This window comes from Monodelphis domestica, chromosome 3 (assembly GCF_027887165.1).
Source record: "Monodelphis domestica isolate mMonDom1 chromosome 3, mMonDom1.pri, whole genome shotgun sequence".
Classification (NCBI taxonomy): Eukaryota; Metazoa; Chordata; class Mammalia; order Didelphimorphia; family Didelphidae; genus Monodelphis; species Monodelphis domestica.
Window position 1 is genome coordinate 300,704,978 of NC_077229.1, and position 144,179 is coordinate 300,849,156.

A 144,179-nucleotide genomic window follows, 5' to 3' on the forward strand; every position below is an offset into this window, starting at 1 on the left:
ACTATTTCATAAAAATTCCTGGGAAAATTGGAAGACAGTGTGGGAGAGATTAGGCTTGGACCAACACCTCACACCCTACACCAAGATAAACTCAGGATGGGTGAATGACCTGAACATAAAGAAGGAAACAATAAGTAAATTAGGTGGACACAGAATAGTATACATGTCAGATCTTTGGGAAGGGAAAGATTTCAAAGCCAAGCAAGACTTAGAAAGAGTCACAAAATGTAAAATAAATAATTTTGACTACATCAAATTAAAAAGTTTCTGTAAAGCAAAACCAATGTAACCAAAATCAGAAGGGAAATAACAAACTGGGAAATAATCTTCATAACAAAAAAACTCTGACAAAGGTCTAATTACTCAAATTTATAAAGATCTAAACCAATTGTACAAAAAATTGAGCCATTCCCCAATTGATAAATGGGCAAGGGACATGAATAGGCAATTTTCAGTCAAAGAAATCAAAACCACTAATAAGCACATGAAAAAATGCTCTACATCTCTTATAATCAGAGAGATGCAAATCAAAGCAACTCTGAGGTATCACCTCACACCTAGAAGATTGGCTAACATGACAGCTATGGAAAATAATGAATGTTAGAGGGGATGTGGCAAAGTGGGAACATTAATGCATTGCTGGTGGAGTTGTGAATTGATCCAACTATTCTGGAGGGCAATTTGGAACTATGCCCAAAGGGCTATAAAAGAAAGTCTGCCCTTTGATCCAGTCATAGCATTGCTGGGTCTGTATCCCAAAGAGATAATAAGGAAAAAGACATGTACAAGAATATTCATAGCTGCGCTCTTTGTGGTGGCAAAAAAAAATTGGAAAATGAGGAGATGCCCTTTGATTGGGGAATGGCTGAACAAATTGTGGTGTCTGTTGGTGATGGAATACTATTGTGCTCAAAGAAATAATAAAGTGGAGGAATTCCATGGGGACTGGAACAACCTCCAGGAAGTGATGCAGAGTGAGAGAAGCAGAACCAGGAGAACATTGTACACAGAGACTGATACACTGTGGTACAATGGAATGTAATTGACTTCTCCATTAGTGACAATGCATCGATCCTGAACAACCCAGAGGGTTACAGGAAAAAAAAAACACTACCCATATCCAGAGAAAAAACTGTGGAAGTAAAAACACTAAAGAAAAACTACTGCTTAATGACATGGGTTGAAGGGGATGTCATTGGGGAAATGAACATCCTACTGCAAATACCAACAACATGGTAAGAGGTTCTAATCAAGAACACATGTGATACCCAGTCAAACTTCGCGTCGGCTATGGGAGGGGTGGGGGAAGGGGAGGAAGGAAAAGAAAATGATTTTTGTAACTAAGGAACAATGTTTGAAATTAAAAATAAAAATTAAAAAAAAATTAATGTTATCCAGCCCCAGCTGAGTCTTCATTGCCCTGATACAACCTTTCTATTTATGTGTGATTAACTCCATTTAAAATTTTCCACAAATATTACTCCAAAACTTTTCCTCCTTCTTCAAACTTCCAACTCTATTGATACTTTAGTATATATTAGAAAATGATCTAATCTTTTATTTTTATTTCATTTCTTTTACCATTAAACACTTCTCTAAGTCAAATCTTTTTGTGTGTGTATTATGGGACACCATTGGTATTATTAGCTAACTTGCAATTTTTTTTGTCACCTACCATATTCTAGGTACTGTGCTAAGCACTGGGGATATGGAAAAAAAAAAAAAACCAAACAACCCAAATTTCTGCTCTCCAAGAATTCAGTCTAGAGGAGAGACCCAACAAGAGACTGTGTACAAATAAGATGTATACAGGACAAATTACTGTTAATCTCAAAGGGAAGGCACCAAGACAGTCTTCTTACAGAAGGTAGGACTTAGCTGGGACTTTGAAAGAAGTCATGAAAACTAGGAGGCAGAGATGTAGAGGGAAAATATTTTAAGCATGAGTGACACACAAATATGAGCATGCATCTTGGCTATCCACTGGGAATTAGTTTGCCTTCAAATGTTCAACTCTCATGAGGATTTGGAAACAATTTCATGAACTCTTTTTTATCTTTCTCCACACCCCAGTGCTTAACACTGTGATTGGCATACAAAAAGTGTTTAATAAATGCTTGTTGGGGAATGATTTCAGAAAGAGTTGGAAATGCCAACATGAACTGATGCATAGTGAAGTCAGAAGAACCAAGAGAGCATTGTACACAGTAATAGCAATTTTGTGGGATGTGTGATAGACTTAGCTATTCTCAACAGTACAATGATCCACAACAACTCTGAAGGACTAAAGACAAAGAATGCTATCCACCTCCAGAGAAAGAACTCTTGGAATCAGAATGCAGATCAAAGCATATGATTTTTTTGTTTTAGTTTATTTGGGTTTTTATTTGGGAGATGTGGTTTCATATCAGTATCCTCATAGAAAAATGAACAATATGGAAATATGTTTTGCATAATAATACATATATAACTTTGGTCAAATTGCTTACCAGCACTAAGCAGGAAGATGGGAAGGGAAAGGAGGGAAGGAGATAATTTGGATCATACAACTTCTAAAAACTTACATAGAAATTTGTTCTCATATGTAATTGGTAAAATAAAATATCTTTATAATAAAAAAAATGTTTGTTGATTTGGCCAAACTACCTCAGAAGTACATAAAGTATCAACCAGAAGCATACAGATAATAGGAAAGTGAACCATCAGCAAAGGCAACAACAGCATAGGCAAACAAACCAGTGGCCTCACAGAACAATAAAAGACAGGAGAGAGAAATGTGTATCCTACAAGACTCTGTACATAAAGGCATCAAGAGTGAAGTAAGGTAACAAATCTATAAGTGATCTCTTAAAAACCCCAGAGAGCAGCAAGGCAAAAAAAAGTTTCAGAAGGGTCTAAACCTTGAAGCCAGAAGTCAGTATAAGAACCCATTCAAACCAGAGTAAAAATAAGCAGAGCCAAACACCCTATCTAAAAGCATAACAGGGTATGGAACCTGACCCTTACAGAATGCCTCAATTCAGTAACAATTTGAGAGATGATTAAACCAAAGAAATCAAAGACTAATATAAAATAAATTATTGCAAAGATAAAGAAGCCCCAAAATACAAATAGGAAAAAGAAACTCTATCCACAGCAAGCAGGGACTCATGGCAGAATTTTCAAACAAAAATTAGATGTATGATGAGAAGAAATATAGCAAGAAAGAAAAAACAAAAGCTCTAGAAGAATTATAAAGAGAATAAATTGTTTATAAGAAAAAGAGGCAATTTGAAATAGATACTTTAGAAGCTTTAAGGAATAAATACCTATAAGGGCCATGAATCAAAAAAATAAAATCTAGAATAGACAGAAAGTAAAGAAAATTAATGAAAAGGAATAAAATTAAATCCTTTTTAGAAAAAGGTTCAGAAAACAAAACAAAAAAAAAAACCCCTCAAAGTTAAAGGAAAGAAGGGGAATTTTACATGATTACTTAACTGATGATTTAAAAAAAAGAAGGGAAAAATTAGATGACTAGATAAAATAACATTAAAAAGAAATGTAAGAAAATACTAAACTAACTCATAACTTTAAATCTAAATGGATTAAACAATTTAATAAAATAAAAGAAATTTATTTGAATTTTTTGAACAAGGAAACAAAACCAATCCGTTCCTTAGGAGAGACACCTGGGACAGAAAAAGCAAATTTATAAACAAATTAAAGATTAAGGACTAAAACAAGATTAACTATATCCAGTGAATAAAAAGTAGCACTTACAAAGGAATGCAAAGGAAAATAAATCAACAACATAAAGAGATAAGCAAGGAAACTACATTATGTTTAAGGGAACTATAAATAACAAACTAATATCAATGTTAAACATATGTGCCCCAAATGCCTTAGCAAGTAGATTCTTTCTTTTTTTTTAAACCCTTACCTTCCATCAAGGCAGAAGAGTGGTAAGGGCTGGGCAATAGGGGTTGAGTGGCTTGCCCAGGGTCACACAGCTGGGAAGTATCTGAGGTCAAATTTGAACCAAGGATCTCCCATCTTTAAGCCTGGCTCTCAAACCACTAAGCCACCTAGCTGTCTCTGCAAGTAGATTCTTAAAGGGAAAATTATTTTAATTACAAGAAGACAAAGAGTAATGTAATGGCAGAAAACCTTAATATCTTTCTCTTTGATATTTGGACTGATATTGGGGAATGATAAACTAAAGAGAAAGTACAAAATTGAACAAACTGATGAAGAAACTAGAGCTTAAGATTTATTGCCTCCTCTAATTGGAACTGCTAAAGAATATACATATTTCTCAGTATCACATGGATCTCTTATAAAACTATGTATTTAGGGCACAGAAATATTGCAAATAAATATTGAAAGAGAAATAATAAACACAATTCTTTACATACCATGATACAAAAATAGTCATAATATTAGGGAATACAAACAAAAGAAAGAGACTTAACAGTGAAATCCCAAATAATAAGTGGGTCAAAGACTAAATCCAAGAAACAGTTAATAATTATTTGAAAGAAAATGGCAATAAAACAACACAACAAAAGTTCTAGGATAATAACTAAAGCAGATCTCAGGAGATATTTTATATTGCTTAAACTATATATTAGCAAAATTTATAAAGATAGTGAACTAAATATAAATTTTTAATAATTAGAAGGATAATAAATAAACCAATATAAAATAAGTACAGAAAAAGAGATTGAAAATTAGAGAAGAAATAGGTAAGCTGGAAACCAAAAGGACATTATGAAATATAAATAAACTAAAAGTTGGTTTATAAAAGACTGATAAAATTAATAATTACCCAACCTGATTTTTTAAAAGAAGAAAAATCAGGTTAACAAAGTAAAAAATAAACAAAGTAAAATCACAACAAAATTAGAAGAAATAAAAAGAATTATCAGAAACTACAATATACAATTATATGTTAATAACATTGAGAGACACAAGAAATAATGGAATACCTTCAGAAATACAACACACACAAACTAACAGAAGATCAAATAGAATATTCAAATAATCCAATTCTAAAAAGAGAAGTGGAAATACCTGAAAGAAAACTACAAATAAAAATAACTCCTAGTCCTGATGAATTCCAGGGGAAATTCTACAAAACTTTTCAAGAATAACCAGTACCAATAATACACAAATACACATACCAAAGGTAACTTATGCTTTTAATATTTTGCCAAACAAAACTTCAAAGGAATACTTAAAGGACTCAATAAAATATTATAAAATTTTTCTTGGAGAAACAAAAGCTCTAGAATATCAAGGAAAATGATAAAAAAAAAAGTAGAAGTAAAAATGAAATTAAACTTTCAGAACTCAAACTATAACATAAAGGAGTAGTCACCCAAACCATTTGGTATTGGTTAAAAAATAGAAATGTATATTAGTAGGACAGGCTAGACAAGGGTCAATCAGAAACAATGAGATACAATCAACTTGAAAACATGTTACTTGGGAAGAAACTCAGTATTTGACTTTAAAAGTGAAAAAAAAATTAAAAATAGGGAAGCAGATGTGTAGGCTGCCAGAATCTGATTTAGAGTAACTTCTTATAAAATATTCCACATCAAATTTAAATAAATTTACATGAAACTAACATTAAATGTTAACTATTTAATATTTGTATTAAATAATTAAATATTAATATTAAAAATGAAACCATACAAATTATAAGAGAAGCAGATTAAACACTTTTCCCAACTACATGTGAGAGATGTGCTCTTAACTCACCAGGGACAGAGACAATTACATAGATAACTTTGATTACATGAAACTAAAAAACTCCTAGACAATTAAAATTAATACAACTAGGATATGAAAGGAAAGGGTCAAAAGGCTTTAAAAAAATCTTCGAATCAAATTCTTTAAATAAGGATTTTGCATCTAAGAGACAGAGAAATTTAAGAGAAAAGCCTCAAACTATTTGCCAACAGAAAAATAATTTTAAAATATGAATAAATGTTCTAAAAAATTGAAAATCATGTGAAAGAATGTTTGAAGTGATTAATTAAAAGAAAAATGAAAGTCAAAACAATCCCTAGTTTCACTCATATGCCACAAATTTGCAAAAAAATGGGAATAATCAATGTTGAATGAGTTGTGGGAAGATAGGTACAGTGATGTACCTATCTTCCCTTAATGTAGCTATTAATGAGAAAAAAAACATTTTTTGTAAAGCAATTTAGAATTATACAAACTTAGTTACTAAAATATCTATACACTTAAACTCAGAGTTTTCATTATTTATTAGCAGTAACAAAAATTGGAAGCAAAGTAGATACTAATCAATTGGAAAATGACTAAACTAATTGCAGCATATGAATGTAATAAAATACCATTTACTTGGGGGCAGCTGGGTGGCTCAGTGGATTGAGAGCCAGGCCTAGAGATGGGAGGTCCTAGGTTCAAATCTGGCCTCAGACACTTCCCAGCTGTGTGACCCTGGGCAAGTCACTTGACCCCCATTGCCTAACCCTTACCACACAGTATTGACTCCAAGATGGAAGGTAAGGGTTTAAAAAAAAAATACCATTTACTCTAAGGAGCTCTACTATGATGAATAAAGAGAAGCATAAACATATTTACACAATCTAATTCAGAGTGAAGCAAGTAAAGGCAACAAAACAATCTATACCTTGACAATGTAAATAGAAATAACCACACACAAAAAATTGCTGATGCCTTTTTTATCTTTTATGAGAGTGTCACCGTCAGAGGATAGCAAGGGGGTGGTGGTGGATTTTAATGGCCCATAGACAGTCTTGAGGGCCCTGAAAAATTGTTTGTAGTTTTTCATATCAGCAAAGCGCTGGATTTCTTCTGCCTTTTCTCCCCCACCATCAGTCTTGCATCTTCCTGATCTCACACTGCTCCATGGCTTGGAGAGACTTGAATCTGTCCTTTTTAGGAGCAGAGTTTGGGTTATTTTGCCACTCCATAAAGGCTTTGTTCTTTTTGTTCAACAGGTCTTCAATAGAAGTGTTGTTCTCATAGAACCAGTCCTGGTGGTTGCGTTGTTTGGGGCCTAGAACTGCCTTTGATATTTCCGTCACTGCGTCTCTGAACTGGTTCCATTTCTTGGCTGGGCTTCCAGTGAGTGGTCCCTTGGCAGACAGTTTGTCGTCCAGGCAGGACTGGAATGTTTGCAAATAAGATGGATCTCCAAGACGACTCATGTTGTAAAATGCGCGAACGGTCTTGGCGTGTTTTGGATGGCAAGGCGCAATGCCCATTTGAAGAGTTGCTCTAACCAATTGGTGGTCTGTTCAGCATTCAGGTCCTCTCATGGCTCTGGTGATCTGTACATCCTGAATGTCTCACCAGCGTACAATGATGTAGTCAATGAGATGCCACTGTTTTGATCGCGGGTGCATCCACGTTGTTTTATATCTGTTCGCCATTCTGAACACAGTGTTCGTGATGGTGAGTTCAAACTCTGAGCATTTGCTGAGTAGCAGTAGGCCGTTGTTCATTTTGCCCACGCCATGTTTGCCGAGCACTCCTTTCCATCTTTCATGGTCCTGGCCAACGCGGGCGTTGAAGTCTCCCAGTAGTATCAGCTTGTCATTTGTGGGCACTGAGTGCAGGACGGCACTCAGGTCAGAGTAGAACTGCTCAATGGTCTCCTCTGTGCTGGTCAGTGTTGGGGCATATGTGCTAATGATTGTGGCATACCGGTCTTTGCTGAGAGGTAAACGGATCTTCATGAGCCTCTCACTGATGCCCACAGGCAAGTCTGGCAGCTGTTTGAGCAAACTGGTCTTGATAGCCAAGCCAACATTGTGGATTCTGTCTTCATTTGAGGCTCTACCTTTCCAGAAGAAGGTGTATCCAGTGGTGGGTTCGCTGAGTGATCCCTCTTCTGGTAAGCGTGTTTCACTTAGGGCTCTGATGTCGATATTATATCGCACCAGTTCTTTACCAATTAGAGCTGTTCTTCTCTCAGGTCTTGGGTCATTATACTTGGGTCATAATACTATGGCAGAAAGGGTATAAAGAGAACATCACAAAATGTATGAACTTCTTTAATGGCATAAGAACTTTTAGAATCATCCTGGGTCTCCTGTGAAGAAATGTTTCCATGACCTTTAATCATGAAAAAGGGCTCTCAACCTCCACTGTTTGCAGAGGTGCTGACTGAATTGCTTCACCAGATCTTCCTTGATGAATACAAAAGTGTAGTCCATTAGAGGACAATTCATATGAACTGTCAGACAGGTCATTCTCTCTGTCAAGTAATGTCCTGATGTTCCATGCTCCTAGTAGGAGTTTCTTTTTATTTTTTCTTTGATTTCAACTGCTTAAAGGGATGACCCACCAGCCGCGGTGTGCTGACTGGGTGTTTGTAGGGCAGGCAATGTTTGGGACACCTTTTCTAGTCCCCTCCCGTGATTAGGGTGAGCAGTACTGTCCTAGAGAAGGCTGCTCAGTTGTCCAGGATGCTGCCGAATGTCCCTGCTGCCCACAGGGCCGACCGACCACTGGTCCATGGGCTGCCTACGTGCGGGATTGTGACTACAACTGCCAGTGGTCACCTCCACCTGTTGCATTGTCACTCCCCCATCACCACAGGTCTTGAAGAGGTTGGACGGGGTTAGGATAGATGAGTGTGCACAAAGATACTTGTGCATGAGGGAGATTTAAGTGGAAAAGTCGATGCACAGAGACAGTCCCACTCTCTTGGAGTTGGAAGCCTGGGTCCAGTGGCACGAAAAGTCATTACACCTGGAGACTTCCTCAGCTGCATTGGATGGCCATGTTGTCCTTTGTGCTCCAACACGCCCTAAGCACTCCACAGTGCTTTACTGCGTTGCCATCTCAGCCGTTGAACCTTCTTATTGGTTTCTTCCGTCTGTTCCTCCGAAGCAGTCTTCACATGCTGGGTGAGCAAAGCCCTGGTTCACCAGGGGTCTGCTGGTGACCCGATGGCTACCCTCACAAGGTTTAGCCGGCCTTCTGAAGCCATTGCCCGGGGTGTGGCCGCTGCCACATGCTACCAGCTACTGGGAGCCACAAGCGAGAGCTGGGTATCAGGTGGGGGTCGGAGGCTGGAGAGCTGCCCTAGAAGGGCACGACAAGCCCTCCATACCAGAGATACTATCCCTCCCTAAACACCCCAAACTCCCCAGAACTATGTCCAAAGGGCGATAAAAGACTGTCTGGGGGGAGCAGCTGGGTAGCTCAGTGGATTGAGAGCTAGGCCTAGAGACAAGAGGTCCTAGGTCCAAATCTGGCCTTAGACACTTCCCAGTTGTGTGACCCTGGGCAAGTCACTTGACCCTCATTGCCTAACCCTTACCACTCTTCTGCCTTGGAGCCAATACACAAGGGTTTATACCCCAAAGAGATAATAAGGAAAAAGACTTGTGCAAAAATATTCATAGCTGCGCTCTTTGTGGTGGCAAAAAAATTGGAAAATGAGGGGATGCCCATCAATTGGGGAAAGGCTGAATTGTGGTATATGTTGGTGATGGAATACTATTGTGCTCAAAGGAACAATAAAGTGGAGGAATTCCATGGGGACCGGAACAACCTCCAGGAAGTGATGCAGAGTGAAAGGAGCAGAACCAGGAGAACATTGTACACAGAACATTGTACACAATTGGATGTAATGGACTTCTCCATTAGTGTCAATGCAGTGTCCCTGAACAACCCGGAGGGATCTACAAGAAAGAACACTATCCACATCCAGAGGAAAAACTGTGGGAGTAGAAACACAGAAGAAAAACAATCGGTTGGTCACATGGGTCTATGGGAACATGATTGGGGATGCAGACTCTAAATGATCACCCTAGTGCAAACATGAATAACATGGAAATAGGTTCTGATCAAGGACACATGTAAACCCAGGGGAATTGTACATTCGCTACAGGTAGGGTGGGGGAAGGGGAGGGAGGGATAGAATACGATTCTTGTAACCAAGGAATAATGTTCTAAATTGATTAAATAAAATTTAAAAAAAAAGCATCACTTCATAATGACATATGAATAACCAGCAAAGTATTTTATAAGCTTCCTCTCAGATATGTCTAATTCCACCCTTTTTACATTTATTTTTTTAAAACCTTTACCTTCCACCTTAGAATCAATACTGTGTATTTGTTCCAAGGCACAAGGTCACACAACTGGGAAGTGTCTGAGGCCAGAATTGAACCTAGGACCTCCCATCTCTAGCCCTGGCTCTCAATCCACTGAACCTCCCAGCTGCTCCCCCCCCCCACCTTTTTTTTTAATTGGAGTCACAAATCCACATCTAAAAGAAATGTATATTATTATGCATGTATAACCCAGATCAAATTTTTCCTCAGCTCTGGGAGTGGAGAAGGAAGGAAGGAAATAATTTGGATTATATAACTTCAGAAAACTTATGTAGAAATTTGTTATCCCATGTAATTAGTAAAAGTAAAATATCTTTATAATAAAAGAACTGAATACAATGACTTCTCCAAATATAAGCCAATGGAAATTTTGTGTGCCTTATGTAATATAATTTAGTTTATAACATTTTTAAAATTATAAATACAGAAAAATAAAACACTAGCTAAGAAGCAAAAAGAAGTAAAAAAAAAAATCTATATGATAGCATCTCACCCTAAAATATATCCTATATCCATAAAACAAGATAAAATTGTTTTCATAATATTAACAATAACAATAGCAATAACATCCTCCAAACAGCCCATTTGGTCCATGTCTTAGGTGGGCTGAGGAACCATTGCCAAGTAAGGTAATGTCAGCCAAAGATGCACATGGAAAGGGTTCCATGTTTCAGGTTCCTATGTACTTCCACATTAGATCATGACCACCTGAAAACACTGAAGTGTTATTTATCCTTAAAGATGTTTTAGAAGGCGAAAATTTGAAGTAACTATGTAGTCTTATTGGTGATACATGTCTCAATAAATGGTAGTCAACATTTATTAAATGCTGGGTAATGACACCAAAGAATGAAAATACAAATAAAAAGATAATTCCTGCCTTCAAGAAGCTCACAAGCTAATGAGAAAAGACAATACTAAAAAAAGAAAATGATAGAGTAGGAGGGAGTGTGGAGCAAGGGACAGGGCAGGAGGCAGGTATATGACAGAAAAAGTACAAAGAATTCCAAAAGCATTGTAACTGGTGGAAAATGAGGGAGTAAAGATTTCTTTATCATTTCCTCTCCTAGTCGTTTAACATTGCTAACACCAATTCAGGACCACATTACCTCTTATCTTACCTATTTATAATAGCCTTCAAACTTGCCTCCCTGCAGGAGCTCAGTCTTATACTTTCCAATTCATCCTTCGCTTCTAAACATGAACAAATCTGTGCTCTCTGAGAAGATCATCCCCTGAAACAATTCAGATTCCAACTTTTCCAGGCCTTATTTTTACTTCTTATTCCTATCTTACAATCAGTTCTCCACTGGGAATGAATGCATTCAAAGTGTTTGGGAGGATTTCTCTAGCTCTCTTGACTCTGCATGGATCTTTCAATTCTTGGTACATGAGTGGCCCATATGTTTTGTCATCCACATTGCTGTCAAAATAATCCTCCCAAGACATAGGTTTGATCAGGAATTTTCAGTGGTTTTTATAACTCTGAAATGTAGCAGGTGAGGCTCAACAATTCCTCTGTTGGAAGCCTTCCTTCATGACAACCCTAAAATTTGTCACTGAACAAAGTGATTCTATAGTCATATCTGTCATGAAGTCTGGTAGAACTGTGAAGCTTACATAAGAAACATTTTGTCTTAAAAGAACTATTAAGACTGCATTTTGCTTTAGAATCAAATGCTTTCATGAAATCAATAAACAGTAAATGTAGCAGGATGCTATGTCCTTGAGCATGTTATGTCATATGACCATGAAGTTGATAGGAAAATTGCCTATGAAAGCCTGCCTGTTCCTTTTTTTATATCAAGACTAGTCTAGATTGTTTTTGTTATATCCTTAAAGAAAAGAAACTAAGTATATGTGTGGGTAGCTACTGCTTTCTCAGTTCCATTTCCCCAAAAAATTATCTTGATAATATTTTGCATTATTTAGAATCTTCCTTCTCTATGAAATATTGAGGGAAATGGCCCCTGAATGTGTTAAGAAACCTGTTGTCTCTAGGACCATCTCACAAAAATCACCAGAAGTTGGAAGTGACTTCCAAGTCAGTCTTGTCCAGCTTCAACTGACCAGAAATTCCCTCTACAATAACTACAAGTAGTAATTTAGTATTTTGGTTGAAATTTTCCAGTTAGGTGGAACCTACCAAACTTCCTTCCCCTTCCTATTTGGGAACAGCTCTAATTCTTAAGAAGCCTTTTCTACTATGAAATTGGCTTTTTTGCAACTTTTAACCATTGCTCCGAGGCCTGCTTCTTTATTTTTTCTAGTGCCCAGTACTACAAATCGTATCCCTCTGCCACGTTAGGCCCTCAAAAATTTCAAAAGACCTTCAGTGTTTCTTACCATTGCATCTTCTCTTCTCCACAAAAAAGTCAACTCTTTTAAATGCTTGTCCTGCGCCATAATCTCTAGTTCTTTAAGTAGGCGCAGGGGTAAATCCATTCCCAATGTTTTCCTTTGAAAACCTTGAAGGGTGAATAGAAAGCCAGGACTTCACTGAACAACTAGCAGAACCAAAGATCTTGATTCCTGGGCAGAAATTGCCCCCCTGGACTTTCAGCAACCACTTTCATGGGTGAGGACACTAAGAGCTACAGAGCCATTTTACCTGGCTTATGGCCATCTCTGGTCTTCAGATTTGCAAAATTAACAAGTGTAATGAATGGGTAATCACCAAAAGGTAGGGCGAGATCTCCAACATGAAGATTGGGATCTATACCAAGAAATATGGCAGAGTGGATGAAACTGAGTCTAAGGACAGTAACTTCATAGTTGGCCTCCTTAGGCTACAGGTGTCCAATTTTTCTAAATGAGTAGGCTAATAGAATATGGTATCACTCTGGTCCAGGATTTAAGCAGAACCATTTCTAACAATGTTCAACAGAACAATGTCCAGGAGTAGCAGAGACTAGAGACATAGAGATGATTAAAAAAAAAAAAAGTATGAATCTCTGATGCCTCAGAGGTATTGGTTGCCCCACTTCGCACACTCACCTTCGCAAGTGTGGTCACATGCCTTCCCCACTTGGGTGTTTATATTGATATTCTTCCTGTGATATTGTATTTATGAGATAATAGGCTACAGATTTATAAAGAAAATGTTTTGTTATGCTCCTTACCATGCCATTTTAGTAAATGCTTCTGCTTTGAGCTAGATATATCCTCTAACTATGGAAGGTGAACAAGAAATTGCCTTCATTGCTTTTATATTATTGATCATAAACCAAGTGATCACACGTAATCCTTTAGGTAGGTGATTGCAACTATGCTGCTTATAAAGTCAGACCCAGTTATTAAACCATGTACAAAATATCAATTATAATCACATAATATTAACCATAGTATTAGAAAGGATATAGTTTGGTGTATTCGAATATAGCAATTAACTAGATAAAGGGGAGGAGGAATAAAAACTTCAGATGTGTGTAGTTATCTAAGGAAGCTGAACTCATGCAACAGGAAGTAGGTTGTGTTCCATTTGGAATGGTGAGTGCACAGCTAGCCTGATGAGATCAGAGAACAGCTTTGGCATGTCCAGGTGTTGTTTGAGCCCCTGAAGACTCATGACAGGCTCCCCGGCGTATTAAGGTCAAGATAGGCTACTTTGCCCTTTTTCTAGGATTTATAACTTCTCCTCAAATGTTACCAAAACTTGTCACCAAGTGTTATAACATGGTTTGAACATACTTTGAACATTTTGTCTAGTTAATCACTTATGCTAAGTAACTGTCACAACCCTATAAAACACACCATTGACCATCAAGATGAGGTCTTCGCCACAGTTTGGGCATGGTGAGGCCTCCAGCTTTAATTTCCCGCAGTTAAAGATGGACTTTCAGTTCAGAATGATGGCTCAAAGAGTTCTTTATTTCTTACAAAGGGGACTATAATGCCGGAGGCTCACAGACTACAGGGAAGACCTATAGAGTGCCTTGAAATAAGCATAGGGGACTCAATCTGTCTAGACAAGGCAATGAACCTTTATGAAGTACTTATTATGTTTTAAGCACTATACAAAACCTGAGGACCCAAAGAAAGGAAAAGCGGGGAACCACCATGATCCCTGCCCTTAAGGAGCTCATATTCTAATAGGGGAGACATGAATGTGAGCTGACTGGAGATATTGTCTCATTTCTCAACGTCTCCAGTGCCTACTACAGTAAAATATGCTTATTGATTGTTTGATTTATTATACATAGGAGAACTAGGTTCACATTTTGACTCACTAGCCACATGACAGCTGAACATCTTTAAAGTGGATATAATAGTATTTTACTATCTTCCTTCCATGGATTGTAAAGCTTAAAAGTACTATGAAAATGTGTTATCATCAAACTTATTATTTGCATCCATTGATAAAGTAATTGAGCATTTCTCCACTGCTTTGTAGCAACAGGCTTTTCTTTTCAAGACTGCTTCAAAAAGCTTAAAGATATGGAACAGAACATTTCAAGCAGCAAAATTAAACAGGAATTTTCACATATAATTGACTTCATTATAAGGTTCAATATGGAAAAGTAACTTTGACATCTACTAACTTTGAATGAAATTCAGAACTCAGGCCAAAGTGTTCTTACTTTGTTTTCAAAGATTGTGTAACGAGAACAGAAGGAATTTAAAACAGTTGTCAGAGATATCATATTCATCACAAAATGTTACACCTGCAAACGTTTTAAAGATCTGACATGACTACAACCAGATGATGTTCACAAAATTATCTTAATTGTATGAAAATTAACTAAGATTATTCTTGTACAGCTAAATTGAAAGGGGAAGAGAAGATTTTTTTTAATTGAAGATATTCTATTTTAAAAAAAGAAAGATTTGTGTGACAAACTGGGTAAGGTCACCAAAGTTCAATGTATAAAAATGAGCTTAACTCTTTTCATTGGAAGCTTATTTCAGTTGCTTTAAAACCCTAGTGTCAAAAATCTCAGGGGAGGATGATTCTAGCTTATTTTGATTCCTTGCATTTATTTATTTAGCACTCTATACTTTGCTCCTATAAAATGCAATGGGTCCATGTTGAAAAGGCATATATATTTAAAATGTTCAAACTATTTCTTAAATGTACAAAATCCTGAAAGAGATCAAGCCCTAGAAAGCCTTCACAAGTTTGACAAGTTTACTGTCTGACCTGGTGTCTGTCACCTCAAGGACCAGTCTAGCTAAATTTGGAAAGGTCTAACTCCAAAGAGCAGCCCACCACATGATTTTTTTCTAAGCACTTATTGTCATTTTCAGTCTTGTCTAGTTCTCTCACCCCTTGTGGGGGTTGCTTGGCAAAAATACTGGAGTTTGCTATTTCCTTTATCAGTTCATTTTATAGATGAGGAAACTGAGGCAAACAGGGTTAAGTGACCTGTCCAGGGTCACAATCCTATTAAGTACCTAAGACAAGATTTGAACTCAGAGCTTCTTGACTCAGGGCCCAGTGCCAATCCACTATACTACCTTACTGCTCCTTTCTAACCACAGAAGACCCATTAACCAATTTACTAATCCTAGTTGTGTTTCCCCAGGCAAGCCACTTAATCCTCATTGTCTAGCTCTTGCCCCTCTTCTGTTTTAGAATTGATACTGAGATTAAAAGTAAGGGTTTAAAAAGAAAAAAAAAGTTTACTAGTTAAGGAGGGATTGCCAGCCGTATCTGTCAAGGGGCTTATCCACACAAATAAAATCACAGATCCTCAAATTATTGAAATGAGTTCAAACTCTTTAACAATGTCATTTTCTTGCTCACCGTGTGACAGTATAATTTTGGCAGTAATACTTTTATCTTGGAAAAGTGATCCAGAACTGATTTGCAACCTGAGTCACCCTTGACTCCTTACTCACTTTCCTCAACATATCCAGTCATTTGACAAATCTTGTGCTTTCAAACTCCATAACATGTCGTGAATATATATGTTCTTACTTGTCTACATTTATAGTCACCACCTCAATGTAAGCCCTCATCCCATCATATTGCAAAAAGGCTCCTTTAAAAAATCCATTTTCCTAATATGTAGATCTGCTCATGTCCTGCACTCCCCACTACTAATAAATTTCAGAGGCTCCCGTTTACCTCTAAGATCAAATATTAACTCAGTCTGGAATTTAAAGCCACTCACAAATTGACGCCAACCTTCCTTTCCAATTTTATTATGCATTACTTCTCCCAGGGCTAGAGATACAAATGAGAAAAAGAAATACACTCCCTGTTCCCAAGGAACTTATAATTTAATGGGAGAAGACAGTAAGCAAAAGGAAGCCAGAAAGATTGGGGAAGGGGAAGAATGGGGTACATGGCATGAGGACATCATGTTCTGTGCAATTCAAACCGATCTGAGATATAAATGAAAAGTGGAGTTAGCTGAAAAGTCCAGATTGTAGGCCTTACAAAGGAAAACTTTGGGAGGAGTTTAGAGGTCTGCCTTCCAGCCCTCCAAAATAATTACAATCATATAATGATAATAATATTCATATAGTGCTTACCATGTGTCAAGTACTTTACAGTTATTATCTCATTTGATATTCATGAAAACCTTGGGAGATAGATGCTATCAAACCCCATTTTATAGATGAGAAAACTGGAAAAATAGGGGTAAAATGACTTGTACAAGGTCACATAGCTAAGTGTCTGAAGCTAGATGTGAATTCAGATCCTCCAGATTCCAGGCTTTCTGTTCTATCTACCTCATGACCCAGCTGCTCCAATCAGAGGAAAGAGAAGGTTAAAAAATGTGACAATGAAAAAACATGAGACTGACTTCTGGACAAGAAAATCAACCTGTTAATTTGGCTAGCGATAACCAATAACCCTTCAGCATGGATCATTAAATATAATTTTGGAAGTCATCTCTCCTATAGACATCCCAAGACATCTTTGATTGGTGAATGGCCAATGAGGAGGTGGTCCATCATACTCTTACATCCTCTCCAGATACTTTGTTAGATGGTGGACAATCGCATACCTGGAGCCTACGATCAGGTCTTATCCAGTTATGTGTGACATTCTCCACTTTCTCCAATACAAATTCAATGAGTCTGTCCTGCTGTTAGCAGATACACCTAGCTCAGACTGGGTTTTTTTGTTTTTCTTAATTTACCAGGCAAGAGAGAACCTATAATCTCACTTTCCTATTTATCACCCCACAATGGAAGACATTCTTGGGTGGAGCATTCCTTGAAGTTTCTAATGATAAAAAATGAGTGTAAAAGTTGAAGGATGAATATGAGTCTTAATTCAAAATGCAGAATAGAAATAATTCAATACATTAGGAATAAATTCTCTCAAGAGATTTGAAAATGTGTTAAATATCCAAAACTGAGTTAACAACTTAATGGTGGAATTTCAGGTGATCAGCTTATCACGGGTGAGTCAAACAGTGGATGTTAGCTGGAATTTTAACCAAGCAGAGATGTAGATGCAAAGTACTTAGCCAAACTGTCTAGTTTGTCTATTTGTCTATTCCTTATTAGGAATGTCTTTTTAGAAGACATTCTGATTTGCATAGGATGCCTGTAATCCCCATACTGAGGATACACAACCATTTCATTTTTGATTATTGGAATCTTTTACCTCAATCAAAACTCAGCTGTGACACATCTTTTGCAGAGGGCTTGTTTTGGACTTACCAGTACCTTTCCATCTAAGGTTGACTTGGCTTCTTTGTATGTTTTGTATATATATTCATATATATGCATGTAAATATATACATATGTATGTGTATACCTATATACTGTTATAATTAAAAGAGTGGGTGGCATAAACTGAAACCGCGGAAATATGGTTTCAAGACATTGTCTTGAGTTAAATCAATTATCAAGTGGTCGCCAGGGAAAAATTCCCAAATATGAAATATACCCATAAAAACAAAGTGTTTTTATAAAGATTTTAATTAATACAAATAAGGAATTAATGAGAGTAAGAGGAAACAATGAGAAAAAAGGGCTTGGCCGGGCTAGGCCAGCCCAGGCCAGCCTAAGCCCAAGCCCTAAGAGAGAGATCAGTCAGTCCTTAATCCACTCACCACAAGATTTGTCCCAAACAAGATTCTAGTGTTCAGAGACCCACCAATTCAGCTCTTGAGCTCCACTTGAGCTTCCAAGGCTGAATCTCCCAGAGGCCTTCTGATTCTCCTTTTAAAGAGAATTTTCTCCTATGTCACCTCCCCTAAGTTCTCACATCTACCAATCACAGTAGACGTTTTCACAGGACTGACCATTCTTAATTCACACCAGAGTAGACTAAACTTTTGAGTAATTTCACACCTGAGTAGACTAAAACCTCACACCTCTTGCTAAGCTTGCTTGAACCTTTAGTGATTAATTTGACCTTCATAAGTACTTAGAACTTTTTTGTATTAGATCTAAAAATAGACTTAGCTTAAGGCTTTTTCTTCACTATAAATATGAGTTAAGTACTTTTTCATTATTCAGTAAAGAGTTTACAACTTTATCTTCCCCTAAAGTATGCTTAAGTATGGGTGGAGTAGAGTTCTCACATTCCTGATCAAGTACCTTCATTGTTTAAAATGGGGAATGGTCTTAACCAAATGTTCTAAGGTAGAGTCTGAGAATTTTTAACATTCACAAGTCTGAGAAATTTTAAGATTCACAATAAACACATTTTCTTCCCCGTTAAAATGGATTCTCCTTGAGGAAAGGTACTGTTTCATTTTTGCTTTTGCATTCTTAGCTAAAATAGTGTCTGGCACATAGTTTGTGGGAGGGAGGGAAGGAGGGAGGGGGGAGGAAAGAAAGAAAGAAAGAGAGAGAGAGAGAGAGAGAGAGAGAGAGAGAGAGAGAGAGAGAGAGAGAGAGAGAGAGAGAGAGAGAGAGAGAGAGAGAGAGAGAGAGAGAGAGAGAGAGAAAGAGAGAAAGAAAGAAAGAAAGAAAGAAAGAAAGAAAGAAAGAAAGAAAGAAAGAAAGAAAGAAAGAAAGAAAGAAAGAAAGAAAGAAAGAAAGAAAGAAAGAAAGAAAGAAAGAAAGAAAGAAAGAAAGAAAGAAAGAAAGGAGAGGAGAGAGGGAAGAAGGGAGGGAGGGAGGGAGGAAGGAAGGAAGGAAGGAAGGAAGGAAGGAAGGAAGGAAGGAAGGAAGGAAGGAAGGAAGGAAGGAAGGAAGGAAGGAAGGAAGGAAGGAAGGAAGGAAGAGAAATTCTAACATTCTTGAAGATGACCACAACCTAGAGGATGAATCTGAGCCTTGAATTTTGAGAACAGTGCCAAGACAATGTGAAATGTAAAATACCTGATTACTAACCTGCAAATTCAGATTCCTGGCAAACTATATCAGAAGTTAGTGATCACTCATAAAAAAAGAAACAATAGGCAAGATCCAAAATCTATACGATATTCAGTTTATGAAAGCTCTCTAGAATGAAATTCCAAAGCTAAGAAGGAAAAAATAAAATTAAGGAGTAATGAGGAGTTGTCAAAAAAATTATTCGGTTGCACAAGAAAATATTAATAATTTTAAGGATATACAGAAGACAGAAGGGAAAGTAGGTAACAGGATGGATGTGGAAATTGAATGAATCACACTGACTTCCATCTTATGACTCAACTCTGTATCTAGCTCAGTTCCCTTTCTATTCATTTATGGTCTAGTTTAATTTCTGTCTTGTGAGAAAACTTTAGTCAATGGTAGGAACTATCAGAAAACTCTTTTGCATTGTTTCAACCTAGCACTGTATGGCCAGGAAACTGGACCACCTCTACCTGCTGCTTAGAGACCCTTTATTAAGGACCCTTCATTAAAAACCCATTCAGATCTAAAGACTTGGTACAAGATATTTTCTCACAATTACACATCTCTAGCAACCTATTATGTCTTATCTAAAAACTGAAATGGTACTGGTCAATCAGTTATTATTTCCATGTTTTCTTTGATTGAATACAGAGAGTAGGGAGATGTCTTTTTCCAATTCAGTGAATTTTTGCTCTCCCCCTCCCAGTTTGAAAAGTGGCTAATCTTTCCTCCAATTAGAAATCAGCTTACCTAACTGTGTATCTTGGGTAAATTGTTTTCTTTTAATTAATTGATTCTTTTTTAATACATAAAAATGTGTCTCCTTCTGAACTCCAGGCCCAGTGTCAAAGCTAAGAAGGCCTGGTCCTGATTTGTTGTGCAGTTAGCATGCATTGCATAAGTCAATATGTTCGTAAGCTCAAACCTTTGTTTCCTCAGTCATTTCATCTTTCACCACAATACCAAAGTATGTAGTTGTCCTACAAAATTCAAAATGTACTAAAGTTGATGAGTAAAACAAAAACAAGTTTTTTTTAAATAATTTTTGAAGAAGGGTAACAAAGAAAGACTAGGACCATTTATAGCAAATAGGATGATAATAATGGATGCTACAGAGAAGGCAATGATGCTCAATCCATACTTCTGTTTCTCTGTTGAAGAGGTTGTAAAGGACTAAGCAATAATAAGAAAGGATTAATAGTTATTAACCAAGATAAGAAGGGAGAAAATAAGGGAGTACTGCACTTCCCTCAAATAATCCAAGTTACCAAATTCAAAGGAATAACATTTACAAGTGCTAAATAAAAAAGATGATTTCTAAGCTACTTGTCAGTGATCTTTATAAGGTTATTGAGAATGGAAGAATTAATCCATGATGAGAAGTTCAAATGTCCTAATTTTGAAAACAAAAGAAAGATTGGAGTCAGCAAAATGTCAAGCTTCATTTCTATTCCTTGCTAAATTGGATAGTGTATTTAAGGAATAGTTAGTGAATAGGTAGGTGGCACAGTGAATGGAGCTGGAGTCAAGACTTGAGTTCAACTCCTGGCTCAAACACTTATTTGTGGTGTGTTGCAAGTCACATAAGTCCATCTCAGTTCCTCACCTATAAAACGAGGAAAATCATAATACCTACATCCCAGAATCCTGTGAGAATAAAGTGAGACAGGATTTGTAAAGCTCTCTGCAAACATTAAAGAACTGCATAACTACTGGTTATTAACAATAATAAATAAAAAAAGTTTATTAAATATCAGATACAGCAAGGTATCAGGAATATAGTTTACATTCCCCTTGAGGGAAAGAATATGTTCACAGATAACTAAATTCAAAATATGTACAAAAATGAAGAGAAAAATAATTTCAGCGAGGTGATTGGTACTAATAACTGAGGAAATCGGGATGGACCTCTTATAGGAAGTAAGCAGGGTCTTCAAGGAAGTTAGACCCTCTAAGATGATAAGTAGGAAGTACATTCTAGGCATGCAGGTCAGTCAAGTTGTACAAAGCCACAGAAGTGAATAATATTATGGACGTGGAATATCAAGTAGAGGCCATATGAGAGGGAATAATGTGTAGGAAACCTGCAAAGAAAGGGCAGAGTCAGATTGTACAAAAGAGAAGTTTGCATTTTACTTACAAGCAATAGAGATCCCCTAAAGATTCTTTTTTTTTCCTCCCTCCTACCTTTACAAGTAATAATCCAATGAAAATTCTTGAGAAAACAGCAATATGGTTAGAATTATGCTTTAGGAATATTGATTTGACAGGTATGGGAAGCAAAAATTGGAGGGGGGGGTGGGACACATTAGAAAGCTATTCTAATAATTCCAACTGAGGGTGAAGAAGACCAGAACTGGTTGTGATATAAATTGAGAAAAAAATGATAAATGCAAGAGATGCTCTGGAAATATAATCAACAAAATTTGGCTACTATTTAGAAATAGGAAGGTAAAGTATCAAGGGCAATTTTGAGGTTGTGTGTCTAAAAGACTGGGACAACGAATATTACTTCTGATGACTCATTTGAGATGGGAAGAATGGTTTTAGGCGTGCTGAATTTGGCATACCTATGAGATATCTGGGTGGAGATACTCAGGGGACAGTTAAAGATGCAGAATTGAAGGTCAGAAGAGTGATGAAGGCTGGATAGATTTCAGTATTGCTTATACAGAGATATTTGAATCCATTGAAGCTGAAATCACCAAGGTGAGAGTATATATGTAAAGAAGATATGAGAGAGGATGCAGGACAGAACTATGTGACTCCTTTGCCTTGTGGGGGGAGGGCAGAGATATTTATAAAGAAGATGAGAAGCCTTAGAGAGATAGGGAAAAGAACCAAGTGACAGAACCATGAAGGGAGAAAATATCCAGAAGGTGGGGTGGTCAGTGGTGCCAAATGCTGCAGAGAAGCAAAGAATGATGAAAACTGAGACAAGGTCACTGCGTTTAACAGTAAGGAGGTAATTAATCATCTCAGAGATTATGTTTTTTTCAGTGATTAGAAAAGAAGTAAAATTATGAGTTGAGAGATGAGTGGGAGGTGAAAAAACAGAAGCAAGGATTGTAGACTTTTCTTAGGAATCTGACTTTGGAAAGGAGAGAGGAGAGGAGAGAGCTAAAGTGGTAGGAAGGAGTACAGTAAGCTTCTTCCATAAATTCCTCCAAATAAATCTAGAAAATGCACTAGACCAAATTCTAATGGGAAATTTTAGGGAAAAAAGTCCTTTATCAGGTTTAGGTTTGCAGATAGATAGGAAGGTCTGAAGACACTGAGGATGGGGTCCAGGGAAGGGCATGCCCACTCACTCCAGCACCTAAGGTGAGGCTGTGCACCAGGAAAGAGAAAGTATCAAATCCGGGGTACCAACAGACCCATAGTGGGTCACTACAACAGGGAGAGATGCAAATTGGCAATTTTATCATCCACTACACAGATCTAGGTCACTAACCTAGGGAAGACTGAGACTTGTGCAGATTTTACAAAGGGAATAGCCAATTTACAGCTTCTGAGAACTAGTTTAAAAATATAATGGAAAAGACTATCAAAAAAGAGATGGGGGGGGGGGGGGGGAATTATAAAAAACATGACATCATAACCACGAAAGAGATAAGCTAATTTGAAATGTATTGATAGCAATAATGTAGCATTGTTTTGCATGGCTTCACAGGGATAATCATTTGGCTTGCTTTCTCAATGGATGGAGAAGGGACTGGAAGGATGAGAATTTGAGATTCAAAATTTTAAACACAAATGTTATAATAAAAAAGAATGGATATTTAAAAGTGGATATACAAAAAATATTAATAATCTATAGGATCTATTCCAAACTACTTGGAGATGACTTTGCAAGTTCATGAGCAAATAGAAGGGTCTGATTAGTAATTCTGAGTCGTACTGGTATATCTGGCAAAGATAATTGCTGCTCTAGCTCACAGTATGAATGTATGCCAGGGAACCTTTAAAAGCTCATTAAAAATGAGCTATGTGCCACATGGTCACAACACAAATCAGATACTATGGTGCTTCATTTATACATCTAACAAGAAAAATTTTCCAAATCTGAAAACTTATTTTCAAAGGAAAAGCAATTCACAATCTAAGAACACTAAAAAAGACCCAACTTCATCAACAGATGGCTGAAACTTGTTTAAGTGGCATCCAAATCTGTTCTCTTCTAAAATATGATAAAAATTAATAGTTAAAATTAGGGAAATCATTTAACAGCGAAAAAAAAAATCTTTGTAGTCAATTCCTCTGTAAAGGTCTGATAGTGGTCCAAAAGTCTTATTACAATTTTAAGCTTTAATAGCTAAATTATTAAAACTAGTATAAATAAGCTTTGATTCAAAGCTTTATTAGATTAAAATTGCAATGACACTTTTGGACCACACTAAGGAACTGTCTGATATAAGTAGGAATGACAGTGATTCCCAACAGATAAATGATGAAAGGATACAAACAGGTAGATGTCAAAGGAAAAAATCCAGGTTACAATAGCCATATGAAAAAATGCTCCTAAATCATTAATAATTATGTAAATTAAACCAGCCCTGAACAAACCCTTCACATTTGTAAAAATGACACAAAAAAAAAGAAAATGATTGTTAAAGGGGCTGCAAAAAAGCTGTGAATTGGTCTAGAGTCTAGACTCTAGACAATCTAGAAAGCAAATTGTAACTATCCTCTGAAATTCAATAATCTGTGAATACTTTCAATCCATTAATAACATAATAGGACTCATCCTAAAAGAGATTAAAGAACGGCACATAAGCACAAAAATACTGATACCAGTTTTGGTTGTACTAAAGAACTGGAAGGGAGGAGATGGGAAGAGAGAATCATCAGTCAGGAAATGGCTGAACATATATTATTGTCCCTAAGAAAATATTGAAAGGGATGGTTTTATTGAAACTTGAGAATATTTGATCCATAATGAAAACACTGGAAGGAGAAAATTTTACAAAGTACCAACTCTGTAAATAAAAACAATTTGAAAAACCTTGGACATGCTAATTAAGAACAATGACATATGGAGAAGACTATGGAACATGTGACTCACAATGGGTATGACAGGCCCAAGGTGCAAAATGTCATATACATTTTTGGATATAGAAAATGCATCAATTTGGTTTTTAAATCATGTTAGTTGTAAAGATTGTTCTTTTATTTTTCTTTTTTCCTTAGGACTAGGGAGAGATATAGAAGGGAGAAGAAAATGTTGCTCAAAAAAGAAAGTGAAGTGGGTTACTGAAGTTTAAAATAGATAAACAGGGCAGTTTTGAAAAAAATGGTGAATTTATTATATACTTTTTTTTTTAAAGCAAGCAGCATGAATAAAAACCCAAAGTTTCATGTGAAATCTTCTTTCTTCTTTTCTGTTGTTTTTTATATGGAAGTGTTCTTTGTTTTTGGTGTCCATTAAATTCAGAATGAAAAAGTAAAATAAAAATATGTTTGCTTACAGCTAGAAAAACAACATTTGATGAGGTGGACAGAGAACTGATCTTAAAGCCAGGAAGACCTTGGATCAAGTCGTGCCTCTCACCCAAAGGCTCTGAGTGTGACCCTGGGGCAAATCACTTAAACTCTCAGTGATCTAAAGAATTCTAATAAAAACTATACATTGTAGAGATGTCAACTTGCATAGGTGTTTTCTTGCCTATGGGTCCAAGGCCTATCCCCTATCCGTATGGGAAAAAAAGTTTTTCTAGTCTCCAAATCACACTTGTTAATTGAGAGATAGTGTGGTCTAAGTGGAGAGATTGTTCAGTTTGAAGTGAAGTAAAGTATTTCGGAAAGTATTTCATAAAATTCTGTAAGTCCAAATGTCTACATTTGTAAAATGAAGATGATAAAACTTGTAGAACTTATTTCATTGGACTAATGTGCAGATCAAACAAGAACTCGGTTTTTACTGGCAATCAAACTCATTTTCATCCTTTTGAATTCCACTATCAAGATTCAGATTCTGGTCCTTTTTAACTGAGACAATAACTTTCTAATGTCTCCCTGACTCCAGGTTCTCCATGGTTAACAACAGAATTTTTCTAAAATACCACTTTAATAATGCCGTTTTCCTAGCTGCCCAAAACACTCTCTATTACCTCCTGTAATCATGAGTCACCCTACTTTTCTAAACTTCTCATACTACCCTAATTTATACAGTATATTGCCCATCCAAATTGGCCCATTGGCCCTTGTTTACTCTGTGTAGCATGCTCACCCTATTTGTTCACTATTGCTGGAATTTTTGAAGCCAAACTTTTTAAAGTGACCCTATAGGAGGTGAAGCTTCTTTTTGTTCTGACTACTTTATAGCATTATGGATAATAATGACTCTAAAGCACAAGGGTCACATCCAATTGCTGAAAAGGCAGGAAAATGAAATATATTTGGAAAAGATGTTTTGACAATAATACTCTGGAATGTATATCTTTTAATAGCTATATTCATTTTAAGACCACAATAAATATAGAAAACAAAGGCAATACATGTAACTGTTATATTTTTGTAGATATAGGAAAAGTCTAGCTTTTTAAAAGGCAATTGTTAAAAATTATTCAAATGATACAACTTAAGAGATAATCACTTTCACCAGAAGACAGCATAAGAAGAAAAAAAAATTGGAAAGGAAAAAAAATGTTGGTGTAACAGGAGTGAATATTACAAATAAAATCATTTACTCTTGAATCTAAATATTTAGATTTATTCTCGTTATGCTATTATATGGAGAGTTGGAAATTTTGAAAATGGACATCAACTCAACTTCTTGCTGTAGCTGTTTGAGGTTGTTCTGACTGTAGTTGTTTACCAAGATATTCCCTGAAAAAAAAAATAAATAAATAAAATTAGCGTTTACAAATAAGATAAAGATGCCACCCCATGAAACTCCACTCCCTAACTCCTGGCAAATTAAGGCATAGAACATGCTGCCAGAGATACTTCTCTTTCACACCAAAATATTGCATGACCATAACTTGTGTTTACCACAAAAGAATTGTAAATTTTGATATTTAGCAACTTCTGGAAAAATAATAATTCCTAAATCTCAGACTTTGGACACTAAGAATATTAATGTGGGCTTTTCCTAGAAAATATTCCTCACTCCCACCCAAAACCCAATGTATGTGCATCTTGCTCCTCACATTGATTTCTAGTTTGCTCCTTTGTTGCCATTTCTTGATAACTGAAGTTCATTGTATCTACCTTTTAACACTTGGTCCAAAGCTTTCCTGCTTTGATCTCCTGGTCTCTAGTTCATTTCCCTCCATTCACAAGGAATTCATCACCTAGATCATAATCTTCTTCTCTCCTACAACCCCTGCTTCATATCTAGGGACTTCATTTCACCTAAAGACTTTCCTTCAAACACTCAACTCTCTGCAACTCAATTCTCATAAAATTCTCCAACTCCCATAACCTTCATTATCATCTTTCTATTTTACTGATCCTGAACTTGGAAATTCTCTGATCACAGTGCTCTTAATCTTTTTAAAGAAACAAAAATAATGCTCTTATTATTGAATTTCTCACTCTTCCTGCAGTTTATTTTGCTTTTACCATGATTTAATCCTAACCCAGCTACTGCTTTCTTGTTCTCCAAGTATATCATTCCTGACTTAGTGTCATTTTCTTCTCCCTTTACTCTTAACCACATGATTTTCTGCTACTCGAGTCCCTTGCTACCTTAATCCATTACCAGTCACACTTTCTCAAATTTAGACCCTGAATTACTTTTATAAAAATTACAATTCACCTCTTAATATGAACTATAATTCATCTATTTGGTGATGAATTCTGCAAAAGTAAGTCACAACTGTGACAACCGAGTTCATTAAAACACAGGTATACTGAATTGGACCCTGGCTGCTCCATAGTAAGCCTTTCATCCTTCTCTGACTAAATCGAAATACTTTCCACATGGCTTTTCCAGACTTTCTCTTCTTTCTTTATACCTCCAGCACTTCTTTCTCTTTTCCCCTTCTCCACAGAGAAGAAGCATGTGCTACATTCCCTCTTCCTTATTCCATACTCCAATGTCTATCATCTTTCATTCCCTCTTTTTCAGATGGGGAGAAAAAATTTCTCCTTGTACTTTTCATCTCATCTCCATTTTCTGAGGATTGTCCACTTAATCATTGCAATCCTTAATGTTTGTCTCCTTACCCACTAGTCCCTTCTTGCCCTTTACAAAAGCTGAAAGGTCTCTACATCCTTAAAAATACATGCCATATTCTCCCTTTCATGGCAGAAGTCTTAGAAAGAGATGACTCTTCAAATACCTTCATTTCCAATTACATCACTAACTAGCCTGAAACTGTTCTCAAAAAATGTAATCCTTTTTAACTACTAAATCCAATGAATCTTTTCTCGATTACGTTTCTGTTTAAACCTCTGTAAACTTCTGACTTTGATCTACATACCCTCTCTTTCCTTGGTTTTCATACACACTTCTTGATTCTTTCTCCTACCTTTCTGACTTTTATTTCTCAGTATATTTTGCTCGATTATCACCATACTCCATTGTAGGTAGTCCTCCAAGGCCGCCTTCTCTTTCTATATCACCTATCTCAGTGATCTCAATCTCTGGGAGTTCAATTATCTTCCTCATGCCACATATCTGTTCATGCTCTTCCCTAAATAAAATGCATATATTCTGCCATGCTTGTCTCTAGTTCCACATTAATTGCCAGCTAGACAACTGCATGGATATCCCATAAGGATCTCAAACTCAGCAATGTCCAAAAACCTATCCCTCTTTCAAATCCCCCTCTCTATTGAGAATATTACTACCCTTTCTCAAAATTATGGAGTTATACCTTGACTGTTTCCTTTTCTTCACTTCCTTATTTTTTAGTTGCTAAGCCACTTTGATTATACCTCCACATTCCCCACAAATTTATATCTTCTTCTCTTCAGTCTGTACCCTAGTTCAGGTCTTTATCACCTCCTAGTTGGGCTAGTGCAATAGTTTCCCAATTTGTGTCCCTGCTTCATGTCTCTCCAATCTATCCTCTACACAGCTACACAAACTGACCTTCCTAAAACATAGTTATGACTATGTCACTTCAGCTACTAAAAAACGATCAGTGGCTCTCTATTACTTATAGAATAAAATATAAATCCCTCAATGATATGGCTCCAGTCTTATTTCTTATTACTCTTCTTTATATAATCTCTCTTCTAGTGCAATTGGCATGCTAGCTGTTCTCATACACAACTTTCCACTTTGTGCTTCCATGCTTTTGTGAAAATGGTCCTCCATGTTGGAAACATATTCTTTGACTCACCTCCTCCTTGCAAGATTCCCAATTTCCTTGAAAGTACAGTTTAAGCAACTCTTCCTAGATATGGCTTTTCCAAATTACTTCCTCCCCTGAACTCCCAGGTGTCACTGCTCTTACACTCCTTAATTTAGTTATATCTGTAATTTTTTTTCTCTCCCCTGAACCTCTAGAATGTAAATTCCTTGAAGGCAGGGGTTGCTTTTGCCTTTGTAGTTCTAGGGTCTAGCACTATGCTTTGTATAGAGGAGGTACTTAACAAATGTTTATTAAATTGAAATTCTAATCAAAGCACTTTGTGCTTTTTATAGACGGACTAACCAAGAATTGTGGTTATCAGAACAAATGCTGGGGAGAAATAAAATTTCTATTTCCTCCATTGAATTAAAAAGTTATTTTTGTAATATTGCTACCACCATGGAGCCAATAACAGAAATGTACACAAATAACTATAATGTTATCCAGGCTGAGATCACCTGCTGAGGTTCCCTAGTCTCCCAGGAACTATTTTTATGCATCCATAGTTACTGAGCAACCTGGAGCCTCCAGGACTTTCCTTCTTTTCCAGTATAAGGAAAGACGGACTTAAGGTTAGGTTGCAATATGTGGGAATAAAACTGAAAAGCAGAGATGGAACCAGAGTAAATTCTGGATACCAAGACTGACAGTATAGTACAATGGAAAAAAATCCTTGGAACTCAAGGAAGGAGAACTGGATTTAAATTCTGACTTTACCACTTATAATAATGTTGGACAAATATGACCCTCAGTTTCCTTATCTGTAACAGAGTAAATACTGTAAACCTCAAAATTTCTTAGACTTATAAATGTTGGAAATTTCACCATTGGGAAATTTCATACTTGAAAAATTTCCTATTGATAGTGGGTCTTGGCTATTGGAATGTGAACCCCATTGGCATGAGAGTTTCCTCCTCCTCCCTTCTTAAGATTACTTTAGGACAGAAACCTTTTGCTGAACAATGGAAAGGACTTTGACCTATGCTTAAGCATAGAACAGGAATTTCTTTGAGTCATGATTGATTTTAGAATTGATACAATGGAGATACTTGGAATCAATCTCCACCCTACTCAGTCCTAACAGGATTGAGGAAGGGCTGCAGCATAGATCAAAATTTTATTATTCCAATCTCTACCCTACTCAGGTTAACAGGATTTAGAAAGGGCTGTAGCAAAGGATCAAAGATTTAATTATTTGAAAATATGACCTTCAACAGACATGTGCAAAGCCAGAGACCTCTGGGCGGTCCTGGGTTAAGCTAGAGCCTCCATTGGCACAGGGAAATTGATGGACAGTGATTGGTAGATATGAGAACTGAGGGGAGGGAACTTGGATGGTTTCCTTAAAGATAGAGGGCTCTGAAGACTCAGGGGGGGGGTTGAGGAGTTTGTCTGAGAAGCTTGCTCTGAAGGAAGCTGAAGGTGGGGGCCTCTGAGACTGTTTCTCCATTTTGGTCACGTGAGTAATAGGGACTGATCTCTTTTCTTTGCCCCAGCTATCTAAGGGCTTGGGCCTTTTGGCCCAGCCTAAACAGAAGGGGTATTTAAGCCCTATTCCCTTCTCTCCCTTTTCTCTCTCTCTATCTCTAATTCCTTTCTTCCTCCTGTTGTAATTAAACTCCATAAAAGATTGACTGCTGACGAGTTTTCATTTAGGAATTACATAGCTGAATTCCTTGGCGACCTTAAATTAATATATATCAGTCTTTTAAAGTGATTTCCTTGTCACAATACCTACACTACCTATTTCTAAGTATTGTTGCAAAGGTCAAAAGAGTTAGTGTATGTGAAATCCTTTGCAAATCTTAAAATGTTATATAAACATCAAGTAACGCCCATGACCCTAAAAGAAAGACTAGGAAACTGAATGAAAGGTATAAAGGATTATGGAATGAGAGATACTTCTGGTTGTCTAATCAAAGACAAAGGCATAATGGAAAAAATCTAATTCAATAATTATATGGAAGTACTTTATATGCTAGAAATGTTTCCAACATGGGAAAATATATAAAACTTAATGAAGCTGAGGTCTCCATATTATTCATGCTCATCACTGAATACAAAATGAAATAAATATTTAAGGGCAGAAATAATTTTTTTGTCTTCCTAGCACCTAATATAGTGCCTGACCTGTTGACTGATTAATACATGATACCTACATTAAAAAGGTACAATATGGAGCATTATGTGAGGCATGAGGGGAAATGAGCATAAGATTTCATGGAGAAAGTGGCAGTTGTATTGAGTTTTAGTGAGGGGTAGGAATTCAACAAGAAGAGAGGAACAGGGTGGTCATTCTGTACAAAGTACAGTTTAGTTGTAGCATAGAGCACTTGTGTCACACAACTGATGGAAGCATACTTCCTTAGAAGGTCACAAATCAATACTACCTACATTGTACTGTATTTTTATTTCGTTAAACCTTTCTCAATTATATTTCAATCTGGTTTGGCAGCACTCAGGAGTTATTTGGGGGCAAGTTTGGTGCCTCTGGGAAGAACAATAATATGATATATATGAATGAGTATAGTTTTATCTTGAATAATGAAGAAATCTGAATCTTATTCAATAAGCAACAGAATCTAAGTATCTTCTGAGCAAAGAATGGCAAGAACAAAGTTTTTAAGTTGTGAATGAAAGGAATAATAGTAATTTTAGGTCTAAGGGTCAGGGGAAGGGGATCTTGGGAAGATAATCCAGGCAGAGCAAGTAAAAGACAAAAATAGAAAAGCATGAGACATGTTTGGAAAAGAATGGTTTTTTTTGTTTGGTTTTTTTTTTAAGTGACTGGTGATACCAGAAAGGTCATTAATTTCTTTTAACCTTTACTTCAATCTTAGAATCAATACAACATCCCTTCTTTAGAGGCTATCTAGCTCCAAATTTCCCACCTTATGCTGGCTCCAGGAAGCAGTTAGTTTTTTTTTACTACTTATGGCTTGTCTTAGAATCAATAGTAAATAATATCAATTCCAAGACAAAAACAGTTAAGGGCTAGACAACTGAGGTTAAGTGACTTTTGGTCACATGGAAAAGAATTATCTGTGGCCAGATTTGAATCAAAGTCTTCCCAATTCTAGGCCTGTCTCTCTAACTATTCTGCTACCTAGCTGAACCTCAGAAAGGTTTATTAATAATAGATGAGGACTAAGGTAAGGCATTTTGATTTAACTATCAGGAAGTTGATTTTTGAGATAGATAGTTCAATGGAAAAGAGGAAAGAGTTTAGAAGGGGTAGCAGAAAGGTAAAGTTATTCTTAAAAGAATTTTGGCAGTGAAAAGATGATAAATGAGACAATCAAGGAGACCACAGGATAAAAGATTCCCAAGTTGGAAAGGACCACAGTCTAACCCTTTGTCAGCTAGGTGGTACAGTGGATAAAGTGTTGGGCCTGGAGTCAGGAAGACTCATCTTCCTGTGTTCAAATATGGTCTCAGACAGATACTGAGTTGCTGGGTGACTCTGGGCAAGTCACTTAAATCTGTTTGCCTCAGTTTCCTTATATGAAAAATGAGTTAGAGAAGGAAATGGCAAACCATTCCAGTATCTGTGCCAGGAAACCCCCAAATGGGGTCATGAAGAGTTCAACATGGCTGAAAAATACCTAAACAACAACTGACTCATTTTTAGAAATGAGGAAACTAAGCCCCAGGGAAAGTAAATGAGAGTGAGGATCAGGAGCATGATTCGATCCTGGTCTTTTTTAACACAGTTAAGTTAGTAAATTTTAAATCTAGGAAAGTTTATGCTTTTTGGTGGTTGTTTTTTTTTAAAAAAAAGAGATAATAAATATATTTATATGAAATGAGGAAGAGATACTAGTGAGGAGAAAGATTAAAGATACATATATAAAGATGAATAAAAGGCATGGAACAAGGACAGGATAGAAACATGGCAATAAGATTAAAGACATGAGAAGTAAAACACCTCTTTCCTTGAGATATGATTGAATTAGGTGAAAATATGGAAAGATTTTAAAGCAGAGAAGAGGGCAGTGGAAATTTCTAACATTTTAAAAATAAAGTAGGAAAGGTTATTTGAAGGGCAAAAGGAATCAAATATCTTTTGCAATCTAAAAGTTTCAAAAATCTACCCCAAATAAATAAAAAATTCTTATAAAAACTAAATACCATATTTCCAAATGTTAGAATGGAATGAAGCAAAGAAGGATAATTTATTTCAAGGAAATTCACATATGGAACAAGTCTTAGTCATTCAATTTGTTTATAATAAACTACTGAAACCAACTAAAACAAACAAAATATTCTGCTAAATTCTCTGAAAAATATGTATCAATGATGAAAACGGAGTCAGAGGGCCAGAGTTCAAAGGGCCTCTGATTCTTATTACCAATATGATTTGGAGCAAATCACAACTTCCCTGGGGCCTGTTTCCTCATTTTTAAAATAAGAGAGAGACTAAATGGCCTCTTCCTTTTTCTAATTTAGACTAGATGTCCCCCTTCCAATTCTAGATGTATGATCTTTTGAGAAATGTAGTTGAAGTAACTTGAAAGGGAGGAATAGATCAAACACTCATCCTTCAATAAAACAATACACATTGCAAAAATATGTATTCATTCATTAAAAGTGACAGATATAGGAAATAAAAGTAAAATATGTTCTCTGTCTCATCCAATAGGAGGAACAGGATACATTACTCTGAGGAAGAAAAAACTTGGAAAAAACAAGTATTGTTTAAGTGAAGTACTGAGTTTTCAGCAGAGATCAAATGAAAGAACTGGACCAAACTCAGAACACATTCTGCAAGGTTACGCTAGCTGTTACCAGTACTTACAAACGAAGTATCAGAAGTCGTCCCCTTATTAGAGCCAACATATTGGCATAGTGAGATGCTAAAGAAAAATGTAAATATTATGACATTTTATTTGACAGAACTATATACATACTACAGTGGGAAATAAAATTTAATTTTACTTGCTTATAACTTTCTTATATAGCAGCAGGGTAACATTGTGATTGGAATGGTATTTACTAGATGTGTGACTGTGGTTGTTATAGAAAGCCAAGCAATAAATATTCTTCACCCACTTGGTTTTCTGCAGAATTTAGAATTGAAAGGAATCTAAATTAAGCAGCACAATGTAATAGACAGTTTTAGACTGTCTGAAAAACCCAATTCCAAATCCATATCCCTATGGGACCCTGGGCAATTTGATGATTAACTCTTGGCCTCAGTTCCTCATCTGTAAAATGAGAAGTTTGAACCAAATAGCTTCTGGGGTTTGTTCTTGCTTTGATCCTATGGCCTACCTAGCTACTGTCTCATTTCTCCAATATAAAATTGCTAATAAATGGTCATTCAGCTTCTTCTTGAAGACTTCTAATGCTAAGGAATCCACTACAAGCCAGGGCAATCCATTATACACATTTCAGAAACTCTTGTTTGGAAATTTTTCCTATTATTAATCCTAAATTAATTTCTTTGCAATTTCTACCTGTTGTTCTTAATTCTACTCCCTGGAGCCAAAAAAGCATGTCTTAATCCTTCCTCTACTGGATGGTCTATAGCAGCCTCAGTTCTTCCCATTCCCCATATACACACAGTTTTCTCTTCTCCAACTAAACATCCATATTTCCTTTAAATAATTCTCATAAAGGAACCATTCAAGTCCCCTCACCATCTTGGTTACTCTCCTTTAGACATTATTGATAACATCAATGACCTTCCTAAAACATGATTCACAGAAGACATATTCTAGATAAGGCCAGATGATAACAAAGTAAAAAAGGCCTACATCTTCTTAAATTTTGAGGTAGTTTCTTTCAATGCACCCCAATATGTAATTTTCTCTTTTTTTGGCTGTCCTAGCAGAGTGCTGACTCATAGTAAGCCTGCAATCTACTAAAACTCCTAGACCTTGTTTTAAATAAACTGTTGTCCAGCCTTGCTTCCTCAGTCTTTATATATAAATTCAATTTGTTGTATCTAAGTGTGAAACCTTACATTTATGCCTAATAAATATTCTACTATCAGATTCAATTTCAATTTCAATTCAATTCAACTAATTTTCTAACCAGTCAAAATCTTCTTTATCCTTTTCTCTGGCATCCAACATGTTTGTGAGCTCTCCTCAACTTTTATTCTCTGCTTAATCTTTACATGCCTCAAGCAATTCCTTATGACTTATAATTACTGAAATTAAAAGCTTTGAAATCTGCTTTCCCAAATTAGAGATAACCACCAGATTATCTTTTTGAGTATCTTTTTCACCAATGGCAAGATAAATACTAGAAGACTAAGCCTTTTCTCCTGTCCAGTAAAAAACAACAACAAAAAAAAACAACCCAAGAACTATCAAATTTTTCTTTTGTATTTCATTCCTTCACTAATTTAAATCCTCAGATTCCAATGTGAAGAACTGTTTCAGCAAATTAAAACAATGGGCCAGTCTAAAGAACAAAGAAAGAAATATACTTATCCCTTATCTTCCGTCAATGTAAAAACCAATTTGAAAGTAATGAATGACACTGAATGTGTATAACTATGCCATTACAATAAACAATATACATTTTTCTGGAAAAGAAAAAAAAGTGTGATTATGCCAAGAGTTCTTTTACTTCCTGAACCACATTAAAACTAAGCAGAACTGGTTAAATGCCATTCCAAAAAGGAGTCAGCTTACAAACAAAATGTAATGGATTTCAATATTTATTAAGAAATATTTTCAAAAAATAATCTAATTTTTAGGGTGATCAAAGTGCTAAAATTATTAATAAATCAGCCTTATAATTGAGTGTAAGAGATTTCTTAGCATTCTATCCACAAAATTATCTCTAAGATATAAAAGGTTCATTCAACCTTACTAATCATCAAACATAAATCTTTATTTGTTATGAGTAGCCTAACAAGTATTTGTAAGATAAAAAAATAGACTATGACTGCTTAAAATATGGAGCCATAATATATTGTTATGAATTTTTTAAAAAATCAGATTACCATCAACACAAAATTGAACATCTTCCTGAAGATAATGAAAAAGTCAAAGAACAATATATTTGATGTTAAGTATCACACATCTAAGCAATGAACCTAAAACCATGAATTCCAAAATTCTTATTGATAGAAAACAAAGAACCAATTCCCCAAATGGTAAGTATGATCTTGGGAAAAAAAAGAGCCAACAATATTCAATTTTTTTCTTTTCTTCAAAGCAAGTGAAATCACATTAGCTGTTCTAATAATTCTAACTTCAAAAAATGAAATGCAAAAAAGTCTTGAATGTGCAGATAGATACCAGACAGCTATTAACAAGAGATAGTGGAGATTGCAGAGTAAAGAAGGAAATCTGTGGACCTTGCTCAAAATCACTGCTAAATAACTATTAAAAACTCCTCAAAATAAACTCCAGAGGAGCAGAACCAATAAAAAGACAAGGTGAAACAATTCTCTAGCCCAAGACAAAATAGACAGTCAGTAAAAAAGATCTGCCTCACTGTTGTTAAGAGGGGAGCACAATCTAGCATAGACGGTACCATAGCACCTCTTGTTCAACTAGGCAACCAGGGCCACTATGCTCTAGCCCCAGTGCAGATCCACAGGCAGCCAAGTAAGTGAGACCCCACACTCTCACTCTAGAACCAGAGGGTTAAATAGAAAAAGAATTTACCATTCATCTCCCAAAAGACATCCCAAAATATAAACTCCAGGAATATCAGAGCCAAATTCCAATAGGCCAAGCAAAAAATCCAATAAATCACCTACCCAGTGAAACTGAGTATATTTCTTCAAGGGAAAAAAACTGGAGAGGACTTCAGGCATTCCTGATAAAAAAGAGCAGAGCTTCCCCTAAAATCTGGTGTGCACATTTGAGACTCAAGAAAGGCAAAAATATATATAAATAAGAAAGGAAAAACTTAAAGAGATTCAACAAGATCAAACTGTAAATTCTTAAACAGGAAGATATGTGTAAATCTTATTAGAACAGTTAAAAGGAGTGTCCATAAATAGGGAGCATGGGAGTGAGATGAATATGATGGGATTATATTAAAAACCAATTAAGAGCAAAGGAGGAGAAATGCACTAGAAGATGATAAAAGGAGGTAGAATGGATAAATTATCTCACATGAGGAGGCACAAATGAGTTATTGCAGTGGAGGAAAAGTTGGGGTGGGGAACAATGCTTGAATCTCATTCTCATCAGAGTTGGCTCAAAGAAGGAATAACATAGACAAGTAGCTGGCTATAGAAATCTATCGTATGTACCCTATAGGGGAGTAAAGAGGAAACAAAGATGAAAAGGGGAGGGAATCATAGAAGTAAGTAAACTGAAGGAGGCAGTAGTCAGAAGCAAAACAGTTGTGAGAAGAAATAGGGTAAAAGGAAAAGAAAGAGAAAAGGATAAACAAGGATATAGTATGTAGAGAAATGGGAGTCAGTAATCAGTACTGTGATTGTAAATGAGAGGGACTCACCCATAAAATGAAAACCTAATACAGAGTGGATTAAAAAACAGAATCCTATGGTACACTACTTACAAGAAAAACTTTTAAAGCAGGGAAATACACACAAAGTAAATGTAAGGAGCTAGAGCAGAATCTATTAAACTTCATCTTAGGTTTAAAAAAAAAACGAGGGTAGCAACCATGATCTTGGACAAAGTTAAAACAAAAATAGATTTAATTGAAGGAAACTACATCTTGATGAAAAGTATCATGAACCATAACGAAATCTCAATAATAAACATAACTAAAACCAAGCAGGAGGAAATAGACAGTAAAACTATATTAGTGGGGAATTTCACTTTCTCGGAAATAGAAAAATATAACCAAAAAAGCAAAAAGTTAAGGAAGTCAAGAGAATTTTAGAAAAGTTAGAATAGTTTTTAAAAAACTAAATGGAATTTAGAAGGAATATTCCTTCTTTTCAATAGTACATGGTGCCTACACAAAAATGGACCATGTATGTGAGAGATAATTAAGAAACTTGCCTAATTAAGGATAGAATGTAAGCTGAGACTTCTGGAGGGTACTTTAAGATTTCTATGGAATGTTTTGGAGGTCAGAGAGGCAGAATTCTCAGAAGAGCCTTAGGTGAGGAGTTGGAATTATAATGGACACACTTTGGGGTTTGAAGCTTAAGAGTGGTGGTTGGTTGGTGTTTTCCTCTCTGTATTCCTGGAAGATTGTAGATATAGCTGGTTAGGAATAATATCTGGTAGTTGAAAATTACCAAAGAAGATTCAAGGCTGAGTGAGTGGGATTCTGCTTCCCTGATTCTATTCAGCAGGGGCCAGAAAAGGGCAACTCAAGTCTGTGAACCTGCAGTGACTGTTTTTCCTGACACAGCTGGAGTTTTGGAGACTGAGAGAGATAGAGTAATCTTAACTGAACTTTGAAGACATACTATAATGATTTTATAATTAGCTTGGAATATATAGATAGAAAATATATTTTAGATAGATTAAGGAGGTTAGAGAAGGACTGTTTTTCAGGCAGAAGCGACTCCCCGCGGAGTTTTAGTTTTGGGGTTTGGGATCCAGTTAGAGTAATTAGATTTAGGGAATATGTAAATAATATTAGAATATATTTCATACTTTCCTTTTCACCCTCCATTTCCTTTCCCTTTATTCTTATAATTTTAAATAAATAAGGGTTTTTATATAGCAGTCTCCAGTTGACTTTTATCAACTGCAAGTCCAGCCATTACTCCAACAGTCAACAACTGCAACCTGATAACCTACCAATAAAATCCAATACCAACCAATACGAAATCAATGCTAGGTTGATATTCCTCATAACATGTATAAAGACATAAAATGTCATAACCAAATGCCAAGAAGCAGAAACATTAAATTCACCCTTTTTCAACCATAAGGGAATAAAAATTACATTTGATAAAGGGTTGAGGAAAGATAGACTGAAAATTAATTGTAAAATAATAATCTAATTGTAAAGAATGAGAAAAGAATAAATCATTGAAATAATAATTTCATTAAAGAATGACAATAAAACAATATATCAAAATTTATGGGATGCAGTCAAGGTGCTAATAAGGGAAAAATTCATGTCCAAATGCTTACATTAATAAAATAGAGAAAGAGTAGATCAATGAATTGGGTATGCAACAACAACAACAAAAAATAGGAAAAGAACAAATTTTAAATCTCCAGTTAAACACTAAACTGGTAACCCTGAAAATCAGAAATGAAATTAATACAATTCAATAAATATCCAATGGATATCCTTTATATCTTATTCTTCCTTGGTTATCCACATTAAGACAAGATTGTTAAGTGAGAGAGATACAGAAACAGAGAATAGGGAAGGGGGGGAGAGAGAGAGAGAGAAAGTGCTAGATAGGAATTGCTTAGTTTTAGTTTCAGTGGTTAGACACATGCATGGAAGATTTGCTGCTAATAATGTGAGACAAGCAAGCTGGTTTCCCCAGACAGATTGTGACAGGTCCTTCTCTCTGGTTTCTTTAGAGAAAGGACAGTTTTTAAAAGATCTGCGTGGGTTAATTGTCAGACAGAAAAGGCTCACCACATAGGCAAAGCATCAATGTAAAGCATCAGTGTCGGAGCAAGAATTGTCAAAACTGCTCCATCTTTTCTGTCCTTAAGTGAAGGGATTGGAGCAAACTGCCCCACCAGGGACTTGTTTAAAACTAACAGGGAGCTCAGCAATACAATGATCCAGAACAATTGTAAGGGACTTATGAAAAAAGAATGCTATCCACCTCCAGAAAAAGAACTGTTGAAGAAGGAATTCAGATGAAAGTATATGATTTTTCACTTGCTTATCTGGATATGTTGGGGGGGGGGGGGTGGTTAAAAGATTATTCATATAAAAATGAAAAATGTGTAAATATGTTTAATACATGTATAACCCAAGATTGAACTGATTGCCAGCTCTAAAAGTGGAGGAGGGAAGAAGGAAGGGAGACTTAAGTTTTCAAAAGTTATAAGAATTTGGATCATGTAACTTTGGAAAACATAAGTGAAAATTTATTAATACATGTAATTGGTAAAAAATAAAGTAACCTGAGAAAAATTAAAATAAAATAACTATAGATATTAAAAAGATAAAAAATAAAACTAACAGGGAGGAATAACTTCACTTCAGGGTATTTTGTCTGAAAATTGCTTGTGTATATTGGAGCTAGCAGGACTTGGTCCCACTCATATATATCAGAACATTTGTCTGTCTATTTATCTCTCAGTTATATATAAATAGTTTGACTTCAAAAGAAGTTTATAAAATTTCACAATGTTTTCAAGTAAATTGGCTAATTGAGTATAGCTAAGCAATAAAATCTGTAAGGACTACATTTAAGAATTTTGAGGGGTCAGTTGGGTTGCTCACTGGATTGAGAGTCAGGCCTAGAGATGGGAGGTCCTGGGTTCAAATCTGGGCTCAGGCACTTCCCAGTTGTGTGACCCTGGGCAAGTCTCTTGACCCCCATTGCCTAGTCCTTACCACTCTTCTGTCTTGGAATCAATACACAGTATTGATTCCAAGATGGAAGGTATGGGTTTTGTTTTGTTTTTTAAGTGCACCTAATAACTGATAAGAGAATGACATTAACTTGCATTAAGTGATTAAGGAACTGCCTTCAGTTCATAAATTTACTACATCTTTTCAGCATTTTTTTAAAAATATAATTTCAATTCAGGAATATTTCATTCAAAACATCTCTCAAGATAATAGACTTTATCACTGCCTCTCTCAAATACCTTCAATATTCAATAAAAGAAAACTTGTTAACTTACAACTTTCTCCTACAAACATCTTTTCTAACTGAGATGACACACTTGGGTGCCTTAAGTTTGAGAAAATTAAGAAAACAACCCCAAAATGAAAATCTATTCGCTTACCTTAAAAAATAACTATTTTTATTTGATCCATTTCAAAAATATCATAAGAGCTATTTACCTATCAATTACAGAAAAGAAGTTCATGAAATCTAGGTCAAATGATATTTGTCCATTGTCTCAAAAATGAATGGGAAGCAAAACAACTAAAAGTGGCAAGTCTAAAAGGTTTTGTTTCCCATGTTGTCTACTCATTCCAGTTTCTTGCTGTCCAAATCATTCCCCATGCCTGGAATAGCCTTCCATTTTCCCTATACCACAACCATCCTTCAGAGAGTTAGTTAATAATAATAGGAGTGGTTTCACTGTATTTGTATCCCTAGTACCCAACAGTGTCTGACACAACCTTTCCTCAGTGCCAGTCCACCTTTTTTGACCCTAGTACAGGGTTTTCTTGGAAAAGACAACCATTTCCTTCTCCAGGGAATTAGACAAAAAGAGGTTAAGCGGCTTGCAAGGGGTCCAACATCTAGTGAACTCAGGTCTTCCTGACTTTTAGGCCCAGCACTCTAACCACTAAGCCACCTCATAGATGACATAATACGTATAATACAATACTAATGTTCATTGGTTGATCAAAATCCATTTCAGTTGTTTTTTTCCAATTGATCCTCGTCTAGGCAAAAGCAATACTTCTGAACATCTTACTCCCTTTTTTGTTGTACATATTTCATCTAGTACTTAACTATACATTATAGTTTTCCCAATTATTAGTAGTTATGTATACAGTATAAAATAAAACAAAATCTTCAGCCTAGCATTTAAAGTCCTGTATAGCATGGATCCCACATACTTTTTCAGATGTATTTCACATTATTCCTTCCATATACTGTTTCAAACTTGCTTGGTAACTACTTTCTCTATATGACATCTCATCTCCCATTTCAGTGCCCTTTCAAGTCTGAGTTGCACTCTTTACTTTCTTCAAAGGAAAGCTCAGGTTCCATCTTTAATATATTACCCTTCCTCCCCTACCCACCCCCCATCACTTAGTATTTTCTCACTCTTGAAACAACCTAATATGTACTTAGCAAAATATTCACTTATCTGAGTACATTTTACATCTCCCCAGTAGAATGTGAGTTGCTTGAAGTCAGGGAATGTTTTTGTTTGACTTTGTATCCCAAGTGCCACAGACAGAGAATGGGATTCCGACTACATTGGATATAGAACTCATTCACAAAAAAAGGAAATACCCTCTGCAAATGTAGGTTGCATCTTCTCAGCAAGCAGCTGAGGGATAGGTGCAGGGGATAAAGAACTGGGCCTGGAGTTGGGAGAACCTCAGTCCAAATCTGGCCTCACACATCTAGCAGTGTGACTCTGAGCAAGTCATCCTGATTGCCTAGCCCTTACCTCTCCTCTGCCTTCAAGTATTGATTCTAAGAAAGAAGGTTTAATAAAAAAAGTTTATGACAGCTAGAAATAATGTGAACTAAATTGTTCATCTAAATTTGAATTGTTTTTTAACTAAATGGTTAACCTTTTTCCTTTTTAAAATAACATATGTGTATGCATATACTTAAGAGATAACACCTAACTAGACTTTAAAAAGGCCATTCACGAAAAAGTCAAAAGGGATAGCATTAAAAATTCTAAGCAGATGAACAAGATCTAAACTGTTCTGGAAAGTGTCAGAAACAACATTTAGGTTATTAAAATCCAGATGGAATTGTTTTAATCATCAGAATGTTAGTGCTACTATGTTGAAAAACCTATAGTGCTTTTATTCATATCCAATTCAAGTCATAATTTTAATCACTATATTTTTGTTCTTCATGCTTACAAAATAACTAAAACATATTAGAATCATAACCATGTACTCAATTTTTAAAAAGAATAAAAAGTTAGAAAGACAAGGAGATATGAAGCCTAACTTCTACACTTAATTATTTCTTTTAACCTATATATGAACATGTCTTCCCTTAATTACTTTTACCTTAATTCTATGGCTGCTGACATGAAGAATATAAAGAAGTGGCTCCCCATGCCAGTGATTCAATTCAATTCAAACTAAAGATTTATTAAACACCTATTTCATACAAAGCATTAGTGCTAGGTGATTGATAGATAAAAACAAAAATCTTTTCCCACAAAAAATTCACATTCTACTTGTATTCACAGTCCAACACTAGTCTGTAGTTTCAGAGTAGGTCCAGAAAATTTGAAGTTATCTTCAATGAGCATATTAAAACCAATCTTTTTATAGTCTATATAAGCATGATTCCTGTTCTTTGAATATAGAATGAGGTATTTTATGCAAGTTGTTTTGGACTCATTCCTGGGGGGTAGGAGGAAGCATTGATTATATCTAAACAGCTCTAAACAGGTTCTAGAATAATACCACAGAACAGTAATCCTTGACAAAGGCATCTTGATGATAGTGATAGTGGAGAATTGTTCTAAGTCATTAGTGTTCCAAAGACAGACAAAGAGTTTCAGGTTATTATTAAGATAGAATAGTTCAATCTAGTCATTATGAGATTTTCTTACCTAAAGATAATCAAAATTTCCTGGAGTTTAAATGAGCCCCTTTGGTGTCCCACTGTCCACATGGCAGTCTGAGTTTTGCACTTACTTAACATTTGCTGAATCATTTGCAAAATAACTCACCCTAGAATGGCATTGGAAAATTCTCTGGTGAGAGGACAAGATACAATTCATATAACTATTTGCCTTAGTATATTCTTTCTCATACTTAAATTTCTCTTCCTATATATTTCAATTTACCTTCCTCTACTGGAGAAATTCTGATTCTTGTATAAAAATGTGTAGTGGAACAAAGTTCTTATCATTTATTATTATACTTTGGGGGAAGGGGAAGACTACAGAAAACTTTAAAACAAAAAGGTGATTCTCCAAGTAATTTATATATTAGAGTTTGATTACACCCTCTACCTACAAAATTCAGTGTTTCTTTCCTGATGTCCTGAGCTTCCCATATGCATAGAATGTTGCATTTTAATTATTTGCTGATTAGATTTTAAAATCATTCTGTAGGAGAAAAATGATGAAATTTTATGATGTAAAATTATACAGATTTAGTATGTCTATCAATTTACTCTACTATATTTTGCCATTTAGTATGGCTTTCTATAATACTTTCCCAAAGACTAAGGGATGCCAGGTGTGTCCCTATGATGAGATCAATAACCATTCATATCATTCATATGGCTATGAGCTAAAATCTGATCTACTAATAATGTTCTATATTTACTGTCCATAAAGGCTACTTCACTTCAACTATTACCCCCAAAACCCCCACTCCATCACTATCCCCAAAACAAACACACTAAGCCTTAGTTGCAGCCCCTAATTGTCTTACGATCAAGGTCACAGTGTGGAACTGGGAAAAGGATTCAAAGGCATTAGCTATTCCCAGAACTTCAATTCACTGGAATGATAAAAATTGTAAATTAAAAATCAGGAAACAGTCACTGGCAAGAAATTCATGCCAGTATTTTTACATATTATGTGAATGCCTTCTTTTATGCCTCAATAGATTTGGAAATCTTTAGAACAGGACTCCATAGTTAAAATTCAAATTAATTATTACCATAAGTATAATGATGCAATTTCAAAAGCACTTAAAATAAATCTGAAATGTAAAATATGTAAAAAGTTAATAATCTATGATTCTGTTACTACATTGGCATCTCCATCCACCTAAAATTTAGTAGATCAGTCTTAAGAGAGCTATCTAAAGTACAGTGACATTAAGGGACTTGACCAAGGCAACACAGCTAGTATCTGAAGCAGGATCTGAACTTAGATTTTCTGACTATAAGTCTATAATTCTCTAGACCCTGAGCCTCTCAAATCTACCTAAAGTCAAATAATTTCTAATTTTATACTACCACTTATCAACTGTCCCCAGAAATGAAAGACAAAAGTATAGAAAATCTTAAATCACAGATAATCCACATGTAGTTCAGATCTGCAATGAATGATTTTAACTCTATACTGATGAGTATATATATATTTAAGTGTGTATAAATAGTCCCATTTAAGACATATATAACATAAACTATGTGTATATGATGCATACACAAGTACATAAGTATAATATAAATCATATAGTTGTGTATAAAATATAAACATGTACATAAAAATATAGATTTAGATAGTAGGGATATATAATGCACCCACAAGCAAATGTATAGCGAAATCTAATTTGGTTTTCTTTATTAAAGCATAGACTTGGTGGTTGCGGATAGGGAAGAAAGAAAGGGAGGGAAAAGGAAGTAGTGAAGAAGGGTTTAGGAAAGATTCTGAGAAGAGATATACTTCTCAGGGAGGGAAACAATTCACCAAGGATAAATATACATCAAAAAAAGGTTTTAGTGTTATTACACTAGGTATATGAAAACTGTTCCAAAACATCCTCTACTTTCATTTTCTGCTTATAAAAAGAATCTGTATCTGTTCTTTTTTTTTCCACCTCCCAAAGGCATAATCATCCAGTTGGTAGTCATGCCACAAATATTCCTAAATGACAGGATCAAAATGTTTAATGTATGAACCAGCAGTAAACCTTCCTTGAATAGTCTAATGCAACTATACATAGTATTTTTTTTTAATCTATCACAATTTTATAATAATTTTTGTCTTTAGAAATGGCAGCTTTCCTCAATCTACACTAAATATATTTCACAATGTCAGAGTAAAAATAGCTCAATGTGAATTCATATTTGTTTAAAAGTGGCAAAGTATAGAAGTGTCTTTGATTACTTCATATACTTTGGAAATGATGAACATAAAAGAATATGGGTCAGTGATGATACCAGAACATGTTGCAGCCAAAAGACAAACCACTAGTCTACCTATCCTCAGAAGAAGTTGTAGGAATATCAAGCTGCTGTCTCTGCATTTCACATAAATTAAATTACATGGGAAAGGATCATAATTTGGTTTAAAAATAAAATGGAAAGGGAAAAAAGGAGAAGGTAGAAAACATTTATGCTATGGCCACACAACATGTGTATATATATGTGTGTGTATTATACAGAGTTATAACTGAATTTTTTAAGCTGTTATTATTAGATGTGAACTGATAAAATCCAGGAAGATGGCCATGTAAAGTTAAAGGTTCCAAAAATCACGAAGAATTTTAAAATCATAAGTTAACTGGTGTTTAAGTTTAATTGCTAAGTGAGTTAACATTTCACTCAACCTTCAAAGTCCAAATTAAATTTATTTATATCTCCAAAAGAGTTTATCAATTCAAAAAAGAATACAAATTGCTTTTGATGTTGGCACTATGAATATATACATACTCAAAGACGAAAACAGTTCATCTTAAAAGCAATAATTTATTGCCTTATTTAAACAAAAATATATTTCTAGAATTTTAACCCAATACCAAAATTTTAAAAGCTGTCTTTCTTTGAGATATTTAAATAAAGAATTTTTTGAACACTGAATGCAAAATCTGAAATTTTTGCTATAATAGAAGAAAGGGAAAAAAAGGCTCTCACGTACCAGTTGTGAACCATTAACTTCTGCACAGCCAGAAGAGCATTATAGCGAACCTGCTGGTCTTCATGATGCATATGGTTCATTACCAGCTGCTTCCCACCAAGTTGCTCAATAACCCTGTGGAAGAGAGGAGACTTTGTGATGATGATGCAATTATTTTCAATCCTCTGCTGTTAGGAAGTAAAAAATCCAACTAATTTATAGATAAAATTCAAGGGATTTTGAAAAATAAATTTAATGTGATATATTAGTAATTATACCAAAAATGTGTACCTATATCTTATTTTTTTCTGAAGTAAGTATAGTGTGTATTTATGTTCTATTTTATACTGTAAGATGAAAGTTTTACATTTCAGATTTATTTTAAGTGCTTTTGAAATTGCATCATTATACTTATGGTAATAATTAATTTGAATTTTAACTATGGCTTTTTAGTTAGCCTCTCCTATATCAGTCATGCCATTCCTAATTCTTGTTCTATCATCTGTTGACCTCCAGGTCATACTTTTTCCTGTATTAGTAAGTTCAGTATTTGGATCACTGATTTCCTGGCTGTCCCTGTCTCATCCCACATCCTTGGGTACCTAAATATTCATGATGGTTACTTATACCCTTCAAAAGACTAATTTACTCCCAGGTAAATACCTTCTTTGCTCTAATTACTTCCATTTTCACCGGACCTCACATGCCTTCCCATCCCCACTTCTTTATATATTGAACTTCATTATCATCTCAAACTATTTCTTCTCCAGGATGATGACTTATAAAAATTATGCTCTCTCAGAAATCTCCTGATGTTTCACTTTTTCTGCTGCTACATTTCTCTTAAACCTTTTTTTTGTGTCTTTAACTTGATCTCTAAGTCCTTAATCCTTCCCTATTTTCACTTTCTTTCCTTTCAAGTCTGGATCCTATAGATGATCAGTTCACTAGGGTGCTATTGGTATTATCTTTGCATTCAACCTTCCTTGTCCTTTTGCTCTTCTACTGTTCACACTGTATCAATCAGTCCCTTACCCAGTCAACATTTATTAAGAACTCGCTATATTCAAGGCAGTAAAGTTCATTGCCAGGTACTACAGACAAAAGACTAAAAACAAATAAAACAAACCCTGCACTTATTTGAGCTTGTTTCCACCAATCTACCTTTGAAAATCACTGAACTGGGGACTGAGTATATTATAGGTACCTGTGATCTAATTTCAGCCGGGGCCTCAACAATGCAAGACATTCCTATTTTTTTAAAAATTATTATTATGATTAACACCCTTTCATATTCTCTCTAGTGAATTGTTTAAACCTTCCTAAGTCCCCAACTCTGCCTCTACTCCCTTTTCTCCCAGAAATTGACGTTAACCCTCTGCTTTCCTGAGAGGATAATAACAAGAGCTAACATTTGTATATTACTTTAAAGTTTGCAAAGTACTTTTCAAATATTATCTCATTTGATTTGATTCTCACAATTCTCCTGTGAGGCAGGAGTTATTGTTATACTCATTTTACAGATGAAAAAATGAGGCTGAAAGAGGTTAAGAAATTTGCCCAGCTAGTGAATATTTTACTAAGGATTCAAACTTAGTTTGTCTTTACTCCAGGTCTACTCTATCTAACTTCCTTGCTTGAAACTATCATTAACTTACTCATCTTCTTTCCCCTATTGGTTAAGACCTCTCTATATCATCACCCATCTTTTTTTCATAAGCCTTAGAGGGGGAAAATGGCCTTTTCCCCCTCACATCAACCCCATCTCTCATCTCAGTCAGAGACTTGTCCTACTCACCATTCTCCTTTCTTATTCATCTCTATTCTATTTGTATTTATTGGTTTCTTTTGCCTATAAATAATTTCACATCTCCCTTTCTTTAAATATCTTCACCTGATGTTCAATCTCTGACTTCAAGCTCTTGTTTATATTTTCCATCTCATATCACAACTAAACTCCTAGAAAAAGCATTATACTTCTTCCCAATTCCTTACCACTCATTCACTTACTCCTTGCAGTCTGACTTCACAACCCATATTTCTTCTAAAATTGCTTTCTCAAAGATCATCACATGAATACTTAATTGTCATCTATTTTGATCTTTATAGCATTTGGCACTTTTGACTAGACCTTCATTTGATTACTTTCTTTTCTCATCTCTTTTGACATTGCTCTTTTCTTGAGTTCCCTATACATCTTACCACTCTTACTTTTGTTTTTTTTTAGATCATTTTTTTCTACCTGCTAATTGTGAGAATCCCAGAAGCTTCTTTTCTCCTTATATACTTTCTCAGGGTGATGTCAGTTGCCCCTATTGGTTCAATTATGTTTCCTAAATCTAGATATCCAAGCCTAATGCCCTGTCTCATTTGCATCCTTCTCCCAACTCCAGTCACAAATTAGCAGGTACTCTACAGATATCACTATTTGGATAGTCTATCAGCACTCTAAACACAACATGAAAATTGAACTCATAGAATTTGAGAGTTGGAAGGAATGTCAGCAGTTTCTAGTTCAGCCTATATGTGAAAGGGATCCTCACTATAATATAACCAACAAATAATCATCTAGCTTCTGCTTAAAGGACCTCCAGAGAGGAAAAACCCACCATCTCTAAATGGCTGCCAGTATAGGTGATTATAAGTTTTTGGAAGATGGGTGTACCCTGTCAAACTATAACATTCAGAAAGAAGTAACCTTGCACTTGATCTTTCATCTCAGAGGTGGAATGCAGATCTTTGTAAAGACCTTGACTGGCTAGACCAGTACCGTTGAAGTTGAATCGTGTAATACCATTGAGAATGTTAAGGCCAAAATCCAAGCCACAAAGGAAGGCATTTTTCCAGACCAGCAGAGACTGATCTTTGCTAGTAAGTAGCTGGAAGATAGTCACACTCTGTCTGGCTACAAATCTGTAAAGAATCCACCTTGCCCTTGGTTTTTTGTCTCTAGAGGTGGGATGCAGATCATTGTGAAGACTTTGACTGGTTAGATCATCACTCCTGAACAAGAGGAGCTCAGTGACATCATTGAGAATGTCAAGGCAAAGATATAGAACAAAGAAGCATAACCCCAGATCAGCAGATTTACACATCCAGAAAAATCTACCTCTGGTTTAATTCTGTGTTTAAGGGAAGGTGTCTAAATTCTCTTTAAGTTTCTTTCAAGCTTTTGAGAAATTTCACTGCCCTTTGTATTCTCTCCTTTCACTTCCTCTCCCCCCACCAAAAAAAGAAGGCTACCTTCTAGAAGGCTGCCAATGCCACTTTAGGACAGCCATATTTGATGCAATGGTGCACAGATCATCAGACAAAATAAAATGATTAAGCTTAATCGTTTTACATAATAAACCTTACAACTTTTCACGTGTTAAAAACAAAACAAAACAAAGAGAACAACCTTTTTTTTTTTAACATATAGTATATCCCTATGCTTTGATCACTTGTTCTTTTTGCTCGATTCTTGGTGAACACCTCCTTTATGAAACTTGAAATGCGATTAGACAGGTAAGAGGAAAACCAGGAAATGATAGTATTGTTTTGTTTGTGCAAAAGTTATTAAATTTCATGTACACCTCCTCCTTGGGTTCTGGTAGGTGACCTGGAAGGGCACACGGTTGTTGTCACTGATCGGCAACAAAGAAGCACCAGACCATAGGATACTAGGTTCTTCTAGGTGAGAGATTTCCAGTCAGCCCTTTAATAGAGCTAGTACTGATTTCTTCTGGTTTGGCTCCTGCATGGCTTTCTGAATATTCTTCTAAACATATTGGTTTAATAATGCCATTCTTTTACTCAGAAATTTTCAGTGCTAATCATTCTTTAGTAAAATAAAGGACATTCTGTGGCCTTTGCTGTTGAAATCCTTCCACCATTTGGATTTGGATTTAGAAGGTCTGCATTCAAATCTCACCTCTGCCACTTGGCACTTAGATGCTCTTGGCCAAGTAGTGATCTTGGCTAAATAGTGTCACTTCTATAAGTCTCAACTTCTTCCTCTATAAAATGAGGAAGGGGAATTATATATTCACTATTGTGGTTTTTTCACCTTGATATTGAAGATTCTGTTACATCAAATCCTCACTTTCCTCATCTTATGGGTATGAATTGTCTTTGGTGAGGATAAAATGAGAATGTTTGTAAAGTGCTTGGCAAATCTTAAATCATTTTAAAAAAGTGAGCTGTGATTATCATAATCCTCATCTTTTGAATTTGAATTTCCTTCTTTCAAAGTCCAGCTTTTCAGAAGGAGCTTTTCATGCATCCATGCACATATGTGCACATGTATGTACTCACATAATATGGCAAGAGGTTGTTACAAGGGAATCACTTTAAAAGACTGATATATATTAATTTAAGGTCGCCAAGGAATCAGCTATGTAATTCCTAAATGAAAAACTCAAGTCAGCCGTCAGCCTTTTTTGGAGTTTAATTACAATAGGAGCAAGAAAGGAATTAGAGATATATATAGAGAGAGAAAGGGGAGAGAAGGGAATAGGGCTTAAATACCCCTTCTGTTTAGGCTGGGCCAAAAGGCCCAAGCCCTTAGATAGCTGGGGCAAAGAAAAGAGATCAGTCCCTATTACTCACGTGTCCAAAATGGAGAAACAGTCTCAGAGGCCCCCACCTTCCGCTTCCTTCAGCGCAAGCTTCCTCAGAGCCCAGGAACAACACCGACCCAAAAAATCCACCCCCTCTCCAGTCTCCAGACCCTCCTATCTTTAAGGACACCATCCAAGTTGCCTCCCCTCATTCCTCACATCTACCAATCACTCTTCATCAATTTCCCTGTCAATAGAGGCTCTCGCTTAACCCAGGACCGCCCAGAGGTTTCTGGCTTTTGCACATGTCTTTTGAAGGTCATATTTTTCAAATGATTAAATCTATACTCCTTTGCTACAGCCCTTTCTAAATCCTGTTAACTTGAGTATGGTAGAGATTGGAATAATTAAATTTTGATCTAGGCTGCAGCCCTTACTCAATCCTATTAGGACTGAATAGGGTGGAGATTTATTCCAAGTATCTCCATTGTTTTTTTTTTTTAATTTGATTTTTTTTTTAATTTTATAGTATTTTATTTGATCATTTCCATGCATTTTTCATTAAAGACAAAGATCATTTTCTTTTCCTCCCTCCCACCCCCTGTGGCCGACGTGTGATTCCACTGGTATCATATGTGTTCTTGACTTAAACCCATTGCCATGTTGTTAGTATTTGCATCAGAGTGTTCGCTCCGAGTCTTTCCTCTGTCATGTCCCCTCAGCCATTGTAGTCAGGCAGTTGCTTTTCCTTGGTGTTTCTATTCCCTCAGTTTGTCCTCTGCTTTTGGATAGTGTTTTTTTCTCCTTGATCCCTGCAGATTGTGCAGGGACATTACACCACCACTAATGGAGAAGTCCATTACGTTCGATGATACCACAGTGTGTTTGTCTCTGTGTACAATGTTCTCCTGGTTCTGCTCCTCTCGCTCTGCATCACTTCCTGGAGGTTGTTCCAGTTCACATGAAAATCCTCCACTTTATTATTCCTTTGAGCACAATAGTATTCCATCACCAACATATACCACAATTTGTTCAGCCATTCCCCAATTGATGGGCATCCCCTCATTTTCCAATTTTTGGCCACCACAAAGAGCGCAGCTATGAATATTCTTGTACAAGTCTTTTTGTCCATTATCTCTTTGGGGTACAAACCCAGCAGTGCTATGGCTGGATCAAAGGGTAGACATTCTTTTATCGCCCTTTGTGCATAGTTCCAAATTGCCCTCCAGAATGGCTGGATCAGTTCACAACTCCACCAGCAATGAATTAATGTCCCTACTTTGCCACATCCCCTCCAGCATTCATTACTTTCCATAACTGCCATGTTAGCCAATCTGCTAGGTGTGAGGTGATACCTCAGAGTTGTTTTGATTTGCATCTCTCTGATTATAAGAGATGTGGAGCACTTCTTCATGTGCTTATTAATAGTTTTGATTTCTTTATCTGAAAACTGTCTATCAATGTCCCTTGCCCATTTATCAATTGGGGAATGGCTTGATTTTTTGTACAATTGATTTAGCTCTTTATAAATTTGAGTAATTAAACCTTTGTCAGAGGTTTTTATGAAGATTTTTTCCCAACTTGTTGTTTTCCTTCTGATTTTAGTTACATTGCTTTTGTTTGTACAAAAGCCTTTTAATTTGATGTAGTCGAAATTATTTATTTTACATTTTGTGATTCTCTCTATGTCTTGCTTGGTTTTAAAGTCTTTCCCTTCCCAAAGGTCTGACATGTATACTATTCTGTGTTTACCCAATTTACTTATGGTTTCCTTCTTTATGTTTAAGTCTTTCACCCATTTTGAATTTATCTTGGTGTAGGGTGTGAGGTGTTGATCAATTCCTAATCTCTCCCACACTGTCTTCCAATTTTCCCAGCAGTTCTTATCAAATAGTGAATTTTTGTCCCAAGACCTGGGATCTTTGGGTTTATCGTATACTATCTGGCTGAGGTCGCTTTCCCCCAGTCTATTCCACTGATCCTCCTTTCTGTCTCTTAGCCAGTACCAAATTGTTTTGATGACTGCTGCTTTGTAATATAGTTTGAGGTCTGGGACTGCAAGGCCCCCATCATATGTGTTTTTTTTTTCATTATTTCCCTGGATATCCTTGATCTTTTGTTATTCCAAATGAACTTTGTTATGCTTTTTTCCAAATCAGTAAAGAAATTTTTTGGGAGTTCCATGGGTATGGCACTAAATAGATAAATAAGTTTGGGCAGGATAGTCATTTTTATTATGTTGGCTCGTCCTACCCATGAGCAGTTAATGTTTTTCCAATTGCTCAAGTCTAGTTTTAGTTGTGTGGCGAGTGTTTTGTAGTTGTGTTCATATAGTTCCTGTGTTTGTCTTGGGAGGTAGATTCCTAGGTATTTTATTTTGTCTAAGGTGATTTTGAATGGGATTTCTCTTTCTAGTTCCTGCTGCTGAGCTGTGTTGGAGATATATAGAAAAGCTGATGACTTATGTGGGTTTATTTTGTATCCTGCAACTTTGCTAAAGTTGTTGATTATTTCAATTAGCTTTTTGGTTGAATCTCTAGGATTCTTTAAGTAGACCATCATGTCATCTGCAAAAAGTGATATCTTGGTCTCCTCCTTGCCTATTTTGATGCCTTCAATTCCTTTATCTTCTCTAATTGCTACTGCTAGTGTTTCTAGTACAATGTCAAATAGTAGAGGTGATAATGGGCATCCTTGTTTCACTCCTGATCTTATTGGGAATGCATCTAGTTTATCCCCATTGCAAATGATATTAGCTGATGGTTTTAGATATATACTGTTTATTATTTTTAGGAATGACCCTTCTATTCCTATGCTTTCTAGTGTTTTCAATAGGAATGGGTGTTGTATTTTATCAAAGGCTTTTTCTGCATCTATTGAGATAATCATGTGGTTCTTGTTGGTTTGCTTGTTAATGTGGTCAATTATGTGGATGGTTTTCCTAATATTGAACCAGCCCTGCATCCCTGGTATAAATCCTACTTGATCATGGTGGATGATCCTTCTGATCACTTGCTGAAGTCTTTTTGCTAGTATCCTATTTAAGATTTTTGCATCTATATTCATTAGGGAGATTGGTCTATAGTTTTCTTTCTCTGTTTTTGACCTGCCTGGTTTTGGAATCAGTACCATGTTTCCAAGTATCTCCATTGTATCAATTCTAAATCAATCAAGACTCAAAGAAATTCCTGTTCTATGCTTAAGCATAGGTCAAAGTCCTTTCCATTGTTCAGCAAAGGGTTTCTGTCCTAAAGTAATCTTAAGAAGGGAAGAGAAGGAACCTCCCATGCCAATGGAGTTCCCATTCCAATAGACTATCAGTAAGAAATTTTCCAAGTATGAAATATCCCAATGGTGAAATTTTCAACAATTATTTATAGGCAAAAGAAACCAATAAATACAAATAGAATAGAGATGAATAAGAAAGGAGAATGGTGAGTAGGACAAGTCTCTGACTGAGATGAGAGATGGGGTTGATGTGAGGGGGAAAAGGCCATTTTCCCCCTCTAAGGCTTATGAAAAAAAGATGGGTGATGATATAGAGAGGTCTTAACCAATAGGGGAAAGAAGATGAGTAAGTTAATGATAGTTTCAAGCAAGGAAGTTAGATAGAGTAGACCTGGAGTAAAGACAAACTAAGTTTGAATCCTTAGTAAAATATTCACTAGCTGGGCAAATTTCTTAACCTCTTTCAGCCTCATTTTTTCATCTGTAAAATGAGTATAACAATAACTCCTGCCTCACAGGAGAATTGTGAGAATCAAATCAAATGAGATAATATTTGAAAAGTACTTTGCAAACTTTAAAGTAATATACAAATGTTAGCTCTTGTTATTATCCTCTCAGGAAAGCAGAGGGTTAACGTCAATTTCTGGGAGAAAAGGGAGTAGAGGCAGAGTTGGGGACTTAGGAAGGTTTAAACAATTCACTAGAGAGAATATGAAAGGGTGTTAATCATAATAATAATTTTTAAAAAAATAGGAATGTCTTGCATTGTTGAGGCCCCGGCTGAAATTAGATCACAGGTACCTATAATATACTCAGTCCCCAGTTCAGTGATTTTCAAAGGTAGATTGGTGGAAACAAGCTCAAATAAGTGCAGGGTTTGTTTTATTTGTTTTTAGTCTTTTGTCTGTAGTACCTGGCAATGAACTTTACTGCCTTGAATATAGCGAGTTCTTAATAAATGTTGACTGGGTAAGGGACTGATTGATACAGTGTGAACAGTAGAAGAGCAAAAGGACAAGGAAGGTTGAATGCAAAGATAATACCAATAGCACCCTAGTGAACTGATCATCTATAGGATCCAGACTTGAAAGGAAAGAAAGTGAAAATAGGGAAGGATTAAGGACTTAGAGATCAAGTTAAAGACACAAAAAAAAGGTTTAAGAGAAATGTAGCAGCAGAAAAAGTGAAACATCAGGAGATTTCTGAGAGAGCATAATTTTTATAAGTCATCATCCTGGAGAAGAAATAGTTTGAGATGATAATGAAGTTCAATATATAAAGAAGTGGGGATGGGAAGGCATGTGAGGTCCGGTGAAAATGGAAGTAATTAGAGCAAAGAAGGTATTTACCTGGGAGTAAATTAGTCTTTTGAAGGGTATAAGTAACCATCATGAATATTTAGGTACCCAAGGATGTGGGATGAGACAGGGACAGCCAGGAAATCAGTGATCCAAATACTGAACTTACTAATACAGGAAAAAGTATGACCTGGAGGTCAACAGATGATAGAACAAGAATTAGGAATGGCATGACTGATATAGGAGAGGCTAACTAAAAAGATCCCTTATAATAGGATCAATGCCATGAGGGGGAGAGGTTTGCGTGACTCAATGAAACTGAGCAATGCAATTGAGGGTTACCCAAGATGGGCAGGTAATAGTGAAGAGTTCTAACAAAAGTTGACCCACTAGAGAAGGTAATGACAAACCATTCCAGAATCTCTGCCAAGAAAACCTCATGGACAGTAATAAAATTGAGGGGAGAGGGGGGAGATAAGATACTGGAAGATATGCCTCTCAGGTTGGAAGGTGTCAGATACACTATTGGGGAAGAGCAGATGAGCACATTTAACAGATTTCAGGGTTGACCCCTGTTCAAGATTCCTTGCAACTAATATACATATAATCCTGATAGAATTGTGCAATAGGAAAGAATGAGAAAGGGTGCTTTAAGTGGTGCTTTAAAATCTTAGCTTTTTACTAGTTAGCAGATATTGTCAAATAAAAGTGTAGATTCCAACCTTGTGCTTTCCCTGGGCCTTCCTCCCACCTGATAAGTGCTCGCTTGGCATTCCAAGCCTGAAAGAGGGGAGGGAAGGACACCTGAGCAACTTCAGAAGGGAACATCACACACAAGTGCACTGGGGATTTTTGTAATTAAGGGAAGATCTTTGATTAGGGAAAATTTCTCAAGCCCTATGCATGCCCCCTTCCTCTTGTTGTGTACCTTCTCCACCCCTTATGTGATTTTCAGCCTGGAACAGCCCTGAAACTCCCAGAGGAAGAATAATTAGAGGAAAGGCAGAGAATTCCCCCAGACCATTGGAAAATCTCACAACCTGAATCTCAGTGGGGGCTGCTGCAATTCAATCTTGGCTGTGGTCTTTTCATCAATGTAAGGTTCATTCCACCACCCTGGACTATTTCCATCACTGTGACCACATCATCTGTAACATCCTTGAATAACCACTTTCATGCTATCAGATGAACAGGTCTGAGCTTCACTTCTTTAAACAAGAACCAGGATTCACTCTTTCGCCACAAACTCACTCTCCTACAACAGTCCCATAAAAGCTACTGTTAAAACAGTTGAACTCCACTTTAACAATATACTTTCTCCCATCAACTTATAGTTGCATTCTATTGCATCAAAGATCAGAACTAAACCCTTCAGCCTCTAAAGTTCAGTATGACTCAGCATAATTTTTCTCTGTCCTCCTTTGATTACAAATATGTGATTATACCCGTCTCTCTTTTAACTATTTTCCATAACTGAAATGGTCTCCTAGAATCAGCTTACTAAGCTATTCAAATTGCCACTGGAAAGTTCTCTGTTCTCCATGAAGACTTCCCTAATTTTAAGAGACAGAACCGTCTCTGAAATATAAATCCTAAAATAAACAATTCATTGACCACCCTAAAAAAAAAGGTGCCTTTTGCATACAAATAATTTCATTTATTTCTAATGTTTTTATAAACATCTGTGCTGTACCTCTTCTTACCATGTTGAATATAAAGTCTATTTAGGAAAGGAAAAAGAATTTCATTAACCAAAGGAAACTAACAAAGAAGGGGTCACAGAGAGAAAAAGAACACACAGTACTGGGAAGGTCAAGAAATCAGAATGCCCAATAGCATTAAATGCTGCAAAGAGATCAAGGACAGTAAGATATAAGAAAAGGCAAAAACTGCTGCAGATTCCACCTTACTATAAGATCACCATATCTCATCCCCTATATTAGACTACAAACTCCTTCACAGAAGAGACTGTGTTGATCTCCAGTTTGAATTTTCAATTTGAGGAAAATTAATGTTGATTTGTAATCATTTCTATATGAAACCTTTCTTAAACCTTGGGTTTCAAAGGTCAGCCAGCTTTCAAGCTAAAATAATTTACTCTCAGGTCACAAAGCATCTCAAAGGGCTGGCTTTTGTTAGAAGAGTGAAGACCTGCCTTTTATCTATCTGTAAACAAGAATTCTTTTAGGTAAGTGAAGTCAATAAGCTGCAACAGCCATGTTGGACTCACATAAAGTACAGTGGTGTAGCCACATAGCTGAATGTGTTAGCTTCTTTTGGATTCCAGCAAAGAAAAGGGAAAAAAAAGCATCCTTTGGCATGATGAAGTAATGAGAGAGAAGCTGAGGTCCTCTTCTCTATAGCTATTTACCAATAAGAGATGTCTTAAAATGTCCAGGGAAAGCCTGAGTGGTAAGTTCACAAGGGGAATAAATAGACTTGCATGAGAGGGGTTCGCTCTGCTTTGCCCTTTTGGATTATGGAGAGAATCAACTGATCAGGTTAGGATATTTTGACTGCTCAATTAATAAATTATTAAAAAATTAAGAAATACTGCCTCTCGAGTATTTCAATCATTAAAAATGCCTAAAATCACAGTGCTTTGCACAGAGCAGGAAATTAAGATTTGTTCAATTGAAAGAATCAGCCATGAGTAAAACTGAAAGCAAATGGCCCTTCATAATAGTTAGAAAATTATTTTTAAATAAATAAGAGAGACTGCATTACAATAGTAAAATAAAAATATTGATGGTGGTCATTTTTCAAATGTAAAAAAGCCTCTTACCTTTTGCCTCGTGGGTAATGTCTTACATATTCTCCTACATCATGTGCAGCAACAGCTAAGACCTGTGGATCATCTGACACCTCCAGAAGCTTTGTCAAGATTCTGAAATAAAAATTTAAATATATTTTAGTGGGGTTTTTAAAAGATATTTTTATGTATCTAGTAAAAAAAAGAGAATTTCATTTGGATTGATCTGATTTTCCTGCTGACTCGCAATTTATCAACAGAGATTCTTACCAATAGTTCTCCTTAAGTGGATCCATTATCTCACATCCATATAAGTTCTTTACCTATACAAAAAGGAAATCTATCTATGCCTCCTCAGCTGGTACAATTGGCATAGAAGTCTCTCCCTAAACATTATATGGAACCAATGAATTGAGATGGCCAACACAGAGGCAAAAAAGCTGAGTCAGTGAATCAATAATTTTCTTTGCTAAATATCTTTTCCATGCTATGCCTAAGAAAGATTCATTTGTTTCAATCCCAATTTGAATTGATGAAACAAGCTGAGTCAAGTCTGGCATCAACAATATGTTTTCATACTAACAATTTCTTGTCCATACCCTTTCATTATTCTTCTAGTGGTTAATCCATAAGAATCCTTCTTTGAGGTCTTTTAATATTTCATTTTTAAAAGTGTAACATTCAAGCTGTCATTTCTCATTCTTACTAAAAATCTCAACTATCTCCCCTTCTGTTCATACAAGTCTCAGTGATGTTGTTATTACCTTGTTTATCTCATTGTTGCCAAAATGCTGCCCCTCCCAACTATGATCACACACCACAGGTCTTTTCATTGTCTTTGAATCACCTGAAATTCTTGTTCTGAGTTTAAAATTCCACGCTTCACAGTCATATAACATTACTGAAAAAAGAATACCCTCTCTACTATATATTGCCTCACCGGTTCATCATAAATCTAGAGATAGAGTTTCTTTAAAATTATTATTATTTTAGGGGGCAGCTGGGTTGAGGGGTGCTGGGGCGCAATCATTGGATTGAGAGCCAGGCCTAGAGATGGAAGGTCATGGGTTCAAATCTGATCTCAGACACTTCCTGGCTGTGTGACCCTGGGCAAGTCACTTGGCCCCCATTGCCTAGTCCTTACCACTCTTCTGCCTTGGAACCAATATACAGTGTTGCTTCCAAGATGGAAGGTAAGGGCTTTAAAAAAGTATTATTTTTTATTATTTAAAAAAAAACAACAAAGGTATATACAAAGCCTTTAACATTCATTATATTATTTGATTCTCACAACCACCTATAAAGTAGGACTATTACATTCAGTTTTTTTTTCAGATGAAGAAACTGAGTCACAGAAATGTGAAGTGATTTGCCCACTGTCATAGTAAGCATCTGAGGCATATCTGAACAGAGCGATTCTGCCAATTCTGGAATAGACAATCAACATACAAAACGACGTTCCAAAATGTTCATAAATAATCTTTTCTTTAAAATACACTTGAAATTAAATATAATATAACAATAATATAATACCATAATAAAATTATGTACAATGTAAATAACTTTAAGAGAGACTAATAATATAACTAATTCAAATGTCAGAAAATGTGTTTTTAATTCAATCAACATTTAAGTACATATTATCTACATGGCTCTGGCTGAAGATATTGGGGGTACAAAGATAAATAACCTCAAGAGGCTTACTTTCTAGTTTTGTGTATTTCCATTTAAATATACATGAATAAATGATGCAAAACAAGAAATTTTTTATTGCGACTAGCCTTTCTACAATTTTATGTATGTATATGAAATAAATATTGCATCTATAGAAACTACCTTTCTTTATATCTTGAATTCATAATACATACTCTATAGGAAAATGTTGTATTATATTTATTAATATTTGTTATCATATTAGAAGGGTTTTAGAAATCTTCATTATAAAAGTAAAATTAGATAAATACAAACTTCAGTTTAGCCTGTTGACAATTTTATTTATTGTCAGACTTGTGAACGTGGAGCAATGACTACTACCATAATCTCCTTGCATTTCTAAAATTCTTTAAGGTTTACAAAAATGTTTTCTCACAATACCTTTATGAACAAGGTCACAAAACATAAACCTTTTCTTGTTTTAAGATAGAAATATCACAAGAGAACATAGATTCTGCCTTAATTACTTTCTTTCAAGTTAACTTTAGATTACTCTACCCTACTTAGTCTAATAAAATCAGGAATGTCTACACCCATACTTAAGAATTAAGTATTTAGGAGGATGGCCTATGACAGACATGTGCTAGCAAATGACAAATCAGAAACAACTGACAGACCCCTGGGCTGTCCTAAGTCAAGCCTAAGATATCATTGGTACATGTGAGACACAGGAAAGTGATGTAAAACCATCTATATATTTTGCATCATTTCCTCTCTCTGGCCTCTTTGACAGCGGAGAGGTGGCTGGCGGCAGCTTGCTGAGTATGTTGGCATCTTGGTGTGGTGGCTGCTATTATCTGGGTTTAGTGGTGAGTTTTCCTTGATACCATACTGGAGGAAGCCTAGTAACCTAGTTCAGGTGAGGCTCTTCTCTGAGATCTCTCAGAGTTTAGGCTGATTTTTCTCTCCTTTACCTTCCAAACACTATCCTCTTAGAGAAAGCCTCTAATCTTCTAAAACCTCATGGAGGAGGAATTTGAACTCCCCCTGGCACAGACCAGGTGGGAGAAATCCTATACTTTTCCCTCTCTCTTCTCCTTGATTTCTTCCCTATATATTGATTAAATCACCATATATTTCCAAAACGACTTGGGTATTTTATTTGGGATATCCCCTGGCGACCAAAATTCAAACAGATTAGGTCACAACCCTAAATTATCCTTACACAATGTATAAAATAGAGCTATTTTTAAGTTTAATTCTTACTCAACACAAAATGAAGAAATAGCTTTATCTTATATAAAAGGATTTTGTATAAATGTTTTTCTTAGTATTAGATATATATTTTGGTCAGGTCTGGATTTATTGTGAATTCCTCACTACATATTTATTTTACAGCTATATTCATAATTAAATAATTTTTTAAATATTTCAAATAAATAAATGTGCAAGATTTTTTCAAGTGCCATATTAAGTACTACTAGAAATATATTTATCAAGGTCATCCCAAAATGAACCTAGTATCATGAATCAAGATCTATAGCCAAAGGTGACATATATTTTACATATAGCCTGTATTTATCTATGCCCATGCCAACGTAAGCATCTGAAGGGCAGATTGTCTTAGTTTTGTATTTATATTTCCAGTGCCTTCAATATAATAGGAATTAAGTGTTTGCTGACTTAAACCTTTTAAAGAAATTCAGACTCATTTCAATCTAAATAATCTAGACACAAAGTATAATTAAAGTTCAAAAGAAATTTAAATAGATAAGAACTTACTTCAATAGCTCATAGTTCTTTTCATTTAATCTTATAGCATTCTCCCTCCAAAACTTCTCTGATTTGTGAACAGGGCTCCATTCCAGCCTTCCTGACTTGAGTTCTGAACTGTATTCATCAAATGAGCTATAAAAAATATTTTTTAAAGAAAAGTTAAAAAGTAAAGTTTTAAATAATACAAAGTTTTAGTCAAAAGGCTTTCCCATTACCCCAGTAACATAAATACAAATTCCTGAACTTCAAATGAAATGTGATTATATTGAAAATAAGGAAATTAGTACTAATACTTAAATTTTATCACATTTTCACACCATCTTTTAAGAAATTTAAATAAAATTCACTCTCAGGTTAGTATGGCACCAGTCAAAATTCAATATATAAAGTCATTGGATAATAAAACTGGAAGAAAGAAGAGACTCAGAGTTTTAGAGCTAAAAGGGAGCTTAGGTCATCTAAACATTTACAGATGGGGAAACTGAGGCCCGAAGAAAGTGATTTATGTAAAAGTCAAAGATATCATAAAAGGAACTGGCATAAGAGCTCATATGCTGGCCCCAAATTGGCTGCTACTTTCACTGTCACACAATACCTAATCATAAATATGCAATATTAAAATCAAGCTAAAATGCTTAGTATAAAGTGGAACACACTTAAAATCCATACCTATGTTTAAATTTGCCATTCAAGATTACATACCACTAGGGCAGTGATGGCAAACCTTTAAGAGATGAAGTGCCATGCCCCACCCCACCCAACCCCTGTCTCAGCTCCTCCCCTTACCCCAAAGAGAGAAGAGAGGAAGTGCTCCCATTGGGCTGCTGAGCAAATGAGCAGGGGAAGTGAGGAATGTTCTCAGGATCATGGAGAGGGGGAAGGGAACAACTCCATCCCCATTCCTTCTGACTTCCTAGTAAGGAACTCTGATAGGCAACTGCAGGTGTGCCCACAGAGAGGGTTCTACATGCCCTTTTTGGCACATGTGCCATAGGTTCACCATCACTGCACTAGGGTATAAGATGGTATTGGAATATTATTGTGCTGTAAGGAATGATGAACAGGTTGATTTCAGAGAGGGATGGAAAGACCTTTATGAGCTGATGCAAAGTGAAATAAGCAGAACCAGGGAAACACTGCACACAGTAACAGCAATATTACAGAATGATCAACTGTGACAGACTTAGCTATTATTCACAATACAATGATCCAAGACAATTCTGAGGGGCTTGTCACAAAGAATGCTATCAACCTCCAGAGAAAGAACTGTTGGAGTCAGAATACTGATTAAAGCATACAATTTTTCACTTGTTTATTTGGGTTCATATTTTAGGGTTTTGGTTTTATAAGATTATTCATAAAAATGAATAATATGGAAATGTTTTACACGATATTACATGTATAACCCAGACTGAATCATGTGCCAGCACCAAGAGGGAGAAGGGAAGGGAGGGAGGGAAATAAATTCAATCATATATAAACTAGGGGAAATTTGTGTAGAAATTTATTATTACATGGTAATCGGAAAAAAAATATTTTAAGAAGAGATTATATACCACACGGAGGCACAGATGTGTACATAGAACTTCATAGGTATAAGTGAGATTTGATGCAAAAGGATTCACAACTAGAATATATCAAAAGGAAAAATATACCTTCGTCATTTAAAAAGAATGAAATGAGTTACTTTCAAGTATTTGAAGGCCTATCTTTTGTAAGAGAATCTAAGAAAGTTTTGTTAAAAACTAGCAGACTAAAAGCAAAACTAGGAACAAAGGAAAGAAATTCCAGAAGCAGATTTCAGTTTGGTATAAGGAAAAGTTTCCTTGTGATAAGCATGGGACAAAAGTGGAAATGAGCTATGTTGATAGTAAAGGAATTCCTTCATCTCTGGAGGTCCAGTAGAGATCATATAATTTCTTATAGATGTTGTTGAAGGGATTCCTGCTATAGTTTGAACTAGAAGGACTAGACCTAAATGAATCTGATGATTCAATGAAATCTGACTGAGGAGATGGTGAAGTAGCCCTATTATGTTAAGCACAGATGACTTTTAAATCCATGAAAACATGATGGAGAAGTCACAGTAAAGAACATTTGGTTGAAAATTAAAGGTAAGGAAAAGTTAGTCAATAAACATTTATTAAGTGCTTACCATGCACCAGAAATATAGCTATGTGAAGTAAGCAGGAAAACAGGTAGACAGAAGGTAAAAGTAGTTAACAAAAGAATTTCTCAACTATCCAAACAACTATTTGAAGTCTCTGCAAAATACAAAGTAGCAGATAAATTCCTGGCTTATCTTCCTCATCATTTGCTATCTTCATATATAGTATAGAGGCATTGAAAACAATCTTGAACACCATCAAGGTTGAGAAAGAAATGACTGTTGGAGTTGGAAGCAATTGGAACTTATGGAGTAACAATTTGTAGAAAAGTTTATGAGAGATAAGGAGAGAAACTCTGAACATGAAAATATGCCCCCAAAATTAGCAAGCAGATTTCAAAAGTTTAATGTTTAAAAAGTTGGGATCCCATAGTCAAGAGCTCCTGAAAGGAATAAAAACATTGTAAAAATTAAATTTTTTAGTGACAATCTCTTATACTCCAAATGATGGAAATGGGGAGTCACGTAAAAGGATGAATATGCTATGCAGGCCTAATTTTTGAAGTTCAAATATAAAATATGTAAGCAGGGTCACAAACCAAATAAGAATGGATGAGTGTAATGAACCCTTAAAGAGTATCAGGAAGGGCATAAATGAGCACAGACTTGTGAAAAGCAAGAGCAAATAAAAATTGCTTTTATAAAAAATTTTTATTACAAGAAGGAAAAATCAGCAAGGGAAAGGAAGCTAAAAAAAAGGATATATAGAGACAATGCCAAACTATTCAAATGTCTCTTACTTCTGTATTAATTAAAAAGCTGGGGTTTTTTTTGTTTTTTTTTACTGAAAAAGGTAGAAAACATGTGGTTAAGGGAGAACAGGAGAGCTAGAGCACATAAATAAGTTCTAATTTCCAAGTCCAGGAAACTGTCTGCAATCCTAAATCCAAAATGCTAGGGAAAAAAAAATTTTTTTTTTAATTTTTCATCATGAAACCAGCATCCACCATCTTCAAAGATCTGTCAAAAATGGAGACATTTCAGAAGCCTGGAAATAAGCAAACACCCCAGTTCTAATAGGGTAAAAACATTTCTAGATGTGGTCAAGTATGGCTATATTTTTTGTCTGACTATATATTTGTTAGAACAGAAGGCTTTTCTATGGTTGAGGCTGGGAGGTAAATTATTGAGTTCTAACAGATAAATATGGATGTTTGCTGATGATATGTTAAGTTCATTTATTAGAAGGCCTTTTATAAAAAAATTTATTAACTCAGTGACAAAGGATTATTTTTATTTTTCATGTGATCATGAAAGGTTGAAGTTATATATTATCCTCTTTCCAAGCCCAAATAAGTGGGTCAGGATTTATTATCCAGGTTGATCAGAAGGTTATTAACCTTTCAGAAAACTAGTTCATTTATCATTAAATAACTCTTAAAAACGACTTCTGAACTTTAAAGAAAAAAAGTGACACAGTAACTTTTTATCATTAAGCAACCCAACAAAATAAAGATTTGAAATCCATAGCAAATTCACCACTAAGTGTTAGTAATATTATTTTTCAGATAAGAACTGTCTAAGAGAGGAAGGGAGGTTGGTAAGTATAGCTAGATTATGCTTCTCTACAAATGAGCATTTATTCATGAATGAAAAATATAAAAAATAAAGTTTCTTCATTTCATTTTAGAAGAACATTACATATTTTTTTAAGTACTTCCCTCAAGTTACCTGCTTTTACCTACACTCTCTCTTCCCTGATAATCTCAATTACTCCTACAGCTTCAAGACCATTTTAGCAATAACTGTCCAATCTCTATCATCAGCCCTAAAAATCAAGCTGACTAAAGGATATCTCCAATACTTTTTATCTCTACAATCTACCTCTTCTCTATTTCCATCACTACTGGCCCCTAATATGATCCCTCATTACCAAGATTTCAATAGCCCCCTCATAAGCTATGCCATACCTAATCTTTTGCCTTTTGGCTCCATCCTACATATATCACTGCCAGACTAATATTCTCTAAACAGAGATCCAGGAATGTTCCTCTTCAAAAATTCATGGTAGTTCAAACTCTTCTGTCTGCTATTAAATGTCACCCAAAACATGGCACCACACCCACACCTTTCTAATATTATCAAACAACCACACAGCTTTTGCTTCAGCCAAATTAAATCATTCTGTCCTAAAATCCTCTAAACATTGTCTTTGTCCTTAAGCTTCAGGCTTTTGTTTTATCTGTCTATTCATAAGATATCTTCACCTGATGAATAAATTCCTAATTAAAACAATATCTGCTCCATAAAACCTTCAAAAATCTTAAACCGTGACTCCCTCCCAACCTTTAGTCAGAATCTCTTCCTCTTGGTACATTTTATACATTTTGTTTTTCTATCTTCATAATGCCTCTATCACATTCTACTGAGTCCACATACCTGTGTATAATTGAAAAATCTGTTACCCTAAAAAAAAAAAAAGAACTACATTTCCCAGGAGCCCACTGACTTCCTGTCATTACAAACTTCCTGTAAGACAGAAGATATGAGTGAGTGGGCAGTCCTCTTGGGGCTTTCATTGGCTAGATGACAGTGAGCTTGGTGGTGGTAAGCATTGGGCTAATCAGCCATGGGCACATGGTCTTTATTTGGTATCCCTTTTATTCCTTTATTTCTAATGATCATTAATAAATCTTTAAAACATAATATTTTTATTATTGAGATTAGTTTTAATTTTCACCCTTGTCTTATCCCCACATCCTCCCCTACCTAATTAAAATCTCTGGGACATCAGGAAGACTCTTGGCTTTGTAACACACCACAGCATTAATTTTTAACAGGCCTCTCAAATTGTAATTGGGAAGTGGGGGAGGGAAATGGTGAGTCTTTGTCTAATTCTAATTTAATATCAATGTTCCCAATTTGCCTTAAATATATGCTTTTATATGTGCACACTCAAAAACCTCTACAACATACCTAAGATCCTGAACACTTTCACCAAGTTTGTTTAAAAGAAATTTTATATCTTCACTGATATCTTCGTCATCATACTTTTGCTGATCCAAGTTCTCCAACTGCTTCAGAACTTTGCACTGAATCATAGCCAGGGCATATTCTTGGCGAGTTTCCTTTTCAGTTGATTTTTCTAAAAGGTTCTAAATTAGAAAAATGTACATTTCAAATCAGACTTAAAATGAGGAATGCAATGTATAGAAGATAAAATAAATAACTATTAAATAACCATTTTAAATGAACCTATCTACAAGCTAGCTGATTAGTGAATCTGAGGAACAAATTTACAAAAACAAGGCAAAATAATTTATATCCCACATTATTACTAAGAAAAAAAAATGAAATACCCAGCCATAACTACCTGAGTCCAAATTACCTAGTCAGAATTACTACAGAGAGTAGTAACCTTAAGGAAAAGTCACATCACTGATTTTATTTAATAAGTAAGCAGACCCTCTTCGGTTCATGCTTTCTTTTCTACCATTTTAATTAAGGACCTTATCATTTCATAATTGCATTATTTAAAATAACCCTTGAACTAATGTCATTGATTTACCTGACCAATAACACCAGATTAATCTTAAGAGTCTTCATTATGTCATTCCTCTGCTCAAAACCCTTAAAATGACTCCCTAGAATCAGTATAAAGGCCAACTTTTCTAGGCTTAGTACTTAAGACCCTTCAAATACTGGTTCAATTCCTATCTTTCACTATATCCTAACTACAACTACTACTAAATCTACTCTAATTATGCTGATCCTCATAGCATCCCTCGCCTATATAAAGTATTTTCATTTCTGTATTTATGAATGTATACTACCCTTCATCTAAAATCTCTCTCCTTTCTCTCTGGATATAAAAATATCTCAGCAGATATAAAAAAAAGTTTAAGGCTTAAGAGAGCATTAATTTGACAGTCTCCATATATTACAAATTAGCACTTGATTATAAGTATCTGACAAATGATTCAGGTGAAATGACTCCTCAAAATGTTTTCCAGAATTTTAACAAAATAACCAATAGCAAATACTAAGCATTCTTGTCCACTGGTAATGCACTGCAAATTCCCAAATTCTGAAATAATATTAATATTGTATATCTACAGGTTGTGGATCCTCTGTAAACAAAAGTCAGTAACCCAAAAGGGAGTAAGGGGAAGAGATCTAATGAAGGTCATGTAAGTAAGAAAACAACTTTGTTTAGAGAAAATGTAATGGTTTCTTAAATTAATAAAAAAGAAATAAAAACTTATCAATGAATGCATGAAACATTTTATTTATGAATTGTTTCAAATTTTTAAAAAGGAAGGAAAGAAAACATGTTTGTATATAGAAGACAGATGTTATAAAAAGAGCATCACCTATGTTGTGGACTCTGGGGGGCACTGTCACTCAAGACTTTTAAAAGCTATGGTAAAGATTTATAGCTGTCTACCTCAATGGTTTTGGGAACTCAGTGCCTGCCCAAAAGGCCAGATGACATTAGGCCATCTGGGAAATGGTTAACATCAGATATTTCACATCCCAAATATATGCCAACACCTTAAAAAAAGAGGCTAATTTTTTTCCCCATGGCTACTTGCCTATTGCACTTAAAATCCTTTAAGATGGTAAAAAGATTAGCCCCAGGGGGCAGCTGGGTGGTTCAGTGGATTGAGAGCCAAGCCTAGAGACCAAAGATCCTAGGTTCAAATCTGGCCTCAGATACTCCCTAGCTGTGTGATCCTGGGCAAGTCACTTGACCCCCAATTGCCTAGTCCTTACCACTCTTCTGCCTTGGAAATCGATTCCAAGACAGAAGGTAAGGGTTAAAAAAAAAAAAAGATTAGTCCCATTATCAAGCATCTATAACATATGACAATTAAACTAATGCTGACATAAATTATCTAAAAACTGTTCATTTTCTTCAAAGCCTCTTCCCTAACCCTGTAAAAGAGTGGGCTGTATAAAACAAACACCATTTGCTTATTTTTTATTTCATGAGTTGTCACATTCAAGGAACTCGCCACCTACTAACCAAACCAAATAGAAATGAGAATCCCCTTATTCAGTTACAGAGTCCTAAAACAGCTATCATTGACAGGGTAAAACATACTCCACTGGCTTTCAAAAACCTCCACATCATGAATAGGATTTTCTTAAATGATGAATAATTATAATTAATACATTTATATAGCATGCTAGTTTGCAAAAATGCTTTGAGGAACCGGATAAGCTGAGTATTATAAATATTTACAAGGTTTGTTTAATAGATCCCCAATTAACAGATGAGAAAATGGAGGTTCAGAGAAAGTAATTTACCCTAGTACTGGAGCTAAAACTTCATCCAATTTCTTCTAAGTTCAAATCTGATACCTTTTTCTAATACTCACTAATAATAAAGAAATATTACTAAATTTTTACCCATAAAGAGAGGTTTGCTTTCTTCACAAGCTTTTACTTATGGAGTAATTAAGAGGGAAAAATCTACAAGGAAAGATAAGAAAGATAAAAGAGGAAAAGAAGTTAGAGAAAGTATATGAAGAGAAATACATGATACAGGATAACATATACCCAGACAAGAAAAATATTTCAGAAGATATAGTCAGCAGTTTCAGTCAATAGAGAAGTCAATAAGGATAAGCACAGAATATTGAGTCTGACATGGAGAATGACATGTGTAAAGAAGAGAGGCCCTAAAGCACACAGCTTGATCTAGGGAAATAAAAGTTAGTTGTAAAGTTAGACTGTAGTCAAATTACAGAGGACCTTAAAAAGTCAATGAAAGGGATCTCTGGTTAAGATGGCTGCCAGAACAGAAGACAACCCATTCCCAACAAACCTAGTCTAAAACAAAACTAAATATTGCATATTTGAATAATGTTCAAGAAAACCAATGAGAAATTATAGTGATTTCTGCCTCCCACAGAACTGTTAACGGTAAACTATGAACAATAGGGAAGGGAGCCACAATCAAAGCCAATACAAGCAAATAAGTCAGCAACCTGCTAGCATGAACATAAGCATGTTTAAACAAAAAAGTCTCTGTATTTGGGGGACAGGAAGAGCAGAAAAACAGAAGGATCTTCAGAGAAAACCCAGAGATTCAGAGATGAGGGAGTTAAGATAAAAGTAGACAAAGTACAGTATGCTTCCCTGTCCTTAAAACTCCTACCAAAAAAAAAAGCAATAGACTAAATCCTGATTAGGAAATTTAAGAAAAAGTCACAATAAGCAATTCTTCTAACCCAGGAGAAAGTCAGAGATACCTGTTGACCCTGAAGGTGGGTAATATGTCCAGGAGCGCACGGTACAAAGAGCTTCAATACAAGGGAGATGTTCTGTACCAGGACAAGAAGATACTCGAGATCTCTACTGGTACACAAGAGAGTGTGGAAACAGGTCCCAGTGGGAAGCTTTGTTTCCCAGGTTTGGGTCCCTGATTTAGGGTAGATTGAGGAAGGAACCAGGAGTGGCACTGAAATGAGAAGCAGTCACAGGCCAGGAGGAAGTTCAGAAGTAAGCGGTATCTATGGGACTTCAGATTCCAGAAATGGAACAGGGATTCAGTTCTAATTTTCAACCTAGTCTGAAATGTGCACTAGAATATATAGGTCAGACCCAAAGGAAGATTGTATTTATCATTCTGAATCATCAGTTTGCAAGCTGGCTAACAATGTCTGAGTCCACCAAATCCAACCTAAAGACTTTCAGAGTTCAAATCAGTGGATTAGTGGTTAGACTTTGTGCAGTATCAGACCATGTTGGGAGAACTGAAATCTTCCAGCCTGAGTGCTCCATGAGAGCCTGGAACAGCACAACCCCCATGAAAGCAACAACAAGACCAGCTCAGATCTTTCCTCAAGAAGTGCTCAGAGCCTAACCTTGGCATATGTCTAGAAGGTTATAAAGAGTAATTGATATAAAAAGAATCATCTGATAAAAAGGATGCCCAAGGCCCATATTCAAAACCTAGAATGTCTCCCCTCAGTAAAAAACCTAGCTTGAGCACAAATTCAACTAGAATTCCTAGAAGACATTAAAAAAAAACTAAAAAGCTAAAGAATATTTTTATAAATATCAAGAGAGTGTTAGAGGAAAAAATTGGAAAAGAACTGAGGTATGGAAGAAAGAACTGGAAAGAAAATTAACAACATAGAGAGATACAAAATTCCCTATAAATGGCAAAAGCAACAAATTCCCCATAAATTAAAATGAACCAAAAAGAAGCCAATGACTCCATAAGAAAAAAAATTTTTTTTTTTAATTTAAAACAAAGCCAAGGAGAACAGTATGATAGCAGAGTAGACACAGTGTCATTCCTGCACTCCAGAGGACCTCCTGAGTTCAAATTTGGTCTCATACATTTCCTAGCTGTGATCCTAGGCAAGTTATTTAACCCCAATTGCCTAGGCCTTGCCACTTTTCTGTCTTAAAATTGATACTTAAAAAAAAAAAGCCAAAGGCTGAGAAAATGGAAGAAAATCTAAGTCATTTTCTAACAAAAACAAATGAACTAGAAAACAGTTTGAGAAGAAATTTAAGAATCACTGGACTGATAGCTATGACAGAAATAAATTCTTAGACATTATATTTTAAGAAATCTTAAAAAAAAAAAACTTTCCAGATTTCTTAGAACCAGAGGGCGGAGGAAATAAAATTTAGCATGGAGCCATCTCTTCCATGAAACGATACCTTTATCCCTCAATTTTTAGTTTTTCCAGGTTTGTTTCAGTTTTCTTTGTACTATACTTGTGTACTTGTGATTATCTCTGCCCCCCCATTAACACCCCCCAAGAAGAATGTTACTTCCTTAAAAACAAGACCCTATTAAAAACATTTTTAAACCCTTACCTTCCATCTTAGAATCAATACCATGTATTGGTTCCAAGTCAGAAGTGTAGTAGGGCTGGGTAATTGGAGTTAAGTGACTTGCCCAAGGTCACATAGTTAGGAAGTTATCGAAGGCCAGATTTGAACCCAGGGCCCTCCTGAGGCCTGCTTCTCTTTCTACTGAACCACCTAGCTATCCCACATAGTAAATTTTTTCTGAAGGATTAATACAAATAACCATGCATTTTATGTCTTTTAAAATAGGCCAGATGACCAACAACAATTTATTAAAATTTTTATGATGTGTCAGGTAATGTTCTTCTCGGTAGAAATTTTTAAAATAACACTTGCTCTCAAGAAGCTCACATTCTATTGGAGGAGACTATGGAAATAACTAGGAATATATAAGATTGATACAAATTAGGTAAAGGAAATATGAAAAGGGAACATAAATATAGGTGGGTTTTTACAGGTTCATCTTTTTTGGCTTTCAGTATATATGTGACAAATTTTTTGATTGAGAATTATTTTGATTAAAACTGAAAGAATAATGAATAATTTCCATTTTCGTGAATTAAGGCTGTCTCAGCAATCTTAGAAACTGCTCCTATTTTCCTTTCATAGGAATACTAAAATTAAAATCAATTGATTTAATAATACCATGGCTTTTTTTACAATGATTAAAAATAAAAAATAAAACTGCTAACAGTAAAAATGGAAGGGAGGGGGAAGGGTTTTTTTTTTTTATAAAAGGTTGTACTGGATTATTTAAGAATAGGGTCACGAAGAATTTAATTTACTCCAAAGAGATTTATTTACAAAATATAGAAAGAATGATGTAAAAAAATCAGAGAGCACAGGGTAAGATATTTAGCCTAAGCACTAAATAATTTACTCCTAGCCCCTGGCTCAAAGCGGGCAGAGTGTTAGTCCTTAGCAGGAGAGGCCTTGACAAAGCCATGGTGTGCTTCAAGGAGTTCTGCGTCTTAACATATGTCAAGCACCAGAAACTCGAGTCTCACACTAGGTTCAAGTCCTTTCATATTGGTGTAGAAATTCATCAACCCCACCTGGATTGGTTTCTTTTTAACCTGTGTACTCTTTTTTTTTTTTAGCACTATTCAAATTAAATCCGTGCTTCTATGGCACTGTAGAGATAAAGTCTGTGCTCCTTTTTGTATTCCATTTCCTAGAATCAGATACAACCATTAATCATAGTCCCATAACATTTATCAATAAATGGCAGGTTTCCATCGTCTAAAGCTTTTGGGTATGCATTTATATGCTAAGCAAATGGACATCTAGCTTATTCTATTGCAAAAATCAAAAATAGTTAAAGGAAAATCTTCTCAATACTGGTGACATGTGCTTCAAATGCAAAAAAAGAGAGAAAAATTCAAATACTGTATGGCACATGTAGGAAGAAAAACAAAAATGTTAAAAATGTGTATATTTCACAGAGATACTGTATTCAAAAACCCTTTTCTTCTTTTTTGCTACTATGTGGAGGGGAGACAAAACTGAAAAGGGTTAATATTAACAAAAACAATAGCGTCTAAGAGGTACCAACTTCTGCCCCATGTGGAGGGGAGTATTTTGTGGACGAGATCCACTTAAGTTATACTGTTGTGGGGTTAGTTGGTTTGAGTTATTTCTATTTCTAGAATTGCCATCATTCCTAAACTTATGATTTCTATAATCATTATTATAGTTATTTCTATCAGTCCTAAAGTTGTGATTCCTATAATTATTATTCTCAGAGAGGGGCAAGTGCGATTGGTTGAGTATCATGCCCTTTTTTCTGTTTATCAATCCTACCTCTTAAATAGTTCAATTCTTTCCAGATTGTTCCCATGAAATCATTAGTCTCTTCCTGTTTTTCTAAGTTTCCTTTTGAAACCCATACAGGAGTTTTTCTCAATTCGTCAAGATTCATCTCAGGTCACCTTGGGCAATGAGTCTTAAAATAATTCCTGATCACTTTGCAAGTTATTGACAAAGTGTCTTCTAATTTTTCTTATGTTATTTTCTTTAGAAAGGTCAAAGTTTAGGTACTGACCCCCAAACTCTAATGAGCCTATCCATGAATCTGGAGGTGTCTCATCATCTGATTGCTTAAGTTTTTCAATTCTGTCCATCTATCTGTGTTTTCAGAGCACTCTCGCATTGCAGCTAGAATGGTCTCCCTACAAAGATACAATTGAGAGAGACATCCCCACCAAACAACTTGGATCTTAAGTCCAAAAATTTCCAAATCTCCTGATTTCCAGTCCCATGTTCTTTCTGTTACACTATATTGCCTCCCAGTAGGAGTAGAGTTACTTGAATAGTCTTGAATTCAGGTTTAGATATGCATTTACGAATGTGATTTTAACAATATGGTTCCCATTAAATGTCAAAGGTTACAACAGTGTAAACTTATTTTTTTTAAAACTGCTAAACATATTAAAATTATTCCAGGCAAAATATCTAGATTTTGAGATGAAGTAGTGCTAAAATCTTTGACTAGACTCTACATCAATCTAACAAGGTCCTAGATTAACATACCAATTCTTCATAAGAGTTTGGAGAGCTAGGACTAGATGTTATATTTTAATATGTGGAAAGACAAATGAGAAGAAAACTGTGTCCCTTATCTTCATCATCTTTAGTGAAGTTTACTGATATACCTCTAAGGGAAAGAAAGGTTCTTTCAAGTCATTATAGATGAAAGAAAAACCATAAATCTTATCGCCCACACCCTCCTACCTTTTTGACCATGGTATTTTAGAAACATGATTTAGAGTAGACCTGTCAAGACAGAGTCAAACATAAACTGGCTCATATTTAAAAGTATGACCCAAACAAGAGATTTAACATTTCTCTTGTCTGACAAAACCAATTTTAGACAGCTCTAGATCTCTTTACACTATGTAATTACTATCCAAAACAAGGGCATGAGACTATCCTTAGTTTTTCAAAAGAAGTGCAAAAGAAAAGTTGATATGCAAAGAGGGAAAATTTACTTTTTGAGAAACTCATAAATTTTCCAGACTGAGCATCATCATCATGGAGGGCTTTGGGCAGTGTGATTATGTAGCCATTATTTAAAATTATCATAATTCTTTGTATTTGTCTTATTCCTTATGCCTAACAGCTCAGAGATATTAAATTTTATCTAATCTTCAATAGCTTTATGAGCTCTTGTCCTAGAGAAAAAGAGGAAGATGTTAAATGATTTTGTGCAGTGGTTCAGTAGAAGAGACAGAATAAAACTTAGATCAGATGACTCCAATGCTCTTCTTACTAATTAAAGTTTCTCTTTTAAAAGTGAATCATGGGGGCAGCTGGGTAGCTCAGTGGATTAAGAGCCAGGCCTAGAGATGGGAGGGTCCTAGGTTCAAATCTGGCCTCAGACACTTTCCAGCTGTGTGACCCTGGGCAAGTCACTTAACCCCCATTGCCTAGCCCTTACTACTCTTCTGCCTTGGAACCAATACACAGTATTGATTCCAAGATGGAAGGTAAGGGTTTTTTTAAAAAAGTGAGTCCAGGCCTAGAGACTGGAGGTCCTAGGTTCAAATCTGGCCTTAGACACTTCCCAGCTGTGTGACCCTGGGCAAGTCACTTGACCCCCATTGCCTAGCCCTTACCACTCTTCTACCTTGGAGCCAATACACAGTATTGACTCCAAGACAGAAGGTAAGGGTTTAAAAAAAAAAGTGAGTCACAAATAATATTGAGGCATACTAAACCATCTTTAACTCTTAAAATATGACAACCATTTTTAGTAAACAAAGCACATTTACTTTACTAAAAAATGGTTGTCATATTTTAAGAATTAAAGATGATTTACAATTCAACCAAAATTAGAAGGAAAGCAGCAAACTGGGAGAACATTTTTATAAAAAACTCTGACAAAGGTTTAATTTCCCAATTATATAAGGAACTAAGTCAAATTTACAAAAAAATCAAGCCATTCCGCAATCAACAAATGATCAAGGGACATGAATAGGCAGTTTTCACATAATGAAATTAAAACCATCAATAAGAACATGAAAAAGTGTTCTAAATCCCTCCTGATTAGAGAAATGCAAATAAAAACAACTCTGAGGTACCACCTCACACCAACAGATTGGCCAATATGGCAGCAAAGGAAAGCGATAAATAATATTGGAGGGGATATGGCAAAATTGGGACACTAATGCATTGCTGGTGGAGTTGAATTGGTTCAACCATTCTGGAGGGCAATTTGGAACTATGTCCAAAGGGTTTTAAAAGAATGCATACCCTTTGACCCAGCCATAGCACTGCTGGGTTTGTATCCCAAAGAGATAATAAGGAAAAAGACTTGTACAAGAATATTCATAGCTGCGCTCTTTGTGGTGACAAAAAATTAGAAAATGAGGGGATGCCCTTTAATTGGGGAATGGCTGAACAAACTGTGGTATCTGATGGTGATGGAATAACATTGTGCTGAAAAGAATGATAAACTAGAGGATTTCTATGTGAACTGGAAAGACCTCCAGGAACTGATACAAAGTGAAAGGAGAGAACCAGGAGAACATTGTACACACGAGACTGATACACTGTGGTACAATCAAATATAATAAGGCTTCTCTATTAGAGTGATGCAAATGATCCAGGACAATCCAGAGGAACTTATGAGAAATAACGCTATCCACATCCAAAGAAAGAACTATGGGAGTAGAAATGCCAAAGAAAAACATATGATTTATCACATAGTGTGATAGGGATGTTGTTTAGGGTTTTGATGTTAAAACATCACTCTACTGAAAATATGAATAACATGGAAATAGGTTTTGAACAATGATACATGTATAATCCAGTGGAATTGCTTGTCAACTCCAGGATAGGGGAGGAAAGCGGGGAGAGGGGGGTGTTTTAAGTCATGAATCATGTAATCATAGAAAAATATTCTAAATAAAAATTTTAATTTAATTTTTAAAAGAATTAAAGCTAGTTTAGTACAGGAATTAAAGGAAGAAGTTAATTCAAGAGCAATGTCATTCATTCTATACTAGTTAAAAAGAAAACTGCTTACCCTTTAACTTCCTCAAAAAGGACAAAGAAAAAAATGAACATGAATATTTTTAAATATCCTTAAAAAAATAAAGATGGACTTTTTTCCAGAAGGTGTTTAAAGACTAAAGATGGCTGCATTTTCCCAAAAAGAGCTTTCAAAACATGAAATTTGAAATCAAGTACTAGGAACCATTTGAGATGAGAAATACATTCTGTATTATTTTTTTCCATTCTATTCTTTCCTTACAAAAGTGAAACAGGATGCAACTGAGAGGTGATGAGTTCTCCATCATTAGTTGGAAATCTTCAACAAAATGCTAGCAAATCATTTAATGGGTATGCTACAGAGGAGATGTTTGTTTAAGGTATAGATTGAACTAAATTGTTCCCTGAGGTCCCTATGATCACAATGCTATCACAATCAAAACACTTACCCGGAATGCTGCAAGAATGATTCTAGTTACTTTCTCTTTAACAGATTCTTGAAGGATATCAGACAGAACAGGAATGATGTTATAGCAACGAAGATGTTCACACATTTGAGGGCTAAATGCCAGTAGCCATATTGAGAAAATCATTTGATACTGGAGTTGGAAGCCACATTTGTTACTCAAAACTCCCATTATACTGAAAAATAAATATATATTTTAAAACTTATTTAATCTTGATAAACTATAAAACAAAGAAAAACCATATTTAACTATGAGAGCTGATAATACAAATCATGAATTGTGTTCATGGTTTTTCCCTCCTCATCAGTAGTAACAATAAGGCCTTTAGGAACCCACTCAAAGATTTACCTGAGTTCCAGCCTCAAATTGTGCTTTCTCCTTTATAACTTATGTTTATGATCATTTCAAGGTTACAAATTCTAGCACATTTACTGCTTTTAAAAGACTCCAAAACCAATAAGTAATCTCAACCTTTGAACAACTAAAAAGTACAGTAACCTATCAATTCCCCTAATCAACATTATCTCAACCATTTCTGTGATCCTGCTTATCAGATCTATGTAAATGACTGACAAATCTATTTCCCAACTTCATCCCAATAGTTTCAGTTCTCAATTTCCAACTCCCAACTAAATACGTATAGTGTCCTATTAGCATTTCAAGCTTTTGAGTTGAAAACTGAACTCTTTTATCATAAAAAGTAGGCCCTATTTCTGCTACGGTTAACTCTATTGCTATTTTTTTACTCATTTAGGCATAAAACCTTGGGAGCTACCTTTGATGTTTCCATCTCTCTCACCTCCCACTTTCAGTCAGTCATTTACCAATTCTTGTTGTTTCTATTGGTTTCTATTCTAACATCTTTAATCTGCTGCCAATTCTTCATTTCACCCACTTTAGTGCAGGGTTTCATTCCCGCCTCCTAGTCTTCCAATATCTACTCTTGCCTCACTTCAGCTTAAATTTCCAATCATGCACTTACTATCACATTTCCCTTTCTCTTTCTCAAAACCTATCAATGGGGCAGTTAGGTGGCTCAGTGGATTGAGAGCCATGCCTAGAGACAGAAGTTCTTGGGTTCAAATCTGGTCTCAGACACTGACCCAGGGCAAGTCACTTAACTCCAATTTCCTAGGTTTTACTGCCCTTCTGCCTTGGGATCAATACACAGGATTGATTTTTATGATGGAAGATTTGGATTAAAAAAAAAAACCCATCTTTAGAAAGTAACTACCAAAAATAGTAAAACTCCTTAAAGGGCTAACATTCAAGGATCTAGTCCACCTGACTAATCCAACAATCTAGACTATTGTTTCACCTTTCGTTAATCTCCATCCACTCTACATTCCAACCAAAAAGGACTTGCGGCTCACACTCCATTTTAATTCTGTCTCTATGCCCTGGTATCCCACATCTCACCTCTGCTTTTTAAAATCCTTTTCTTCTGTGAGGTTTTAGCAGTTTCAGAGGTCATCTGTTCACTTTTACAACACTCAAACCATTAGTGGTCATCCAGCCTCCATTTGAAAGTAATAAACAAAACAGATATAGTACTGAAATTATGAAGAATTGTATACAAATCCTTCCTCAGACTGTGACTCCATGTAGGCCATTTAACTTCTCTGCCCTGCAATTTCCTCACCAGTAAAATGGCAAAGTTTGACTTGATAGGCTCTAAAGACCTCTTCATGTTCTAAATTTATGACCTAATGCACTATAGAGAAACTACAACCTTCCAAAACAATTCATTCCATTTTAGGAACATTCTAATTGTTAGCAAGTTCTTCCTTCCATCAGGTCTAAATCTGCCTCCAGACAATTTCTACTCAGTGCTCCTAATTCTCCCAACTGAAATCAAACAGAACTAATTTAATTTATCTTATAACAAAATTTTGATATCTCTAACACCTAGCACATTGCTGGGCACACAATAGATACTTAATAAATGCTTGATGATCTGAAGACAGCTGTCTTGTTCCCTTCTACATAGCATCCTGTCCAGAAAAATTCTGATCTCCTTTAGCCAATCCTCATGCCAGCTGTACTCCTCTAGATATACTACTATTTGTCTATATTTTCCAAAAATCATGGTGCCTATAACTGAACAGAGTACTCCAGACAAGGGTAGAATATAATAAACATTACAATTCTTCCAAAGCAGACTATGACATCATTTTATTTGAACACCATACTGCCATTTGAATGGCACACTGCTGACTCATTGAGCCTGCATTCTACAAAAACCCCAAAATCAGGTACTAACTCACCTAACCTTCCCATAATTCTCCAGCTCAAAGCAAGCTGTCCTCCCTCAGTTTCCCACAGAACTCTGTATGACCCTCACTTAAGGGATTCACTACCTAATCTGTATTACCATTAAGTAGGTAATGTCCTCTATTCATCCTTTTTATCTCTAGTTCCTAGTACAAAGCCAATCTGCCTAGCAAATAAATATAAATATTCATTTAAGAGAACTGAAAAAGGCATGAAAATGAAACCACAACATTCTTGAATTTTAATGGACTTGTTTCCCTGAAAATTACTAGCAAAAATTGCTTCACATGCTTAAAATGTCATTTTCTTTCACAAAAAAAAGGATACTCACCAGTTGACTCCATCAGCTTCTACCCAAGCAAAGCGATATTCATTAACACGCAGCATCAACTGAAGACATCCAGCAACACACTGCACGTACTGGGAACTCTATTCAAAAAAAAATTTAAGGAAAAGCAGGAGCGAAGTATAGTTTATTTGCTGTTTTCTCGGTTAAACATAGACTCTTTTAAAGTACTATTTATTCAGAAAAAGTGAAAATGTTCAGAGGTCAAACGTGTATGAGTTAGAATTGACAAAATGAGAAACAAGCAATTCTTAATGACCCTTCAAGTATAACAGAGATACATATAGCATTAAATACACTGATTCAAAACTAAATCTGATTTTTAAAATATTCTCCTAGAATTAAGTATTCTTCTAAATTCATAAGCATTTCCTATGAAGATTTTATCCTAACAGACTTAAAATAGTTTACTATAAAAGCAATAAGTATGGCATTGTATTCTCATTATAGATAAGGTGTACCAAATAGCAAAATTAATGGAGTAGATTTATAATTTAGAGCCTTTTAAACCCTCCCCAGTAATGAACTGTTTATCATTATCTGGGAACTAGCCTGGTGAAATAGTCAACCCTAGCAAAATCTGGAGTGTTTCAACATGAAGCTAAATTCCTAAGACATAAGAACTCAACAATACCATTACCGTTTCATTAAGGTATGGAGGAATTACAGTATGAAGTACTAATATGAATCAGCAGACCTAAACCTACAAAGTCATAGGCCTTTGAAGTATCTATTATATCCCACACAGGCATCTCTTTTCCAAATGTCAATCAACAGAACACTTTTAGTCTTGTCAATGAAAAAGCATATTATTAAACTTTAAAAATTCATTAAGATCTATTTTTCCAAAATATTTATTTTGCAATGACAAGGAAAATAATTCTTTTTCCAGGGTCAGTTACTGACCACATAATCTAGCAAAAACATAAAAAAAGGATGAAGTTTTCAAGAAACTCATAGGATAAATAGGTCTAAAGCTAGAAGGGAACTAAAAAAAGCATCTATTTCACTCCATTACAGATAAGAAAATTGAAATTCATAAAGTTTATGTGGCCTACCATAGATCACAAAGGCATTAAGTAATAAAGCCAAAATCTGAACCCTGGTCCTTCAGGCATAAATACAGTGCTTTTTTTCTAAATCACCTAAATATCAAATAGCATTTCAATTTCCTTTTTTTCATCCAAGAACGAAACAGATCTTCTCAAGAGAAAATTCTTCTTTCACTGAGTAACCAAAGCTGGCTTAATAACCAACAGGATTGTCTTAATCATATATACATTGGTCCCAAATGAAAGTTTATGATCTGTATAAACTAAACCAAGAAGAAAGATTATTTTAAATCCTACTGAATATAAATATCAAGAATGTACATGAAGGGACTAAAAGGAAGAATAACATGCGCAGTTCTAAAGATCTCAGTTGAATAGGAACACATCCAAATCTATAACAACCCACATGGAAATGAACAGTTCATAAAACCCAACGAGTTATTTTCCTTTCTTGACAGTAGTTTATATAAGATTTCCCAAAAACATATTTAGCCTAACTAACCTTATTCTATGTCTTCATGTCTGAGGGCTTACACTGGATCTTAAAATCTTTCCACCATACGATATAATCAATTCCTTGGGGGTCCAAAGCCTGGGGGAAAAAAAATGCCTAATATATTTTTCCCCTTTGTCTTGGTCTATCATGGTTACTCCAGGATAGAGAACATACTTTATGCCTAAAATTAATAATTCAGACCTTTGTACTAAGTACTAGCAAATATTAAACACCCAAGGAAAATAGTATATAAGGCACACTCTCAAGAAAGGGAGAAAAATGATAACTAAAACCACAACCACTCCCCAGAGCCAGAGTAGCTATTTTGTGGGTAAATCATAAATTGATTAGAAGGTCCCAATAGGACAGGAAATCACTGAAGAAAGAACCAAGAGATCAATAACTAGAAACAGAAAACCAGTCACCAGGCCCACAAGAACTCAAAAGATATCTGTTCCAAAACATCTGCAAAACACAGTATCTGGAAGCAGAAACTAAGGACTTATAATCTCTTTGCCTGCCTTGTGTCCCTTGATCTGACATATTCTCTCCCCTTTTCCTTCATTCCACTATCTATTCTGTATTCACCATCAACCTATCTGCCACTTACATCTATTCCATACATGAATGAAATAGAACCCTCCCAAATATAATAAAATGATAAATCAAATTTCTCCAGAGGTCCTTCCTACTACCCAATCCTTTATTTTTTTTTAAAGGAATCCTTACTTTCTGTTTTTTAATCAATACTATCAGTTCCAAGGTAGAAGAACAGTAATGGCTAGGCAACTGGGATTACCTGCCAGGGTCATATAGCTAGGACTTGTTCACCTAGCTGCCCTCCCCCATTCCTTTAATTTTATTCATGGACTAAGCAGAAGCAAATCTTACACCCCACCCCTCCCCCCATCATTTTCGACTCACATAGTCATAATCTACTATTTCTCCCTTAACTGTCAAGCTTTCCTTGGCATTTACAGATGGTTTGCCCAATTAAGGGGAAAAAAGGTTATCATTGAGGGGAATATCCTATACAGGGTTGGAATCAAGATGGATTACTTGATCAAAGACTGTGACAGAGAAAGAGCCATAAGGAAAGAGGCTCTCCATAGCATAATCCCATTCAAAGGAATAGCTGTTTGATGTTTTTGAGTACCAATATGGCACACCCAGGAAGTAAACCTATGTCATGTGACAGAGTATGTGAAATTGATCACCTCGACGGTGGAGGGGTGGAGGGGTGGAGGGGGGAAGGAGGGGAAGGGCCCGAGGAGTGGAATCCTGAGAAGTCTCGGGCTGGAGAGCAGAGAGGGTCTCTCGGTATTGAGACGTTGAAGAGAGAAGGTGGGAAAAAGGACTTCCTCCTGAGGGTCACCCATTTTTCCTGCTGGTGACTGGAAATCTTTCCCCCCAACACTTCCCAATTGAAGGGACTTTTCTAAAGAGAAACCTGAGCAGACTTTACCTCAGCTCCTGTTGCCCAGGGGTGAGTCAACCTGACTTTTTCTCAGGGGCCTCAGGCTGCCAAGGCCCAAGTTCCTCCCACAAACTCGAAGAGGGAGGGGAAAGGGTTTAGATAGAGACAGGGACCCCCTTTCCTCACTTTCCTTTTCCTATTCTTCCCTGCCTGTTATTACTTTTGTATTACCTGACTGAATTAACATTAAAAGTTATCTGTTCCCCAAGCTGAGTGTGAGTGAATGGATCAAGGAGAGACCTTTTAGTCTTGAGTAGTGGAGGAGGGATAAGAAGGACAAGAGTGAATGGAGAGAGCAGCTTTAGCTAAGGAGGGAAGGCAGAAGGGGAAAAATCTTCAAACCCCATCTCCTCTCACTGAGCCAACTAATGTGTTACATCTACTGTCTCCCCTGTACCCCACTTTGTCCAAACCTTCCCTTTGGGGCACCAAACTTCTCTCTTTTATTGTTTTTAATACAGCCACAAAAGAGTAGTTATTGACTATCTAGGCGCTCAGCCACTCACAGTAATAGTCCACTCTGAGAAGTACCTAAGTTCCCCATCCCTCAGAGACTTACCAGGGACAGAGAACCAGAAGGGGACTCTCTAAGCTGGTTAACAGAGTCATCCATGAAAGTTTAAAGTGTCCAAATCCTTACAAGGAGTTATCCAAACTGACAGTGGCAGGCAAAGGGGCTCCTTGGGAAGAGTATACTCAAGGTAAAATGAAGAAGATGTAACCTATAATTTAACATGTGTATGTTTCCTTTCACTAACTTCATCTTGGATACCCCTAATTTGATAGAAGGTTTTACATAAAGATGAGAGAATAAGAATATAAATTAGTAGTTGATGTTTCTTCTTGTGTTTTATTCTGATCTCTGCCTTGACACTTCAGTGGTCTCACAAAACAGAATAAGCTAATTCAGGGATATTTCCTACATAAATAACAAGCCTTTTCTTGTCTATTAAAAAGTTATTTTTTCTTTTTTTTCCCCACAATGTTAATTTGTTGTTTGCCATGTCCAGTGCTATTGTTTTCCTGAAGTATTCATGGCATAAAGACATTAGTCTTCTGAATAGTCTTTGTTCTCTTCTCATGTCTTTTTAATTAATTACACTTTCCCAAATATTTCTGATGATTCTCACCTTTTCCTAAGTTTGCAGTGAAGTTACCTACCACATATCAAAATGTTTGGAAATTTAATTTGGTGGAGCTTATCAGATGCTTCACAAAATTTCTTTCCCTCTTCATACTTGGCAATTGATGAAGGTGCATAAGGAGCATTTATTTTCATGGTGGTCTTTTTACAAATACTTATCATCAGTACTATGATATAAGATGACCAGATATGCTATGAAATGTTTCTTGTTGCCTCTCGATGTAAATACAAAATGCATTGCAAAAATGTCCAAGATTGATACAACTCAGCACACTCCCTGGGGTCCCCTAATTCCACTCTGGCTAATGGACAAGTTTGTCACAATTTTACCACATTATCACCAAAGAACCACATGTGTGAAATTAAATAATCTCTAAATACTCTCATTCTGTTTCACTGACAGTGAGAGTAATTTTTCTTTAGAAAGAATAATTTCTCACTGATAATGAAATTCTATTCCAAAAGTTTCAAAGCAATTCTCACATAGAAAGAAAGTTGCAGACACACATGTGCCCCTGCTCCAAAGCATTAAAAATGCTATTTGATATTAAGATCATATTTAGCATTCATAATGGAATTAGATGTCAACAGATACCTCACCAAAAAAATTCAGTTAAATTCGATCTTCCTCAAGGTGGCTTAAAATGTTGAACTTACAAAAATTATATCAATATCAAGGTTTTTTTAAGTTACTTTATTACAAATTAAGGCTAAAAATACATTGCAAGTCAACAGGAAAATAAAATTTACTCTGAAATACCTGCTTTACAAATAACTTTGAAGAAAAGCAATAGTATATAGAATCATTCTATATTATTGTGGTAGCTATACTTTTCACAATAACTCAAGAGTTTACAGTCTATTTTCCAAATTGCCTGCATACAACTCTTGCCAGTTATTTAAATACAGTTTCATGGTTACTTCATTTTTTTAAAGCACCACAACTTTCAAATTACAATTATATGTTTCATATTACAATTACATGCCTTTCGTCTAAAGATCTACTAAAATATAATTGATATTCTCTGACATAAAATACATGAAAGAAAGTAACTTAGGTTATCATTCATATTTGCATATTGTATGTAAAAAACTATTCTTGAAGTCTACAAGATGGCACATAATTCTATATTGATAATGAGCCACTCTGGTAGGTCCCAAAAAGCACTAATTAATCATAGGCCAAATGAAGATTAAAATGCTATAATATCCTGCACAAGGAAAAATCTAAATTACAGATAGGAAATCTGTAAATCTGACTAAATAAGCAGAATAATGTCCAGAGATTTCAGTGATTAACAAAGTATCTGAAAAAAGAAAAAGCCAAGAAGTCACCTACATAAGGACTTTTAGTAGTGTGCTTAACACCTCATAAGTTTATCTTACTTAAGATAACCAGGGACTACTTAATGTTCATAGCTGAAAGTAAGCTTGCTACTTTCATATATTTAAAAAATACAAGCATATTTGAAAAGAGTGCCCATTATTATACAAGAAATTGAGGATTCACAACCAAAGGCAAATCTCTTCAAACATTTTAAGAGACTGATATATGTCATGGCATTGCTTTGAGTTTTTTCACATTTTGTAGTATTTATCAGAATAAAGTTTTATTTTATACTGACATCAAGTGGCAAGATCTTGTACTGCTAATCTACCAAAACTACTTTCCATCTATACCTGAAAACCCAAGGCTCTAGCAGTACCAGAAATTGGAATAAGTAGTTGCTCACATGGTGGGTTTCTGACAGTCACCAAGAACCATTATCTAAAATTATCTCCCCCATATCTAGTCATCAGCATTTGAATCTTCAGTATTTGATATTTCTTTTTTTGGAATCTGAAGGCCTTTTCAAGTCATAAGAATTTCTTATGAAAAATTCAAAAATTCAAAGAAAGAATAAAAATCTTGACTTTATAAATTTAAAGATATTGCATCACAACTCGCCAAGGACCTAAGAAGAAAGTTTCTTCCAAAATGAAGATAGATGGGGCAACTGGGTAACTCAGTGGATTGAGAATCAGGCCTAGAGATGGGAGGTCCTTGGTTCAAATCTGGCCTCAGACACTTCCTAGCTGTGTGACCCTGGGCGAGTCACTTAACCCCCATTGCCTAGCCCTAACCACTCTTCTGCTTAGAACCAATATTGGTTCTAAGGCAGAAGGGTTTAAAAAAAATGAAGATAAATTTCCAGAGAAACTAAAAATGAAAAAGCCTAAAAAGTACAAAAACCACTTAGTTCTCTGCACTTCAGTTTTCTTACAAAAACCAGACCTAGGTGACCTTTAAGGTCCCTTCCAGATCTTAAAACTAAAGGTTTCAAGAAATTAAGATAAATTTCAGTTTTCTAAATTTTTAAAGCAAAAGATTCATCACCAATTTGGCCATTAAGGAATTATAATTTACATTAGTAAAAGAGAGTAACCACAGATTTATGAAGACATGGAAACTTGAAGCAATAAAAACAACATTTCTGTTATATTGGATAATAATTTTTAAAAGACAAAATTTAAAGATCTGATTATAGCAGCTATCCCTCTTAACGTCTCTCTCTCTCTCTCTCTCTCTCTCTCTCTCTCTCTCTCTCTCTCTCTCTCTCTCTCTCTCTCATCCAAAAAAATTTTCTTAACTATCTTCAAAACACAAACTCTTAACTTGCCTTTTATTATCAAGGGTAACACCAATTTTCCAGGGTTCCAGGTCTGAAAGGTAACCTAGCCTCTTCACTCTTCACTTTCACTCAACACACCCATCCATCCACTTAGCTGCCAAATTTCTTATTTCTACCTTCAGGCACCTCTCAGATACATCTGCTTCTCTCTTCCTCACACAGCTACCACCCTACTTCAGGCCCTGTATAATTCTCACATGGCCTAATATGATAGTCTCCTAACTGGTCACCCTGTCTCAAGTATCTCCCGACACCAAACCATCCTCAACAAAGCTGCCAAAGTGTCTTTCCTAAATCACAGAAGACCATATCACATTCTTCAACAAAAAAAGTTCAGTATTTTCCCAATACTTACAGAATCAAATATAAAGTCCTCTGTTTGGCATGTAAAGCTCTTCTCAGCCTTTTATTATACCCTTCCAATTTGCTTATACTTTATTCCCCTTAGCACACTATAAGATTTTTAGGAAAGGTTTACTTATTCCTCTCACAAGATAAGCCATCTCTCATCTCCTTGCCTTTGTCCCTGCTATTCCCCATACTGGCAATATTGTTCTACCTCCTAGAATATGGCTTCCTTCAAGACTAAGTTCAAATCTCACTTTCTATAAGAGGCCTATCCCAGTCTTTCTAGTTGCTAAAGCCTTCCTCTCTATGGTTATCTTCCATCAGTTCTGTATGTATCTTGTGCATACATATTTATATAGAAATTGTCTCCCTTGTTGCCAAGAGTCATGGCAGCAGAGCCTAAAGAGTTGGCTGACGTGAGCCAAGTCAATAAGGTGCCCAGTCAGTATGGAACCAGAATGGTAAGCCGTTAGGAACTAGGGGCCATCAGGCTGCCTGACGGATGAACCAGCCTAGACTGGAACAGAGGAGTTTAATGCTTCCATGCCCATCAATAGTAAGATCAGCACCATGGTTACTACACTTCCAGCCCAAGGAAAATAAGGTGACCAAGGCTCAGAAAAAAAATAACAAAGAGAGAAAAAGGGCAGAGGAAAGGTATAGGAGAGAGAGAAAGAAGAAATACTTATTAACTAATTTCTACAATAGTGTTTCAGGAAAAGAGAACGTATTCACATCCATACATATTTCCAGTCCCTACCATACCTATAATCATCTCAGCAAAATGGGTCAAATTACAGTGTTAGCCTTGTGGCTTTTTGATGCTTCTTCCAGTTTTAAAACTGTATGATTCCACAATGAGGCTGCCTCAATATACCTTTACATACTCCCTCCCAAGGTCTATATGTTGCTGATCCTTTGTACTGATCTATATGTCTGCTTCAATTATAACTGCTATTCCTTTGTATGAAAATCATAGCCAGAAAGGGGGGCAGAGGGAGTTGGAGGCAGCAAATAAAGAAAAGATTTGTCCAAGGCCCTCCTAGCCTTCTAGACATGGCTCTGAGGCATATTATTTGGATGACTGAGTGCCAGAAACACCAAGTTCAGTTGCTTTAGAATCACAGAATGTCAGAGCTGGATAGGACCTTAAATCTAGAATAACCCTTTAATTTTACAGATGAGGAAACTGAGGCCTAAAGTACTTAAGTTAGTGGAAAGTAGCAGCTATCATTCAGGTCACTTGACACCATCCAACTCAATGTTCTTTAATCTTATGGCTAATAATTGACAAACCTGCTAATCATTCATTGCCCTATTATCCATGAGGATTATCTCTACAAGATATTCATCCAAATACCTCAACAAATAGTTTCAAAGGGTGATAGAAAGCCTAACAGTAGAATTCCAACTTCCCATTCAGCAAAACCATGCCAATATTCAGACTACCTTTGATTTTCATAATGTGGAATAGAACAGGCCTATACAACAGACCAAGAAGAAAGAACTATGAAAACGAATTACAAAAGAGTTTGATTCACAGACAAAATCTAAAGTGGATAATAAACAGATTTAAATGTCATGACACATTATAATATACTAGGACTAACAAATATTTTGAAAAAGTTTCAAGCATCTATTATTAACAAGTATAATACGTTAAGTCAGTGTATTAAGACAATACTTACCTCATTTGCACCGCCTGTTGTTCCTGCGTCAAGAGCAATACTGCTACCCAACAGTTTCTATTGCAAAATAAATAACTTATTACTTAGTTTTTTCTTTAATTTTATCCTAACATCAATTTAGGAAAGGGAACAGAGAAAATTTAACTTTTATCTAATTCTATTTAGTAAATTATATGAGAAGGTAATGTTGTCATGAGTATAATGTGAAAAATATTCTGGAGGGTACATTTTTTCTTTAAATAATAGAGCACTTGCAAATATGTGTATCCTTATTATAAATGAACCATGTTAAGTAGAGAAAAGCATTGTCACTAAAGATAATATAGGGGAAAAAACTAAGTCATCAAATTATGTTTCTCTCAATAGGATGTATACTTTGAGTCATATTTCAAGAAGTATTCAAGACTTTGTAATTCTTTCTGAGCAACAGACTTGAGGATACAAATTACCTGAGATTTGCATCTATGGCCTAGAACTAACAGCAGCAATACTAATAGTAGTACTAACAACTAATATCCAATCAAAATTTTAGAACAGTATCTAGCAGAAAACAATTAAGGTAGGGTAACAAAAAATGAATATACAAAAAGTGTATTTGAACTTCCTTAAGGAAATAAATCAGGTTTATTTTTCATTTGTTCATAATGCTAGAACTAGAAACCTAATAAATGTTGTTGACTGCTGCCACTAAACAACTAGTGTGCCCAAGATGCAACCTTGCAATTACTTTGAATTTAAAGAATCTCTTTCAAACGAAATAGTGCATTCTGGCGTCTATGAGGAGAAAATAAGTCATTCAAAATATTTAAAAGATGTTTTCCAGAAATACTATCATGTGGTACTTGGGAGAAAAAACATTAATACAACTGAAAATAATCATAGTGATAATCTTAAAGAGATTATAAAGTCAATCCTACCATAGGTACAATAGAATAACTCTAATAATTAATATCAGCAATACAAAGTTCTCAAGAGGGAAGCAGAAATATGCCAATGGTTTTAAAAAGCACCACAGAACCCAGGTATATTGAAAAGTCAAGAAGTAGGAGTAAATGAAAAGAATGGAAGAAAAAAGGAAAAAGAAGCACAGTCTCTAACCTTTGACAGACATGTCCCCTTTTAAGATGATGACTTCTCTAACATGAAGTTCAATTCTAAGGAAATCCTTTGTAGACTCAGAATTAATAACTAAACAAAGGCTTTTGCAATAAATGCCTGTTTTCTTAATTGTGAGCCACCATAAAGTTTATGTCCAAAAAATTTAAAACTAAACAAAAAATGAAATAAAATCACCCAAAATACTGATTGCAAATTACAGTGATGCTTCTTTACTATCAATGTATACTTCAAAAAAGCAGAAAATGAATCAAGTTACTACACAAAGGCTGACTGAAATGTTAATGTTGTTATACTAGAATTCTAAAATTAGTGATAGTTGTTTAAAGAAACATTTCAAATAGTAAGAGTAGTAGTAAGAGTAAGAAGAAATCTAAAATGCTATTTTGGTTAATGAAGCACATTAATATTGAGGGGGATGATGTATTTAAAAACAAAATCCCATTTTCAAACTTCTATAGTTTTCAGCTTCTAAGTACCTTGTTTTGAAAGCTCTATGAAGAAATCTGATTGATTTGGAATTGACTAGTTCTTTGAAGATGTAATTATTTTCAAAACCAAGCCCAAAAAAGCATTTTAAAATAGAAGTAGTGGGCTCTTACTTCAATTAAACTACTGCTCAAGCAGAGTATTTTATATTACTAAACATCTCCCAAACTATTTTTTTAGACATGCATGACTATCCCAATTTTCATAACTCATATATTTGGAAATTTTTTTAAAGTAACAAGAATCAGCCATAGAAAATAAAATGTAAGGAAAATATTAGATTGGGGGGGGGGGGCAGCTGGGGGTTGTTCAATGGTTTGAGAGCCAGGCTCAGAGACAGGAGGTCCTGGGTTCAAATCTGGCCTCAAATACTTCCTAGCTGTGTGACCCTGGGCAAGTCACTTAACCTCCATTGCCTAGCCCTTACCACTCTTCTGTCTTAGACCTAATACCCAGTACTGATTCCAAGATGGAAGGTAAGGATTTAAAATATATATATATATATATGTATAAAAGATTTCATTTCACATGCCTGAAACCAAAACCCATTCAAGCACTGCATTCGCACTCATACATGTACATCTTTCAGAAAGCTTACTCAAACATACATTTATTTTGAAAGTCAGTACCATAAGTAGAGCATATCATCAGTTTCTGCCCCTTTCCTATGCCTCAAAAACAAAAATGCTTCTAGTGAATTCCCACTTCCCATTACCCTTTTCATGGCAGTATCTCCTCTGATACTTCTCCATCACTAGATGAACCACCTTCATGTCAATGATATGTTTAACCCTACCCACTCTCTTCTATCATTCCTATCCAGCATCCTCTTCCAAAAATCCCACTCTTCATTTCATTGTCTGGAAATCATTCTTGTCTCCTCTTCACCACCACCCCACCTGGAGTCTATGAGGGAAGCAGCATTCTTACATACAAAGAGATTTAACTACTGTTATAAGGAAGAGATAAGTTTAGGTTTGCAGAACACAGAGGCAGGAGACCAGCAGGAAAAGATTCTAGAATGCTGACGGGGTTAAGCTGAAAACTCAGAGGCTGTCTGGCTCTCTCTGGATTTGTACTTGGAAGGGCTGGATGCTGAGTCCTGAGCTGGTTTGACCCTATCCTTTATTGCTGTCTGTGTTGCTGTTCTTGTGCTGTGTGTCCTGAAAAAAAGATCTCAAGAAGCTGTTTCTGTCCTGTGTAAACCTCAAGTTGTCAGTAAGCAAAGGTCCAAGTCCATCACTGGGTGGAACTCTGTAGTGTGGTTTAGGTGAGGTGGTTTCCCTGAAGGACCTTGGTGAGTGAGAAGGCTGACTACCCTTTTCCTTGATCTTCTGAAGGCACTATCCTCCGAAGAGGCCCCTCATCTTGGAGGAGGCCTCGAGGCTAGAAGTCGAACTAGATTTATCAATCTTCTGAGAAGGTCCCTTGGCTGAGGCCTCTGAACTCCCCTTGGCTTAGGCCAGACCGGGACAGATCTTCTACCCTACCCTTTCCCTCTTCTCCTTCTACTTACTTTCTTTCTTCTATTGTAAATAAACCACCATAAAATCCCATAGTGACTTGAGTATTTCACTGAGATTGAATTTAAATCCCTGGCGATCACTAATATAATATATTCAGTCATAACCCCCTAATTTTACCCTTAACAGTCTGGACCCTTTCCTGAATCCCTCCCTGATCTGTTATTGACTAGTATTTCTAATAACAACCAAGAGAGGATTTTAATGCAGGATAAATAGACAGGGACTGGGTTTTACAGGATAGCAGGACAGGGAGATAGAGTAGGAAAAAATTCTCTGAAGATCCTTTGCAAGAAGGCATTAGCTGTTGGGTTACTTAGTCAGTAAAATTATTGTTAGGGATTTCCCCTTACCCTCTTAACCTCTCCCTTTAAAATAAACTATACTCCCATTTTTACTGAGACTTTGTTATCTGTGTACCCTTCCCAGACTATGGTCTGCCTGGTCCAGGCTGACTGTTTGGCCCTTCCACCCACAGTGTAGAAACCTGTTACTGGCCCAAAGTTCATACTTATCCCATCTAATTCCATCTCCCAAAATACCCTATTACACTACCATCCAAAGAGCCCCTGTCTATTCCTTGGCTTTCAACCCCACTCTGAGCACAATAAAACAATATACAGAAAAGCTACCCAACAGACCACTAAGCTATTTTTTTTTGTCTCAAGAAAGAGTGGGAATGAATAGGCTTGAAATCAACAGTGCAAGTCCAATGATAGAGTTTCTCACCAACAACTTTTGGTCTAAATATTCAACATCAGAAAAATGCAGTGAAAGTAGAAAATCACCAACAGAAAATTAAATACAAACAAGATGCTAGCTAATAGAAAAATGCAGTGAAAGGGAGTTAGAGAGAAACAGACTTTTACCATGGGGTGCATATGGAGGAGAAAGGAAGAAAGAGAGTAGGAGAGAAGAGCAGAGAAGCCAGGTTTAACCTAAAGAAGTATATACTCCTACTAGAGAGCAGATTCCAATTCACTACCATAACTATTAAGACTTTAGCATCATGATATGAATTAAATATTCCTTTAAAGATTGCAATTGAAATTTTTTACCTGTGAACTCAGCTGAGTTTTTATCCAGTTGAAATAATAATTTAAGTCACTGCCTTCCATCAATTCTTTTCCCCATACTGCCAATTTGGCAATAATTCTTGCTGCCTAAAACCAAAGAAGAAATGCTTGAGTTATAATGAATTAAAGAATCACCAAGGACATTTGATTCATAAAGCATATCAAGTATCCTTAAATCTATGATTCCCAATATTATTTGGAGTTCCAACATCCTATCCTATGACCTTGATTCATTGCCTTTTTTTGGTCTTTAAAATTCTATTTGTTACATATGATAGACGTCTTGGAAAGAGAGAAAGGAAAGACATCATAAAAAAAATTTTTTTTAACTCTTACCTTCTTATCTTTTATGAAATTATTGAATGCTTACAATGTCTTAGAGTAAGTTTCTCACTGTGTTCCTCATATTTCTTTATCTATAAAATGAAGGAGTTCGGCTATCTGGACTCTAATATTCTTTTCATATCTAAGATCTTATGACATTCTAAATGTGAGTCACTATACATTAATTTGCATGAAAATAGACTAAAAGACATTATCCAGAAAACATATGAACAGATAAAGCTGATAAGCAGCCCAAAGGCTGCTATGGTATCCACAGAATTTTAAAAGACCAGGTATGGGTCTTCATTACATTGGATTTATCCCTTATGAAGAGTTTAAATGTTTATTGAATCAAATTATAATAAAACTATTTGATTTTGGCATATTTCTTTCCATTGCCCTTTGGATCTATTACAATTTTTATTTTTTTTGTGGTAGTCTATGGTTACAATCATATAAAAATCACCAGAAGACCACAATACACAATTGTATATATATGTATATACACACATATATATATACATACACACATCCAAAGGATGAGAAGGCACACACAAGCTAGTACTATTCAAAAGGGTCTGTAATGGTGAATCACAGATCTGTTGAAGTAACACGAAGTACAGTGTTGCTAAAGATAACTCAACAATTATTTTCTTTAGTTTATTATAGAGTCTTGTATGATCTTAACATGTGCATAGAAGACATCTTACTGAAGAAAAACACCTGAGGCCACATTTTATTCAACAAAGACAAAGGCTGTTTTTGTAATCAACAAATATGTCTAGTAGGATATCTCATATTCTTTACAAACTTGGTCACTTCAGTTTGTCAATGAATGCAAGCTGATAGAGAAAATAACCTACAAAAATTTGTCCATTTCCTTTTCATACAGGATACCCTTGATAAGTGCAAAGACTGTTTTCAAATATTTGGTAGAGCTGAGAAAAAAACAATATTAACAATTAGCCAATAATGCCTTCTCAGTTTTTTGTTTGGTTGGGTTTTTTGGTAATAATATCAGCTGTGATTTTTTCCATTCTTTTAAAATCTCCCCTGGGGATAGCTTGAATATTGACCCCTAAGTACCTTTAAAACTATATAGATTCCAGAATGTTCTGTAATAATCTGTAATAATTGATCAGGCTCAGCAACTCTGAGTATGAACTCAAGAGCTCCTAAATGTCATTGCCATTGCCTTTGTGGAGGTAAGAGTACTATTGTGGTGGGATAATTGTGCCAAAAATATTAAAAATAGATTACAATAGAAATATAATCAAATTGTTTCCAGTTCATTTGCTTTTGTTCTCAATTATTTTCAATTACATATGCCCTTTGGGTGATGAAGCTTAAATTGGGTCTCCCCTTGGCTTTGTACAGTCTTTTCCTATCCATTGTTTTTTACTGCTTTGCAAAAAAAAGGTATTTTTCAGTTACTACCCATCCATTGACTTTTAAATTAACAGAACTTAGATTTCAATAGCACAGCTATAGTTACTCCCATGAAAATGGAAAAAGTTTGCCATACACAAACATCCATAGTCATAGATTCTCTACAATGGGAATTTGATCAACTGAATCCTTACCATGTGGACAGTGAAAAGATCCTGGCGATTCAACATTGGCAGAAAGTAGGACCATGCTGTAGTCTTACTACGTTTAGCATAATCAAAGAAAATGCTAACACGTTGGTGATTTTCCTGAAGAAACAAATGTTTTCAAAAATGTCATTTTCATGTTAAATTTTATACAAAGAAATTATTAGAAATGAATATTCTTTTGATTATTAAACAAGCAAATAGTAATGCACTAAAACACTGTTAAATATTTTTTCCAATCTTCAGATCAAAGAAATTTCTAATTTGTTCATGTTTGTTTTTTTATTTTATTCTAGATTTTAACAATTACCTACTGTTTGATAAAGACTTTTATCTCCTTATCTTGTGGAATACTTATCCCAACTATTGAGACATATAAAAGAACTTCTAATAGGTTTTATTCAGTTACAAGACACTTCAGAACATTTTTTATCCTTAACCTGAGAATACTAAGAAAGTTAATTCTGTTCCCATTTTATAATTACAAGAATTAAGCACCATGCATGTTTCATAAAGCATTATAAAAGATAAAGTTTTGAATTTATTTTACTAACCTATCACTTTGCCATTCCATACCTCTACTGAAGAATTTGCAATAAATTCCTAATGCCTTTCTCATTAATTTGAAATTTATTATTTCAAAACAAACCATAATCTGACATATATCATATGATTTAATCTATTTTGTTGCCTACTACCCTCCAACATGAACCTGTGATTCCAGTAAAGCTAATCATCTTCTGTTTCCCTGCAAAAGCCAAACTCATTCCCAGCTTCCATATATGCTCACATCATTCCTTCAAGTTTACAAGCCTTACTTTCATTACCTACATTCATAATTTCATTATCATTCGTTAATTATAAAAGAAGTAATGAAAACATGTTTGTGATTTGGCTTAAATAATACCTTGACTTTTGTTTAAATATAGTAAGCATATGTATGTGGTCATAGGGGAGACACACTAATATGTCTTAAATGCCCTAATGGTTAAGGTGGTTGTAACTGGAGTAGTAAGAAAGTCTTCACTGAAGAGGCAGCATTTGGTGTGATCCTTAAAAAAATTTTTTTTTTCTAATAAAACTACCTAGCATTTAGCACAGTGCCTGGCATGAAATAGGCACAATGTTTATTGATTACTGATTGACTGATCATTTAATCATTTGCCCTGGATCTTTATCTCTTTAAAAAAGAAAAGTGAGGGAACCACAAAGTGCCAAAGAGCTAGTAATCAGGTTCAAGTCCCACCTCTGACCTATACTGTCTCTAGTATAAACAGCTAATCATTTAATCTCTCAGTGTTCTAGAAGATATGCACTGGTAGAATTTCCTCCCCCCCACCCCACCCCCCAGAGTTACCTATATCAATGAAATAGTCCCTATTCCTATCTTTACAAAATGGATAGAACTTCACTGAAGTAGTTGTTTTAGGCAGATATATTGGAAGTCTGTCAAGCAGAAAGAATGGCATGACAAGAGAAAAAAAAAAGGAGAGGAAAGGAGAATCCTAATCAGGGAACCCACAAACTCCTATTTCCATTTGGCTAAAGCACTGGAGGATAATAAAACTAACAATGATGGACATTTATACAGCACTCTCATAGTTAAGAAGTACTTTAAAGATTATTATCACATTATTATAATGGAGTCTCATAACAACTCAATGAGGAAAGAGTAGGTGGTATTACTAACTCCATTTTACAGTTGACAAAATTAACATGCAGAGAAGTAAAATGACTCTAACCATGGAGGTAGAGAAACAAGTTAAGTTACGATTATGGTAGACCTAATGTGTATCCTATAATCTCATAATATGTTCAAGACCAGGAAAAACTTGAAGTTTCAAACAAAAAGTTAGATGATAGACATGAAAAAAACATGAAAAAGCCATTGCTGCCTGCCTTTGGAATCCCTAGAATTTAAGCCCTAGATTGAATTGAGATGTTTATTAAAAGAGAACCATTTACCATTACCTAATGACATAAAAAAGTAATTTTAAACAAAAAAAGGATACAAGAGAGTAGTTACATGAAGCATAGCAAACATAGTGAATATTCAATTGGTGGAAATCGTTAAATTCCAAATGAGGTTTTCAACCTCTCAAGATTTAACTTGGACTCAAGTTTTCTCAAAAAGCTTTTCCCCATCATTCATCCTCATCTTCCAACAGCTCTAAAGTAACTGATCCACTTACCTCACAGGCAGTAGTCTAGTTTACAGCCAATACTTTGGAAGTTAAGAGATCTAAATGTCTGATCTCTCTTGTTTAAGAAAATAAGGCATACTTAGCTATTAGCTAAGTCTTCAAATTTGAGGCTTGGAAAGTCTGGTTATGATGGAAAAACTTCATTTATCCTAATTCTCTGAATCTATGGATCAGAGAGCAGTCTACTGTAAATCAATGGTAGGTAGATGTCCATAAAATCACAAGTCAAATGTCAGTCTATAGATATTCACATCCTCAAGAGATGTCTATAAACACACATCACTGTATCACTTTTCTTCAACTCTCTCTAAACACAAGAAGTTTTAGTGAGTTGTATTCTTGGGTAGGAAGCTAGAGCAGAAACACAGAAGACACCTTGTTCTGTCTAGAGGGGCAATCAGTCAATTTTAACAGAAAAGTTGCTAGTAAAATTATATGCATATAGTATGTATTCAATAAAGGCTATCTAAGAACTATAGCTAATAAAATTTTGCATGTTAAATCATCCTGAAAAACAAGCACAGCCTATATACATGCTTACAATTACTAAATTATAATCCTCAAAAGCTAGATACAGAATTGGGAAAATTTTACTATCACTAGCTATAAGTGAAGCATCCAATTTTATAGAAGTAAAGCTAGAATATATACTTAATAGAGTAGTAACCTACCTGAAGCATATCATCAACCAGGGTTAGTATGTATTGAACTGTCTGTTCTTTGGAGATGTGAGTCATTAAGTTTATAAATGTTTTGGCACACTAGAAAATAAAAATACATTCAAATTCATATTAAATACCATAATCTAAAAAAAAGTTTATAAAAACAGTGGGGATAAAGCAAGTACACAATTAACTATTTATAACAAAAAAAATAATTGCCTTTATAAGAGAAATTTTCAGTTATCCATGCATAACACTGACAAAATGTCTATTATATACAGTGTATGTACTAGATGCTATGGGAAACCAAAAGTTAAATAAGACATATCCTAGTCTGAGGAGCAGCTGGGTGGCTCACTAGATTGAGAGCCAGGCCTAGAGATGGAAGATCTTATGTTCAAATCTGTTCTCAGACACTTACTAACTGTGTGACCCTGGAAAAGTCACTTAACCCCCATTGTCTTTCCCTTACTGCTCTTCTGCCTTAGAACCAATATGCAGTAGTGATTCTAAAATGGAAGGTAGGGGTTTAAAAAAAAATTCTATGCTCAAGAAGTTTACTGTGTCATATAGGTATAACTCTTTTATATGAAGATACAAAAATCTTTTAGCTATAAGAAATGATGACCAAAATAAGAAAATGTAATTTTAAATTCTCTCATATTATAAAACTACAAATTACATACAGGAAAATAGCATGGGTAGCTTCACTCTAACCCCTAGTTTATGACAAACTGGTTGAACCTAATTATATATCTTCTAATCTTTACTTTAAGGTTTGTAATCTTAATCTTTACTAAACCCAAAAGGGAAGCAAACAATAGCCCTGAGGGTCATGCTCAAATTTCACTGAAAGCTGAGAACCAGCTAGTAAAAATGTTTTATCAAAAGATTAGCATTCTGGCCCCCCAAAAAACACTATTTCAAATATTCAAAACATTTAGGATTTTAATACCAAAATCTTAATTATTAATATGTAAACAAGCAGCTATTCAAGTAATTTTCTTCTTTAGGCCATTCAGGACCCTTTCTTAGATAACTAGCTAGTTAACTTTTAGCACTATATGTAACAAACTGGTACTTGCTAGACCACTGAGATGTTCTCATTGAAAAGATCACAAAGGTGATAGCTGTAAGAAACATTCACATCAAATCATTTCGCACAAAAGTAATAATCATAAAAATAAGCCGATAGTTTCTTGACAAAAAAGCATCAAAGTCACAAAAAAATGACTGTCAACAAGAAAAAACTTTCATCATCTTTTCATATTCCTTCTACTGCAAATTTAAACTAGTATGTAATGTACCCTAAAATCCAATGAGAACTTTGTGGAAGCTGAAATTTTTATAGAGAACATTAAAAATGATATCAAAAAATGAATACCAAAATTCAATAAAATGAAAAACTGCAATTAAATCTATTCCACAGAATATGATACATGGGATTCCTCTTCATTTGTCATATACCCTTAATAAAGATAAAATTATTTAAAATTGAATATTTTATTATCTTTTAAAAGAAAAAGTTCTTTCAAGTAGCCAGATCCAAACATTACACAGCACATGTTTATTGTAAACTATAACATGCATATTACATAGTTATATGAATTCAGACATCTAGATTTTGTGAAAAATTAAACACTTTAAAAGATGAAAAAGTTTCAAAATAAATTACCTGGCTGCCTTCAGTTTGAAGCATTTCTTGCATCTCTTCTGGACTTCTTTTCATCTCAAACCTTTGGATAAATTCACAATCTTCACCTGAAATCATCTGTCCCCTACCAAGCAAAGATAAGATTTGTTGTATTAAATAAAAGTTAGTCTGTTTACACTAAAGTTGGCTTCCAAAAAATCATCTAGAAATCATTAGTTTTTCTTCTCTCTCTTCTAATGCTCCTTATCTTAAAAAGTAGAAATTAAAATAGCACTAAAAGGCAACTTACTCAGATAAAATGTAATTTCATTATCAATGACAGCACAAGACGAGGCAACAAAAGAAACTTTCTTCTTCTTGGTAAAAAGCCAAGGAAGTAAGATGTAGAATGTTGTATACAAAAAGCATCAAAAATTAAATGCTGAAAGTAAAGACCCATATCCTGCCCCAAAGCACATTACCTCACTCTCAATATATGTATCTCCTATATTTTATTTCCTATTTCACTAAGGCAATAAAGGAATGCTCTGTGGTACTTTTATCGTCATTCAATCCATTTCAATCTTTTTATTCTTCCCTCTAATCTAACTATATATCCCTATTCTTCTCCAAAGAGTACATCTTTATCAATTCCTTAATCTCAACCATTTTCTACCACTAGAAGAAGTTTGCTTCATAAATATTCTGAAACTCATGCTTTACTCCTATGTTTCCTTCATATATTCTTCTTTCTTCTCTTGGTTCTCCCTCAGGATACAATCCTTGTTCTTTTCTTCACAATATCTCACACAGAAAATGAAATGCTGACAAGTCATCCTGTGTGTGTGTGTGTGTGTGTGTGTGTGCACGCGCAATTTCAAATTCCTCTCCCTTTGATTCAATGTTTACTTCTAAATATCTACCTCAAATATCTTACTAGCACTGCAAATTCCAGAAGTCCAAAATTAAACTCATTACTGCTCCCTTTACTGAGCTGTGTCACTAAATATCCTACAAAAGGCTCTAAGATCTTTCCCATCTCTTTCCATTCACAAAGCCACCACTATGTTGTGCTCTTATCACATCCTACTGCAACATCCTCCTAGGTAACCTCCTTGTCTCTAAAAACAGAACTCCTTCAGACTGTTTGGTTTGTCTACTCAAAACATTAGGACCTAAATATGCTATATATCATCCGGGGTTAAATAACAATACTAAATCTTTAAATACAGATAGGCAGGGATTACTCAGATTTATCTCCCCCTTGCCCCCCAAAAGAAATATCACTAACTTTAAGGTATTCTTCCAAGAGCAATCAAAGTAATACAAAAATAGTTCCATTCTATCTATAAGAGAAGATTCAAAAAGAGGTACTAAAACATTCACTTCTATACTACTGACTCCCTTTTTCAGTATGTGATCCTAGTCCATATCACTGTAAAGTTTACGAAAGTTAGAAAATATTTTCCATGAAACCAAGCCTAGGATCATAGAGCTAGAACTAGAACTAGAACATCCTCAGAGGCATTATCATCATCATAACAAAAACAGTAACAGTAATAATTTATATAGCATGTTAGTGTTTGCAAAACAGAAATATTAGCTCCTTTTATCTTCACAAAAAAACATTTTTTATCAACAGTTTACAAATGAGGAAAGAGAATGGCAAAAGTTAAATAACTTTTACTGAGTCTCACAGTCAATAAGTGTCTGAGGTAGCATTTAAAGTCAGGTTTTCTGGACTCAAGGTCCAGTATTTTTAAATACACAGTCACCCTAGCTGACTATCCCCTCATTTCAGAGATTAGGAAAGTGAAGAGAAGGGATTAAGTAATTTGTCCAAGGTAATTAAGTGTCATAGGTGAGGTTTTACACATGTTCTTTAGACTATCTGAAGCTACTTTTCTCTTATTATGAAAAATATATAAAATAACAGGGAGCAATTTAATTCTCTTCAGTCTAATACTCCTACTATGTAATTTCAGATCTTTTATTTGTTCTTGGGCTAATTATTTAGGACAAACATTATAACTGGAAATTTCACATTAGAAATATCAATGCCTAGTATTAAGAGTCGAAGTGTTTTTCAAGATGAATATACAGCATGCTAGCAACATGTACATACACACATGCATGCAGACATACAGTATCCTGTTATATAATTGGAAATATCACATTAGAAAGATCTCAACAACCAATATTCAAAACTGAAATGCTTTTCAAATGGAATATATCTATACATACATATTCATTCATTCATTCACACAAATACACATACTCCCCAGCATATACCATGATCTTTTAAAAAAAATCTGTTCAATTTTTCAGCATCAGAAAACCATTCTAACAAAACTCTCTATAACAGTAATAGATTCAAAGGAAAAACAAATTTAAATATCTTAAGATATTCTGTTTCAGGAATGTCAAAGAATAACAGCATTATGATCAAAGTCAAGAAACTTAAGTTTTAGTTGCCCTACTGATCCGCAATTTTACCTACCTGGGCAACAATTTCCTTATCTATAAAATAGGATAAGGGGAAAGGTTTGGGATTCTATCATTACAATCTTCTCAATTAATTCTTAAGTTTATTACAGTTCCAAGAGTCTACATAGTCTACAATTCTATGAATGAAGACAAAGAAATTAGTTTATAACTTTTCTCCTAGTTAGTACCACATAAAACCTAAGATGACCTATATAAATATTGTTAAGAACTGTCATGTCTTTTAAAAGAGCAAAGGAAAGTATTTCATTTGATGGGGGTTTCAGAGGATATCAAAATACAATTGATCAATTTTTTAAAACTTTTAAATAAAATTTTTATAAATCCAAGAGGCTAAGAGGGCATTTTATATTTCAATATTTCAATTCACCTCCAGTAAAATCCTACTCTAGGCCTGATATCTGCATGAAAGTGATCCTGTCCTCTTGAAGGCTATGCCAGTGGAATAGCTCTAACAATTCTTACCAAGTTAGGAAGACTTCTCATAGAGGGTTACTAATAGACTGAAGGAATTTTTTTTTAATCCAAGGAATAGTCTACCTAAGTTTAGAAAAGTTTAAATTTTCTCTCACCATGCCATATGTGTAGCATTAACCGAATCTAAAATTAAAGCAACTTAAAAATAAATTCTGCAGCAGCTGGGTAGCTCAGGGGATTGAGAGTCAGGTCTAGAGACGGGAGATCCTGGGTTCAAATCTAGTCTCGGACATTTCCCAGATGTGAGACCCTGGGCAAGTCACTTGACCCCTATTGCCTAGCCCTTCTACTCCAATACACAGTATTGATTCCAAGACGGAAGATAAGGGTTTAAAAAAATAATAAAATAAAATAAGTTCTCTTCATCAGAGATCCTGCCATTTTTATAAATATAAAATCTACTTTGCCAAAAAGAGGTATGTTAGCATATTTTCTCTGAGCAATAATAATTTATGCCAATAAAAGAATTCAGGGCCCCAGAATCTAAGTGTTTTAAATAGTAACCCTCATTTATATAATGAATAATTCATATATTCATGAAATATGTCATGAAAATCAAATTTCTGTTAATAGAATAATCATTCCAAATGAACTAAAGGCATTTCATATTTTAAATAACCATACTATGAATCCTTATATGATATAATCATTTCCTAACTTGTTGCTTTTTAAATTTCAATATTTATATATCAAATTTTCTTAAAGCAAGATATGCCCTATATTCTATTAAAATTAGTCATGGAAAAAAAAGGTAAATAATCCCAAGTGAATGAGTTTGGCTACATTTCTTGATAAAGTATCTCCACTAAAACCTGTGTGTGTGTGTGTGTGTGTGTGTGTGTGTGTGTGTGTGTGTGTGTGTGTGTGTGTGTGTGCGCGCGCGCGCGCACGCGCATATGTGCCTGGTGGAGAGACATTCTGAGGGACAAGGCCATAAAGTCAACTGTGGATGTTCCAGCAGCTAAGAGAAGTTCCAGGCTGCGATAACAGTTAAAGAAGGAGAGAAAAGTTCAGAAAAGTCAGAAGCAAAACCAGGAGGGGTTAAAGTATGGAGGCTCTGAGAGCAAGCTTACATCTCACCAGATCCTACCCCAAGCTGGCAAGGCTTCAATAAGGGCTCAATGACAAAGCATATTTGTCCACCAAAAACCACAAAATCAACCACCTGGCAGCTAACTGTGAGGGTTCGAAGCAACTCAAGGCAACAAACCACTGAGGGAGAAAAAGTTACACCAGGCCACTATTTAATAATAGACGACTCTACTCTGTTGTAAATTCCATCTGGTATCCTCAGGCAAGACTAGCTCACCCCTATCACCTTGAATCAAACAGGCTTCTGTCTTAATAGATCATAACAATTTTATCTGTAGTCACCTCCTCTTTCCTTCCCTGGGACAGAAACTGCTTTCCTGCCTGATAAAATATATTCCCAGCTGCAAGGCACTCTTCTCTTCCCTCTACTTTGACGCTATTATTAATTTGACCTAAACTGCCAAACAATGCTGCTTGTTTTGCAGAGGGGGCTAGGAATCAAGATAAAAGTTAGACTTGAAGTACTAACTATTCAGGAATCTCCTTCCCAGCAAATGGACTTCCCTAGTTAGATTTGGAATAAAATTTTTATTTTATTTTCAGCCAGCCAGTCACTAAAGTTATTGGCCTCCAGTCTAGAGATCCTCTAGTGAGCAAGATTCTGCTGAGGTTTCCTGGGAACCCAGGCTGAGAATAATCCAACGTCATTAAAGAAGTTGCATTATGTGTACATAGTAAGAGCTGATGATATCTAGATCTTTGAAGTATTAAAATAGCTATAAGATGCCATAACACATGCCTTAACAGTGATACCTCTGGTTTAATGATATCTGCTCCAAAGCAACATTATTTTTTTTTTAAAGTTCAACAATTTAGCAAGCTAGTAAGCAAGTAACCCATGTGGTCATGCTGAATCTAAAACTGGTAAAAGCTGTTTCCTAATTTTCACTGAGAAAGTCAATTCCATTTAACACTTAGTAAGTATCTACTATGTATAAGGGGCTGTACTAGGCACTAATAGTAATAATAGCTATCATTTTTAGTGCCTAAAAGTTTATAAAATACATTTGTTATCTCATTTAAGCCACACAACAATCCTATGAAGTAGGTGTTGTAAAAAATAGACTCGAATACAGGACTACAATCCCCACAAGCCTTTGCTCCACTTCCCCAGAATGCCTTGTAATCTCACCTGGGCCGAGATCGAGAAGGTATTTAAGCTGATTCAAAGGCTTTTGAGGGGGCTCTCTCTTGGCTCTTTTTGGACTTCCGTTCTGGAGCAGGCGGTCTCTTGCGTGATGTGAGGTTATTTTGTCTAGGCCTCTGGCCTAGGCACATGTTTCTTACTTGTATATTCTTTAATCTTTAACCTTTAATAAACCTCTAAAAAATATAATACTCCTTGCAGAGAGAAACTAATTTCTACCTGCCTCAGTCTCCCCATCTCCCCTAAATTTTAATCTTTACAGTGTTTTCATTATTTTCATTTTATGGATAAGGAAACTGAGGCTAAGAAAAACTTGGAGAAGTAGGAAGTGCCTTAGGCAGCATCAAACCAACACTATTTACTACAAAATCTGGCCTCCTGTCTCTAAGGATATAAAGTCTCTGCCTTCAATGTTTGTTCTAGAAAATAGAACATGTGCACTGATACATAAATGCAAAAGTAATGCAAATTAATTTCAATAGGAGAAGAAAAGGAGCATTGGGGGCAGATAGTGGCAGGAAGTAAGAATCTTGTGTAGAAGGTAGCACCTCCACTGGGCTTTCATGGAAATTCTGAAGGAAGATGAGAACACAATAGGCCAAAACATACCCCCTATGCCAACTTCACGGTTCATTCCAAAATTAAGAAAGAGCCTGCTAACAGAAACTTAAGAAGGCAAATGACATGATTTGAAACTTCCTTGATTTTTTAATTAACATAGAAAACTAATTTTATATCAACTTACAAAAATTCATTTTCTTCATTATAAACATGCCCCTAACATACTCTCCTTGCTTACATCTAATAATTCTCTCCAATTTGTTCAATTAACATGCAATTGCACTCATAAACTCCAAAAATTTGATTCTAAAATCTCAGTTGTTCTGACAGAATTATCCACATATGAAGAGGTATATCACAGAAAAATTTTAATGGTCTAAATTAGATCTCATTAAAGAACTAAGAAAAACACACAAACACAATCTATGTTATAAATGCTCACTATATATTTTATGACAACTTCCAATATTGTTTCTTCTCCCTAACACCAATAAATACTAAGACTATTTCAAAGGAAGAAGAAAAAAGATACATGGAAGCAAGCAAGATATGACTAGTCTACAGGCTCTGCCCTTCCCTCTTCCTATTATCCATAACTATATACAACAGTCACCTGTTCCACTCATCTCACCTAAATCCCAAGGCTTTAATTTCCAGTTTCAGTGATCCTCAATCATTCCAGGAAAAGGAAATAGAAACGTAGAGTGAAAAGTATAGAAACTGACCCAAACAGGCAATTCAGAAGAAAAAATTAGTTCTGTTTGAAGATAATCAGGGAAGACTTCATAAAATAAAAGATTCTTGAATAGGGCTTTGAAGGATAATTTAAAATTATATAAGTAGAATTGGGAGTAAGTAAAGGACATTCCAGGCAGTAGGAATAGCATGAACAAAGACAAGAAAAGCAAAGGGCATAGGGAAGAGCAAGTAATCCAATTTGACTGAAGACAGAAATATATTAAGTGCTATAAGGTGATTCGTGCTTATTTATCTAGAGATCACATTACTAAGGTTAGGCCCCAAGGGCATTATTGAGAAGCCAAAAAGCTGTGTATGTATGAAAATATTCATGAAAGCTTTGTTATGACAAAATAACTGAAAATAACACAAATGCAATGAATGGAGAAATGGCTGACTAGATTGTGATATTTGTAATGGAATGTTTTATGTTTTTAGAAATGACAAATATTAGAAATAGGAAGAAAATAAGGGAAATATATGAAGAGATAAAAAGAGGGAAAAAAAGAATGCACATCATGATTACATATTCAAAAATAGCCACAAAATCAAGGGAAAAAAGAATCTAAGTAAAACAAATCCAAAGGGGATTCAAAAGCAAATGTTTATATTAAACTACATATATAATTTATATATTTTCAAAGAAATTATAAATAATATGGATTTTGAAGTTTTGTACATAATATTTTTATGCATTTGCTTGGTGGTGGCAGTGGTGATTACTAATTAACTAATGAAAACAAAATAAAAATTTTAAAAGATATATCATGATGGTGCACAACACTGGCATAAAGGGCCTCTTTCGAACATATAGTAAAATCTTAAACATCCTTGGAAGATGCAATCAAGATAAATTTATTTTAATATAAAGATTATGACTACAAAGTAAGACATAAAGACATAAACTGGAGAGGTGTATACTTGCCAAAAGTATTTACCATTGTCATGAAGTATTTAGGACAGAGTATGTATCAGAGAGAATTCTCAAATAGATGTTTAAGAGGTCCAGATGATTCTGTTTGGATGACTTTGTATTGACTGTATTGAAGAGTATCCTATTGGTCTTACTCTCCAGATGGGAAAACAATGTGGATAAACAACATCTACCATCCAAACCTTGATATACAATTGGACAGACAATCCACAGAAAAAAAGTTCATCAATATGTGCCTCTTGGGTAGACTCAATACATGGAAAATTAACTGAACCCAGAAACAAATGGAAAGAGTAGAATAAGATGTACTGCCTTTGGGAAACAGCATAGCACTTTTCTCCAAAACAAAAGTCCATCTTTTTAACACCAATAATATTTCAGTAAAGTCAAATAGCTACAAGCTATGGAATACCACAGTCTCTGAATAAAGCTGCAGGTCATCCAAAGGGTCATCAATAGGTACACATTGGGCAAAATGGAATGTAAATGTAAAAGATATCATCAGACAAGGATATAAAAGTGAAAAACAAACTGCATTTTCTGTTCACATACTCAAAATGTCAAGGAAGTCTCAAGGGCAAGAAGTAGACCCACTGGGAAGTATTTACAGGACATGAACAAGATCTGAAAACTAAGAGAAGATACAAATGGGTTGCAATCCTCACCCACAGAGAGTACCTATGTCAGAAAGATAGCATATCCCTTAGGTATATGGAAGTATTAGAGGAGAGTGTAGTATCAAAAAAAAAAAGATAGAAAAGAAAAGTGCTAGCAGTGGATGACATAAGAACAATAGATAATGGAAAGAAGAAAGAGGTGATAAATTCTCATTTTACTTTACTCCACCAGGGAGAATAATCTGTAGGGTACAAAGAACAAAATAAAGTGGCCAAGAGAGAATTAATATATTCAAGATAAGGAAGTAGGTAAGATGGCTATCCTTGATAAGTTGAAGTCATCAGTCCTAGAAGAACTTAAAAGTACTAAATGAACTGGCAGAAGCTACTGTCAGTGATTTTGGAAAAATCTTGGCTAACCAGAGAGGAGGTATTATAGGACTGGATAAAGAAAAATGTTTTACTGACTCAAAAAAAGAATAGAATCTTCAAACTAAAGACTAGTAAGCTGGATTTCAATTCTATTATTTTGTCTGAAATTGATTATTTAGAGGAATGACTCTTAATATCTAGAAAAAGCAATCAATGGTCACAAAAAGACCCTGTACAATTTTATCAAGAATAAGTCCTGCAAGACTAAATCCATTTCTTTTGGTTACTAAATGAGCAAGGTAATATAATATATAGTGATTGTAACTAGATTTTGGCAAAGCATGACAAGGTCTCTCATGCTAAGTGAACCACAATAAATAATACAGTTGGGTAGATTCAAATTGATTGAATGGCCAGATCCAAAGAGTTGTCATTAACCTGGATGAAGGTCTTCAGTGAAATGCCCCAGGGATTTGTGCTACAGCTAAGACATTGATTTTAAAATGCTGAAGATATAAATGAAAATGTTTACCAAATTTGCAGCTAATAAATTTAGGCGATATACCTGTCAAGCTGGATATTTCAGGATCCAAAAAAATAATGACAAGTTAGAATGCTGGGTCAAGAATCTATTAAGGAGAAACTTTAAAGAAGTAAATGTAAAGTCTTGTACTTCACTTCAAAAAAAACCAACTTCACAGGTAAGGTTAATAAAGGATAATTTATAAAAGCCTATCTGAAAAAGGTCGATGAATTTTAGTAGATTATAAGTTTCATGAGTCAAAATCAAGAGTTAGTAATTAAAAGAAAGTTAGTATAACCTTATTGTCAAGAATTATGGGGGACAGCTGGGTAGCTCAGTGGATAGAAAGCCAGGCCTAAAGATGAGAGGTCCTAGGTTCAAATCTGGCCTCAGATACTTCCCAGCTGTGTGACCCTGGGCAAGTCACTTGACCCCCATTGCCTTGCCCTTACCACTCTTCTGCCTTAAAACCAATACATAGTACTGATTCCAAGATGGAAGGTAAGGGTTTTAATTTAAAAAAAAAAAAAAAGAATTATGAAAGGGATAATCTTGTTAGGTAGCTCCTTTTTAGGATAGAGTGCCAGGTCTGAAGTCATGAAGTCTCCATTTTCTGAATTCAAATCTGACCTCAGACACATAATAGCTGTCTGACTCTGGGCAAGTCACTTGACCCTGTTGCCTTTCCCTCTTCTGTAAAATGAGCTAGGAAAGGAAATGGCAAACCTTTGCCAAAAAAAAAACTCCAAATGGGGTCACAAAGTCAAACACAACTGAATAACAACAAATGGGCAAATAGTTGGCAGAATGCTTAGAGTGCCAATCCTTGGGTCAAAAATCCTGAATTCACATCCAGTCTCAGACACATTACATTTGTGACTCTAGATAAGTCACTTAACCCTATTTGTCATGATTTCCTCATCTGTAAAATGAGCTGGAGAAGGAAATGGCAAACCACTGCAGTATCTTTGACAAGAAAATCCCAAATGGGGGTCATCACAAAGAGTCAGAAATGACTAATCAACAACTACAACCTATTAAAATGAGACAGAAGTAAATTCCAACCATGTAACAATGTCCATGGAGACAGCAAGGTGGTTCAAATGGATAGAGCACTAGGCCTGGAGTCAGAAAGACCTAATTTCAAATCCAGCTTCAGATACTTAAATAGCTGTGTGACCATCAAGTCCCTTGTTCCCTATTTGTTTTAATCTACTGGAGAAGGAAATTACAAATCATTCCAGTATTTTTGCCAAGAAAACCCCTTGGATAGCTTAGTTTATGGAGTCACAAAGTATCAGACACAGAAAAAAAAACAGCAATCTTGTTATACCCTGTATTGAACAGATCATATCCTTAGAAATGTTCTCAGATCATCATGCCACACTAATGAGAGTTCAGAAAAAAAAGTGACCGGAGAAGTAAAATGCCCTGAGTTCAAAGCATATAGAAACTGGTTGAAATTTTAGACTAAAGAAGAAAAGACTTTGTGAAAGGGACAGAGTATTATTTTCAAATGTTTACTGGGGTCCCCAAACTTTTTACACAGGGGGCCAGTTCACTGTCCCTCAAGACTGTTGGAGGGCCAGACTATTAAATAAAACTATGAACAAATCTGTATACCACAGTCTGGGATATCGGAGGTTGCAGTGCTGGCTGTGATGGGCCTGGCATACCTTGCACAGGCCCATTACCACCACCACTCTACCGGGCAGCAGTATACATAGTATGGAATCCCCTTCCCCAGATCGCCACTCACCATACTGACATCTTCCACTGTGCACTCACATAATCCTTTGCACGGAGCCTTCTTCTCGTTCAGTTTCTCTCAGAACAAGGCGCCATACAAAGGATTATGTCACTAGAAGTAGTACTGTACATGAGCGATGCTGCACTTTATTGACGCTGCCACATACAATGCTTCTCTCACTAAGGACCAGTGAAAGAGGTGCCCCTTCCAGAAGTGAGGTAGTGGCCAGATAAATGGCCTCAGGGGGCCACATGTGGCCTGTGGGCCATAGTTTGGGGACCCCTGGTTTAAAGGGCTATCATATAGAAAGGGGATTTGTTTTGCTTGGCCCCAGAAGAGCAACAATATAAGTTGCAAAGAGGCAAATTTGGGCTCCAAAAACAGTTTGCATGGGGAAGATTATGGATGAAAGAGTTTGAATGATTAGTTAAGAGATTACTGCAAAAGCCCAACAGAGAGGTAACAAAAGCCTGAGAGATATGAATATACTAGAAATAAGAGGAGAAACTGGATTAATGTTTTGAAAGTCAGTGATTAGGAAGAAGGTTCTATTTATAGAAATAGGGAAAATAGGGAAGAACAAAATTCTATAGGATGGTCAATTTAACTGGATTTGGGATATCAGTGGGACTTCCAGATGGAGCTATTCAGAAAACAGCTGGCAATATGGAATTAAAACTTGAGTTTTCATTTGTATATCTTAATTCCCCAATTACATCACAAGTTGCTTAAGCACAGGAATCTACTTCCTCTTAACATTCCCCATAGTAATTAAAATGGTTTTTTATGGAGGACATATGAAGTACAGTGAAGGAGAAAAGAAGACTATGTAAGTATATAGGAAGTGGAAAATGGAACATTTTCAGTAACTTTGTAAAAGAAATGGAGCATTATAAAAAGTTCGCCAATCTTAAAAGTTCTTCAGGCACCATCACTAAATATCAGATCCTATCAGTTTGTTTCATAATGAATACCAATGGCACTGTTTAAAATATAAACAGACCCTGAGGTATTATAAACAGGCTCCTTGTCCTCTCTGGCCTAAACTGATTCCAGACTAGAGAAATCAGGATACATAACTAGACCCCCAATATTTCACTACCTACAAATTGTTAGAGTGGCATACATAAACACAGAAGGAGTGATTAAAAGAACTGTCTTAGTAAATAAATTAAAATTAGTAGCTGGAGTTTCCTTATTCAACAATGTGTGGGGGAGGTGAATATATGCACATACATATTATCAAATACATATCTGAACAAAAGAGGATCTATATCATATGTACTATCATAAATATCCACCAACACACAATAACTTTTTTGATAAAACCAAGTCTCAAGAAAAAAATCATATGCAGATAAACGAATAGTAGTAAAACTCAATCTTAATATATGAAAAAGACAGTCATTTATTTTAAATAGCAAGTTTTTCCACCTACTGAGATTATAAATGTTTTTCTAGGATCTACCACAGTTAATATAACCCCCAAAAACCTCCCCAATTGAATGGGAAGCAGCTGACTACCCATGATTCAACATAAATCTATACTTACTGAAGATAAGACTGCCAGTTTACTTTGTTGGCCCGAACTTCTGCAGCCTTTGCAGCAATGATGTTTGTTGGGACAGCAGCATCCACAGCACCTCGAATATCCATTTTGGTCATCTAAATTTGTGGTCTTGAATTTTTTTAATAGATCTTCAATAATTAATGAGTCAGATCTTCAATAATCATTAAGTGAGGTATAAAGAAAAAAAACACCAAAAATAAAACAAAAAAGTTACATTACTCTTCCCAAATTTTAATTACTTAGACATAAATCTCCCACTCTGTGGTCTGGATAGCTTTATACAGTAACATAAAATGGGCAGAGGCAGAGTAGATAATTGCCCTGGGACCCTTCTAAGATTCCAAGTATCCAACTCTAGATTGTGGCCTAAGAGTGACATTTTCATCTTGAACTTTTACTTTTCTAGAAAAGAAAACCTTAAAATATTTGCATTAATGTAAGGGTAACATCATGCTAGAGAAAATTTAAAATAACATCAGAAATTATTTGATTAAAATACAAAATATGAGAAAATGCTTCAAATTTATACAAACAGGATCAACTCCTCTATATTCTCCTGGGAGAATATAAACGTGTAAAATCTCTATGGTTCAGATAAAGCCACACATATAGTCAATTCATTAAAAGGAAATGTTAAAGGAATGACATGGCAAAAAAAAAATTTAACTTTTTAAAATACTCCTGATCTAAAAAAAAATGATACTTATGAGTTAAAATGATATTTTGGGGCATGTGTAAGTTATTCTCTCAGAAGGTATGAATTTTTCTGTTATTTCACAAACATAGCAGTTCTTCATGATTGTGATACAAACAACAATTAATGTCCAAGTTTAAACAGCACTGAAACTCCATAATGATCAAGGACGTGTAAAGTCTTAATATATTAAGACTTTCTCTTCATGTCTGCATAAAGATTACTAATCAAATACTAACCTAGCATGTTGCTATTTAAATTATAAAATATATTTCCAATATGTAAATATGGCCACAAAAAGGCAGATTCACATGCCATTTTCTATAAAACCAGACCTTCAGTTTTAATGCCAATATCATCTGAGGATTTGCTGTCTAAACAAATAGTTGTGACAAGGACAGGACAGGACAGGACAGACCAGAAAAAAAGAAGCAGGTGATCTCAGCAATCAACTGGCCCAGGCCCAATCAGTTTTTCCTATTGTCAGTGAAAGAATAGGACTATTCTCTTATCAGTGGAGTCCCTCCCAAATCGAGCCAGTCCTCACGTTCTAGGACCCAAAATAGGTGGGGGGTTGTGAATGAAGAAAATGCGTCGCAGCTTTGGGAAAGCGGCCACCTCCAAGACAACGAAGATCCTTTCAGACCCTCTAAGAGGGGAGCCCTCCTCCCCGATCCCTCATCACCCAGCAACAAGGAGCCCACACTTTCAATCTCGAAAAAAGGCCAGTAGGTTACAAAGACGACCCGGGGAAAGTGGGGCGGGGGAGAGGAGGAGGAAGGCGAAGAACGGAGAGCTAAGTCTGGAAACGCTAGTCTGCTGCTCCCCAGCCCCCCTCTTCATCACTTTCACCTACATACACCTCAGAAAAAGGGAACGAAGCTACGCAGCGTCCAAGCCACAGCCGCCTAATCCCAAAAGGGGATCCTGCAGAAGGGGTACGCAGGATTAACAGACTGAATCCAGGCGCCTTCTCCTCCACCCCCGCCCCAGGCCGCCCCAGCCTCCGTTCTGGTCCCGAACTGGGGTCTACGTCTCTTACCGGGTCCTGGCCGTGCGGTAGGCCGAGGTCTGGGGGCGTGAGTGTAAGCTTTGCCCTGGAGCAAAGGAGACAGGAAAAGTCCCTGGCCCAGTACAATCTTAGGCCGACGCGTAACCAAGAGGGAACCGGCTGTTGCAGTCTCAAACTGACAGAGAGCGGATCATGTGACGATCTAGCACGTGACTAGCCCTTGGACTGCGGAAGCCGGGAGAACTCTGGGGCCTGGTGCATGGGGCGGGGCCGACTCCGTCTTCTCTTGATTGAGGGCGGTCGTTCCGCGATCCTTTCCGACGTCGGACGGCCAGACGCAGGGATCTGGACCGAAGAAAACTAGTGGGGCCCCGCTTGGGCCGGAGACCGTGCAAAACCTTGCTCACGGTGCGGCCAAAATGGGGAAACTGAGGCGGCAACTGCCCCAAAATACTGAAACTCCCATACCTTGTAATGAATCCAAAAGTATATGAATCTAAATGTGGAAGAGACCTCCGAGCCCCATATTTTACAGATTGGGAAACTGAGGCCCAAAGAGATTTAAAGGTCTTGACCACCGTCTTAAAAGTGGACAGAGTTGGGATTTGAATTTAGCAAACACAGAAAGCCATCTAGCACGCTTTCTCTTCCATCGAATCATCATAAAATTTTCAAGTGGTAACATTTTATCCAAGTTAGTATCATGGGCCTCTCTTAAAGTTCTCAGGGTAGAGGATGTGCCACGGTTGGGCTAGCCCGAAAAAGTGTGTGGGGGCTTACATTGCCAGGGTCATCGGGCTAATTGCCTCCTTTGACCTTGAAGAGGCTTGCCCCGCCGTGGCACATTGCCCCCAACACCACTGACTAGATCGACTCAGAACTCCTCAAGATTGAGTTTCCAACAGCCAATTTTTTTGGGTCATTTCTTCGTTCTCATCCCCACCCTCCACCCCGCTCACTTCCTTCAGACTGCCCTACACAAGATTTAGAACTTGACAGTTGGAAGAAACTTAGAAACATTGTACAAGAATTCCTTCTGCATCCTCGACAAAAGGTAGGCCAGCATTTGCTTAAAGACTTTCAGTTTAGAGGACTACAGGACTTCTTTCAGAAGCAGCCCTTTCAACTTTGGGGGAGCTCTAATTGTTATGGAAGGTTTTCACACACTAAACCTGAATCTGCCACTCAGAAACTTCTACCCCATTGCTACTGTTTGGATTTTAGGACCAAGCAGACCAAACAATCCCTTTCCTAGACCTTCAGATTTTTGAAAACTGCTATCATGACCCCTGACATTAAATATATCTACTTTAAATTTTTAACAGAATAAGCATCTCAAGTCACCCTCTCTCAAAGAAACTCTGGTTCTCTTTTGCCTCTAGGATAAAATTTCTGTTTGGCTTCAAAGCCTTTCACAGTCTTCTTATCTTTCCAGGTTTATTGTACATTACTTTCCTAAAAGCACTCTACATTCCAAGCAAACTAGACTACTTTCTTTTTCACTTCTCTACATTCTATCTCCCAACATCTTACCTTCTTATCAGTTGTCTTTTATGCCTCGAAAACACCCCTCCTCAGATCTACCTCAGAGATTCCTATCTTTCTTTAAAGCTCAGTTCAAATACCACTTCCAGTGGGAATTCTAACTTCATTGTCTCCTTTCCAGTTGCTATTGTCTTCCCTCCATAAAATCGCCTTTTCAAATTTAAATTTATGTATGCATGTTTAAAAAAAAAAGTATAAGCTTCTCAAGGGAATGTGGTATTTTCCTATCTGTCTTTGGATCCCCATGGACCAATGATTTACCTGGCACATAGTAGGCACAACACATGCTTAATTGGCTGGATGAATCCCTAGTACCTTCAATTAGTACTCCTGTGATAGGAGCTTTAGGCCCCTCAATATCCAAATTGCCAACCTCAGACAGTCTTCAAGTTATCTATCAATGTCCTTCCTAAATTTTGGAATGCAGAAACAAACATTGTATTTAATATGTGATGTGACCAAGGTAGATATGTTCTGAACACTATGTTTCTCAACACAGTCTAGTATAAATTTGATTTTATCATTTTGCAACTTCACCTCTCCCAGCTCAAAAAATTTGTTTTGCATTTGTTAAAGAAAATCCACTCTGGTGTTCAAGACAAAACAAAATAGTTCCAACCAATAACTTCCCAGCCTTACCTCATCCTGCTCACTTATATAGATCATATATTTTAGCCAAACTAGACCACTCACTATTCCTTTTTTTTTTTTAATAAAACCCTTACCTTCCATCTTGGAATCAATACTGTGTATTAGTTCCAAGGCAGAAGAGTGGTAAGGGCTAGTCAATGAGGGTCAAGTGTCTTGCCCAGAGTCACACAGCTGGGAAGTGTCTGAAGCCAGAATTGAACCTAGGACCTCCCATCTCTAGGCCTGGCTCTCAATCCATGGAGCTACCCAGCTGCCCCTCACTCACTATTCTAAGAATATGTCCATCACTTTCTAAACTCTGAATCTTTGTATAGCTGGGACTCTAGAGAAGCCAGGGAGGGCAGGAGGCAGTGATGAAGCATGGGGGACAGCCAGCAAAAAGGTCCAGAGATGAGAGATAGAATGTCTTGTTTTCTTGAGACATCAAGAATAATGGTAGTAGGTATAAGAAGACTGGAAAGGTAGGGGAATAATGGTAGTAGGTATAAGAAGACTGGAAAGGTAGGAGGAGACCAGGTTATGAATGGTTTTGAATACAATTTGCCATTATATGTGAACCAGGATATGACAAGGAGCCACAGAAGTTTATTGAATAGAGCAGCAACAAGATCAGAGTTATACTCTAAAAAGATTAATTTTGCAACTGAGTGAAAGATGAACTAGAGCGGGAATCAATTTGAGACAGGGAGATCAATCAAAAGACAACTACAATTGAAACTATGCCCAAAGGGCCCTAAAAGACTGCCTGCCTTTGATCCAGCCATACCACTGTTGGGTTTATACCCCAAAGAGATCATGAGGAAAAAAACTTATACAAAAATATTTATAGCTGTGCTCTTTGTGGTGACAAAAAAATTGGAAAATGAGGGGTACCCTTCGATTAGGGAATGGCTGAACAAATTATGGTAGCTGTTGGTGATGGACTACTGTTGTGCTAAAAAGAATGATGAACTGGAGGAATTCCATGTGAACTGGAATGACCTCCAGGAATTGATGCGGAGTGAAGGAAGAAGAATCAGGAGAACATTAAGCACAGAGACTGATAGATGCACTGTGGTACAATCGAATGTAATGGACTTCTCTACTAGCAGCAATTCAGTGATCCAGGACAATTCTGAGGGACTTATGAGAAAGAACACTATCCACATTCAGAGGAAGAACTGTGGGAGTGAAAACGCAGAAGGGGAACAACTGCTTGATTACATGAGTTGATGGGAATTTGATTGGGGATGTAGACTCTAGATGATCACCTTGATGCAATTGTCGATGGTGTGGAGGTATGTCTTGATCAAAACCCAGTGGAATTGCTTGTCGGCTATGGGAAGGGGATGAGGAGGGAAGGAACATGAATCTTGTAACCATGGGAAAATATTCTAAATTATTTAATTAAATAAAATTTTCCAAATTTTAAAAAAAAAGACTATTGCAGTAGTCCTGGTGTGAAGTAAAACTAGCAAAGATAATTAAAACACATGTAAATATGTCATATATTTACAAACATGAAAATAGCATATATATGCATATATGGCTTCAAAGGAATAAAGTTGGTATAAGCATTTACAGCTTTCAAAAGTAATAGCAGGTGTCACTTTTCAGTTTGCTTACTCTTGTTTTGAACACTCAGGTTACTTAATTTCTCTGTGCCACAAATCACTGTCATCAACTGAATTCACTTTAATAGCCACATCCCAAGTTTACTTAACTAAAGCAATATATATAATTCTTTTCCAGAAATTTTACATGGGGGGAGATAGATTTACCCAACTTTCTAGAGACCCACCAATACAAATAAAATAAGGATTTTGCCTCTATTTGCTCAGTTATTTGAATATTTAATGGTAAAGAAATAGCTAGAATATGTAAAAGTTTAATAGTCCTTTCCACCAAATATTTTAGAATTATTGTAATTACAACTTAAACTAACAAATAAATGCCAAGTCCTACTGTTGCATAACAAGAAAAAAATTAATAGTCTCAAGGATGGTATTGGCTAAGTTGATATCTAGGAAAATCTAAAGACAAAAGGAAAGGAGAACCAAAGCCAGGAGAGCAAATAGGAACAGATACCAAGAAATAAGTAAGGTCCAGATTAGATGAGCATATCAGCCCACAGTCAAATCAAGATAACCAAAGAAACTAGCAGTCCAGATGACAGGTAGAAGTCAGGAAGATGCAAAGTTCATACAGAAATAGGATACCACACAAGAGTGTCTGCATAGCTCTCCTCTTCAATTTGATAGTGTATTAGTATATCATACCTTCATCCCCATCCCACCCTTTATATCTTAAAGGAGTGGGCTTTTAGTTTCTGGAAATACTGATCACTTTTTTTTTTTTACTCAACATCAAATTCATGTTGTTTGTTTGTAGGTCTAGAAAAGAGGTTTGTAATCTAAGGTTCATGATTTAATATTTTAAAAACATTTTGATAATTTCTGACAGAGGAACAAGAGCTCAGGAATTTCAAGAATAATAATAGAAGGAAGTGGGAAGAAAAGGAAACTATTAGTACTGGATCTCAAATTGTAATAGAAAGCAATAATCATTAAAAGCAATTTGGTACCTTTTTTTTTTAAGAAATCAATCAGTGTATCATATTAGGAATACAACATACAAACCCAAACAAACAGAAGTATTGTTTGATAAATCCAAAGTCCTATTACTAGAGGAAGAATTCACTAAGATAACTACTAGGAAAACGAAATAGCTATCTTGCAAGGACCTCACACTATGTGCCAAGGTTTCTCTAATTTATAGAAACTTTGAGATTTTGAAGACTTTAAAAATGATTGGGTTTTTTTTTTGTTTTTAGAAATTGTTACATTCTGTCTTAGAATCAATACTAAGTATTGATTCCAAAGTGGAAGAGCAGTAAGGACTAGGCTATTGGGTTAAGTGACTTGCCCAGGATCACAGAGGTAGGAAGTATCTGAGACCAAATTTGAACCCAGATTCTCTTGACTCCAGGTTTGGCTCTCTATTCATTGATCCACCTCACTGCACTCGTATAATTGTTAATAGCTTATATTTCTTCCTTTGGAAACTACCCGTTCAAAATATACAAACTTCACAAAAATACAGATCTAAATAATTGGGGAAATGTCAATTCCTCCTAGGTAAGTCAAGTCAATATAATAAAAATTCCAATACTGCTTAAACTAATTTACTTATTCAGTGCCATACTAATCCAACTACAAAAGAATTACTTTATTAAAAAAAAATAATTCATCTGGAAGAACAAAAGGTCAAGAATAATAAGGAAATCAATGAAAAAATTCAAAAGAAGAAGGCCTAACACTACCAGATTTCAAACTATATTCCAGATCAATAATCATCAAAATAATTGGGTACTGGATGGAATATATTAGGAAATATATAGAAAGAAATGAGTATGGTAACCCAAAAATAAACCAAAAGATTCTAGTTTTGGAGGCAAAAACTGTTAGACAAAAATTGCTAGGAAAAAAAAACAAGAAAGTACTCTGACAAAAACTGGACATAGATCAACATCTTATATCAAGATAAACTCAAAATAGATACATGATTTAGACATAAAGGGTGATATAAGCAAATTAGAGGATCCTAGAAAAAGCACCTGTCAGATGTAATATGTAAAGATAGTAAAAGAATTCATGACCAAAGGAGATGGAGAGGTCCACTGGAGGTAAAATAGATCATTTTGATTATATAAAATTTTTAAGTGTTACATAAATAAAGCTGATAAAACCAAAATTAGAAGAAAAATAAGAAACTCAAGGGAAATGCAAAATTTATAGCAAGTTTCTCTGATAAAGGACTCAATTCTCAAATGTAAAGGATACTGAGTCAAATGTATAAAATAATGCATTCCCCAATTGATAAATGATCAAAGAATATAAACAGGCAGTTTTCAGAGGGGGAAAAAAAAGCTATCAATAACCATTTTTTTAAACTTAGAAATTCAAATTTATTTATAAAATTTCTCCAAAAATAAAGAAATTCTATTTCTTTAAAATACTACAACTGATAATTTTCCCCAAAATTATTCATACGTAATTTCTGCATGTTGTATAAAACTGTATTTGGCATAAAACTCCTTAGGAGAAATAGAAGAGTATTTGGGGTTGAGTCAAATGACTTTACAAGATGGTGCAAAAAGTAATGCAAAAACTTTTTTTTGAAAAAATATTTATCCAAAGGAAATCTACTCTTACTCTGGAGGAAGGATAAGAACATCTTGGTATACTACTTGTAAGCTGGATTTTTAGACAGCTCTTACTTCAAAATAAATTCAGCCTTTGTATTGTAAATAGGATCCAGTGCTTGATTGTTTAAAATAAAGTACTGCAATAAGTTCCATTGTAATGAAAATTCATTTTGGTTTTCTTAAAAAATCACTGCTGTTCAAAGGGTAGTTTCTTTTCTACCAGTAGAAAAAATACAAATAGTGATACCCAATCCAGAAAAATATTACATGAAAAAATCTTGAAGCTAGAGATGCAAAGAACTGGACAAATAAGGTTATGTTTCTTTAACTGGAATACTGACACTGGGGAGGGCTAGATTGACATAGATGCTACATATGTGAATTTTTTTAAATGACAGTGAAAATCGAAACAATACGCAATCTTAATATTTACTATTAAAGACTTTCTTTGACTAGAAATAAAGTTCTTCCAGATCTGCCAAATCAATTAAAAACAACTGAAAAGATCCAAATTACAGGGCATAAATTAATACATTATAACTATAAATATATTTGAAATTTAACTGGAGTAAAGGAAAATCTTTTCCATAACGGCTTTCTCACTGGGAAATATGCTGGAAAGAAATTCATCCCTGAGAAGTGAAAATTTAAAAGAAAACAAAAGGAACAATTCTATACCCTTTAAACAATCATTGAGATATAGTATGGGTTATTATTAAGAGCCAGTAAACAAATTTAAACCAGTCCTGTATAATTAAAATCCTGCTCCAAAATCTGGTTGTTTATAATGAAACAGCAAGTGGAACAATAAAATATCAGATAAATAGGAACTGTTGTTTTATTGTCAACTTTGTAGTTTACTTTAAGTGCAAGCATGGTCAGCTATTGCATCCCCATAATGACTGAAGTGATGGCTTCTGCTGGTTTTTCCACTTCTGATTCTCCAATTTCTTTCTATCACTGAAGTTCACCCAAATAGTAAAAGTAACACAATTGCAATTGAGTTTACTATTATCAATAGCACTCTCATAACTGTTCGTACAGATCGAATAAGGTTCATTAGCTGTGATTTAATTCCTGGCTCCTCTCCAAATCCTCCAATTCCCTGGTCTGTTCCCCAGCCAATGTTTTTGAGGAAGTGCTCCTCATGCAGCACAGCGATAGCGTTGACACAGAGCAAAGCCTCCTGCAACAGTGAGTACAAAGTGAAGGCCATGGCCACTTGACACGACCCACAGTCGCTTCTCCTTCGGCCTGTTTAACTCCACCTCAATAACCATTTTTAAATGCTGTAATTAAAGAAATAAAAATTTAAAACAACTCTTAGGTACCATGTCACACCCATCAGTTTCCTTTGTAGTATTTTATACACTTGAAAATATTCTTAGAAGCAGTCCATAGGCTTCTTTAGACTGACATAAGGCTCCATGACACAAAAAGGTTTAGAACTATGGAACTCTAGAATAACTTTTATATTTTGTATTTGTATTTATGTAAGTCAATTGTTGGCAGAAACAAAGACAATAAATCAAAGAAGATAGGTGAAATTACAAAGAACATGTTAAAAATTGCTATATAGTATAAAATTAATCTCATCAAATAATAAATTTAACTTAAAATTTTTTCTTCACAATACTTCAATTTGACAGCATTTATTTAAAAAATAAGATATTTGCTGAGCTGCCATTGCAATAATAGTTGAAAATACTGATTTTATTAAATTTTAATACTGTACTATCAATATTAAGAAGTAATATTCAATTATAATTTTTCTTAGCCAGATCTAAGCTTCCTAAAGAAAACTCAGTGAAATTATTCATGTGACAAGAATATAGAATCACAAATTTACAAAATCTCATAATTGGAATGGACTTCAGTGATCAACTAGTTTGACACATCTGACCCAGATTCCCCTCTACAGCATTTTCAACAAAAGCCACCATTGGGAGCGAGTAATACCACTACCTGTCAAGACACACCATTCTACTTTTTGACATGTGTAATGATTAAGAAGTTTTTCCATGGGAAAACAATGACCCTGTCTGTCTCTCAGAAGCTTCTATTCATTGCTTCTACTTTCTAGACCAGTGATGGGCAGCCTTTTGAGCTTGGTGTGCCAAAATTCACCAAAAAACTGAGCATAAGTCAGATGGTGTGTCACTTTGAGAAAAAAAAAAACCACCATAATTTTGCGATAATTATTTAACTTACCTGCTTAGTGACTTCTTTGTTCATCTGTCAGTTGGTTTCTTTTGTTGGTCTTGATATTATTGATATTATTTAACATGTGTGGGGTATCATGAACTAAGATAAGTGAAGAGAATGCTGATATGTCAAGTGTGAAATATTTTTCAGCCAAGAAAATAGAGGCAAAGCTCCAAGCCAATAGCAGGTTTATTGAGAAAGACCAGTATTCCACAGCAAAGCTGAGTCATTAGACTTCCTCACACCTAAGACAATTGAAGGTTACTTTCTCCTCATTTATATACATGACCTCTCACAAAAGCTAGTATCTCTCAACTATTATATCAAAATGACTTTCTAGTCTAGATGTCTTTCTAGTCTGGATATCTCTGTGTACCATATATGGTCTGACTTTCCCCTTAGAGGGAACAGCCTTCTGATACATACCCTATTTCACCCTATTGCAAAATGCTGGCTTGTAGAAAGTTACAGTATAAAGAGAAAACATAGTTTCATATATTTAGCTTAATAATGTGCTAATCTCACTTAATATCCTCATACAATATATTTATTATAATTCTATTAGTCACTAATCAATCATTATCCCAGACTAATGACTTCCTTTGGCTAAATATTAATTAATTCTAACATCTAGATTCTGATTTAATAGGGGTCAGATATTCTCATTCTCTTCACAAGGCTAGTAAATTTAAGCCCTGGGCATTAATCCCCATCCAGCCTCCTGCTGGATTGGTACAACCCTGATTCCTCAATCTTTATTAAATAATTTAGAAAATACTCTCACATAACTGGTTTACAGATAAAACAGCAGTTTCCCAATCTGGTCTCAGATACTTCCTAGCTATGTGACCCTGGGCAAGTCACTTAACCCCAATTGCCTAGCCCTTACTGCTTTTGTGCCTTAGAACCAAATACAAAGTATTGATTCTCAGATGAAAAGAATGGGTTAAAAAAAAAAAATCTTCCATGGGTATCATGTCAGGGTTTGTTGTGTTTTTTTTTTAAATAAATCATTTACAGGCATACCTCATTTTATCATTGTTTGATTTTTTGCACTTCACATATATTGGGGGGGGGGGCAGGAGTTGTTTTTACAAATGTAAGGCTTGTGACAACCTTGCATGAAGCAAGTCTGTCAGCATTATTTTTCCAACAGCATGTGTTCACATTGTGTTTCTGTGTCTCATTTTTTTTACTATTCTCTGTTTTCATTTTTCAATTTAGAATATTTTTCCATGGTTACATGATTCTTGATCCCCCAGCCTCACTCTTTCCTCCCCCCTCCCAGAGCTGAAAGCAGTTCCCCTGGGTTATCCATGTATCATTGTTCAAAACCTAATTCCATGTTATTCATATTTGCATAATGATCCTTTAACATTAATACCCTAATCACATCCCTATCACACTATGTTATTGATCATATGTTTTTCTAATGCATTTCTGATCCCACAGTTCTTCTCTGGATGTGGATAATGTTTTTTCTCATAAATTCCTCTGGATTGCCCTGTATTATTGCATTATTGCTAGTAGAAAATTCAGTTAAATTGGATTGTACCATAATGTATCAGTCCTGTGTACAATGTTCTCCTGGTTCTGCTCCTTTCACTCTGCATCAATTCCTGGAGGTTGTTCCAGTCTCCATGGAATTCCTCCAGTTCATTATTCCTTTCAGCACAATAGTATTCCATCACCAACACATACCACAATTTGCTCAGCCATTCCCCAATTGAAGGGCATCCCCTCATTTTCCAATTTTTTGCCACCACAAAGAAGAGTGCAGCTATGAATATTTTTGTACAGGTCTTTTTCCTTATCTCTTTGGGGTACAAACCCAGCAGTGCTATGGCTGGATCAAAGGGTAAACATTCTTTTAAAGTCCTTTTGACATAGTTCCAAATTGCCCTCCAGAATGGTTGGATCAATTCTTTGTGTCACATTTTGATAATTATCATATTCCAAACTTTTTCATCATTAAATCTTTTATTGTGATCTGTGATCCTTGATATTACTATTATAATTGTTTTGGGGCACTACAAACCACACTCATCTAAGATGGCATACTCAGTCTATAAATTTTGCATGTGTTCTGACTGCTCCATCAACCAGGTGTTCCCCATCTCTCTTCTTCTCTTTAGACCTCCCTATCCCAAGACATGACAATCAAAGAGTACTACATAAACTTAGTTGGTAAAGTAGCAGCAGAGGATGAGAGGATTGACTAATGTTGAAAGAAATTCTTCTGTGATTAAAATGTTATCAAACAGCATCAAATGCTACATAGAAAGCTTTTGTGAAAGGAAGAATAAATGAGGCAAACTTTATTACTGTCTTATTTTAAGGAAATGCCAAAGCTACCCCATCCTTTAGCAACTCCCATCCTGATCAGTCCACAATCATCAACAATGAGACAAGACCCTCTACCAGCAAAAAGATTAAGACCAATTTTTATTAGTAAAGTATTTTTAAATTAAGGCATATACATTTTTTAAAACACAATACTACTGTATACTTAAACGACTACAGTATGGTATAAACATAACTTTCATATGCACTGGGGAAAAATTCATGTGCCTCACTTTATTGCAATATTTACTTTATTGTAGTGGTCTGAAATTGAACATGCAATAACTACAAGATATGCGATATATACTACACCCTCCTCTTTATTCTCTTTAAGGCCCTCCAAATGTTCCTGCTAACAGTTGTTCTCTTCCTGCCATTGTGAGTAGCAATAAAGTTTGTCAAAAACTATCTCTGCACGCCACCATTACTCTTCATCTAGATAATCCTGTACCACACTCTCAATCTGATCTGCAAAATTCCAGGTGAATATGATCCCAATTGGATTCTTTAGATTTTATTCTTCCCCTCCCTATAAGAATGCATGATCTTGCCAGTACTTTCATATTCCTTCTATCTATATCACCTGTCCCTACATTAATCTTGAGAAAAATATATTATTACCATCACTTTTTTATAAATCTCAGGGAGTTCTATTTCATATACGTGCTCCCCAGAGAAAAAAGACCTCTCTGTTGTGAGGTCAACAAACAGCGATTAGTATTGCTCAACAAGAAGTCACCAGTCACCACCATTGTCTGTTCTTTCTCTGATATTCATTCCTATAGATCCATACCCTCATTCCTTATAGTATAGCTGCTTTCTCCTAAGAGGATCCATCTCTCCCCTCTATAGAAAGAATCTCCTATCACTTAGCTCCAAATGTTCAATGGTCTTTCTTCATTTCCCTTCTCAGTGTCAGTCTTTGAACTTCTCAAATGCTAGCACCATTTAGAATTCTCTTCCATTCTTTCAAGAAACACTTCATTCTCTCTAAATACTTGGAGTGGAGATGTATTCCTTTCACTTCCTCCTCTAGAAAAGAAGCCAACTTGTGTTTTGTATATTTGTATGGTATAATTAGAATTTGCTCCCTAGAACACTCTTTCCCAGCTTCCCATGTTCCTTCTCACCTAATGTACTAACATAGGGAGGATATATTTTTAGTGTTGCTCCGCCCTCTCTCTTTTTTCCCCTGATCATATTTTGTGGAGGTAGGGTGAGTGCCAGGCAGGAGAATTTTTCTCACCTGGCTTTACTCAGGCTTTTACTTTTGTTCTTGTATTTTTTTTCTACTTCAAGTGATTATTAATAAACTTTATAAAATATAATACTTGAAGTTTTGGATATTAATTTTAATCTTATAGTAAATAGCATCATATAGGAGGGATACATATTATGGACCAAGTATATTGATGAAATGAAATACTGTATATAGTATCACATGTTGACATTACTTACAAAATTACATATTATATACATTTCACTAGTGGGCACAATTTAGTGACATGTATTACATCCATTACTGCTAGAGCATCATATGTTAGGCTGGTCCCTGGCTACTTGATCCTGGCATTTTAATTTAATAACACTGTCACTTTCTGTCCTTATGATAACCTTAGAATCATTGGTGCATAATCTCAGTCTTACACTTGTGGATGACCAGTACTGAATGTTGCTCTCCCTAGCCATTGAATAGGAAAGTGTCAGGTCTCTTGCTGCCTCAAAAAACAAAGAATGGAAAAGAGGAAGTGTACAGATTCATACTTTTCCTATCTCCAGACAAAGGTTCTCATTAGGCTGAAGTAGTCTTGGAAGACTTCAGAATCCTCAAGGGGAGGTTTCCTCTTCACTTGCATAATGACCCCAATCTATTCCATGCTGGCCATTGCCTTGGACTAACTGACCATCTGCAGTTGGTAAACATGTTCTCCAAACTCGATTCCTCAGTTCATCATTCTCATCCTCCTGGTCCACCAACGAACAAGTCTATGCATGCTGCCAGGCAATTCAGATAATTACCCACTAAGCAATAAATATATACCATCTCTGCATGGACACAACCAATCTCTGGGATTATTTAGTAGATCCAATACTCCAACTAGTAGTCATGTGGTAGCTCTCCACAAGTTGGATGGTAAGGTCTCAGAGCAGGACAACCTAATTAAAGTTTTTTACAGCAAGCTAAACCATCACAGTATTGCTTGCTTTTCTCCAAATGCTCCTGGGCTGAAACCATACCTTAAGTAGCAGGGCTCCTTCATTTGATTTCTAAATTGAGTGATGAACAGATTGTGAATCTCCACATCATCATCATGTTCCAAAATTCCACAGTATAGGTCATATGGATAATTGTGTATCTTACTCATGTATCAAAGTAAAAGTGACAGCTAGGTGGCACAATACAGAGAGTGCCAGATCTGGAGTCAGGAAGACGAGTTCAAATCCAGAATCAGACATTTATTAGCTGTGTGTACACTGGATAAGTCATTTAACCCTGTTTCCCTCTGTTTCCTCATCTGTAAAAAGAGCCGGAGAAGGAAATGGCAGCCATTCCAATATCTTAGCCAAGAAAACCCCAAATGGGATCACAAGTTGTGAGACTCAACTGAAAAACAACTGAACGACAACAAAGAATTATTCGGGTCCTCTAAGCAGAGGTATTAAACTAACATCAGATAAGAGACTGTAAAAACTCCCCTTTTGTTGTTCAGTTGACTCGATGACCCCATGGATTGTAGCTATCCATGGAGTTTTATTAGTCAGGATCCTTTCATCAAGCAATCAGAGGTTAAGTCACTTGCCCAGGATCCCACAGCTGGAAGAGTCTGAGGCTTGAATTGAACTCCTCTTCCTCACTTCAGGTCCAGTGCCCCTAACATCCCAGTGCAATCTGAACCACACTAAAATATAATTGGGAAATATTTAACAAAAATAAAAATAATAGAATACAACATAGATAATGTTAATTTGAGGGTTTCCTGCCAATCTTTTTACCTTCTCTGTCTAGGAAAGAAACCAACAAGTATACTTTGTATACTTGTGTAGGAGGGTTATTTGATGTTAGAAACATAAACATTACAACACTGCATGTCACTCAAAATTCTCCTTGTGTTCCTTTGCTAGAAGATAGCTCCATAGTCCTCAGACCCTTTTTTTTTTTTTGGTAGTTCTCTTGGCTGACACTCCTGGGCAGTTCCTGTGGCTAACTGCCTACTTTGTTACATCTGTTGAATATGCTAAAGGTTCCTTCACTGGGGATTTCTGAGCTAAATTTAGTTTATTTATGATAAGCTTTGTATTTTTTTAGATCAATTCAGTTTATTTATTTAACTAATTTAGAATATTTTTCCATGGTTACATGAATCATGTTCTTTCTCCTCCCACCCCTCTCCTGTAGCCAATGAGCAATTCCACTGGGTTTTACATGTGTCATTGATCAAGACCCATTTCCATATTATTAGTATTTGCAATAGTGATCATTTAGGGTCTATATCCCCAATCATATACCCATCGAACCATGTGATTAAGTAGTTGTTTTTCTTCTGTGTTTCTACTCCCACAGTTCTTTCTCTGGATGTGGATAGTGTTCTTTCTCATAAGTCCCTCAGAATTGTCCTGGATCATTGCACTGCTGCTAGTAGAGAAGTACATTACACTCGATTGTACCACAGTGTGTATCAGTCTCTGTGTATGATGTTCTGGTTCTGTTCCTTTCACTCTGCATCAATTCCTGGAAGTTGTTCCAGTCTCCATGGAATTCGTCCACTTCATTATTACTTTTAGCACAATGTTATTCCATCACCAACATATACCACAATTTGTTCAGCCGTTCCCCAATTAAAGGGCATCCCCTCATTTTCCAACTTTTTGCCACCAAAGAGCACAGCTATGAATATTCTTGTACAAGTCTTTTTCCTTATTATCTCTTTGGGGTATAAACCCAGCAGTGGTATGGCTAAGCTTTGTATTTTCCAATATAGGGTTACCCTATCTGCTCTGCTGCTTTTAACTGGTAATTATCACATTCCTCCTAAATTCTAATACAAACATAAGATTTTTTAAAAATAGAAAGCCAATTTTTAAATTAGATGATTATTATTATACACTTGGTTTGTCTTTGCCCCATGATTTCCAACTATCTCCTTATTCTTTCCTTGCTGCTTGGCTCTGATATAGATAAGTGAAAAAAAAAATTAAATGGGAGAAAAAGAAGTATTTATGTTTTTACCCAGGGAAAGAAGTACTTTTGAAGCCAAAAATGTAGTAACTGGTGAAAATAAAGTGTTCATTTAGATATAGCAAGAGCTGGGAACTGCTAAAAAATTAATTCCACCTTTTATATTATTCTATATTTTTATTTGTCCTTGTAGATACATGATAAATGTTAATTGCCAGGTCCCTAATAAGACTGTAAATTCTTTGAGGGAAAGAATCATATGGGATGTGAATCTTTCCTAATACTTAGCATAATGCTATGAATCTAAACGATTCCTGTCAAATAATGAGAGGCAAAAGGATCAATGAAAGCAAAGCCTCAAAATCAGGAAGATCTTGGTCAAGGTATGTTTTGAAAAATACTGGCTAAGATGACTCAAGACATTTGATAAAGTAAAAAGAACATTAATACTATGTTCAGAAGGTCTGGATTCAAATACTATCTCTGAAACTCTCATGACTCCTTTGACAAATCATTTCATCTTCCCATGCTTGCTTCCTCTCTTGCAAAATGATGTTAAATTAGATGGCTTTTGAGTTCCCCTTTACTTCTAGATCTTTGATACCATAATATATCTTCTCAGCACCCCAGGAAACTCTCTCAATCTATGTTACTGAGTCATTGTTGATCAGTATTAGTGAAGTAAGTTCCTTTACCAAGAGTTCTCTATATCAGTGAAATCACAAATTCAGAACCTCTCCCCCCAAAAAGTTCCATTTTATTAATCAATAAAAATGTGCTCAGTGTAGTATGTATTAAAGGACCTATAATCTGATAACAAAAAGATATAGATTGATTCCTAAATTACTGTATTTGTTTTCTGACTTGCATCCTTACCTTCAATATAATATGTTCTATGCATTTTATCCTCTTATGTCATGTCCTATTATTCTACACAATTTAGGATTAATCTTCCAAGAAACTATACCCCTCCTTGTCTTACTTGCCTACTTAAAAGCCCAGATTTTTTCTTCTCTACATTATAAAATCTGAATTTCCTAGTCTGGAATGTTAAAGGTCACCATAATCTGTTCCCAACCAAATTTTCCAATATCATTTTCAATTATTCAAGTAAGAATATGAATCATCTACTTAAAATGGGTCTGAATACTTACCCCTTCTTGAGCCCACCATGTTCTTTTCCACCTTTCTTACTTTGGTAATGTTGTTACCTTTATCCAAAATATTTTCCCATTTCCTCTTTGTCTCTCCAAATCTTGCCTATCCTTCAAGTCCCAACTCGGGTTATTTTTCCTTTTTAGAAATCCAGAAAACAATTCTGCTTTGGGGGACCTCTCTGGGATCCATAAGGCTCATTTGTAAGAGGCTGCCTTTGCTGTCTTGACATATATCCCATCCATCTATATCTGGGACGTTCCATGAATAATGTTTATATAGGCAAGTTCTTGTCAACCAATCTCCAAAGGATCCCTGCCTGTAACATCCAAGTTAAGAAAACAATCAGAGTAGCCTAAACAAGGTTCCACATCTCTCTATACCACTCTTGGAGTCATCATCTGAATCCTTAGAGAAACTTGTTTGAAGTTGTTTGGTAATATTTCCTCCTTGGTGCTGATGCAGAGGTAGTAATAAATTCTCTAATATCTTAGCTGTATCATGCCCTTTGGCAACTTCCTCTAGTTTCTCCTTAAGGCTTCTTAAAGATTTAAGCATTACTAATTGTTCAAAACACCTCTGGCTAGCTTATGGGCAGTCTTCTGCACTCAAGATTAGTTTTTGATCAACTGAAATTTAGCACTAATTCAAGTCTCTCATTAGTCTTCAACATGGGCATCTTTAGGCTATGGGAAAACCTGTGATGGTTTAGTTCTCATAATTACCCTAAGCTATAAATAGTCCTTGGCATTGGGAGCTAGTGTTTATCTCAGGATGGGCAGTCTGTTCAATTTAGGCACTAATAAATATCCCGTAACCTAACAGAAGCTACTGGTATAATGCAATCCCTTTAGTAGAAATTAGAAGGAAAGAAAACAAAAATTGCTGAGCTTTTGACAAGAAAATTTATGAGGCTACAAGAGGTTATGCATCAAAGAAAATTATTAATTCTTAACATGCAAGCAAAAAGGATTATGGTGATTAATCATAATATGGGACTTTAGAAAGGAGTCTTAAAATGGGAGGGACACTGGAAGTTTCAGTAGATAATAAACCATATTAATAATAACACTAATAGCAATAAAAATCATAATAATTGGCATAATCATAGTATAATCATCTTAATAATGATAGCAATAATAATCATACTGGCTTGAGCCATCTCTTAGCTTCACTTTTACAGGTATTAATTCATAATTCTTGAGCACTTTAACAGCATTACACAGGTCATAGCATTCAAAATAAGGTGCTAATTTTTTAAAAGGCCACACAGACCCTAACAAGTATATAGTGTGTCCATTTATTTAAGTATTTTCTTCTATTTAATTTACTTTTGTGGATTTAGTGTGAAAGCTAGAATAAAGCATTTTTATTAAAGTAAATTATTGTAAGGAAGATGTCATTTGAAACAGCATAAATGACCCAACAACTCCTTTTACATTAAAAGTTCTGGGCAATTAACCTCTGGACCTTTTCACTTCCTAGCTGCTGAAAGTTACATCAACCACAGTGTGAAATTGAGTTTATTTTCATCTGAAGATTTTGAAATTACTTTGAGTCCACTCTAGATAACAACTATTTTCAATTGTTTGAACACTTTTTCTTTCTGAAAATGGTGGTCTCCAGTGAAAGGTGCTGGCTGTTAAATACTCTTTGGTAGCCAAGAACTTTCATTCCAGTATTTTGCAGAAAAGTATAGGAATGAGGGGCAGCTGGGTAGCTCAGTGGATTGAGAGCCAGTCCTAGAGATGAGAGGTCTTAGGTTCAAATCTGACCTCAGATGCTTCCCAGCTGTGTGACTTTGCTTGGGCAAATTACTTGACCCCCATTTCCTAGCCCTTACCACTCTTCTGCCTTGGAGCCAATACACAGTATTGAATACACAGTACTGACTCCAAGATGGAAGGTATGGGTTTAAAAAAAAAATGTAGGAATAAGATCCAGACAATTCTACAGACTATAAAAATAGTCACCTAATTACTGTAATTTTTTAAGTACAAACATAGCAATTCAATTTTTCTTTTTTTATCATATTTTTTGTTGTCTACAATGCTTCTTTCAGAATCACCGAGAACTCAAAACTGCCAGAAATAGACCCAGTAAGATTAATTAAATCCAAGCTCCTATTATTCTAAAAGATGAAATAACTTCATTGCACAGCATGAACAGTAAGTCATGTATTTTAGTCATCACTGAACTTTATGTATGATATGTTAGAATCAAATATCTTTAAGGTTTGTAACCTATAAACCTTGAAATTTCTCAGACTTGTGAATGTTAAAAATTTCCCCATTGGACTGGGAACATTCCCCATTTTGATGAGAAAAATCCTTGCTATGTGAGGACCTCTACTCCACCCATACTTAAGACTGCTTTAGGGGAGAAAACTCCTTGCTAAACAATGAAAGTACTTGGTCCCATGCTTATAATAAGGCAAGGAGTTCTTTGAGCCATGCCTGTTTTTTAGAATTGATACAATGAGATGCTAGGTACCTAAAAGGGTCGGGCAAGTTTTCTCTTAATGAGATTAGTTGACTCAGCTGTGTTTTCACTGGTTCAGACTTACTGAGGAGATTTGTTGACTTAGCAGGAATTCAGATGGGCAGTCCTTTGGAAAATGTCTACAGTGATTGGTAGATGTAAGGACTTAGGGGAGGTGACATAGGAGAAAAACCCCTATATAAGAAAAAGCAGAATCTCTTGAGAAAAAAAAATCCTTTTGGAGGATCTCTGATGAGGGTCGCTTGGGAAGAATCTCTTGAGAGAGGCTCTGGAGAAGGGAAGCTCTTGGAGGACAATCTCTAAGGAGGTCTCGCTGGACTCCTCTGAGAGGACTCTGTCCCTCTGGAGGCTCTGGAGAGAGGCCCTTTGGAACAGTCTCTGGCTGGAACTCTCTCTGGTGAAGTCAGCTGAGATGGAGCTGGCCTGGTGTCCCTAGAATCCTTGCTTAGACAGACCTTGTGGTGAGTGATAAAAGACTGACTGACTGATCTCTCTCTCTTAAGACTCAGGTCTAGGCCATGTTGGCTTAAGGCCCTTCATACTTATTTCCTTTTTCTCTCTTTCTCTCTTTTCTTTAATTCCACCTTCGTATTAATTAAAATCTCTATAAACCCAGTTGACTTGGGTATTTGAATAATTGGGAATATTTCCCTGGCGACCACCTTATATTTGATTTAAAAACCAAGACACTGTAGTGAAACATATTTCTGCGGTCAAATTTACTCACCCTCTCTTATATCTATCACAATTTATATCTTCCACTATTTTAATCACTACAGTTTAAGACCTCAACCATTTTAAATCTAACAAATCAGGTGTATGTTAGAGCCAGAGCTGATGTTTAAATTTTCAGTGGACGTTTATACTTCAAAGATTAACACTCACTACAGATCAGATCTGGATTTTTTTTCTTGATTATCTAGGCTTAAGAAAGTGTTGTGAATGCAAATTCAACTGAAAAATGAATGTACTCAAGCAATTTGGTGGCTCAGTGGATAGAGAGCCAGGCTTGGAGATAGAAAGTTCTAGGTCAAACCTGGCCTCAGATACTTCCTAGTTGCATGTCAAGTCACTTAAACTCCCATTGCCTAACCCTGTGATGGCGAACCTATAGCCCACAGAATGTTCTCTGTGGGCAAAAGCCTCCCTCCCCCCTCCATCTAAGTTCATTACTAGAAAGGCAGAGGGACTTGAGTGGAACAGTTACCCACCCCCCCCTTCTCCACTGTGCCTGATGACATTTTTCATATCCCCCAGTCCCCTGCCCAGCAGCCCAATGGGAGTGCTTCCTCCGTCCCCTGTGTGGTGTAAGAAGGATGATATAGTCTCTGGGGGGCAGGGCATGGCACATGATCTCTAAAAGATTTACTATCACTGTCCTAATCCTTACTACTCTTCTGCCTTAGAACCAATTGTATTGATTCTAAGACAGAAGGTAATGGTTTAAAAAAATTAGTTCACATTAACACATTGTGCAGGAAAGAGAGCCAAGATGTTAAACATTTCCTATCATGTATTACTCTTATAAACATTGCTTGAGCCCCAAAGAAGAGCAGTGTAAGGCTCAAGGAATTAAGTGATTACAAGAAAGCTGGTCTTGTAGGCTAAGAACAACAATAATAATAAATAATTAGCATTTATATATCACTTTAAGGTTTATGATGTTTATATCTATTATCTCATTTGAATTTCACAACACCCTTGTCTAAAACACTTTTATAAATTCTTTGATTTTCAAAAGAATAAATAAGAGCCAAATTTCTATTCCTGTTCCTTTTTCATTTTAAGGGGATAAAGCCAGTATGTGCACAGCAACAGATTATAATCTGTAACAATTAAAATTGGTTTTGCCAATAGATGTAAGGGCAAACACTGGTTTGACAAATATAAGAATTAAAAAATGAGATTGTGGTCACCGTTTATAAAATAACTAACCCTTAAGTCAAAATAGCTGTTAGTAGCTTTTAACAATTTAGTTTAATATAAATATAGTAAAAGAGAGAGATGTAGGAAGGAAGTAGAAAATACTGCCTAACTAGATACTGTTTACTAGGAAAAACACAGAACTATTAAATAGTCAAAATCACTCTTTAATCAAGGGAAAGGGGTTCAGTGCAATAGTAGGCCTCAACACAGAGCTGCACGCCACACAACTGCACAGAGGATTGAACTCTGGCTGCTCTGGACACTGACCCCTAGGAAAGCCAACTGAGCTAGATTGGACAATTCCAAGAAACAAAAGAATTTGGGGAACCTATATACCATTTGGGGAGTCCAGGGGCAGGGAAAGATGATTGACATCACTATAGCTACAAAGAAAATGGGAGTGTTCAAACTACACAGACAGGATACAATCAAGCTTGAGAAAAGAATCATAGCTAGAGGCTAGGGTGTAAGAGAAGGGGCTGCTTCCAGTGGATACTAAAGGAGGGTTCCTGCCCAGATTTGGATCTTCTTAGGAAAGGATCTCTGATACAATAGGGAGACTACCTAAAACAAAGACGGTCCTTAGCATATTCTTAGTCCCACCCAACTAGGACTGCCATTCCCTTGAGGGTGCTGCACTCAGTCTGAAACTGCTAGCCTGGGACTCCCTTCAGGGTGGATTCCCAGGGGAAACAGGGAGCAAATACAAACTTTGGGGTCTCCAACCCACAAGCTACTCCTGAAACCTGGGGTTCACCAGATCCTACTAGGCCACAAGTTTGGGGTTTCTAGATTCCATGTTGACAATACCCTATAATTGCTGTCCAAAAAAGTCCAACTCACCACCTGGCAAGGGCTCCCTCAAGTCCCAATCTCCAAGTTCTCCAGGATCTCCACATGGAGTTGCAGTAGCCTCTTCAGCCAGAAGTCCCTGTGGTACCTCCAGCTAGTAAGCCTCTTCCTTCAGCTCCAGTCACTCACCCAGCAAGCCTCTCCAGGGCATCAATCTCCAACCCAGAACAAAGCCCAGGAGTCCATGAATCTTCTTTTGGGTCTCTTATACCCCTTTTTGTCAAGTCACTTCCTGACTCTTCTCCCTCTTCACAGGAACCAATCACAGCCTTTCAAGTTGCCTAGCACTGCCTAGGGGATACTGTTTGTGGCCTTTGGGGTTGAGAACTTTTTCTGTTAGTGATTTGCTCAGTGTTATGTAGGAGTACTTTAAGTTCTTAATTGATTAACTCAAAATAGACAAAGAACATTTTAATTCTCTCTTCAAATATGAGGATCACCTTTGCTAAATTTGGAGCATCACCAGGTGATAATTTTTTTTCTTCAGTCATAGCAACTGTCAACATGGAAATCTAGAAATCCCCAGTTTACTTAGTTTAAGGGTAGAAACCCCAGGTTTTGACATTGTCACAGAAGAGGTTTCCCCCTGAGGGAAGGTTCCTACTTCACCAGACAATAGACATCCACTTCAGCTTTGGTGCAGTAGGTAGCCCTTCAGTCTCCCAAGCTGAAGGTCCCAAGTTGTGATATACTGGGAAAGGCTTCTGGAGACAAAAGTTATTTGACTTTGGGTGGGGTCTACCTCCCACCTGAAGAGGATGTCTATTGTCTGGTGAAGTGTGACCTTCCCTCAGGGGAAACCTCTCCTGTGACAAGGTCAAAACCTGGGGTTTCTACCCTCAAACTAAATAAACTGGGAAGTTCTAGATTTCCATGTTGACAGAACACTCTATAGTGGTGGACGGAGTATTCACAGCAATGAAACCCTAGAGCCTTAGAATGAGTAAAGAGGTGGAACCAGAATCCATAGCTCCTTATGCCCAGACTATTGCTCATTCCATAACGTCATGCTGTTGATCCAAATAAATCACACATGTCAGTTTTATATCTCCGTGCAAAATGATGAATAATAATAATAGAATAGATATATTATTTTCATTTTACAAGTAAAGGAGTGTGTTGTGCTGGTGGTTTTCTTCTACACTGATAGGGTACATCAAAAGAGACAGGTTGCTGAACATCAGTGCCTATCTGCTTCCTAGAGACATAATCTGAGATGGTACTGCAAGGCCTAGACAGTAGCCTCAGTCTTCTTATGTAGGTGTGATTGCACACCACTTGATGGGATTATTGTGCATGCTCTAGGAAACACATAAACTCTCTGCCTGTCTGAGTTCCTCTGGGGATTCCTCAGTCTAGGGTTTTCAATGTAATATTCATTAGTGTATAATATTTCATAAAATCTATTCAAGATGACTCCTGTCTAGATTTTCCAAGATTCTTAACCATTTCCTAATTTTCTAAGACCCAAAGGGAAACACACTGGCTTAGTGGATTCTCATACTTTTAATAAAGGCAATTAGAACGGAAAAGACAATAGTATTCAGACTCTGCAATTTTGTCACTGGCAAATACTTGAAAAACCTCCTCTTCACTCTTCCTAGTCTTCCCCAGGATATTCCCAGGTCAATAGAGTAACCTTTTAAGAGGTTGCCTTCCTGCATTCCACTTTAAAAATCAAAGTCAATCAGAGAAAGGGGAGGAATAATTTCACCAACAGCCATTTCCACTCCTGGTCGTGGTAAACAACCCACCAAAATATTCTAGATCTGAAGGATGTGCCCCTTAAGAAGCTCTATTCATCACCCCACTATGATGTTTCTGCCTTCTTTTGGCTGGACTCTGGCAGTTCTGACTGATGAGTATTGAGCATTCAGGGAGCCACAGCAGAAGGTAGAGGGGAGGAGAGGTTTCCTTCCTATTCCACTGGCACAGTAACCCTTATCTTCACCTATTGCAAATTCCATTCAAAATTCTAACTCTCTCTCTGGTGTGATTCTCTTGGTTTTCTGAGATACCTCTAATAAGTAGCCTATTGTCTTCATTTCAAATACTCAATTCAGCACAAGAGCCTTTTAGAAAATATTTATATGAACAATTTTGGATAATTCACTTCTGGCACTCTATGGTTTTTGTACTTCACCGTGGGAAAACTAGCCTATTTCAGTCAGTGTTATATTCAGATGAGAGTACTAAGTTTCTAAGGGTAAAATTGGTTTCATGTTCTTACAGTTAGTATCTGCGGCAGAATTTTAACTCAGTTTTCCTGACTATAGGTCTAGCATGTGTCAACATGGAAATAGATATAGAAATCCCCAGTTTATTTAGTTTAAGTGTAGAAACCCTAGGTTTTTACCTTGTCACAGGAGCCTGGGACTCGGGACCTTCAGCTTGCTAGACTGATGTGCTACCTACTGCACCAAAGCTGAAGTGGATGTCTATTGTCTGTGAAGAGGGACCTTCCCTCGGGGAAACCTCTCTTGTGACAAGGTCAAAACCTGGGGTTTCTACCCTCAAACTAAATAAACTGGGGATTTCTATATTTCCATGTTGACACATGCTTTCTACGTAACAGATTTATAGCCAGAAAGGATCTTGGAAGGGATGTAGCCCAAACTTCCTCATTTTCAGAAGGCCTAAGCAATTAGCCTAAGGTCACCCAGATATCAAGGGGAAGAAGCAAGATTTGAACCCATGTCCTCTAACTCCCAATTCATCACTCACTTTCCACTGCATAATGTGGCCATCATTGTGGAGCAGAGACATCACAGACATCTGGGCCCAAGGGCAGCCTGTCACACTCCCAAATGCAGCCCAAACAGATTAAAATATAATTCCCATCTGATTTTAATGTGTTGATGAATTATTAAAATATATATATTAACATACATAAACCTCTGGTTTTCAAAGTCAATATGCAGCTTGCTGGGATCCTTATGCATTAGAGAATACCTGTATAACTTTGTGTATAAGTAATATTTTTCAAATTTCTTTCTGATTATTATTATTAATATATTTTATCACACTTCATGATTTTTTATAGTATTTTCACTAAATTATGGCATTGGAATGGCAGTTCTTGACATACTAACTCTGTGAATAGTGATCTCATGCCAGGATCCAATGAGATAATCTTTGAAAAGCATTTAGCACAGTGCCTGGAACGCAGGGCTCTAGAAATAATTATTCCCTTCCTCATCCTTTTCCTCCTAAGAAAGTAACCTCTGATAACACTTTCGTAATCTAAATGTAGCAGTCTATTAATAGTTGAGCTTACGTTTCCCCTCTAAGTTTAGTATAAGTCTCTATATGCAAACATAGCTGCTACTAAAATGGTCTTTTCAAGGAGCCTAGAAGGATTAACAACAGACCATCTGTTCTCAGTTGGGCAGTATGTGATTGACAAATACTATTGACTTAAGCTAAACGTGGCTGTTCTGCACACATCCCTAAAACAGCATTATGTCACATCCCATCCCCACTCCCCACCCCCATGTCTAATTCTTTCTTTAAGAAGCCACAAGAGAAAACTATTAGCTTTAAAACAGTGAACTATGCTGCAAACTTTGCAAAGATGACCTGTGTCCCTTGTAAGGTTCTCACCATGGATTGGAATCCAGCATGCACTTTTGCCTTTAGAATTCAGTCCTCAAATACAAAGACACAACAAATAATAGGTCTCAGCTCTAAGCTGGAACAGCATACTAAAGCTGTGTGGCTAAGGTACTGGTTCACAAAGCATAGATAATCCTTTCTGCCTTGACCACTGTAAACTCTGTTGAGGACCTGGCAAGACTCACTAGTATTTTTCAGGCAGAATAGAGTTGATTCTCTACTGGGATCATTCAACCCAAGCTATGGGATTCAGTTTGTTTTTTTTAGTATAAAGAATATTCATGTTTTCTCAAGTGTGTCTCCAGAACTAATCCCCCCAAACCATCTATGTGGAGGCAAATTCTGCTCCAATTTAGGATCGAGAGACAAAATGCAAATATTTACCAAAGTAGGGAAAACATCAAGGATGAACATGAAGAAGATACAAAAGCACTTCACTATATCAAGGTAAGAACATGATTATAAACGTTCATCCAGGTAGAAGGGTAGGTCTGGAGAGGTTATGAATATACAAACAACTTCAAGAATCAAACTCTCCTTTTTTTATTGAGGTGTGTGGTAGGGGTCCTAAAATGTGAATTTCTTCTATTCTGAGTTAAACATTCTGCCTATAATGATTATGGCGCTTGTCTACCTTGCTTTTTCCTCAATCTAAAGGGCCTTCATCACCAAAATCAGCACATGTTAATGATTTCTTCTTTCTGGAAATAAAGAAGGGGGAGCAGATTAAGTATATTAAGTATATTTAATGATGAAGTACATGATAAATAGATCTTACAGCTGCAGGCAGTACCCTTAAATAGTTTCCTTAATATTGTATTCATAAATGAAAGAATAGTTTTTAGACCCTAGATATTTTCAAGGATGAAATTGATTTATTCTGTACTGAATAGTAGAGAGCCAAGAATGGGATTTTTTTCTTTTATCTTTTTTTCATTGAAGTAACTCCTAAGAAATCTGAGTTCTAATTTTAGGTATAATTATTGGTCCAGAGTTCTATATTACGGATAGAAATGAGTGAATTTTTTTTTGCAAAAAATACATTCTCCTATGTTTAGATCTATAAATAGCAACCTAATAATAGAACTATTTCATAGAAATTTTGTTTTATTTTTTCCAGTGTATCTTCAATCATGTAGGATAGCACATTATAGAAAAAACTCAAATGAATTGAACTGAAATGAATTTAATTTCAGGATCTGGAGTAATTTCCTAATAACATTTATTAGAATTAAGAAGTCTTTTTAAAAATGCAAATGACCTCTTCTGGAATATTCAGCAAATACACTTTTTGCTAGTATTGTGAATGGATTGTATACAATAATGATTCTTATCTACAGACCTATTACTTGGCATTTTGCTTTCTCACTCTTGTAATTTTGAATTGTGAAAAAGCTAAAGAATTAGTCAAGAAATTTTAGAAACCAAGATACAATTGAAAACTCAGGGTGCTCATATCTATGAAAGGAAACAACATGGATAGATTACACAGTAAATATTCTTGGATTGGGGAGGTTGTGGTTTTTGTTTGTTTGTTTGTTTGTTTGTTTGTTTTTTTGGTGGGTTTTTTTGGTGTTTACTTAGTGAGGGAGGGGAGAGGTTTCCTTGGTGTAAAAAATTCCCAGGGAGAAAGTTCTCATAGTACAGATCAACAACTCTTCTGCTACTTGTAATGGTAGATTATTGCCCAGGACACTGACAGGGTTGTGTCCATATAGCTAAAAAGGGGCAGAGGCTGAATCTGAACCCTTTCTCTGAGGCTGACTCTCTACTAAGCAAAACAGCCTTCCATATGAAATGTATACAAAATAAATACCATGTAATTTCCAGAGTGAAGGAAGGGCACTGGCAGCTGTGGGGGAGAGGGGGTCTCTCTCGAAAGGCTTCATATAAGTATGACCTTTTTCAATGAAGCCTTTTCTAATGCCCTCAGCACCTAGTCTCAAAAAATTACTTGGTATTTTTACATATATTTTGTATATACATCGTATATACATTTTTATGATATATACATTGTATATACATTTTTATGAACCTAGTTATTAATATATCTCTCCTATAAGAGGTGAATCTTAAAATTTCTCAGACTAGTGAATCTTAAAAATTCTCAGACTCTACCTTAGAACATTTGGTTAAGACCATTCCCCATTTTAAAACAATGAAGGGACTTTGGTCAGGAATGTATTAGGAACTTTAAAATTACTCCACCCATCCTTAGGCATACTTTAGGGGAAGATAAAGTTGTAAACTCCTTACTGAACAATGAAAAAGTACTTGACCCATACTTATAGTGAGGCAAAAGCCCTTAAGCTAGGTCTATTTTTAGATCTAATACAAAAGGGTGCTAAGTACCTATGAAGGTCAAATTAATCACTAAAAGGTCAGGCAACTTGCAAACTTGCAAGTGGCAAAGAGGTGTGAACTTACTCAGAAGTTTTAGTCTCCCCAGAGAAGTTGAGAACTAAAGAAGATGTGAATTAAGAATGGTCAGTCCTGTGAAAACATCTACTGTGATTGGTAGATATGAGAACTTAGGGGAGGTGACATAGGAGAAAATTCTCTTTAAAAGGAGGTCAGAAAGGCCTCTGAAGGGATTCAGCTTTGGAGCTGAATTGGAAGCTGGTCTCTCTCTCCGTGGCTGAACTTAGTTCAGCTTCCTGAGCTAAACTAGAGTGTCTCTCTCTGAACACTAGAGTTTTGCTTGGAAGGATCTTGTGGTGAGTGATTAAAGACTGACTTAGTTTTCTCTCTTAAGGTTCAGGCCTAGGCCATGTTGGCCTAGGCCCTTCATACTATAGTTCTCTTATTCTCTCTCCTTTCATTAATTCCTTAATTTGTATTAATTAAAATCTCCATAACACCCAGCTGACTTAGGTATTTCATATTTGGGAATTTTTCCCATGGCGACCACTTTATTTTAATATAAAATCAAGACACAAAAAATTATCTTTATGCTTTTGACAGTTCAAAGTCTTGAAACCATATTTTCGCGGTCACAGTTTAAGGCAACCACTCTTTTATCTGTAACAAAGAATATAAGCTCTTTGATGGCAGGAATGGTGACACTTGCCACACTGCCTAGAACACAGTAAGTGCTTAATAAATGCTTGTTTCCTGACTGATTTCTCATCTGACCCCAATGGAATGTAAACTCATTGAAGTGAGGGATGATTTCATTTTTGGTTTTAGATCTTCAGTACCTAGCAAGATGTCTGGCACACAGTTGATAATAAATGTTTGTTGTTTAGTTGATTAATGTAGGAGATGGTATTTGAATGGAACTTTGAAGGAAGCTCAGATTCTAAAAAGTGGAAGTGAGGAAAGTATATTCCAAGCCTGAGGGAAAGCCAACACAAAAGCTCAGAGATGAGAGATGGATTGTATTGCATGAAGAACAAGATTGGAAAGCTAGATTTGAACCAAGTTGTAAAGAGTTTTGAAAGTCAAGTAGAGGAAATTATATTTACTTCTAATTGTTGTTGTTTGGACATTAATTAAGTCAAATCTGATTCTTTCTGGCCCCATAGGAATGCCATTCAATTAGGTATATCTTTCCCTTTCTCCTTTCCCTTTCCTCAGCTTTTTTTTCCTTCTTTCTTCAGCTATTTGTAAAGTCTCATCAGACAGTCATTTTGCTTTCCTGCTCCTTTTTTCTTTGGTATGTTTTCTGTTACTACTTCCTATGCAACATTGCTAACCTCTGTCCATAGTTCTTTAGGCACTCTATCTACCAGATCCAGTCTCTTAAATTTATTCATCACTTCCACTTCATTTTCATAAAGGATATTATTTAGACCATACCTATACAGTCTGATGGTTTTCCCTACTTTCTTCAATTTAAGTCTGAATTTTTCAATGAGAAGCTGACTATCTGAGCCATAGCAAGCTCCAGGTCTTTTTTTTTTAACTGACTTTATAGAGCTTCTCTACCTTTGGCTGCAAAGAATGTAATCAGTCTGATTTAGAAATTGATTATATGATGATGTCCATGTGTAGAATCATTGTTTGAGTTGTTAAAAAAAAGTGTTTGCTACAGTCAGAGAGTTATCTTGACAAAACTCTCTACCCTGCTTCATTTTGTACTCCAAGGCCAAACTTGCCAGTCATTCCAATTATTTTTTTATTTCCTTCTTTAGCATTCCAGGCTCCTAAGATGAATGTGGTATATTTTTTGGTGTCATTTTTAGAAGATGTTGTAGGTCTTCATGGAATCGATCAATTTTTGCCTCTTTCACATCAATGATTAGAGCATAGAATTGTATTACTGCGAATTTTGCCTTGGATTCAAATAGATAACATTCTATCATTTTTGAAATTGTAGCTCATTGCTGCTTTTCTTACCCTTTTATTGACTTATAAGGGCTAATCCATTTCTTCTAAAGGATTCTTTCCCACAGTACTATATATAATGATCACTTGAATTAAATTCACCCATTCTTGTATATTACAGTTCACTGACATCCAATATGTCAATGTTTAAACTTTCCATCTCCTGTTTGATCACATCCAGTTTACCTTGTTTCATCAGTCATTCCAGGATCCTCTGCAATATCAGTCTTTACAGCATTGGACTTTCCTCACATCACCAGAAACATCCATACCTGTGCTTCCTTTCAGTGTTGACCCAGCTGTATCATTCTTTCTGGAGCTACTCGTAGTTGTCCTTTGCTCTTCCCCAATAATGTGCAGGGCACCTTCAGACCTGAAGCTCATCTTCCTTTTTATCATTTTGTTAGTGTCCATGGGGTTTTCTTGGCAAAAATACTGGAGGGATTTGCCATTTCCTTCTCCAGCAGATCGCCTTTTGTCTGAACTCTCCACTGTGACTTTATCCATTTTGGGTAGATAGCTCAAAGTTTCACTGAGCTCTGCAAGTCCCTTCACCATGACAAGGAAGTGATTTGGGAGGATTTGCTCTGATATTAAAATAAAGAGTAGATTATTTGAAGTCTGCCTTACTGCCTCTATCCTTGTGGGTCAAACATGTACAGAACCCTATACCTGCATAAAGCAAAACCAGAAATCCCACATTGTCCCATTTTGGGTCTGAGTTATGAATCATACTGATTCTAGCTTTCAAACACAGCAAGTTTTTTAAGTATTTAATAAATGGGGTTCTAAAATGATGCCAAGTATGCAAAAGAACATTTAAAAACATTAGATTCTCTTATTTTTGAAATGATCCTTAGTCAACAACATTTATATGTCATACCTGTTTCTAGAAGACCTGAGTTCAAGTCCAACCTGGATCCAATACTTACTGTGAGCAGGCAAGTCACTTAACCTCAATTTCTTCATCTATAAATTAGAAATCATGTTAACACCTCCCTTACAGGATTGTTGTAAAGAGCTAATGAGCAATTATATGTTTGCTTTATAAACCTTAAAGTGATGATCTATAGATATCTGCTATTATTATAGAATAAAATGGATACTTCATGGACAATATCCAATCCTACTCTTTAACAGTCTTCCTCCACTCCTCACTCCCAAACCCAGGTCCTTTTAATGTTTTGGTTTTGCCTAGTAGAACTGTAAGCTCATAGAAGATAAGAATCTTCTTTTCTGGTATTGGTGTCTCTACAGTTTCACATATTGTCTGACACATAGCATGTATGTGAGTGCTTTATGTAGGAAGAACAAAAGATATGGCAGTGCTCATTCCATTTCACAGAAGAGTGAGTTCAGAATCCAAGAAGAGCAATTGGTCCAAAGTCTCATAAAGAATCAGAACAGAGTTGGAAATGGAGCATAGGACCAATTTCTCCTCTGTCAGCAATTTCTCCAGAAAATTCTTGTGTGCTATAAGAGCAAATGCCTTTTCTGAGGTTACTGTGCCCGGCAGCTCCTCCTGTATACATATGACAGTTATACCTTTCCTCCTGTAATTATTATCAGCTACCCTTTAAACTCATTTCTTACCTATTAACTAGATTTTCTTGAAATTCTGCCTAAATATCTGTTACTCTCTCAGTTACAGCTACCTTGAAGATAACCAGATACCCTAAGGTGCAGTTGTAAAGCTATTCATTCTCCTAGGTGCATGCCCTAAAGACAAGGTGTCTGAGCTATAGCATTCCACAGCATGTAGAATTCTACCCATCTTCCTAGATACCCTCTCATATAAACCCCTCCATGTCAGCTGATCTCCTTTCCACAGTCCTCGGTTTCTTCTAGCTCCTTTGCTTCAACTTGCCAGCTTGGTCTCTGGGCTGGTTTTTAAGGTCTGGGATCCCTAACTACAGCCCTCTGAGGCAGATCATTTGGAGAGTTGTGAAGCCTACGGGGAGTGTGCCAT

At 35.8% G+C, this 144,179-nt stretch overlaps 1 protein-coding gene across 6 annotated transcripts; it reads right to left on the reverse strand.

The window, feature by feature from the left end:
* Positions 1–25,774: 25,774 nt before the first annotated feature.
* ATP6V1H (ATPase H+ transporting V1 subunit H) lies at positions 25,775–113,028 on the reverse strand. Of its 6 annotated transcripts, none has more exons than XM_056823917.1 (15): positions 112,755–112,966; positions 111,001–111,169; positions 98,775–98,877; positions 97,109–97,198; positions 94,222–94,335; positions 92,297–92,401; positions 88,111–88,167; positions 79,219–79,316; positions 76,596–76,788; positions 66,289–66,467; positions 61,212–61,337; positions 57,810–57,911; positions 45,979–46,092; positions 33,459–33,516; positions 25,775–26,180 (listed from the first exon to the last, which is right to left on the reverse strand). In XM_056823917.1, the coding sequence occupies exons 2-15, from the start codon at positions 111,111–111,113 to the stop codon at positions 26,166–26,168; spliced, it is 1,467 nt and encodes a 488-aa protein (XP_056679895.1). In that variant the 5' UTR covers positions 111,114–111,169; positions 112,755–112,966; the 3' UTR covers positions 25,775–26,165. The 6 variants fall into 6 exon arrangements, 4 of the variants coding, with proteins under 4 accessions (XP_056679895.1, XP_016287011.2, XP_007487188.1 ...); XR_464424.2 differs by lacking the exon at positions 33,459–33,516 and adding an exon at positions 42,991–43,111 and having other exon boundaries at positions 26,049–26,180; XR_008917716.1 differs by lacking the exon at positions 33,459–33,516 and adding an exon at positions 43,400–43,491 and having other exon boundaries at positions 26,049–26,180.
* Between the last annotated feature and the right edge of the window lie 31,151 nt (positions 113,029–144,179).

Coding starts and splice junctions, on each gene's coding strand:
- ATP6V1H (XM_056823917.1), bottom strand. CDS start 111,113: ATGACCAAAATGGATATTCGAGGTGCTGTGGATGCTGCTGTCCCAACA. Junction 94,336..97,108: donor TGGTTGATGATATGCTTCAG/GTAGGTTACTAC, acceptor TTGTTTCTTCAG/GAAAATCACCAACGTGTTAG. Junction 61,338..66,288: donor GAAAGTGTTCAGGATCTTAG/GTATGTTGTAGA, acceptor TATTTTTTATAG/CTCATTTGATGAATACAGTT.